Source organism: Corvus hawaiiensis, chromosome 24 (assembly GCF_020740725.1).
Source record: "Corvus hawaiiensis isolate bCorHaw1 chromosome 24, bCorHaw1.pri.cur, whole genome shotgun sequence".
Lineage (NCBI taxonomy): Eukaryota > Metazoa > Chordata > Aves > Passeriformes > Corvidae > Corvus > Corvus hawaiiensis.
The window spans coordinates 2035091-2170892 of NC_063236.1; the positions used below are offsets into that span (position 1 = coordinate 2035091).

Genomic DNA, 135802 nt, shown 5'->3' on the forward strand with positions numbered 1-135802 from the left:
GAGAGGCAGGAGGAGCCCAGGCTGCTTCCATGGGGGTGGTGGGACATGGTGCTGCTGGGACAGTCTAAAATCAGGCTGGGAGCACGATGGGTCTGTCATGGAAGCCCAGATGGTTCGGGTTAGAAGGGACCTTAAATCCAGTTCCAGGGAAGTTTATGCTTAAGCCTGCTCTTAAATTTCTACCCAAACTGCTGAGGTGGGGCCAAACCAGGGGATGCTTCATTTTGAGGGGATTTACAGCAAACAGGGAGGAATGAAGGCTTTGGCTTCACCGTGGCTCCTCTGAGAGACTTTTGCTGCCCACCGAGCCCAGCCCAGGGTCCAGGGGCTGGAGAACCTGCCTGTCTGTGTCCCAGCCGTGGTTCCAAGCCTGGGACCCTGGGAATCAGCACTGAAGGGATTTGTGGCCTCCTCCTCCCCATCACGACTGGAGGTGCCGCAGCGGCCAAGGCAGAACTGGTGAAGAAAATCCTCCTTGGGTCACTGGTTCCACCTGGAACCTCCCCAGTGACGCTGAGAGCCTGGGTTTGGTCTCAGCATTTTTTTGGGCTGGTTTTTCTGTTTTGCTTTGAAGGTGTTGAAGAGCCAAGGGAGGGGCCATTGCAGAGCGAAACTCGGCATTCTCACCGGGTATTTTGGCAGCTCTGAAGGGCTGGGGATTATTTCCTTTCCCCTTTGTGCCTGGATTTTAGGCAGGGAACATCTCGGAGTTGATGTCCTGCAGGCTCAGTGCCAGGGAGGAGGAGAGGGGTGGGAAGCTGAGATGGTGCCAAGAGTGGGACCTGCTGGGTTGAGCCATGAGAACTCAAAAACTGGGCCCTTCCCAAAACCCAGCTCAGGCTGATCCCTGTGGTGGATCCCCATTTCTGATGGATTTATGACACTTCTCACATGGCTGGTGACAAACTGGGTGAGGTCCCTCTTGTCCCCGGCTCCCAGCGCTCTTCTGTCCCCAAGCACCTTTCCTGAGCTCTGAATGTCCGTGACCCCTGGACACGGGACATGGACAGGGAGCCATTGGGGGTCCAGGACGTGCTTTCCCCCGTGGGAAACTTGGGCGTGCACCTGGAGAGTGGCAGTGGTTTCACTGGTGGAGGTTGGAGCAGAAACCAGCCTGAACCCATTGCGGGCTGGGAGATGGGTGAGCAAACGGGATTTGCAGGGGAAACGCTCTGGGGTCGGGCACGGGGCTCTCACCCCTGGGATCGGGACGCCGGTGGGTCCCCAGCCGCGGTGACACCTCCGGTGGTGTCCCTGCTCCTCCTCGTCACGGGGAGCTGGTCTTTGGGGTCACCTGGAGGTCAGGCTGGAGGCTCCATCCTCTCACCTGGGTGAACTCATTTCAACTCCCCGGCCTTGCTGGGCGGAGCAGGGCATGGGACACACCCAGTGGAGCCCCCACTGCCTAAAAATCCTGGGCTCCAGGCCCTCCATGGGCTCCAGCCCTGGGAGCCTGATGTTCCTCCTGGTCCCTGGCCCTCCTTGGTGGTTTCTCCTGCTCTCTGGCCCTCCTGGGTGATCCCTGTTTCTCCCTGGCCCTCCTGGGTGCTCCTCACTCCCCGCGTGCTCCCAGCACGCTCCCTGCTTCCCTCTCCTTTTGGAGAAAAGGCTTTTTTGGGCACTATCAGGTGGTTTAGGGGAACCCTTGGGTGCTCTGAGCAGCCTCAGGCCCTCAGGGCCCAGCACCAGTGATTGCTGGTTCATACTGGGACCCACAGGAGCTGAACTGGGGCAGCTCTGGGCATCCCCAGCTGCGAGCACTGGTTTAGGGAGGCCGAGGGATGGGTTTGGGAGGGCTGAGGGATGGGTTTGGGAGGCCATGGGGTGGTTTTGAGAGGCCATGGGGTGGTTTTGGGAGGCTGCAGGTGGTTTGGCCCAGCACCTCGGTGGTTACACACCTGCAGCCTCACAACCGTTGATTTCAGGGCAGGGTAGGGGTGATTTCCCCTCTTTATCTGAGACAGAGGCAGATGGTGGTTAATGGTTTATCCTCATTAAAGGTTTATTTCTGCTAAACATCCCTCTGGCTTTGGATATGGGAAAACATCAGGTTTTGTTTTCCTGACTCTTTTTCCTGCCCATAATTCTGTGGAAACCTTAGAGACCCTCCGAGGCAACTCCCCCTCGTGCACGAGCCAAAAATCTTCAGTGGAGTCTGGAGCAAATGTGGCCAAGGTTTTAATTTCCCTCTCTTGCAGGCTTGGGGATGTTTAAACAACCCAAATACTCCTAAGTCGGAAAAAGCCCTCTTCGGCCCTTTTTGGCTGTTTGCAGTGCTTTCAGCTGGGCACCCATCACCGGTAACGGCTGATGAAACCTGATGGGGCCGTAAATCAGCCCTGCTTAGCATTCAAATGCAGCAATTAATCCCGGGGGTGTGGCTGCAATTAGATGACAAATTGTGCCTCCAGATTCACTTGCCTGCTTGGACAGCAGCCGCCCGTGTTTGCTCAGCCGCCGAGGCTTGGCCGCGGCTTTGCTCTTCCTCTGGGCCGGGAACGAGGAGCCCCGGGAGCTGCAGCTGCACCGTGAGGACCCTTTGGCCTCAGCTCTTTCACCTGGAGCCGGGCAGTTCAGCCTTTTGGCCGCCCTGGATTATCTGAGCCCTCCTTTTCCCAAGGCTGTGGAATCCTGGGATCATCAGGGCTGGGAAAAAATCTCCAAGATCATCAGCCCCCCACCGCGGGCAGCATTAACCCGGGTCCCCCAGTGCCACATTCCCGTGGCTTTTGGACACTTCCAGGGGTGGTGACTCCAGCACTGCCCTGGTGCCAGGGCTGGACAACTTTTTCCATGAAGGAATCTTCCCAATATCCAACCTAAACTTCCCCAGGCACTTTATCCCTGTCCCTGTTCCCTGGGAGCACAGCCCGAACCCCCCCGGCTGCCCCCTCCTGTCAGGGAGTTGTGCAGAGCCACAAGGTTCCCCCTGAGCCTCCTTTTCCCCAGGCTGAGCCCTTTCCCAGCTCCCTCAGGAGTTCTCCAGCCCCTTCCCTGCTGCTCCAGCCCTTCCCCAGCTCCGCTCCCAGCTCTGGACTCGCTCCGGCCCCTCGGGGTCTCTCTTGTTGAGCTCAGAACTGAGATGCGGCCCCGGCCCAGCACGGGGAGCAGGATTTATCCTGACCACCCTCAGACCTCAGCCAGGAGGATTTGGGCCCCCCCAGCTGGGGCAGGAGCTTCCTCCTCCTGAGACACCCCCGGCAGTGCCTGATTTGGCCCCTTTGGGCCGGTTCTGGGGCTAGAACTGGTCCTAAATAGCAACGGCCCAAGCTGGAAGCCCAGCGCTGGATCTGCTGCTGGATCTGGCTCCCGATGATCCAGAGCACGATGGCTCCGATGCCTTTTCCTGGTCTTAAAATCAAGAGTCATACACGGTTAGAAGGGGAAAAGGGATTTTACCTTGGTATTTATTTTAAGGATCCTTAGGTGCACATGTCCAGGTCATATGCATCGAGATGCACCCCGCCAAGTGTGTGTCCCCCCCAACATTGGGTATAACATTATAGGTTTTACTAATTAGCAGATCTATCAAAGATTCCCCAGTGAGAGGCTCAAGTGAGCTCCCCTCCCCAAGGAACCTTCCCCTGGATGGTTCTATCTTGGTTTACAGAATATGTTCTGGAGAGGGACCTTGGGGTCTGGGGCACACTGATCCCTGGCTACGAAGCTTCCAAAATGTTGAGTCTCTTAGCTTGACAAACAAGTCCAAGAATGGAGGCAAAAAGCACTGAGAATACAGAAGTTGTAAAAAGGTATAACAGGGGTATAAAAGAAAAGGCAAAAAATTTTCATGGCATCAGCTCATCTGTGGTTGGCCTGGGGTCGTGGCTGGGGTGGGTGGACGCTCCCTGCCCTGGGAAGGCTCTGACCCACGACACCGAGACGTGGTTGTGCTGCACAGCCTGAGGGGCTGGGGTGGCTGCTGGCACAGAGGGGAGCTCTCAGGTGCGCTGCTGTTTCCATGGAAAGAAAGGAGGATTTGGGGGTTGGATGGTGCAGGAAGGACGAGCAAATGCCAGCACAGCTCTGCTTGCTGCGGGGATGCTGCTGCAGAGAGGGAGCCGAGCTCTGCCAAGCCCAGCTCTGTATTTGAGCTCAAAATCCAAACACAACGTGGCAAAAATCCAGGACAAAGCCGTGGAGATGCAAGCCCTGATGTCAGCGGTGGGATAAGCCCGTGTTTGCACACCCAACACGCTTTTATCCACTGATTAACTGTTCCTACAGGGCTCCTTTGCGAAACACATGGAGTTTCTGTTCCAAGAGATAAGAAAACAAGCTGAGTTTTATATCCCTTCCCTGTGAGGGTGATAACAGCTTTCAGAATTCCTGTGGACTCTGATCTCCAAGTGGGGGGCTCCCGGTGAGGAAACAATTGGCTGTTGGGATAAGTAGCTTAAAAATAAGGAATTTTTAGAAAAAAGAGTGGAGAAATGGTTCCCTTTCTTTGGCTCCTTGGCAGGAAACCAACTGCCCTGTCCCCAGCTAAACCAGCTCCTGGGAAGGAGGGAAAAATCCCCACTGCTAAAAGCTGAAAGATTGGTAGGGGGAAGAGGAATTGATTTGTTTTTTTGCGTTCTGACTTTTTAGAAAAGGCCGATTGTGCCGAACACTTCAGTCTGTTTTCATCCCCATTTTTAATCCTGGCTGCACAAGAGGGCTTTATCCCAACCTGCAGCTGCACCTTGCTTGTGGGCACAGGAGCTGCCGTGGCCTTTGCCAAGCAGGATTAATGTCAAGTGGCAGAGCCGGGCCTGGATCCTGGAGGCTTCGTGCCAGGGGATTTACTTGGTTTGTTTGGTGGTTCGTGGTGATTTTTCAGGGGTTGTTTCTGCCATGGATCAGGTCCCGCTTCTCCTGAGTGGTTCTGTGCATGGAGAGGGTCCTCGAGGTCTTGTCCTGCACGTCCTGGGGCTGGATGGAGGCACCGAGCTTGAGGAGCTCTTGTTTAGGAGGAACCCAGCCCAAAGCCTGGCTGGGGGAGCTGGGGCAGCTCAGCGGCCTCACCCCAGGGCTGCAGTTTAACAAAGCTGAGTTTAATCCCCTCCTTGCCTGCTGAGTTCTCACTTTCTCCAGCCTGGGAAACCCTCCCGGCTCCAGAGGTGACCTTTCCTAACAAAGCCCCTTTGTCAGGCCGAGCTCAGGCCTGCGGGGCAGCTTTATCTTCCCTCATTACTCTGGACTTTTATTGATGCCACCACCAGGAGCCCTCAGAGGAGCCGCCGTCGGACTTTGTTTGGAAGGTGATTAAGAACAAACAGATCCTGGAAAGCCGAGGCAAAACCTTGAGCAAGAGGAAACTTGGCAGCGGGAACAGCCCCGATCCCGCCGGCGCTGAGCCGGAGTCTCCACACGCCAGGGAAGCAGGGAGGGAACCTGCACATCCATGGAGTGCTGAGGCTGAGCTTTGGGAAGGGTGGATGGAAGCGAGAGCGGCCTTTTCCCTCAGGTGGAGCTGTTCTGGGGAGGGTTTTCCTGGCCGCCCCTCCTTTCCCCATGGACAATCCCAGCAGAGGGCAGCAGGACATGCCCTGGGCACCCTCTGCTCTCGCAGGGGTGCTGCTCCAGAGCACCCATGGCTTGGGCCAGGGCAGGGCGATGCCTGTCCCCTCCTGGTCCCCAGCTTGGGACATCTGCTGAAAACTCCCGACTGTTCTGGCTTGAAAGAGGTGTTTTTGGGGCTGAAGGAGTTGGAGCTTATGAGAGTTGAGTTGGGACTTCTTAAAACCTAAGTTGGGACTGATTAACCTTGTTGGGATTCATTAAAGAGGCATTTTTTGGGCCGTAGGAGTTGGGACTTATTAAAGTGGACTGGGGGGTTATTGCAGAGGCATTTTGGAGGCTGTAGGAGGTGTTCAGGTGGGAACAGAAGCACCCCTGGCTCTCCTCTTGCCCTCCCTGCTCTCTGGACATCTCCGGCCCTTCGCCTCCTCAACGTCCTGGGTGGTTTTTGGGCAACTCTCACCAATCCCATGAATTATGGTGCTGCCCTCCCATGCACACTCTGGGGTCTCGGTGTGCTGTGGGGACCAGGCAGAGCACTGGTGGCACTGGGCAGCAGGGCAGCACTGGGGGGTGCCCAACCTGACCCCAAATCCCCACAGTCTGAGCCAGGGAGCCAAACACAAATTCCAGGAGCTGCTGCTCAGGCGGAGGCCGCGTTCCTGGCCGGGGGGTGAAAACAGGAAGGGTGGCTGTTGGCCCTCGGTGGCCTGGGAGCTGTTTCCTGGCTCCTAACGAGGGATCTCATGGCACAACAGGCTGGGCAGAGGCTGAGTAGGAGGAGGAAGGCTCTGGAGGAGGTGGGTGCTGGCACAGCCTGTGCCATGACTAATGCCAACACGCAGGCCGGGCTCCCTCCTGGGCCACAGCTCCGGCGGCATTTCAGCCCTGGAAACGCTCTGGAAATGTCGGTATTGGCAGGAGTGAAGTTTCTTGGTGTGGAGGCCCAAGCTCTGTTCTGGGTTCTGGGTTCTCTGTTCTGGATTCTCTGTTCTGGGTTCGGTTCTGGGTTCTCTGTTCTGGGTTTTCTGTTCTGGGTTCTGGGTTCTCTGTTCTGGGTTTGGTTCTGGGTTCTCTGTTCTGGGTTCTGGGTTCTCTGTTCTGGATTCTCTGTTCTGGGTTCGGTTCTGAGTTCTCTGTTCTCTGTTCTGCGTTCGGTTCTGGGTTCTCTGTTCTGGGTTCTTTGTTCTGGGTTCGGTTCTGGGTTCTGGGTTCTCTGTTCTGGGTTCTGTTCTGGGTTCTCTGTTCTCTCTCCTGGCTGAGCTCCTTCGTGGTGCTCCTGAGCTGCTCTCTGCCTGCTTGGGGCTCTCCAGAACTGCCCTGGAATTCCTCCTGGAGTGGGGAGGTGCTTCCTGGGCTGCTCAGACTTCCCAGCTGGGATTCAAACCCATCTGTGATGCTTTTCTCCCTCCCTGGGATTTCCTGGGTTGTTTTCTCCTCATCTTTCCAGCGAGCTGGGCTGAGCCCCCGGGCGAAACCGGGCTCTGCCTCAGGGCCTGAGGATCCGAGTGAGTGACGAATTCAGGGATGCGAAACAGCTGGAGCTGGGAGCAGGGTGGGAGGGATGCGCCCCAGATGTGGAGCTCTGTCCTTGCTCCCCCTGGACGGAGCTGGGCCTCACCCTCTGCGAGGAGCAGAAACAGAAAGGCTCCTGCATCCCATAGAAAAATCTTCAGCTGGGCCATTTCCACTGGGTTTTGCTTCTTCTCATGGCCCTGGCCCTGTGCGGAAAACTTGGGGTTCAGGGAGTTTAAATTATCTGGGGGAGGTCTTAGTTAGGCTTAAATAGACCCGAAAGCTCTTTGATGTGTGAAAAACAGGAGGTTCCCAGACTGCTGCAACCTGTGAAAATCTTTGGGGTTTTCCTCCCTCCAGAAAAAAAATTCCAATTTTTAAAGCTGAGCAGTGATTACCTGAGGATGGGAAAGGCACTCGGGAGGGAGAATTGTCTGAGAAATCTTCTTAGAGCAGAGCAGCTGCTCCTGGCATGTTCAGGGAATAACCCTTAATTAGAGCAAAAGCACCCAGGAAAGGTAATGAGGTGCCTTTGGAGTGGCTTCACCTGGTGAGAAACGTTTAAATTAGGGCAAAAAAAACTGGCAATAAAGTGTAATTCACCTTTTTATACCCCAAACGGGGGTGGAGCTGTGTGGCTTGGGGAAGGGGGTGGGATGGGGTGGGGGAATGTGGGATTGGGATGGGATGGGATGGGGGAATGTGGGATTGGGATGGGATGGGATGGGATGCTGCTGCTGGAATGGAAACTGCTGTTTTGAGGGAGAAGCAGGAAAACCAGCACAGCAGTGCAGGTAAATCAGGAGTGAACCCATGGGTTTGTACCTGGCCTTGCTGTTCCTGCTGAAATAAAGGTGGATTTTTCTGTGAAAAACCAATTTCTGCTGAAGGAGTGAGCGGGGCTCTGCTGCCTCCCAGCTTTCCAAGCTCATTAAAAATTGGTCTGAAGAAGCTGGAATGGTAAAGAAGTATTAATAATAATAATAATAACAAACCCCAACTCTTCATTGGTTTTCAAGCGCTGTTGTTCCCATTCCTGGACAGGTGAGGACAGGTGGGAGGACCTCAGGCTTTCCCAGCCCTGACCTGGGCTCTGCCCTGGCCGGGTGAGGTCACGGGGTTTGCTGGATGCCAAAATCCAGCCTGGATTAAATTCCTCTCCCTGCCTGGATGAAATCCTCAGGGTCAGGGGAGCCGGGTGGGGAAGGAGCTGAGGGCTCCGCGTTCCTGAGGGCTCCCGCTGGGCTCAGCTGCACCTGCCCTGCTTCGGGGTCCCACTGACCCCAAATCCCCCCAGTGACACCCGAGCTGGGCTCAGGGCTGGGCCCTGGGTGGTTTTTGTGCTGACACAGAGCTGGAGCTGCAGAGCCTCTGATTCATCCCGGGAGGGCTCACACCCAGCCCGGGCTCCTTCCCCTGGCGTTCATCACCTGGGGGGGGGCTGGGCACATCTGGGGGAGGCTGTGGTGGTCCCCAGTTCCCACCGGGACTCCCTCATCCCTGCTCCGGTGTGGGGATGGATGGGGTTCGGAGCTCCAAAATCAGGGGCATGGCCAAGATTCCCAATTTGGGGGGGCTGAATGCACCCTTGGGTGCACCCTCAGGCCCTCAGGTCCTGGGGCACAGGGGGAGGACACTGGGGGGGCGCAGGTTTTGGGGGCTGCCCTGCCCCAGCCCCTGAGAGGGATCTCTGGGATCTGGGCCTGCTTTAATCTCCCCAGGGCTGGTGTTTTTCCCATCTCCCCATGGGAAAGGGGCTGAATATCCTTCAAAAGGGGAAACTGAGGCGTGGGGGGTCCTCAGCCCATCCCTGAGGATGGGTGGGTTTGCAGGGTTTAATTTCCTGGCCCTGCTGCAGATCCAAAGCACTCTTCTACCTCCCTTCCCCCTCCTGCTGGTCCCCAACCCCTTCTGGGGACACCTGGGGACGTGAAGGTGCTGCTCCCCCGGCTCAGCCGGGACTGCAGGTCCAGGGGTGCCAAAATCCAGGTGACGCTGCCCATCCCCCCTGGCCAAGGCTGCAGGACTCTCCTGGCTGGGATTGAGCTGAACCTGGGATCGGGGAGCTCCAGGGAAGAGTCTCTCACCTCCCTGGGGGTCCGTGTGGAAACCTCCCCTGGGCAGCCGGAGGAGGGGCTGGATCGGAGGAGTGGCTGGGAGGGAGCTGGGTCAGGGCTGGTGTCCATGGGCCGGTGTCCCTGTCCCGGTGTCCCTGTCCCAGTGTCCGTGTCCCGGTGTCCGTGTCCCGGTGTATCTGGCCCGGTGTCCCTGGCCCGGTGTCCCTGGCCTGGTGTCTCTGTCCCGGTGTCCCTGTCCCGGTGTCCATGGGCTGGTGTCCCTGTCCCGGTGTCCCTGTCCTGGTGTCCCTGGCCTGGTGTCCCTGTCCCGGTATCCATGGGCCGGTGTCTCTGTCCCGGTGTCCCTGTCCCAGTGTCTCTGTCCCGGTGTCTCTGTCCCGGTGTCCCTGGCCTGGTGTCTCTGTCCCGGTGTCCATGGGCCGGTGTCCCTGGCCTGGTGTCTCTGTCCCGGTGTCCCTGGCCCAGTGTCCATGTCCCGGTGTCCCTGGCCTGGTGTTGGTGTCCCCGTGTCGGTTCCCCTGTCCCGGTGTCCCTGTGCCCATGTCCCCGTGCCGGTGCCTTGGCCGGGAGCTGCTCTGGCAGAGGGTTGTGGTAGAACTGGAAGAGCAGGGCCAGAGCAGAAGGTCAGGTGAAGGTGTGGGTTTGGCACAGGTGAGGGGCTGGGGAGTTGTGGGTCACTTTTTGAGGGCACCCGTGGAGCCGTCTGGGAGAACTGGTACGGCTGGAGTGAAACCGGCCATGTGGGAAGGGTTGGAAGAGTTGGAAGGATCGCTCCTGCTCCTCCCAGCCCATGCCAGCCCCAGGATGGGCTCCCAGCTGCCCTGGAGCTGCTGCTCTTCCCCACTCCATCACAAGCGCCCACTTACCCTTCCCAGGACTGATGTTTGCCCCTCCCAGCCCACCAGCTCCCCCAGGATTCAGGGTCTGAGCCCTCGCTGTTCCCCTGAGCCTTTGGGATGAGTTTACATCCAGCTCAATCCCTTTTCCCTCCTGAACTTTGAGACTTGAGCAGATTTGCACCCAGGATCTTTTTTTTTTAACTTTCCTTTATTCGCAATAAATAATAAAGTATAATACAAAGATCTCAACACAGAATCCAAAAAGTCTCATTCTTTGGGAATGAAAAGGACTCCCAGCACCAGGAAAGGTGAAAGAGCATCTACGAGCAGCCCCGGGGCTGGGGGGTGGCTGCACCCCCCTGCCCTAAGCGGTCATTCCCCTTCCCCCAGGGCCCCCAGGTGTTGCCATACCTGGGCCAGGTGCGGTCCTGCAGGTGCCCCAAGGCGGGGCCCGGGGCCCTGCCGTGGTGCAGAGCGGCACCGGCAGGGCAGGGATGGAGCCGAGGGTGCCAGGGCTGGCTGAGGGGCTTTGTGGCTGCGGGGAAGCTGGCGAGGTTCTAGAGCTCATGCAGGGGTTCTTTACACACGCACACACACAGAGCCCCCGGCCTTCCCGCAGCCCCGGGGGCCTGGATGGGAAGTCTGGAGGAAGAGGCTGCAGCTGCAGCTGGGTGCGGTCGTGCCTGGCTTTGGGGCACACGTGAGCCCCTGTGTGGGGCTTCCTCCCCTCGCTCGGCTCGGCTGTTCCAGCTGCTCTTACGGTGGGGTCAGCTCCATGGACTTCTTCCTCTCCTCCCCGCTGCTCCTCCCACTCCTCCTCGGACTCGTAGGTGCCCTTGATGATGGCCACCCTGTCGGACATGTTCATGCAGTAGGGGACCAGGATGTAGAAGTAGAGCAGGGAGGCCAAGCACGCCCCGAGGATGGGCCCAACCCAGAACACCTGGAAAGCGACAGGGGACACGGTGAGAGCAGCTCCTGGGGCTCGTGCTCCAGGTGTGCTCGTGGCACCACCACCCGTCCCTGCTCCACGTCCTCCTGCCACGTGGAGAGGAAAATACCGATTCCAGAGACTTCCTGAGCTGAACCCCCTCAGCCAGTGCTCGCTGAGCTTGCAGGAAGTGCTGGGTGAGAGCAAGGACCAAGCTGGGCTTCTCCGTGGGCTCAGAGGACACCAGTGGTGCTCAGGGGGCACCACGGCTGATTTCCATCCCTGGCAGTGTCCCAAGGCCAGGTTGGATGGGGCTTGGAGTAACCTGGGCTGGTGGAAGGTGTCCCTGCCCATGGCAGGGGTGGGACTGGATGAGCTTTTAGGTCGTTCCCACCCAAACTACCCAGGGACGGGTTCATTTCTGTCCCCTCGCTGGCTCTGTGCCAGGGGATTAACTGCTCCCGATGCGCCAAGGGGCAAAACCTCCCTTGTTCTCCAGCCCCTTTTAATCCTTCCTGCCTGGGGTGGGCTCTGAAACCCCCACCCCTGTCATTCCCATGGCAGTCCCTGCCCTGTCCCCACGTGGCTCCCATCTGTCCCTGTCCCCAGTGCCACCAGCACTCACCCCAGTGCGCAGAGCTGAACCTCCTGGTGATGACCGCGGGGCCCGAAGGAGCGCGCAGGGTTCATGGAGCAGCCGGTGAAGTAAATCTGGAGGTGTGGGGAGAACGCTGGTTTAAGGAGCAGATCGGAGCTGCTCGTTGGGACTGAAGTGGCCCCCGATGGTGTCTCTGTTCCAGAGGGCTGGAGATGCCCCCCCCACCACGAAGGAGCCCCAAGACCTCCCGTGCTGTCGCTCCCAGAGCAGCTCCCTCAGGACCAACTGCACGAGGGCGTTGTGGGGAGCTCTGTGCTCACAGGCCCCTCAGCCCAGACTCACCCCCACCAGGTGGCCCACGGTGACGGAGAGGCCAATGGACAGCGCGGGGGAGCCGACGCCGTTGCGCCGGTTGTCCGTGGATGCGAAGATGCAGGCGGCCAGCTGGAAGGTGAGGATGATCTCCACCACGAGGGCCTGGCCTGCGGTTATGTTGTTGTTGAGCTGGAACCACGAGAGGGACAATAATTAACCCTCCCCGGGGCTCGGCATCACCGGGAGGGCTCTGGGTGCTTTGCTGGTAGATTTGGGAGGGTGAAGTTGGGTGAGAAGCCCCCCGGGGCCCCTGCCCAGCCCCTGCTCAGGCTCCCTGCTCCTTCTCTGAAAGGAAAGAAATGATCTTTCTTTCTTTGCAAGTCTCCAAAATCTGTCTTTCCCCTGGCCTGTCCCTTCGCTGGGCTCTCCACAGCTCTCTCCACTTCCCTGTCTCCACAGCACTGAGCGCTTTGCCGCCAATTCCCTTTTTTCCTGCATTTCTTTCCCCTCTGATCCTTGCGGGCTGTTGCACCCTGACTTCTGCCCTGTACTGTGAGGAGCACCTGCCCAGGAGGACGAGGAGCAGCGGGGATGGGACGGAGGGTGAGGGGTGGGATTGAAGGCCATGGGGGTGGGAGGGGCTGTTGTGTCCCAGTGACTGCACAAAACGCTGGGGACTCTCAGGGGGACTCGACCCCACTGGCCCTGGGAAGGACAAAGTAACCCAACCCATCACAGCTCATTTTTTAGCTAAATCTGGCTTCTTTGGGACGTGGAACCTGTGGAATGAGAGGCTTTGGAGCTCCTCATCCCAGTGACCAAACCCTCCGCAACGTCTGTGCTGCTCCCAGGGGTCCAGACCTGGCCGTGGTTGGAGTGGCGGCTCCACCGCTCCCATTCCAGGTGTTTTCCCAGCACTGCCCCGAGGGTTTCAGGCTGGACCTCATTCCGGCTTATCTCTGAGGGTCCCGCTGTGCCCCCTCCTCCCCTGGGAGCAGCCCCTGCTGCTCACAGCCCCTCGGCTCCATCCTGCTCCTCGCTCCTTCTCCAGCTCTCCCCCACCACCTCTCCCATCCCTCTCTGTTCCCAGCTCGCCCAGCCACTGGTTCCAGTGGGCTCTGCTCCCCCTGCCCATACTGGTCTGACTGGGCTCTGCTCCCTCCCCCCCGCTGCTGGCATGGCTCCTATCCCGCGCTAATCTCCAGGTGGAGAGGCTGCACTCGGGAACATCTCAGTGGTGCGGGTGACTCACGGGGCCCTCAGGACAGAGGAAGCCCTCATTAAAGGAGGGAAAAACATCCCACTCATCACCGGCACAATAAAGCCGTCATGTCAGAGCTCGGCTTCACTCCCGGCCCATTCCCAGCCCTCCGTTCTTCGTGCAGGAGAGAGCACTGAGGACCCATCCCAGCGGATTCTCCTCCCCGTGTCGGCGCCGAAGGGAAGGCCAGGGGAGAGGGGAGCGCCCCCGGCCGGGACTCACCACGTTGATGGCCAGGTTGCCGCGGGTGTTGGCGGGGGTGACGCCGTAGAGGATCCCGGCGCCGGTGATGGCCCCGACCAGCTGGGCCACGATGTAGAGCAGCGTGCGGAGCAGCGAGATCTGGTTGCCCACGAAGAAGGCGATGGTCACAGCAGGGTTGATGTGGGCGCCGCTGATGTGGCCGAAGGCCTGCACCAAGGTGCCGATGGCCAGCCCGAAGGCCAGTGCAATCTGCAGGATGCTGGGCAGGGCCGATGGCCACTTCAGCGCTGAGCCCAGCCCGATGAAAACGAAGATGAGCGTGGAGATGAACTCCACAAAGACGGCTCGAGCAAAGGCCAGGGTTAGTATTTCCTTCTTCATGGTGGGAGCAGGTGGAGGGCAGCCAGGGAGGAAGAAAGTTTAGGGTTGCTCTGTGTCCGGGCTCTGGTGTGTGCACCCAGGTGTAGGGCCATACCTATCTATATATGCAAGAGCAGCAGGAGCTGTGTTACAGGCTGGTGGGTGGAGCCAGGGAATTAGCCAGTCCTCCCATTATCATGTGAACCTGGAAAAGTTTCCATCTGAAATGTCTTCGCAGCCTCTTGGTGAACCAGTGACTCAGATATTGGTGGCATTTCTCTCCTTTCCCTCTGCAAACAAAGAGCCCCTATAGGGTGTCTCTGTGGTCGTTAAATAACGAGGTTGCATAACGAGGCTGAGCTCCCTCCTCTGCTTTTCCCTTTTGCTGCCTCTCGCCAGGTCCTGGGTGTTTCATCAGCACAGGTGTAGTTAATAATCCCTCCCTCGCTGTGCTTGCACTGCTCCTGTTGGAAACCCTCGTTGGGCTGGAGGAGCTCTCCCGGGGCCGGGCTCAGGGTGCGTTCAGCTTCCATGGGACCTTGAAATGGGAAGGAAAATTCAACAGCTGGAGCTTCTCCCAGGCTGTCAAGAGAGCTCAACTCCAGGAAAGCGGTGGTTTGCAGTTGTCCAGGGAGCAGGGAAGGGTTTGGGGGAAGCTTTGTCCCTCTGGGGAGCTGTAGATGAGCCAGAGCTTCCTTGAGGTGCATGGATGGAGAAATGGGATGGCGTTACCGGGATGGAGAAGGCTCCTGGCTCAGAGTGTGGCTGGGAGCCTCTGCTCCCTTTCCTCTCTGCCGCTCCTTCCAGAGCACTGGAACAAGTGCTGGAACTGGGGGCTACTCCCAGCCAGGGACGGCGTCTCCTCCCCTGACACCTGCGCCCTTTCCTTTTCTTTCTGCCTTTCCAGCTCTTGCTCAACGAGCAGTGATTTTGCTCCTGGGAATGCCAACGCCAAGGCACAGGCTCTGCATGGACGCAGGCCATGTTTACACATCTCCTTTCATGTTCCTGGGGCGCTGCCCTCTGTCCCAAACCCATCCATCTGCAGATCCCTGGCTGGCAGGGAGTGGCGGGGGAGGATCTCGGGGCTGTGCACACGGAGCTGTTGAGGACTGAGGTTTTGGGGCGGAAAAGGTCTCGGGTGACGCTTAACAAAGAATTCTTGGTTCTCTCGTAGCCCTCGCAGCCTTGTGCCAGGATTATTTTTTTTAGATGGGTTTGGGTGCCAGATCTGCTCTCCTTGCTCGGTTGATCCACGTTTCCTTTCTCGAGTGATGCCCAGGCCAGGTTTATCCCTGGCTGCCAGGTCCCTCCGGAGGGGCACCCACACTCCAGCACTGAGGGAGCACAGCTCTGCAGGCAGGACATTGCTAAAATCCTCCCTAAATCCAGAAAGCTGGATTCACTGCTGCCTTCTGAGGAGGCTGTCAAACACCGGGAGGATTCCTGTCCAGAGCAAGGAGACGTTCTTGTCCAGAACTGGAAATAAATGAGCTTTTCCCTTCCTTTATACCCAAAATCCTGAGCAAAACAGACCTGGAGGGCCTCAAGGGACTGAGGATCTATTACAGCCTTAATTCCTGATAATGGTTTTCTCCTAGATCTGCTGATCCCAGGGCTGATTGCAGAGTCAAAGCCCAGATCTGTTATCCTCGAAACACCTGGTCCGTTGGCATGTTTTGGTGAAAGTTTTGCAAGCTGGTATTTCAAGACACCATGGCCGGATTCCAGCTACAGTAATTACTTGCCACTTCCCTTCAGCCCTGTCTGTGGCTCCAGCTGGATAAAATGCTCCCTGTTCCCATCCTCCAAACCCTTCCTCAGTGTTCCCATCCTGGATCTCCCTTGGCGGCGGCTGCATTTTGCTGTCGGCTCCTCCAGCACACTTCTTGCTTTGGCTGAAAAGCCAAAAAAATGCTCTTCCAGCCTCCCAAGTGTGGATAATAATAAGCAAAATCCTGCAGCTGACTAGGGCATGTGGTCAAATGCGGCTGGGAATGACAGGGAAAACTTCAGGAGAGAAACGTCCCGTTTCCCTCCCAACACACCGCGCGAAGCCTCTTTTCCGGAGGCAGTTCGGGAACCTTTTCTCACCGGGGCATTCCTGCTTGGCTGCTCTGATGTCAGCCCTGGCGTGGGGAAGGCTCCCTGTCCTCTCCCTGGCTCCGTGCCCTCCGAGGAGCTTGGCTGAACTCGAAGTGCTTTGATGTGTCAGGTTTAATGGAATTGGGCAAGGAGCTGCCGGGTCCCGGGCAGGCGGCGCTGACAGACGGACACCCACGTGGAGGGGTCACACACGCCTCGCTTCACCCGCCCTGCAGGGCACAGCACGAGGAGGCTTTTGGCAACAAGGGCAGGTTTGGCTGCCTGCTTCCTCCTCCTTCCTCCTCCTCCTTCCTCCTGCTCCTCCTCCTCCTCCTCGCTGGCATCAGCAGACGAACAACACAACCCAAACCTGTCCGAATCCCTCAGCGGAGGGTCCCTGCTTGGGGACGGGGTGGGAGGGAGGCAGCCGCTGCCTCATCCTTGCCTGGGGCCGGAGGTGGCTGTGCCATTGGGGCCACCCCGTGCCCGTCCCTGTCGGTCCCTGCTGTCCCCACTCTGCCCAGGAGCCCGCGCGGGGCTGTTGTTAATTAGCTGTTGTTAATTCGCATTTCCTCGCAGTTTTGGTGAGTCCAGCTCCGTGCTGCACCTCGGGGCCTGGCAGAGGCAGGTTACAGACACTGCTGAGCCCGGCACCAGCAGGACTGGGGATTTCCTCCTCGCCTGGCTCCGTACTCAGCCAAGGACCTTAAAACTGGCCCAGTAACAGGGGCAGGGATAATAACAGTGACAGGATGTCCCGAGCAGGAGACACCAATCCTGCTGGAACTGGGATCGGAAGCACAGAATCAACTGAGCTGGAAAAGGCCTCTGAGATCTTCGAGTCCAACCCACGACCTTGAGTCATGGGCTGGGATTAGATGACCCAAAACCCGTGGCTGGGATTACACCAGAGGAGAAAGTCTGGTTCCGTTTCTGAAGAGAAAAGGTGTTTCTTGCTGGCTCAGCTTCAGGATTTTGCAACAAGGCATTGATAAGGAAAAACTGAAATATCACAGAGCAGAAGCAGCAAACTTTGCTCTCCTGATCCTCAGTCAGGGACTGCAGGGAAGGGTTTGCTGCTGCTTTGGATGCACGTGTGCAGGTGTTTCAGATGGGGCTTCCAAGGATCCCTCTTATCGGAGCCCCATCTGCTGCCCTCTCTTTGAAGCTGAGTGGTGACACCGCTGGCCTGGGGCTGGTGGCGTTTCCGCTTTCTCCTGCCCTGCAGCAACGAGGCTTTGGCTTCCTTTAGTCCCGGCTTCAGAGCCGAACGCCGTGACATTGAATTTTGGGGCTGTCCCGAGGGTGTCCTCCAGCCCTCCGTGGCTGCCGGGGGTCACAGTGCCAGTGGCCTGGGCTCCCTGAACACGGGGGCCACCTCAACAGAGGCTCTGTGAGTGCTGACTGGTGACGAAGCTTAATGGCAGCGTGGCTCTGCTCTTTGCTCAGTAATTCCTGGCGGTCTCGAGGCAGCTCTGAGGCTGCTCTGCCTCCTCAGGAGCTCATTTGCATTGAAATCATCCTTAAATTGTCCCATGGGATAATGATGAGTATCAGGGAAAGCAAAAGCCCGGTGGGAAAACCAGATCACACAGTGGGAGAGGTGGGATGAAGCCCCGGTGTCCTGATGTTCAGGTCCAGCCCTTTCCAGCAAAGCCACCGGCACCAGGGGCATCCAAAGGCGCCCTTTCGGCTCCCTTGGAATTCTTAGGGGCCGTTTGTTGTGTCCCCGGGATTCAGACGAGTTTGGGGCAGTGGCTTTTTCCCCTGGAAAGGTGTTTGCTGTGGAACTGTCTGCACCTGTGCAGTCCTTCCTTGGTTTACGAGGAGCACACCTGGGAATGAACTGAAAGGATGTGGGCAGGGAGATATCCCTGGGAAGGGATTTCCCCCTCCCCTGGCAGTGCTGTCCTGCCTGGGCTGGAGGAGCTTCTGCTGCACCAAGGCAGAGGGACCTGAAATCACAACCAGGCTCTGAATCACCTGAAAACCACCGTGAATTACCGAACAAGTTCTTGGTGTCATTGCAGGGATCTGGAAACTCCTAAAAACATCCTGGGGGTGCTGGGGGTGAGAGCTGGACAGGACCCAGAGACCCCCGAGCCTGGGCTGAGCCCCAGCGTGGGCAGGGGGGAGGGGGGGTTCTGCCCCTCTGCCCCTGTGCTCAGGTGAGACCCCACCTGCAGAGCTGCCCCAGCCCTGGGGCCCAGCACAGGGAGGACCTGGAGCTGCTGCAGAGATCCAGAGGAGGCTCCAGGGGGATCAGAGGGATGGAGCAGCTCTGCTGGGAGGAAAGGCTGGGAGAGCTGGGATTGTTCAGCCTGGAGAGGAGAAGCTTTGGGGTGACCTCACTGTAGCCTTGCAGGGCCTGAAGGAGCTGCAGGAAAGGTGAAGGGAGACAAATTCCAAGAGCCTGGAGTGCCAGGACAAGGAGGAATGGCTTCCCACTGCCAGAGAGCAGGGATGGATGGGGCATTGGGAAGGAATTACTCCCTGTGAGGGTGGGGAGGCCCTGGAATGGATTTCCCAGAGCAGCTGTGGCTGCCCCTGGATCCCTGGCAGTGCCCAAGGCCAGGCTGGACGGGGCTGGGAGCAGCCTGGGGCAGTGGGAGGTGTCCCTGCCCATGGCAGGGGTGGGATGGGATGGGCTTTAAGGTCCCTTCCTGCCCAAATCTTCCCATGGTTCTGTGAAAAGCCAAGATTTTCACACAATCCCCTGGGTCCAAGTGCCCAAGGTTTCACGGCAGGACACTGGGGACACCTGGGGAATGGGAAAATCCATTTCCCCCCCATTCTACCTCTGAGACTCGGAGCAAATGCACCATGGAATTTCTCAGCTTTAAAACGTTCACTGGGGAGTTAAAGACACCCATGCTGGCAACATCCCTTGTGCCATCATGTCCGGAGCTGAAGATTCTTGCACTGAGTGGTGTCTGGAAATGTGGGATTTTTCTTTCGATTGTTTGGATTCCTGGGAAATTTGGATAAAAATTGAAGCAGAGCCTCCATTCTCTCCAGCAGATCCTTTGGCAGAGCCCTGGGAAGCAGGTCTTACTAAAGCCCTGGAAACAGCAGAATTTTGGAATGTTTGGCTTCCCCCTGGAGCATCAGCACCTTCTGGGATGCTCTGTGCTCATCTCCTACCCTCAGCCCTGCCTCCTCCTCTTGCCCTCCTGGCTCCGGCCCCTCCTCAACGAAAGCACGCTCGGGAAATATTTCTCCATATGTAAATAGAGCCATAAAAATAATGATGCAAAATAATGATGCACCTGATCCCAGGCAGGTCATGGCATTGCAGGGAAGTGACGGATGGAGGCTCTGGGGTTGGGACTGGCAGGATTTGGAAAGGTCAGGCCAAGGAATCGCCAACAGAGAACTCAGCTCTGCCCCCACTGAGGTGACCCTGGGCTGAGCTCTGTCCTCCCTGTCCCACAGGTGTGACCAGGGGCTGAAGGGGTTTGTCCTGGGCTGGGATTTCCAAGGTGCAGGTGGGTTTGGGCTTCTCCAGGCCATGATTTTATTTCCATGTTCTTCCAGTCCTTTCCCTGTTTCCCCACGTGGTGCAGACACCCTTCAGGCGCTGGGATCGAGGTCGGTGTTCCCAGGTTCTCTCAGATTCCTTGAGCAGGGATTTGGATGCTCTCGGGTCGCCCTCAGCTGCCCCCACAACAGGTAAGGGGTCAGTGGGTGGGTGTGGCAATGCTCCTTCCCGGAGGCGGAGTGGGGAAAGGAGGGAATTCCTTGGGAATGACTACAAATGGTGTCAGAAGCTGTGAGGAGCAGGACCAGGGCAGGGCCCCTTCGCTTGTCTCTGCTGGGGCCCCTCAGATCCTGGGGTCCCTTCAGGCCTCCACTGCCAAGAGAGACCCCGAGGGGCCAGAGCGAGGCCAGAGCTGGGAACGGAGCTGGGGAAGGGCTGGAGCCGCAGGGAAGGAGCTGGAGAACTCCTGAGGGAGCTGGGAAAGGGCTCAGCCTGGGGAAAAGGAGGCTCAGGGGGGACCTTCTGGCTCTGCACAACTCCCTGACAGGAGGGGGCAGCCGGGGGGGTCAGGCTCTGCTCCCAGGGAACAGGGAAATGGCCTCAGGCTGTGGCAGGGGAGCTTTAGTTGGCTATTGGGAAAATTCCTCAATGGAAAGGGTTTTCCAGACCAGGCATAGCTGCTCAGGGCAGGGGTGGGGTCCCATCCCTGGGGGGATTTCAAAGCTGTGACACCTGGGGACATGGTCGGGGGTACGTGGCAGTGCTGGGGAAATGCTTGGACTCGCTGGTCTCCACGGCATTTTCCAACCCAAACAATTCCATGATTCCAGGAATATGGCAGCCAAGCAGCAAAGGCAAGGAAGGGGACAGGGATGTGTCCAAAGTGCTCCGGAATTTGTGCAGCTTTGCAGAAGGATCAGCCCACAGCTGAGGCCATCCCGGAGCCCAAGGTGGAGAAGGGGAAAACCTCATGGTCTTGGGGGTGGCAGTACATGGGAATGCTTCAAATCCTGGCTCAAAGCACTCCCTTGGGATCATTTTCAACATCCCAAGTGTTGCCAGTTTAGGGAGGATTATGGTTGGTCCGTAGCAGCTCCGGGTTCCTGACCCTGCCCTCCAATTCCAGCCCCCCGGCGCGATCTGGAGTGTCCGGGTGGTTTCCTGACAGGGAAGTTTGGGAAGTGACACAGCTCCACAGGGAAGGTGAATTTGTATTCCTGGAGCTGCTTCAGCCACCGGGCTGAGGGGTTTGGGGTCTGGGAGGTGACTTTATGGGACTTTATATCTACTGTTTACCATAAACGTGCCAGTGTTTTCCATAAATGTGTCAGTATTTGATCCCCGTGTCCGAATTCAGGGGGTAAAAGGGAATTTAAAGCACTTCACGTGGAAGAGGAGAGCCATTATCAGACATTAAACCTCAAGATCAGGCCCTGCGAGACTTAAACATTGCCAGGGTAAATAATAAATGAAATGCTTCTGGAGAAGAGACTTTGAACACACCAAGATTAATTTAAATAAATAACTGAATTCAGCTGTGGCTGTTTCTACAGCAGAACATGCACAGGGTGACTTCTGGAGGAGTCCGCTGGGATTTTCTTGCGTGCCTACCTGGATTCATTTTCTGTTAAAAAGCATCAAAAACCCTGAACAACTTTTAAAAGCGAGCATTTGATAACAGAAATTCAATTTGACACTGGGAATGATTTAAAACGTGATTTTATTGCCATTGCTGAGAACAGAGGGAATTTTTGAGGGGCCTCTTCTGAGCTAAAATTCAAATTCACCATCGAGGAGCAAAGGGAAGCAGAATCCCTGGGTCTGGGTGGATCAAACCAGGGCTGGAAGTGCTGCCTTGGCAAAGCCCTCTGGGGGTATTTGCATGGACTGGCTGTGGATAAACACCTGGTCTGGGCCAGATCAAAGCTGGGCTCCCTCCTGTTCCCTTCAGCAGCAGCTGCTCCAACACCTGAGGAAGAGCACGGGGGAAAGGAAAGGATGGGGCTGGTGGGAGGAGGGGGCGGTGCCGCTGCAGCAGAGGGAGAAGAGCAGCATTTGGTGGGGGGCTCCTGTCAGAGCAGGGGGAGGGAAACGATCCATAATGATCCGTAAATCATCCCTTAGGATTGGGAATTGCGTCCAATCTCATTGAATAGTCCCATTAACAGCCTTTCCAGAGACATCCTGGTGGGGCTGACACTGATGGGGCAGCGCTGGGGGCAGTGTTGGGATTCACTCTGGGAATGGAGAACTTGGGGCAGAGCAAGCGAAACGGGGTTCAATTAATGGCTAAAAGAGCAAAGTTCACCCAGAGACCGACCCAAACTCCTTGGCCAGACTGAGGACCATGGCCGGGTCCTGACAGGGCAGAGGGAAGGGGTAGGAGGGGTTTGGAGGGTCCGGAGTGATGCAGCCATGGGAAAGGGATGAGGGAAGCAAGCAATGGCGATGAGAAGGAATTCGTCCCTGTGAGGGTGGGGAGGCCCTGGCACAGGGTGCCAAGAGCAGCTGTGGCAGTGCCCAAGGCCAGGCTGGACATTGGGGCTTGGAGCACCCTGGGACAGTGGGAGGTGTCCCTGCCGTGGCAGGGGTGGCACTGGGTGGGGTTTGAGGTCCCTTCCCATCCCACCCATTCCATGGTTCTGATTCTTCACACCTGAAACCCTTTGGGTGTGAAATCTTTCCTTTACGTGCTCCAGGTGCTCTGAGCCTCCGAGGGGAACAGGACCGGGGGAAGGAAGGGAAAACCAGGGAGAGAGAGGAAGGACAACCCTGGCCCAACAATGAGCTAGGGAGTTTGGGCTTTAACCCGGGCTTGTCGTTTCACAGGAGAGAGAATGTGCAAGTGGTCCCCAGTGGGGCCTGCAGGGACTCCTGGCCGTGCTCCCAGTCCCACCTTCCCAGGAAAGTCCCCGTGGGAGCACCTCTGTGTCCCGTGGCAGGTGGGAAGTGGCGCTTTGGTCCCTTTCACAGCAGAATCTGTCGTGTGTGACACTCGTGGCTCAGCGTGAGCGCTCCTGCTCCTGCTCGAGTGTGAGCCAAGAGCCGAGCGGGGATGGGAGACGGGAGCAGAGTTCAGCAGCAATGAGGCATCGGGTGGCAACCTCCACACCCAGGGTAATGAACACTCTCCAGGCTCCTCGCAGCTCTCCGGGAGGGAACAGCCTCAGCCAAGCTGCGTGTCCTGCGAGGGGGATGTGGAAGAGGGCATCCCGGGGGGTCCCAGGGTCCTCGTTCCTGCGGGGTTGGGATTTACTGGTTCTCCCCCAGATCAGAAACCCCCTGGGCGTGGGGAGAGCTGGGGACAGGAGGTGGGTGGGACCAGCACAGCATCTCCCCGGGAGAGGAGTCAACGTCAGTGCCCCAGGAGAAACGAAGGGAGAGAGGGGAGAGGCGAGATGCTCCTCTGGACAAGCACTAAAATCATGCCAGAGGTTTCCAGCCCCTCTCTCGGCCCAGAGAGAGGTTTGGCTACACCTTCTCGGACATCCCCCTGGGCAGGGTCTGGGGGGAGTGGAGCTCCACGGACTGGCGCCGCCGGACCTCCCGCTCGGCCCAGTCCTGCTCGGGCTCGCAGCCCTTGAGGATGGCCAAGCGCTCCGAGAGGGTTTTGGCCTGCGGGAACAGGACGTAGTTGTAGAGGATCGAAGCTGCTGCAGCCCCAATCAGGGGGCCCACCCAGAACACCTGGGGAGGAGAGAAGAGTGGGGTGAGCAAAACCCAGCCTGGCTTTGAGGGGTGGGGAGGAGCTCTGAGGGACACTCCGGGGGCTTGGGTTCCTTCCTGGCAACAAAACACGAGGTCAGCTCTGCTCTGGCCATCGCTGGGGACCTGAACTCCGCTCCAGTGCCTGGATATTCCCAACCATCCCCTTCCAGCTTTCCCCCTCTGCTCAGAGCCTGGCATTAATGACAGGCCCATTGGGGATGTGCTGAGTGATGTGAGACCGTCTGCAGGAGCATTTTCCTACCCACTCACGGATTGCTGTGGGAGGAGGAGGAGGAGGAGGCAGCGGCCTGGGCCAGACACCTTGGCACACATCAGGAACCAGCTGGGCTCTTTGCAGATGAAAACAATAAAATCTCCTGAGCTGGAAAGGGCCCAAGAAGTCCAGCTTCTGGCCCTGCTCAGGACAATGCCACCAATCCCACCCCGTGCCTGAGAGCGCCGCCCAAATTCCCCTGGAGCTCTGGCAGGCTCAGAGCCACGGCCGTTCCCTGGGGAGCCAGGGAGTGTTCCCAAAGGTGTACCCAGATCCAGGAACCAGGAAAGCTCCCCAGGACTGGCAGCAGCTCCACGTTCCATTGGTTTTTTCCCTGTGCTAAGTCATGTCAACAGACCTCACACCCCAATCCTGTTGCAACGCTCCCAGTGTGGAGTTTGGAAAAGCCAATTAAGCAGCCAGCAGCCCCACCTCCTGCTCCTAATCTCTCCATCTCTCCTCCAGCTGGGAGCTGGCATGGAAATGCCGGGATTTTGTCTGGCTTGGTGAGTTTCGAGGAATACTGGCAGTTTGGGGGCCTCATCCAACCCAACCCCCAGAGCCGAGTTCTCACCCAGTGGTCGCTGAAGTCTCCGACGACGACGGCGGGGGCGAAGGACCTGGCGGGATTCATGGAGCAGCCGGTGTAACGGATCTGCCGGGAACACCATGGTCGGTGTCAGCATTAAGCCCTTTCACCACATTTTATAAAATGTTGAGGTGTCATTAGGGTTAATCATTCCCTGAGCTGCTGCTTCACCCTCCAGCATTCCTGTTCCCGGAAAAGGGATTCCAGGAGCCGCCACCGCCTGAGTCAGCCCCGTGAGGTGCCTGAGCTCGTGCGTCCCGAGCGTGGCGTTGCTGGGGGATGACTGCGGGCATGGGCTCCCAGTCCTGCCGACAATTCCCTGTCCTGCCTCTGACGAAGGACACAGGGGCCTGTGGAGCGTTGAGGATGGAAGGTGTGGTGTGACCAACAGTGTTTTCCTGTGGGCACGGGGTGTGGGGGCTGCTTTGGGGCGTCATCCAGGTGGGATTTCCCTGAGCGTCCGTCCCAAACACTTCCCAGGCTCGTCATGCTCTTGAGAGCCCCAGCTGCCAACACGGTCACTCCAGGAGAGATCCCGCGGATCCCTGGAGCTCCCTATGGGACTCAAGGAGAGGCAGAGTCCAGAAATTCAAGCTTTTCATGCCAAATAAAAGCTGAGCTCAGTCCACAGCTCTCCCATGGCTTGGATGGGATTTTTCCCTCTCTCCACTGGAAAACCACGGGTTACACATTCCCCTCAAGCCCGGAGACGCAGCCAAACCAACTTCGGGCATAAACAAAACGAGAACCCCAAAAGTGCCAAGTTTTGGCCCATCCACTCACCCCGAGGAGGTGCCCCACAGCCACAGAGAGGCCAATGGAGAGGGCAGGGGAGCCCAGGTTGTCCTCACGCCGCTCGTCTGTGGAAGCAAAGACGCACAGCACCAGCTGGAAGGTGAGGAACAGCTCCACCGTCACCGCCTGCCCCGTCGTGGTCTCATTGTGCAGCTGGAACGGGAGCAAAAACGTGTTCCAGGGCCGAGTTCCGTGAGCGGATGGGAGATGTGGAGAGGAATCCAAAATCAGGGGGAGCCAAAGGAGACAGGGGAGATTTTGGGCACCAGAAAGAAAAAATTTCCCAGGTAGAAGAAGCGGCTCAATGGGAAATGCTCGACTGATCTCTCATGAAATTTTATTGGCATTTTTTTGGTATTTTTCCATTTTTCTTTTCCTCATACGCAGAATGCCTTTTGGAAAAGTTTACAGGTTGCATTTTGAAGACATCGAAAAGAAATATTTTGGCATGAAAAAAGAAAAAAAATTCCCTTTCCACTTTTTTTGACTCAGAGAATTTGTCAGGTCTGATCTGGAGCTGTTCCTGGCTGCACCCCCTCTCCTCCAACTCTGTCCCTTCTTTCCCTGTGTCCCCCCAAATCTGATCCTGTTGCTCAGCGGTCCCAGGAAGGTCCTAACTGCCCTCCTGCCCGAGCTCCAGAGTCAGATCTTCCTCATTCTCCTCTCCAGTATTCCCCTCCATTTTTATCGGGATAATCTGTGCAGGCAGCAGCACGATGAACAGCCCACAGGGAAAAAAAACCTTCTCAAAATCCCCAGTTCCCACTTTCAGGTGGTTTAGGCTGTAAAGCAGCAAAGCTGGAGCAGTCTGAGTCTCCCTTAAACCTCCTTTTATTACCCTGGGTCATTATCGGCCTAAATCCCCTTGTTCAGATTAAACCACAATCCCTCTTTTTAACCCTCTTAATCACGCTGCAGCTGAGTCCTGGCAGTGCCTCCCTGCCGTGGGAAAGGCGATTTCCATGAGCTGCTTCCCATCCCGATCCCTGCTCCTCCCTCGCTCCGTCGGGGCTGGGTGATGCTGATCCCGGCAGGTGCCTGTGCCGCCCTGGGATGGTGGGCACGGAGGGGGGACAGCGAATCCCTGGGGTTCGGTTCCTTTCCCTCTCCGGTTATCACGTGCAGCCGTGGGGGAGGGGGTGTTGGAGGCTGGGATACCACTGGAGAATCCCCCATGGCTTCCTAAGCTTCCCTGCCTTTATTTTTTCCCTGTCTGAAGTCAGCCTGAGATCCTTGTGATGCTTTAGGGAATCCATGTGCTGCGCTTTGGGATGACCCAGCTGGATCCGGTGGGACCATCCCGTCACAATGCAAGCAACGAGCTTAATCTAATGAAAATCTGGGATTTAGACCCAAATCTCTCCTCTCTCCACCACTCCAGCAACCTGGAAATTGTGGCTTTGCCAAAGCAGAGCTGGGAAGAGGCTCCCACACCAGAGGGGAAGTTGGGATGAGCCTGGGACAGGAGGAAGGCACAGGTGCTATTTCGGACGCGTCCTTCCTTAAACCCCTGGGACCCCCAGAATCCAAGTCCTCCCCAGTGCAGCCCCAAGGGAAACTGAGATGGTTCTGACTCCACGGGAGGTGTTTGTGGCCAGCTGGATCCTTCCTCTGGCTTTAGGGACATTTTTGGCACCAATACGAAAAGAGGAAACATTTCCCAGGTGGAAGAAGTGGCTCAATGGGAAATACTTGATTGACCTCCGGAAATTTTAGCCCTAAAACCAGAGGAGGAAGATGAGTCCTGCCTTCATCCCTGCTCCCGGCAGGACCCGTGGAGCAGCAGGGTCCCGGTGCTGGGCTGTGGCATTCAGAGGCTCCCTCGCCGACCCCAGAAGGTCTTTGCTGGCCACAAGCCCCTTCCTCCCACCCCTCAGCCTTCCCAAAGAGCCTGCCCAGCTTTTCCAAAGACCCTGCCCAGCCTCCCCGTGCCCTCCCAAGCCCATCCTGTGCCAAAGCCTCACCTTGTTGAGGGCCAGGCCCTCCCGGGAGTCGGCCGGGGTGATCTCGTGCAGGATGGCAGCGCCCACCACCCCCCCCAGCAGCTGGGCCACCACGTAGAAGAGGGCACGGAGCAGGGAGAGCTGCGAGCCCAGGAGACAGCCCAGGGTCACGGCGGGGTTGATGTGGGCGCCGCTGACGTGGCCCAGGGCCTGCACCAGGGTCCCGATGGCCAGGCCGAAGGCCAGCGCGATCTGCAGGGTGCTCGGGGCCGGCGCCGAGGGCCAGTTCAGGGCAGAGCCGAGGCCGAAGAGGACGAAGACCAAAGTCGCCAGGAATTCTGCCAAGACGGCCCTGGTGAAGGCGATGGAGCGCAGTTCCCACATCATGGAGGCTCCCAGGAGTGACCCTGCCCGGAGTGTCCTCAGTGCCCACCTGCTGCTGTGTCCCTGAGGATGAGCTGGGACAGCGTTTATATATCTGGAGGCGGGGGGGGGCCACAGGATCAGCTGCTGAAGGAGATGAGATCGTGGTCCCAGGAAATCTGATGCTTTTTTCCTTCTGTGTTCCAGCTGAGGGAACATCAGATCCTGCCCCTTCTATTAAAGCCGGGGAATGCAGCCACCCTCGGGAGGTCACACATCAGCCTCCAGCGCTGCCGGGAAGGACGGTTCCCGTTCTCCTGGGCTTCCTTAGCTGGGATCTATCCCCTGAGCTGCCATTGCAGCTGGACCCTGGGAGCATGGGAAGGGCAGGGAGCAACGGGGTCTGTGGAGCTGGAGCTGAGGTCGGGTTGTGTTGAAAATCAGGCTGTGATTTAACAACCAGAAAAATCCAGGAACACAGAGGGATTCCTGGGGGTGTCCTGTGCAGGGTCAGGGGCTGGAGTCAATGATCCTTGAGAGTCTCTTCCAGCTGAGGATATTCCACGATTCCATGCAAAGTGAGTGCAGGGGAGGCACAAAACTCCAGGTGATTCACTACAGCTCAGCTCCTCAGAGTACCAGAATTTTGCAGCCTGGGCACAGATTTCCTACCCAGAAAACTGGGAACCAGTCCCAAAGCAATGACTGTCAGAAATTCCTGTGTGAAAATGTGACCGCAGGGCTGGAGCACCAACTGTGCCCTAATTATGGCCATTTTGGCCAACTCAGCTCTTCAGAAACATCCTTTTAGTTCTTGGTGTCAATCCCAGAGCGAGATTTTCTTCTCTGGGATTTGATTCTTCCCATCTGCTCCTTGCCCAGAAAGTTTCTCTTCCCTTTTCTCCATTTCCCGTTCCTGAGGGATGTCTGTAGAGCCTTTTCCTTGCCCTGTCACTGGGGGTGGTGGCTTTGCTGGAAACTGAGGAGCTGGTTCTTGTTTTCCTCTCCAGAGCTGACTCTGTGGTGGGGTTGCTCCTCCGGGATAGAGCTGTAGCTGGAAGGGCCATTTTATCCCAGAGGGATGCAGAGGACCAGGTGTCCATTTCTGGGCTCTAACAGAGGCTCTCGCCCTACAATAAACTGAGTATTTTTCCCTTCCAGAGGAGCCATGCAAGTGCCACGGAACTGCTGGGAAACGTTCCATATTGCTGGAATTATATCATGGAATCATGGGGCATCTCAAGCTGGAAGGGACCCGCAGGGATATGTGAAGGTTCTTTTCTCCATGGCAGGTGGGGAACCGAGCTCCCAGGCGAGCAGACAATGGATGTGGGTCCCTTCCAATGGAACGGTTCTTGTCTTCCCCCTTCTCCCTTCTCGTCCCCCTTCCTTCCTCCTCCTCTTTCCCCTCCCCCCTTCTCTTTCCCCTTCCCCCTTCTTTTCCCCGTTCTTCCTTCCTCTTTTCCCTTCTCTTTCCCTCTCCTCTCCCTCTCTTCCCTCTAAAACAAGGTGTTTGTGGGAGTATTGCTCTTAACAAGTGGGGGACTCTGGGAAGAGCAAGTCCAGCCTGTGGCTGAGTCTGAACAAGGTGGGATTGTGGTCCTATAAAACCTTTTCCTCTGAAAATCCTCCCTTTGCATTGCATCCCGCCCTGGCATCTCTCCAGCCAGAGCTTTTCCATCAGTGGAGTCAGTCCCATAACACAGGTTTGGAGGCTAAAGGGGTTTGGGTGCTGCTGAGCCTCGGGATCGTGGTCCTGGCCAGGCTCGTGCTCCACGTGCCTGGCACAGGGCTCAGCCCTACTCAGGGCAGGAGTTACTCAGGGCTGCAATTACTGCAGGGAGGATGGAGAGCAAATCCGGGTAATTACTGGAGCTCATACCCTGCCTGATTAGTGGTTACTTGTGGGGAGTGTGGGGATGTCTCAGTGCTCAGGACTAATTAAAAGGAAGAAGTCAGCAGGATTAGTTCTGAGCAACTTAAAAGTCCAACCTCGTGGTCCTGAGTTTTGTCTGGAGATGCAAAACTCATTGCAGCTCATTTGTACTGAGCTTGGAGATGTTGGTACTGAAACTGGAGATGTTTGTGTTGAGCTTAGAGCGGTCTGTGCCATGGTTGGACTGTGGGGAAAGGGTCGGAGCTGCATTTTGAGACCGGCTGTCGTGGGGTTCATGACCTGTGCTGGGAGATGGTGTTTTCCAGTAAGAACAGCCCATCCCAGTTTTCTCCAGAGACCGCCAGCACTGTAATCCCACTGCTTTTACAGAGGAATCCATGCACGGCACAAAACCAGGCCCTGCTGACTCCAGGTGCTGAGCCAGTGGCAGAGCCAAGGTTTCCTGGGAAAAGTGGGAGACCCCAGAAGCTGAAGGGTTGGGAATGGGCTGTTGAATCTGTGCTTGTGTCTAGGAGGGGGTCCTGGAGCTGCTGGAGGTGATGGAAATGTGGCTTTCCACCTCACCTCAGGTGTGCTGCTGCTTTGGGAGCAGCCAGGAGTATTCCAGCCCTGCAGGGAGCCCGATGAATTTGGGAAAGTGCATTATTTTACCTGTTAACCCCAGCTCCTGGGGTGTGACGGTGTTATCGGCCCTCCCTGGGACCAAGTGCAAATTTAATGATCTTGAGGAGAGGGTTGGCATCTGCAGAAAGTTGGAACCCATGTGGGTGCCTCACGTTTGAACCCCGTGTTGGAACCCCATGTTGATGCCTCATGCTGGTGCCCTGTTTTGGAGCCCCATGTCGGTGTCTTATGTTTGGAGCCCCATGTTTGGAGCCCATGTTTGGAACCCCTGTGTTGGTGTCCATGTTTGGAGCCCATGTTGATGCCCTGTGTTGGTGCCTCATCTTTGTGTCCTGTGTTGGAACCCCATGTTTGGAACCCCATGTTTGGAACCCCATGTTTGGACCCTGTGTTGGTGTCCATGTTTGGAACCCTGTGTTGGTGTCCATGTTTGGACCCCATGTTTGGACCCCATGTTGGTGTCCATGTTTGGACCCCGTGCTGGTGCAGCAGGAAAGGTCCCCGTGCCACGTTTTGAGGAATGTTTTGGAGGTGCCACATTTTGAAGAACGTTTTGCAAGGCAGGGAACGGTTCTTGCACAACCAGGAGCTCCTCCAGTGCTTTAGATGACCCTGATATCTCTGCTCCCCTGGCTTCCAGGAAAGTATAAACATCCCGAGGTATCTCCATTCCATCTGAAATACCTCGGAGCCACGAAAAGATTTATTGCATAAACAACGGGCAGTTTTCCTGCTTGGATCTGATCCGTCACTGGAGTCCCATGTGCTGCCCAGACCCCGCTGGAAATCCCATTTTTTGCTCTTTTCTGGGAGCAGGGAACACCTGCAGGCAACTCCCCCTCCTCTAAAACAGTCTAAGGGACAACTTGAACTCCTGCTTCCCATGGCAGCAAATGCCCTTTTCATAGGACACTGGAGAATCCACCGCTGGAATAAGGCTTAGTACAAACTTTGTACGAACTGGGCTGGTTTTGGTTCTGCTGTTCCTTGAAATGCAAGATTTCTGTCCCACAAAGGAGGGGGAAAACTGGAATGGGGAAAACTGGAATGGGTAAAGCTGGAATGGGTAAAGCTGGAATCCTCTCTGAGAGTTCTCCAGGAGCAGCCCCTAAAAGAAAAAAATTAAATTCTTGTATTGTGACAAATCCTGTTCTTGGTTGAGGTTCTCTGTTGGCTGCCTGGAAAAGTGGATGTGCCGGAGCCTTTGGTCCCATTGTGTTCCCCAGCAGAATGTGGGGAATGGCAGCTGTGGGCCTGGGAAGCAGCACAGATGGGAATGAGGGAATGGACTCATCTGTGTTGGGAGCAGCAGGGGCAGAAACCCCTCGGCCTGGCTTCCACCAGGAATGAACCTCTCAGCCTGGCTTCCACCTGGACTGAGCCCCTCGGCCTGGCTTCCACCTGGACTGAGCCCCTCGGCCTGGCTTCCACCAGGAATGAACCTCTCAGCCTGGCTTCCACCTGGACTGAGCCCCTCGGCCTGGCTTCCACCAGGAATGAACCCCTCGGCCTGGCTTCCACCTGGACTGAGCCCCTCGGCCTGGCTTCCACCAGGAATGAACCCCTCGGCCTGGCTTCCACCTGGAATGAACCTCTCAGCCTGGCTTCCACCAGGAATGAACCCCTCGGCCTGGCTTCCACCTGGAATGAACCCCTTGGCCTGGCTTCCACCTGGGAACGGGAGCACCTGCAGCAGCAGTTTGGCTCCAGGGACCTTTGCACCCTGGATGTCCTGATCCTGGTGGGCATTTCCCAGACAGGAGGCTGTGGGTGGGGGTCCCTCAGCAGGGACAGGACCAAACACGGGTCCCTCACTGTCCCCTGAGCTGGGTTTTTCCAGGATTTGGCTCCTGCTGCCTGATTCCAGACTGGTTTGGGTTGGAAAGGACACTGAAGACCACTGAATTCCAGCCCCTGCCATGGGCAGGGACACCTCCCACTGTCCCAGGCTGCTCCAAGCCCCAATGTCCAGCCTGGCCCTGGGCACTGCCAGGGATCCAGGGGCAGCCACAGCTGCTCTGGGAAATCCATTCCAGGCCCTCCCCACCCCCACAGGGAGGAATTCCTGCCCAATATCCCATCCATCCCTGCCCCCCCCCCGGCACGGGGAAGCCATTCCCTGTGTCCTGTCCCTCCATCCCTTGTCCCAAGCCCTTCTCCAGCAGGGAGCAGTGAGGGAGGGGGTTGATGTCCCTTTTGGTGACCATCAGGAGAAGGGATTTTCTCCCACTGCCCAATTCCATCCAAAGGACATTCACCCTGGGGAGCAAAGCTGGGAACAAATCCCCACCTTCTCTGCCTTTCAGGCCGAGTCCTAAATCCCTTTTCACATGGAGCTTCCATTGGCCTTGGCTGTGTTTGTTGTTCCTTTGGGAGGCACAGGGATTATTGCAGCCCCGATTCCCTCCAGTGCCTCCCGAAGGGACCTTGGGTGTGGGCCAGGAGCGGAACCTGCCTGAGAAGCTTTGCTTGGTTTCTTTGTCCCATCTCAAGGACTTGCAAGTTCAGTCCTGAATGTTTGCCCAGGCTTTAGTGCAGGCAGACAGCAAGACTGGTGCTGCCGGAGCCGGGCTGAGGATCCTGCCAGGATCAGGACATTCCTGGAGCTGTGGAGACCATGGAGCCTTTTGGCCCAGCAGGAATCATGGAACAGTTTGGGTTGGAAAGGACCTTAAAGCCCATCCCGTCCCACCCCTGCCACGTGCAGGGACATCTCCCACTGTCCCAGGCTGCTCCCAGCCCCGTCCAGCCTGGCCTTGGACACTTCCAGGGATGAGAGAGCCAGAGCTGCTCTGGGATATGGCCATTCCCAACATCCCGTGCCATCAGAGATGGAATCTGGGGCCTCCCTTTAACCCCACCTAAGGCAGGGCAGAAAGGAGAACGTTCTTCCCATGTTTGGGTGCTGAAGTTCAGGCCAGCGCATATGAACGCTTACATGAAAATAATTAATGCTTTTCTCTCAAATCCATGGAACAACCCAAGTCAAACCCCAGGACATCCAGAAACCATCCCAAGTGATGGAGCCCCCGTGGCCATGCCGGGTGCTGGAAGCTCTTTGCCACGTGCCCGGGCAGGAATGTGACATCGGTGAGGAGCAGGGAGGGTGGGACACGACCCTGCTGACAGAGCTGGGCAGGAGAGCTCGGCTCGGCTGCTCCGGGGTTTGTTTGCACAACCAAACACCTCAAAGAGCCCCAGAGCTGCGGGTGGGACTGGGGAGTGGCTGTGACATCGTGCGGTGACATGGGGCAGTGACACAGAGCGGTGGCACGGAGTGGTGACGAGCAGTGATACGGGGCAGTGCCGCACTTTCCTCATTTTATGTAAATCTCAGTAATCCAGGGCCGTGGTCTGGAAGGGAATGAGCTCCCGGGAGATGCCAGCTCCAGGTGACCCCAGAGTTAAAAAACAGAATTCAAAACAGCGTTAGATACTGCTGGGAATTGCTCCTGGTGGTGGCTCTAGGAACGATGTCCCGTATCCCCTCCAGGCCTGACTCCTGCAGCCCCTTGTTCCCTGTCCCCTCCAGTCCCTTGGATCCAGGGGATCCAAGGTGCTCATTCCCTGTCCCCTCCTGTCCTGTCCCCTGCGCGTTATCCCTGTGTCAGCGCCTTTCCTGGGGAGTTGCTCCTGCTGAGGGGGTGCAGGGATGGGCAGGGAAAGAAGAGGATTACTCCAAAAATCCCTCTAAAAACCAGCTGGGATTGAGGGGGAAAGAAAAAGGTTTTTGGCTTCTCTCACCTGCGCCCAAGGTCAGTCCATGGCCCTCGTGGGCCAGATGCAGCAGAGGAAGGGCAGGGAACTTTGGGGTCCACAGGGAAAAAACAAGGATCATTTTCAGGCTGAGATGCAGCAATCAGAGGAAGCCGGAGGAAATGCTGGATTGCACCAAATCCCTCCCGGCCTTTACACAGAATATTTTCAAATCAATTTCTGAGTAAGAAGCTGCTTCTGCCTCTGCTTTGGAGGAGTGTGGAGCTGGGAGCTGGGTACGGAATTGGGATCTGGATGTGGAGCTGGGATCAGGGTTTGGAATTGAAATCTGGGTGTTGGAGTTGAGACCTGGGTGTGGATTTGGGGCGGGGATCTGGGTATGGAGCTGGGATCTGGGTATGGAGCTGGGATCTGGATGTGGAGCTGGGATCTGGGTATGGAGCTGGGATCTGGATGTGGGGCTGGGATCTGTGTGAGAAGCTGGAATCTGGGTGTGGAGCTGGGATCTGGGTATGGAGCTGGGATCTGGAGTGGATCTGGGATCTGGATGTGGAGCTGGGATCTGGGTATGGAGCTGGGATCTGGAGTGGATCTGGGATCTGGATGTGGAGCTGGGATCTGGGTGTGGAGCTGGGATCTGGGTGTGGAGCTGGGATCTCGGTATGGAGCTGGGATCTGGGTATGGAGCTGGGGTCTGGATGTGGAGCTGGGGTCTGGGTGTGGAGCTGGGGTCTGGGTGTGGAGCTGGGATCTGGGTGTGGAGCTGGGATCTCGGTATGGAGCTGGGATCTGGCTATGGAGCTGGGATCTGGGTGTGGAGCTGGGGTCTGGGTGTGGAGCTGGGGTCTGGGTGTGGAGCTGGGCTCTGACAGCCCCAGCATTCTCAGTGCTGGGTTCCCGAGTCCAGTGGGGTTTGTGCAGGACCAGTTGATCGCTGGAGGTCGATCCCACCCAGGATGGGATCCAGGGAAGTCACAGTGCAGCCGCTGGGCCGAGGCTGGCCCAGAGCCTGGAGGCCAGGGATGGTTTCTGTGGGCATCCACCAGCTGCCCCCCGCCTGAAATTGTCCTTCTGGGGCTGGAAGGGATTGGGAGCCATTCCTGGGCTCTGGGAGAGCATCAGGAGCAAGGCTGGGAGCTTGTGATGAATTCCCAGAGTTCCATCCCATGGAAAGGCCTCCACAGCCATCAGGGTTGGCTGTAGCTCTTCCCACCAGGCCGGATTCCGCAGAGGTCTCCGTGTGATCAACAGCTGGGGAAGGGCTGGGACAGGCTCTAAAACTGCTCCCAAAATTTCTATTTTCACGCTGGAGGTGCAGACCCAACCTCCCGCTGTCCAATTTTCCGTGGAAGGGCCATTTATCTTCCCTCCTGCCGTCCCCTTCCACGGCCCCGTTCACCTCCCATCCTCCACGTCCCTCCTTCTCCCTCCGCTTCCCGGTCCTTCCCAGACTCCTCCCCAAGGCCGAGGCTGAAATGGAGAGAACCCAAAGCGGGTTCTGTAAAGCCTCTGGCTCCTTCCCACTGCGGAGGAGAAAGGAGAGGGTGAGGGCTCAGGGTGGGATATTTTTGTTTGTGGTGCCCGGATTTCAGTGGGGTTTGGGCGCGGTCAAGCCTGGGTTGGGATTTGCCCTCCTGCCACAGTACAGAGACTTTTGGAGGAGTTTTGGTTTTGAATTTGGGCTGTGGCTCTGATTTCCTCCTGTGCCCGTGCCTGTGCTGATGGGCTTTGGCCTCACTGTCGCTGTGATTTGTTTTGACTCTCTGAGCTGTGCCGAGGCTTGGGGAGCACTGGCAGCTCCTCGAGGCCGTGCCAGCCAGTCCAGCGTGAGGAAAGCTCTGAAATCCTCTTTTGGGTGGGGACGGAGCTGCCCAGGGAGCTCAGGATTTCATTTTGCTGCTCCAGCGGAGCTCGTGAGTCTGCTGCTGTGGAATCCAAGAGGAGCTGGGTCTTGCTGGGGGTGGAGGAGCTTTGCTGTACCCCAAAAACTGGGAAAATCCACCCAAAGAGTACAAACAAAGACTAAAAAAATTCTGCCTGGAGGTGTGGGGGGTAAAGGTCCCAGCGTGGGACAGGGAGACCCGGGGAAGCCCCAGGTCCATCCCAGGAGGGATGGAGCAGGTCCCTCGTGGTGGAACAGGAGGAGAGAATCTGCCCCCATTTAGGAGCTGAAGGTGCTTTCCAGGCAGAGATTCCTGACCCAGCACGGACATGAGAGCAGGGATGTCCTGGGGATGGTGGGGATTAGGGAGGAAAGAGAAGAAGGAAGTGGCTTTTGGGATCTCTGGAGCCACACAAAGGAGGGCGGTGAGGTCTTTGTGTCCTGGGGATGAAGGTGAGGGGGGCATCAGCCATGGGCTTGGCGATGGGACACTGCCGCAAAAGCCAGGAGAGGTTTAGTTCAGATATTAGGAAGAAATTCCTCCCTGTGGGGGTGGGGAGGCCCTGGAATGGATTTCCCAGAGCAGCTGTGGCTGCCCCTGGATCCCTGGCAGTGCCCAGGGTCAGGCTGGACATTGGGGCTTGGAGCAGCCTGGGGCAGTGGGAGGTGCCCCTGCCCTGGTCCCTTCCAACCCAAACCATTCCAGGATTCCCTGGTTCTACGGTTCCACTCCTGGGACATCCTTAGGCCAAGATGGGAAATGGCCTCACTCCTAAATTTGGGCTTCCAGAGCAGAGACAGAGGATCCTTCCAGGAGAACACCAGCAAACCTGGATTTTGAGCCAACTGCTGGGAATTTGGGCTCTGGAACCACAGACCCGGGAATATCCTGAGTTGGAAAGGACCCGCAGGGATCATCCAAGTCCTTCCTCCATCTCCTCTGCTGGGCACGACGCAGCTGAGTCACCGCCACAGTCACCCCTGCAGTGGGAACGGTGCCAGACGTTCCCGTGGCCATCCCTGGGCTGTGTCATATAAAGTCCCTTCGCAGGTGCCGCGGAGGTGTCGCTCCGAGCGTCCCCAAACCTGTTCTACTCCCCCTCCCAGGCGGGATTCGGAGTTCTTGTGCAATTCCTGCCCTCCAGCAGCCCGGGCTGCACCCGGGGGCAGGACAGGCTCCGCCGGCAGCGGGCAGGGAACGGCTGCCAAGGCCTGAGAGCTGCACAGTTTAATCCTGGGCAGAGCTGGGCTGGATCCCAGTGTTTGCTCAGGCCCTGGGAGCGCGTGGAGCTGCTCCGCTCTGACGTGGGATCGCGGATTTTGCTTCTGTTTGTTCTTTCGTGTCCCCACTGCTGCCTGTGATCCCTGGAGATCTCACACCACAGCTCTGGATGTGTTTAAAGAAGTAAATCAGGCCCAAATGTCTCCAAACACCCAAATCCTGCCATTGCCTTGGTCCCACGGCAAAATGCAGGAATAAACCGGGAGCTTCCCCGGCTCCTCACAGGTCCTGCCCACCATGGCAGGCCGAGCCCTCGGTAATTAGAGTGGCCCCCTCAGGGTTGTAATTAATGTTCCCTGGCAGCTGGGAGCCCAAGACTGGGAGGACAGCTCAGTTTGTGGGATTCCCCTCCAGGCAATGGGAAACTGGAGGCGTAAAGGGGGTGCTGGAAGGGGGGTTTGGGGCAGGAGCTCTCCAGGCCTGAGTGCAGAAACCCGGGAGAACATTCCCATCCCATTCAGGCTCATCCAGCTCCTTCTCCCACGTGTTCCATCCTTCAGGAACATCCTGGCGAGGAAGGAGGGGACATTTCAGCCGGCTGAGAGCAGAGGTAGGAGCTGGACAGGAAGGGAGATGGGAGCAGGGAATCATGGAATGGGTGGGGGGTGGGAAGGGACCTTAAAGCCCGTCCAGTCCCAGGCCATGGGCACCTCCCGCTGTCCCAGGCTGCTCCAAGCCCCGTCCAGCCTGGCCTTGGGCACTGCCAGGGATCCAGGGGCAGCCACAGCTGCTCTGGGAAATCCATTCCAGGGCCTCCACACCCTCACAGGGAGGAATTCCTTCCTCACATCCAATCTAAATCTTCCCTGATTTGGTTTAAAACCGTTCTCCCTTGTCCTATCCAGGTTTCCATCTCTCATGGAGAAGAAGCTCCAAGGCTGACAGCGCTGGGAAGCTCCCTGGGATGCTGGCAGGGCTCTGCCCCTCAAGGACAAGGAGGTTTTAATTTCTTTTGTCCTCCAAACCCCTCTCCATGCATTCCCTGATGTTCCCAGCCTGCATGTTAGTCCCCCATCCAGGGACCAGGGATTTAGCATTAATAATCCATGGATAATTCAGCAGCCTGGGGTAAATTCCTGAATTTTTAATATTTTATTTTGAAGTCTATGGCAGCACTTTCACTGGCAGGGGGGTTTTTCCCTCTTTGGATCGGGGAGAGGGAATTTACCGAGGGCCTCTGGGTGTGCCACTGTGGATGTTGGTGGAGCAAATCCCTTAATTATCCCATTAGGTTCCCTTTCCTTTGTTTTTGATGTGATTGAGTGTTCAGCAAAGTTGTTTTAATCCTACGAAATCCCTGCTGGATTTGGCTGGGTGTGGCCTGGACAGATTTTTTGTTACCATTATTTCCCAGTCTGAGTGTCAAAGGGAAGAGTGAGGAGGGGAATGGCCGGAGTTGGGTTTGGGCTGGAGCTGGACGGGGATGCCGGACACCTGGATCTGGGATCTCCCGATGCACCTGTGGGACTGGGACCTAGAGACAATGAACCCTTGGGAGGACCCTGGCACATTTGGGAGCTTCCGGTTCAAGCAGGAGAACCAGGATCCAGGCTTGGAGCGGCTTTTCTGGGGGCGGGATGGTCCCTGCAAGCCTGAGGGATCTGCTCTTCATCGCTGCGGGCTGCGCAGAGTCATCCTCACCTTCTCCGGGACCAAGCAGAGCCTTGAGGGCTCTCCCAGATGGTTCTCCTGGCTCAGGAAGGATGAGGTGGTTCCTCAGAGCCCCACGCGGGTGCTGCCTCTGGTGGTGCTGGATTTGGTGCCAGGCTGGGCCAGGAGGGGACACCGAGATCCCCTGGGAGCCCGGGGGTGGGGATGGCCCTGCTGGACACCGGCTGGAGCTGAGCCAGGGAGGGTCAGGGTGGACATCAGGAAAGGTTCTTCCCCAGAGGGTGTCAGGCTCCCCAGGGAATGGGCACGGCCCCAAGGCTGCCAGAGCTCCGGGAGCCTTTGGACAACACTCTCGGGCACAGGGTGGGATTTTGGGGTGTCCTGTGCAGGGCCAGGGGTTGGACTGGATGACCCTTGGGGTCCCTTCCCACTGAGGATATTCCCTGGACAGAGCAGTGCAGGGGCTGGAATCTCTTCCCTGCTGTTTTTATCCAGGAGGAGCTGCTGTGGTTGTTGCTTTGCTGGGAGTTGTTCCTCTTCCAGACCCAACATTTCAGCACTTTAGGCCTTTCCAGCCGGGGATGGAGCGTGTGGGATCTGGAGGTAACACTCCAAGGAGTCTGGCTTGGCTGGGGAGCAGAGCCCTGCGGGTTCCTGGTGTCACAAAGCACCCGCAGTTTCTGTTCCCGAGCCCTTGACCCCTTGGCCAGGCCGCTACTGGAAGGGGCTGACCAGCTGAGCGTGTTGGAGGTTCTTTATCCATCCTTGTGCTCAGTTATTTATCCGTGGTTATTTATCCGTCCTTGTTCCAGGTTATCTGTCCATCCTCACCCTCGCGGAGCAGCCGGAACCCGGGAACCAATGCTGGCTTCAGTTTCTCTCCCTCCCCTGGGACCTGCGCAGGTTTTGCAGCCCTTGCCCAGCCCCAGGAGAATGAAGCCCTCGAGGAGCCGGCGGTTAAGTGGCCCTTAATTGATTCGGAATAATCCTGACAGGTCCTGCGGAATCGCCCCTTTCCAACTGAATGGCTCGGGCTGGGTCTGTGTGGATGCCAACGCGGGCTTTGCTTGGCTGCATTCCTGCCCTTCCAGCCCGTGCTTTCCTTTTAACCCTTCCTTTCCCGGCCTCTCCGCAGAATCCAGGAATGGGGAGGGATTTTCCACCCCGTTTCCCTGCAGAGATTCCTCACCTTCTCTGCGCTGCGCCCGGCGAGCCTGAATTTGTCGCTGTTTTTTTCGCCGTGCGGTGCTCAGAACAGCTGATTTATTGCTTGTACCACTGTTACTGACCTGGCCAACTCAGGGGTGACCGGACGGGGCTGGGGGGGGACAGGACCAGGGATGGAGGGTCTCAGCTCCAAACTGTCCCGTGTCGGGGGCACAGAGAGCGAAGCTGCTCTGCTGGGAGCTCCCGTTCCTCTCCAGCCCCTCTTTTGGGGTCCAGGTGGAGCCTGGGCTGTTTCCGCTGTCCCTCCCTCTGTCCTGGGCCCACGGGAGCCACTTCACCCTTCAAAAGGGACAATTTCCCCCCGTGTCCTGCTGCCTGTGGCACAAGAGAAGATGTCCCCATCTCCCGGTGCCCTGAGGTTGTATTTCCCCCCCAGGCCCCGTCACAGCAGTGAAATCCCTGATTCCCTCAGTGCCCCTTCCCCTGGATGTGCCCTGGGCTGGGAGCTCCCCATTTCCCCCTGTCCATGGGCTTGGATCAATAACTGATCGATAATCTGCTGGGCGGTGGGGCTGCCCAGGGCACCTCCAGACCCTCCCTGTGCCCTCTGGGGCTGCACCGGCGTCGAGGGGACAAGGGTGGGACACAGGAGCCTGGTCCCTGGGAAGGGGCAGGGAGGCAGCGGGGGATTCCTCCCTCCTGCTCTGGGCCAGAGCCCGGCTCAGGCCGTGCCCTTGGTCCCACTGGAGTCTCCAGCCCCCCACAGCACCCCCAGGATATTTGGGAGCTGCTCCCACAGTCGGCTATGAGGCAGGAGCAGAGAGGCTGCAGCAAAGGCTCCTTAGAGTCTCCCTCCCTTTGCAAATCCCAGTCCTGAGGTTCAGCAGCTCTGGGGCAGCTGCTTCCCACCCGTGGGGTGCGACCCCATCCCTGCATCCTCCCGAACCCTGGATCATCCCCATCCCTGAACCCCCACATCCTCCCCATCCCTGCATCCCTCGCATCCCTGACCCCAACCCTTCATCCTCCCGCTGCTGTGTCTGTCCATCCTCCCCATCCCATCCCTGCATCCTCCTCATCCCTGCATCCTCTCCCGCCCTGACCCCATCCCGAGCCTCTCTCCATCCCCCATCCCCATCGCTGCCGCTGCCCTCCGTCCGTCCCTGTCCTTCCCGGCTCCCCTGTGCCGCGGGCTGGGAATGGTACAGCCCTGCCTGCAGCGCCCGCCGCTCCGGGGACGGTGCTGGAAGGTGAAGGCAGCGGCTGCGGGGGCTGCGGGGGCTGCGGCGGCCGCGTCCAGCCCCGACAGCTCCCGGGAGAAGGGCTGGGAGGGACCCCGCGCCCGGCTGCATCCCGATCCCTCCCGCGGCTGCTCCCGCGGTCCAGGCAGGAGCCATGACCCAGGGAAAGGTAGGAGGAAGGCCGGAGCGGGCGGGATGAGTCCGTCCCTATTGCATAACGGCGCGTTCGGAGGAGGAAAAAGGGGTGGAGGGAAGGGATTTCAGGAATAAAACGATGGATGGAGGGGGGAGCTGGGTACCCGTGCACAGACCCTGCGATGGGGGCGGAAGGGGCTGGGGGGTGGAAGGGGCTGGGGGGCTGGTTTTGGGGTTGGGGGCTGGTTTAGGGGTGGTTTGGGGATTGGAGGCTGGTTTGGGGTTGGTGTTGGGACTGGGGGCTGGTTTCGGGGTGATTTTGGGATTGGGGGCTGGTGATGGATGCACAGCTCAAAACCCTGTTAGACCCATGGCCGTTGCTCCCCGGGGGGCTCCGGGAGGTGTTTGTGCTTTGCCATCCCTGTGCCCACCCGGCAAGCGCCCGGCACTGCCCCGAGCACCTCCTGCCCGGCCCAGGGGCTCGGCATTTTGGGGTTCTCCAACGCTCTCAGGCCGGGGAGGGGGGTTGTGCATCCTCTGCCAGCTCATGCACCATCGCCATGGCAACGCTCTGGATGCAGCTCCATCCCTTTGGATCTCCTTGGATATCTGGGGGGGGGGGGGCTTGCATGATCTCGGCCCCCTAAACCCCGGGGACAGGGAAGGGCAGGGAAGGGCAGTGCCAGGGGCTGGCAGGGGAGGTGGCACAGCTGGATCTGGGACCCGGCCCAGCCTGGCCCCTGCTGTGTACCTAAAGCCCTTCTCACTCGGGGCGGTGTTAGTGAACGCCTGCCGCGTTGGGGGCTCGCTGGGATTCCAGCCCCGCATCCCGGGGCCCGCGGGGCCGCCATCCCCGGGCTGAGCTGGCTCCTCCCGGGGCAGCAGAGGAGCCCAGGCGGACAGTTTATCCCGGGCTGATCGGGAAGGTTAAAGGGATCATGTTCCCAAGGAGAGGCGAGCGCTCAGGTGGCCCCAGGCTGGCTCCTCGCTGCCATCCCAAGTCCTTGAACGCTGGGAAGCGCCAGAGCTGAGCCTCCACACGGGCAGAGAGGAAGGAGCCGGGAGAAAATTCCGGAGGGCCGAACCAGAGCATTCCTGGGAGCAACTGCCCAAGATGGGTGTAAATGAGAATGAACAGCGCAGGATTTTCTGCCCAGGAGCTGAAAGCTCTTTTTCAGGAGCAATGTAGGAAGTTTGATGAAAAGCAGAGAATTCCTTGGATGGTTTTGGTGTCACGTTGAGCCCGAGGCACCGCGGGGGCTCCGTGTCTCCCCTCAGGCCTCCCTGCCTGGAACTTCTCATCCCAATTAACACCTCAGGGGGTTTCCCGTCTCCTTCCCGGGGGTGCCGGGATGGGCCCTGTCCAGTCCCCAGGAGCTGCTGGGTGTCTCCCGGTTCCTGACCCTCTTTTCCCGCAGAGCCCCCTCCCCCCGCACTGTGTCCGTGCCAGGTTCTCCTTCTGGGCGGTTTCTGGGGTGGTTTCACTCAGATCTCTCTCTCTCCCCCCTTTCTGTGCAGCTCTCCGTGAACAGCAAACCCCCCAGCTCCGAGGGGCAGGGGGACAAGAAGGACAATGCCACAGCCCCCCCGGCCCCTCCATCTTATGAGGAGGCGACAGCGGGAGAAGGGATGAAATCCGGGGCTTTCCCTGCCCCGCCGGCGGCCCCGCTCCACCCCAGCTGGGCTTACGTCGATCCCAGTAAGTCCTTCCGTACTGGGGTGAGCCCTGGGAGAGGGGCAGAGATCCCCCCAGGACTGGGGAGGCGACGAGGAGCAGGGATGAGAGGGGGAGCGGGGATGTGGTGCCCAGTTTGGTGCAGGGCAGAGCTGCAGCCGTGAGCTGGGTGAGCCTCTGTGAGCACAGGAGAGTCCCTGCCAAGGTACAAAAGTCTCCATCCACCCCTGCGAGTCTCCATCTACACAGAAAAGTCTCCATCTGCAGAGAAAACTCCGTATCTATACACGAAAGCCATTCCAGCCATCCCAGAGACCTCACCCCCTTCCAGACGTGGGAGGAAACTCCTTCCCAGTCCCATGGGGGGAGAAATCCCCATTCCCAGCTCGATGCCCTGGGTTATCCCAGCTCCCGGGGCTGGAGGGGAAGTCCTGGAGCAGCTGCAGGGATAACCCCACCCCCTCCTGCAGCTCCTGCTCTGCCCCAGCTCTCAGAGCAGCTGAGGTGGCACAATCGGTGTCACAATTGGTGTCACAGCCCGAGTGTGGCTGTTGGCAGCTGGTGACAGAGCCAGGGAGGCTGGGACACGGCTGGAGCCGAAGGCTGGATTGTTCCAGCATCCGTGTGGCCATTCCTGGGCAGACCAGCAGTTTTTCCAACAGCCAGAAGCTCCCTGGAGCTCCTGCTGGGCTGTGGCAAAGGACAAAGCCCCGGCTGTGCCCAGGGAACGGCTCCGGGCCTGCAGATGGGGCTGCACCGGGATGGGGTGGCTGGGGAGTGACGCGGGGGGTGGCTGAGTGCTCGCTCAGCACAGTTCCAGCCAGAGAAAACGCTGCAAGGACGGGATTTAGGGACTCCTGCTCCATCCTCTGCTGCCTGTTCCATCCAGCTGCAGGGATGGGACGCTTCGGGAAGGGGAAGGAGTGAAAACTTCCCCTTGGGATGTCTGTGCCGGCACATTCCGATGGCTTCTCAGCTGTTCCCTAAGGAACAGAGGGGAGAAATCCACCCCAGGGGGCTCTGGCAACATCTGGAGCTTTCTACTGTCATGATGAGTTAGGGTGGGCGAGGCCCAAAGGGGGTGGGATGGGGTATTTTGGGTTTAGGGGGTGGAATGGGGTATTTTGGGTCTCCAGGTGGGAAACCCAGTCCATGGGATGTCTCACACCTTACTGGGAGCAACTGGAGAGAAGGGACGTGGATTTGGGGTTGTTTCTGGGACAATGAACTCAGGACACGCTGTCCTGCTGGGGCCTTGGACAGGGGGACGGGTGTGGGGACAGCAGGAGGGAGGAGGGCAAAACCCTTTGGAGGCTGGGGACACCGCCAGGGAGGGAGGGAGGAGGTAAAACCCTTTCGTTCCCCCGAGGCACTGAGGGGCCAGTGTGGTGCTCAGGGGTCAGTGTGGCGTTCAGGGGCCAGTTTGGCATTTGGGTGCCAGTTCAGGTGCCAGGATTGGTGCAGGAGGCTGGGAAGTGCCCCAGGGATTCTCCAGCCCCAGCTGCTCTGGGCCCGATGAGGGACCCAGGAGAACGTGCAGGAGGTTCAGCTCCAGTGGGGCAGGAAGGAAGGACCAAGGGATTTATTGACACCACAACAGCACCAGGGATTTGTTTCCTGCTGGGGGCACCCACGTGAGGCTCCTGCATTTCCAATGAGCAACTTTTGACCACGAAAACAGGAGAAATTCAGGATCAGGACCTTGAGTTTGGCTTGGTGTCTGCTCTGAGATTGAGAGGGTCTTTCCTCCATCTTCCTGAAGGATTTGGGTGTCTCTGAGCTCAGAAGCTTTAGGAGGAGGGAAGGCATCTGTGGACCAGGCAGGGACGGGAACTTAAAGCAGGAAAGTCACACAAAAATCCCTCTGTGGAAACCCAGCGGGAGAGACTTGAGTGCCACAGGAGGGGACATCAGCAAGGGAAGCAAAGAGTGCACACAATGATCACGGAATCATGGAATGGTTTGGGTGGGATGGGACCTTAACGCTCATCCCGTTCCACCCCTGCCGTGGGACAACTCCCACTGTCCCAGGCTGCTCCAAGCCCCGTCCAGCCTGGCCTGGGACACTGCCAGGGATCCAGGGGTAGGGAAAACCAGCAACAGGAGCTTCTGTTCCTGTTTTGGCAGAGCAGAGACGACTTGTGTGGTGACTTGAGGATTTGGGGGAAGATTTTTCCCACTGGAGGCATCGGAGCTGTTTCGTCCTTGTCCAGGCTCGGTGCTTAACTGTTCCCTGGCTCCCTGCACAGAAATGGGATTGAGGGATGGGCCTCAGGGAGCTGCCAGGAGCTGCTCTCGCAGCAGGGACACTGTTGATGAAAGCCACGATGCAAACACAGCTCAGGAGAGCAGCGAGGGAATCCTCCTGCTCCCGCTGGGAATGCTGAGTCACGGCTGCTCTGGGGATGCGTTAATATCCACTGAAAGGAGAGCAAGGGATGCTCTCAGCTCTCCAGCTGCTGTGGAAGGTTTGGCGTTTCCTCAGACAGGATTCAGCCTGGCTTTGGAGTGGTTTGTGGGAGTGCTCCCCGCTCTGCTCCCAGGGATGGTCCTGGCGAGCTGCAGGAGGGGGAAGGGAGTGGAGGAAATCTGGGAATTTGGGGCACCTGAGCCGTGATCCCTCCCTGGGGTCAGGGTCCGGCAGCCGGCGGGAATCGGGGTGGGAGCTGCTCCCTTTGGCCTCTGCAGGCACCAGCCCGAGCTACGGCAGCGGGGGGTACCCGGGGGACACGGAGCTGCTCACGACCTTCAGCTGGGACGACCGGAATGTGCGCAGGGTGTTCATCAGGAAGGTGAGGGAGGGACACGTCCCCGTGCCCCGGGCTGGCAGAGCCGGAGCCCCCTGCCCTCGGAGGGGCCGGGCTGTGCTGCACTCTGGGGTCCAAGGGCCACCTCTCCCTGCAGGTTTACGCCATCCTGATGGTCCAGCTCCTGGTCACCGTTGTCATCGTGGCTTTCTTCACCTTCTGGTGGGTGCTGGGCGTGTCCCGAGCCACCTGGGCCCCGGCCCTGGGCGGGTTCCTGGGGCTGTGTCACACCTGGATTTTGTCCCGAGGATTCCAACAGAAAAGCAAAGCTGAGGGAACACTCTGAGGTCCCTCAGTCCTTTTGCTCCCATTCCCACCCACGCTGGGGTTGTGGATCATCCATCCTGGGGGACGCCCTGGGCTGCTGCCCCTGGGCAGGAACTGCTGGGTTTTCCCTGTGGGAGTTAGCAGGTCCCGGCTCCAGGGGCTGGGCTCCCTCCCCTGCTCATCCCCCTCTCCAGCTCGGGTGACCGAGCTCCGGGTGTGTGTGGCTCATGTTGCCTCCAGAGTAAATAATGGATCACCACCAGCCTGAGGATTTGGGCTCCCTAATCCCCTGTGGGAGCCATTCCCAGCCAGCTCCGGTGTGGAACTGGGGGAGCAGTGCTGCCCTTCCCACCTGGCAGCTGGAATTGCTCTCTGCGGGCTCAGGCTGCCAAGAGGATTCGCCCAGGCTGGGTTTTCATTCCCCACGCAGGGGCTGTTCCCGGGGTTCCTTGAGCAGGGAGCTGGGAGGGATTGGATTTTTCCTGCTCAGGATCTTTCCTTCTGTCTTGCAGTGAACCAGTCAAGGGCTACATCCAGACCCACTCCGCCTGGTACTGGGCTTCCTAGTGAGTATCCTTGGCTTTTCTTGCGGCCTTGTGAGCTCCAGACAGCCAGGATGGGGCTGCGGGGATGTGGGAAGGGGCTCCAACACTTCCCAAACCCTTCCCTGTCCTGCACGTGAGGAATCGCTCCAAAGTGTCCGGGGGCATCTGGGGAGGGTCCTGGAATCATGGAATGGGTTGGGTTGGAGGGACCTCAGAACCCACCCAGTGCCACCCCTGCCATGGCAGGGACGCTCCCACTGTCCCAGGCTGCTCCAAGCCCTGTCCAGCCTGGCCTTGGGCACTGCCAGGGATCCAGGGGAATCCACAACCTCCCAGGGCAACCAGTCCATGGGTGAGCCTGAGGTGAGAGGATGGGAAATCTCACCTGAATGAGCCAGAGACACGAGAGAGGCGAACTCCAAGCACTTCCCAAAAAATGGCTCAAGAAAGCAGGGTCAAAGTAAACGCCTGAGTATTTCTGGCAGAAAACCAGGGAAAACCGGGGCATTTCCGGGGAAACTGTGGAAACTCCTCTATGAGTCCTGGAAGGATGTTCAGGGGACCTTAGAGGCTTCATCTTGGGAATGTCCCCTTGGAAGCTGCAAAAACCTCCTTGCAGAGCACCCAGGAAAACACTGCAGAACCCCATCTGTGACACCTGGAAGGATGTTCAGGGTACCATGGAGGCTGAATTTTGGGATTTTCCCCTTGGAAGCCGGGGATTGCCGGGGTTTCCATTACAAAATACCCAGTGGGTACGGGGTTGGATTTGGAGGTGCTGGGATGTTCCCGGCCATGTCTGAGTGGGGCTGTCACTCCTGGGGCTCCAGCCCAGAGCCCCGAAGTTGGGATGCCATTCCTTGGTGGCCCAGCCCAGCCCGGAACGGAGCTTCCGAGCGCTGGCATCTCCTGGCTCCGCGGTTTCTGGGCTCCTGGTGGGGTCAGGGCTGCTCGTTAAGTGTGAAGTGAACTCAGCTTTAATCAGTTCACACCCAAATCAGGAGATGAGACACTGGCTTATATAACCTGGGAAAAGCCTCCGAAGAGCAGCAATGGGAGCAGCTGGCAGCTCCGTGGCACCAGGAGGGAAGCGAAGGTGCTCCAGTGTGCAGCCGGGGCTGGACAGGCAGTGTCACCTCGCAGGGGGCAGGGAGAGGAGGCTCAGCCCTGCTCGGGTCCCCACCTTGGCCCCTGGGGTCACCTCTTCCAGCTCCCTGCGCAGAGGGAGTTTATTCCTTCCTATTTTCCAGTAGGAACGGCCTTGGGGCAGCTGGGGGGTTCTGTCCTGGAGGAATTCTCCCCCTGGTCATTGTCCCACTGTGCTCAGGTGAGACCCCACCTGCAGAGCTGCCCCAGCCCTGGGGCCCAGCACAGGGAGGACCTGGAGCTGCTGCAGAGATCCGGAGGAGGCCCTGGAGCTGTTCCAGGGCTGGAGCCCCTCTGGAGCCAGGCTGGGAGAGCTGGGGGTGCTCACCTGGAGAGGAGAAGGGAAATGAGACCTGGGAACTTCCAGTGCCTAAGGGGCTCCAGGAGAGCTGGAGAGGGACTGGGGACAAGGGATGGAGGGACAGGACACAGGGAATGGCTTCCTGAGGGCAGGGATGGATGGGAGATTGGGAAGGAATTGTTCCCTGGGAGGATGGGAAAGCCCTGGAATGGATTTTCCAGAGCAGCTGTGGCTGCCCCTGGATCCCTGGCAGTGCCCAAGGCCAGGCTGGACGGGGCCTGGAGCAGCCTGGGGCAGTGGGAGGTGCCCCTGCCCATGGCAGGGGTGGGATGGGATGGGATGGGATTTGAGGGTCCCTTCCCACCCAGCCATTCCATGACTTTAATTCTGTTTTTTCACTGCCCAGGGAGCCAAGCCCTTCCCTCCATTCCAGTGTCTCCAAATGCTTGTCCTGGTCCATTCCTGGATCCCCTTCCTGACCAGAGACCTCTGTAAAACAAAGCTGGGAGCCCCAGGATGGTTTCCCACTGCTGGGGTGGCACCTCAGGGGAATAAATCCAGAGCGGACGAGGGATGGACAGCCCCGCTGGCTCTGTGCTCCCGCCAGTCCCTTTCCAGCTGCTCAGCCGTGTCCACTCTGGCTTTCCTGGTTTCCCAGTGGGAGAGCTGTGCCTAGGTTATCTCTGTGCCCTGCTCGTGGCCCTGGGCTCTGCCGTCACCTCCCTGCCTTGGCCGAGGGTCAGTGGCTATCGGGAGCCATCGGCATGGCCAGAGCCGCTGCCCCGGGCGCCAGGGAAAGCAGGGAGCAGCTTCCAGAGCCTGGAAAAACACCCGGCTGAGGGCGGGAGAGCCTCTCTCAGCTCTGGGGCTGCTGCGCTGTGAGAGGGGACAAATCCTGGCACATAAAAACTGCCAGGACCTGTGCGGGGCTGGGCAGCCACGGCTCTGCTGAGCCAGGAGGATCCTCCTGCCCTGGGCTCTTCCCTGGGTGGATCCTCCTGCCCTGGGCTCTTCCCTGAGCCCTTTTCTGAACAGATCCTCCTGCCCTGAGCCCTTCCCTGGGTGGATCCTCCTGCCCTGAGCCCTTCCCTGAGCCTTTCCCTGGGTGGCTCCTCCTGCCCTGAGCCCTTCCCTGGGTGGCTCCTCCTGCCCTGAGCCCTTCCCTGGGTGGCTCCTCCTGCCCTGAGCCCTTCCCTGGGTGGATCCTCCTGCCACGAGCCCTTCCCTGAGCCCTTCCCTGCCCTGGGCGCTTCCTCAAGCTCTCCTGCAGCGGAATCCTGGAATGGGTTGGGTTGGAGGGACCTTAAAGCCCATCCAGTCCCAAACCCCCATGGGCAGGGACACCTCCCACTGTCCCAGGCTGCTCCAAGCCCCATCCAACCTGGCCTTGGACACTTCCAGGGATGGACAGTCCAAAGCTTCCCATTCCTGGAGGGATGCACCATGGAGCAGCTCCCTCCTCCAGCACAGCCCTTCCAGCCCTGCCTGAGCCCAGTCACTCTCCCAGCCCCTGGTTTAAGAACCCCCAGCCTTGATCCCACCAAGCTGGAAAAGGTTTGGAAACAAGGGGCAAAGCCTGGCACCTCACAGAGCCATGGAATCTTGGAATCACGAAGGTTGGAAAAGCCCCTGGAGACCATCGAGTTCAACCATCAACCCTCCCCTCACCACTGGCCGTGTCCCCCAGTGCCACATCCACAGCTTTTTGGCCACTTCCAAGGATGCGATTCCAGCGCTGCCAGGGCAGCCCCTTCCAATCCCTGGCCTCCCTTTCCATCAGGGAATGTTTCCTAAGAGCCAGCACAAATCCAGTTCCTGCCCTCTTTGTCATTGACACATTTGGGAGCTCTCCTGGGCCTGAACCCAACCTTGGCTCTGCTCCAGATCCGGCCCTCAGCTTTTCCAGGGATGTTTTGTCCCACCCTAGGGATGGGCACTGCAGAGGAGGCCCCTGAGGGCAGGAAGGAGCTTTAGTGAGGGACCAGGGGTAGGAGCTGCCTTGATCCGCGCCTGACGGGGTGTTTGCATTTCCAACATCCCCATCCCATGGGAATTCCCACCTGCACCACCATCCCAGGCTGGTTTTCCCCCCTGAACTCTCCCTCTCTCCTTGCAGCGCTGTTTTCTTCATCACCTACCTGATCCTCGCCTGCTGCTCCGGGCCCAGGTACGGGGATCGCTTTGGGATCTGGGACAGCCTGGGGAATGCAGCAGGAATGTTTTCCTCAGCCCCTGTTATGGGGCAGGGATGGGGCTATGCTGGCACCGGGATGGAGGGACTGGGGCGGCAGCTGTGTTCCCATGGGGTCATGGAATGGGTTGGGTTGGAAGGGACATTAAAGCCCATCCAGTGCCACCCCTGCCAGGGCAGGGACACCCTCCACTGCCCCAGGCTGCTCCAAGCCCCAATGTCCAGCCTGGCCTTGGGCACTGCCAGGGATCCAGGGGCAGCCACAGCTGCTCTGGGCACCCTGCTCCCGTGCTGGAAGCAGCTGCTCCAGGCCTGACGCAGCCTCGGGTTGCTGCAGCTCACGAGCCCAGTTGCAGCTCCGGATTCTGGGAATGACACGTTCCAGAGGATGCTCCCGTCAGCTCCCAGCGGAGCAGGAATGTCCTGGGGACCTTTGTCCCAGCAGGGCGACCCTGCCCGCACCGCCCCTGGCACTTTTGCACAGGGCACTAATTACCAGCACGGACATGAATTACCCAGCAGGGTCATTAATTACCCTCGTGGCCATTAATTACCCTCACAGCTACTAATTACCCTCGTGATCAGTGATTCCCTGGCACAGCCCCTGCTGAGCAGCCCCTTCCCTTTGCAGGAGATACTTCCCATGGAATCTGATCCTGCTCAGCATCTTTGTGAGTGGCACCCCTGCCCTGGGGCTGAGCAGCCCCAAGGACACCCACAGGGCTGGGATTCCTGGGGAAACGGGGCAATTTCATCCTCTGATTGCCCTGTGCTTGGGCTGAGGAGCTGTGCTTGCACTGGGATGGGAGAAGCCGGAAAAAAGGGAGCCTCTGTTTGTTAAAAACTTACAAAAAATAATCCGTGGAGTCTGGTGGGAGCTGGGATGGGAGCTGAGATGTGGGATGGGAGCTGGGGTGGGAGGTGGGATGGGAGGTGGGATGGGAGCTGGGATTGGAGCTGGGATGGGAGCTGAGATGTGGGATGGGAGGTGGGATGGGAGCTGGGGTGGGAGCTGGGGTGGGAGGTGGGATGGGAGCTGGGATGGGAGCTGGGATGGGAGCTGGGATGGGAGCTGGGATGGGAACTGGGATTGGAGCTGGGATGGGAGCTGGGATGGGAGCTGGGATTGGAGCTGGGATGGGAGCTGGGATGGGAGCTGGGATGGGAGCTGAGATGTGGGATGGGAGGTGGGATGGGAGGTGGGATGGGAGCTGGGATGGGAGGTGGGATGGGAGCTGGGATGGGAGCTGGGATGGGAGCTGGCTCCCGTGCAGGAGGGATGCAGGAGCAGGGGATGCTCCCGGGCCCTCTGCCCTCCCTCTGCCCTCTCCCGTGGCTGTCAGTCACTGGGGGGTTCCAAACGCTGCCAGAATTCCTTCTCCTGTGGGTCTGAGAGGCTTCCCTGCCGTTTCTCTGGGATTGAGGGAGTGCCTGTGGTGTCTCCTCCCGGGACATGAGGGCACTAACGAGGCTCTGTTTTCCCCAGACCCTGTCCATGGCCTATCTCACGGCGATGCTCTCCAGGTGGGTTGGACACTGTCCCGTGTCCTGTGTCCTGTCTCTTCCTGAAAAAATTCCCTATTCCTGAGGAACCTGGGCCACCTGAGCTGTCTGGGGCTCCCAGTTCTAAGGAAGGTTTCCAAGGCCTGTCCCTGTCCCGGTGGAGGCAGCACTGGGGGATTCCCACATCCCAAATCCTGCAGGAGAGCCCTGGAGGGCCGGGACAGGGCAGCACCTGGATGGGCTGGAGGTGACCACACAGTGATCCCACTGGGCAGCTCCCAGGCGGGCTGCAGTGAGCCAAGGGATTTTTTGCAGCAGTTTCAGGAATTTGTGTCCCCCAGCCTGTTCCCTTCCGCTCATTTGCACTGGGAAATCTGCTCCTGGCTCACGTGGGAGCCGGGAGAGCAGGATGTGATCCCGGGTGGGTGATGGATGTATCGGGACAAAGAAATCCGCGGCCTCAGCAGCTCCAGGGGGAAAACTCCAGTGACTCCGCACAAATCCCCCGGGAGAGCGGGACTGGCTTTTCCAAGGGCTGAGCCTGGCACTGCAGCCAAAATCCTGATCCAGCCTGGAGACCATTCCAGCCTGAGCCTGCAGCCGCTGTCCCTGCTCCAATCCCTCCTTCCTGCCCTTTTCCAAAAGCCAGACCAGGCAGGAGCCCAGGGGCTGCTCCTCTGGTTTCCCCTCATGCTGCGGTGACTTTTGGCATCCTGGTGTTGTTACCTCCCAGTCAGGACCCTCCCCATTCCCTGTCTGTCCATGGGTTTGGTGGGCTTGGATCCCATCGGCTGCTCTGGAGCTCTGGGAGGTCCAGATGGACCCTCCTGCCTTCCCTCCATCCTTCAAAACAGCAGGAAAACCCATCCAGGCTTTTTTCTCTCCTTCCTTTTTAACACGAGTGTGGGATATTGACACTTCCAGCGCTGTTCGTGCCCGGAGGATTCGTGCTTTCCTTGCCAGGCTCCTGCCTGTCTGAATCCCCCCTTTCCATCCCTGTGGGAATGATCCCAACGTGGTTTTCCCGGTAACTTTGCAGTTACTACAACACCAAGTCGGTGCTGCTGTGCCTCGGGATCACGGCCCTGGTCTGTCTGTCTGTCACCATCTTCAGCTTCCAGAGCAAGGTGGGACTGTGGAGCCTCCCTCGGGAAGGGGCACATCTGGGGCAGGACAGGGAGCCGGGGGCAGCTGGGAATGTCTGGGAGGCTCTGGGTACAGGACCGAGGGATGTGGGGATGTCACGAGAAGGTTGGAGTAGATCAGGGAGGGATGTGACTGGGATGGGAATGGGGCTGGAAGATGCTGACATGTGGGAATAATCTGGGATTTTGGAGGACTGGGATGTGTCAGGGATGTCAGTGGGGCTGGAAGAGGCTGGCTGGTGGTAAATGGGAATTTTGGAGGGCTGGGCTGTGGGATAGAGAAGGACACAAAGGTGTGTGATGGATTTGGGATTCCTGGTGCGTGGTGGGTCCCGAGCCCTTCCCTGTGGCACTGATGGGGGTTTGGGAAGTGTTGGCTCTGTGCCGGGGGTGGCTGAGGGGCAGAACCGGCTCCGGGGGGTTCTGTGGGACTCGGGGGTTGTGGTTCCCACCGGGATGAGCCCCTGGAACGGGACATTCCCCCCTTCCGTCCGCAGTTCGACTTCACGTCATACCAGGGCGTCCTCTTCGTGCTGCTCATGGTGCTGTTCCTGGGGGGACTGGTCCTGGCTGTCATCCTGCCCTACCAATATGTGAGTGACCAGCTGGGCCAAACTGGGCCAAACTGGGCGGGCTGCGGGGGTCAGCTCCCCAAAACCAGGCGGGAACCCCCAGGGAGGGACAGAAGAGCAGGGGGTCATTCCCGGGGATGGCCAATGGGAACGGCTCAAGGATGGAACTGGCCCAGGGTTGAGGACGTTTCCTGCTGCTCCTGGTGACGGAACCATGGAATCCTGGAATGATTTCGGTTGGGAGGGACCCCAGAGCCCTGGACAGGGACACCTCCCACTGCCCCAGGCTGGCCGTGGGCACTGCCAGGGATCCAGGGGCAGCCACAGCTGCTCTGGGAAATCCATTCCAGCCCCTGCCCACCCTCCCAGGGAACAATTCCTTCCCAATCTCCCATCCATCCCTGCCCTCAGGAAGCCATTCCCTGTGTCCTGTCCCTCCATCCCTTGTCCCCAGTTCCTCTCCAGCTCTCCTGGAGCCCCTTTAGGCACCGGAAGGGGATCCAAGGTCTCCCTGGAGCCTTCTCCTCTCCAGGTGAGCACCCCCAGCTCTCCCAGCCTGGCTTCAGCCCTCGGAGCAGCTCCATGGCCCCCTTTGGACTCATTCCAACACATCCATGCCCCTCCTGTGCTGGGGCACCCTGGATGCAGACAGGGTCTCACCTGAGCACAGGTGCCTCTGCTCAGGCCTCAGTTTCCCCTCAGTAAAACAGGGAAATGAGCACATTAAACTCTGTCCCAAATCCAGGGCAGGACTTGGACTTAGGACTGACACCCGGCACCTGCAGAGTTCAAATCTTGAGGCCTCAGTTTCTCAGCAATGACCCTGAGGTCTGAGTGACCCTCAGGAGCCAAGTCCCCAGGGACAGTGACCCCCTGAGTGTCCCCAAGGCCTGCCAACCCCTCACACAGCTCCAGCCACTTCCTTCGGCCTCTCTGGCCACTCCTGGCTCCAGCTGTGCCCAGGGGAAACCTTGGAGCAGCTTCCAAGCACGCTAGAGCAGGGCTGGGCTGCATCCAAGGTGTCTCATCCCGGGAGGCCTCACTGCCAGAGCCCGGCAGCCCCTGGGACACTGGGATGGGTGAGGGAAGGGGGTGAGGCCGGGCAGGTGCCATAAATCCCCTGAGAGGCTCAGGGATCCCAAATCCTTCGCCATCCCAGCTGGTTCCTCTGCCCTGAGCCATTCCCTGTGGAAGACCTGCAGGAGATTCCCACCGGTCCCAGCCCTGGAGCTGGTGCTGGACAAATCCAGCCTGGGCATTCCAAAGGGTTGGATTTTGGCTGTCGGGGCTCGGGCTTCTCCTCTCCCCAGTGGGAATGTGAGGCTGGAGCAGCTCCGGGTGCCAAAGCACAGCCATGAAACTGGAGAGACAGCTGCTCCTTATCTGACATGTGGCGAGATAAGCACAGCGGAGGCAGCCCGGGAATGAGCCCGGGAGGCAGGAGGCAACTCTGGAGAGGCAGGAGAAATCCCTGGAGAGGCAGGGACATCCCTGGCTTCACTGAACCCATCTCGGGTTGAACCAGCACCTTCTCCTGGTTCCTCTGGGCCACAGCAGGGGCTGAGCTTTGGTCCCAGTTCCAGTGGAATTCCCCCCGTGACTCGCACAGATGAATATATTTAATCTGTGCATGTTAATTAAGCATAAGAGTCATGGAATATCCAAGGGGGAAGGGGCCCACTGGGGTCATCCAGTCCAGCTCCTGTCCCTGCCCAGGACATCCCAACAATCCCACCTTGTGCCTGAGCGTTGTCCACGCGCTCCTGGAGCTCTGGCAGCCCTGGGGAGCTGTTCCAGTGGGGGAAGAACCTTTTCCCAGTATCTGACCCAAACCCCCCCTGCTACAGCTCCAGCTGTTCCCTCAGGTAAATTAAAGCTGGGTCTGGCTCTTGGAATATTTGGTGTTTCTTCCACTGGGATCAGCCGTGTTTGGGTAAATAAATCCGTTCTGGGGGTGCTCCAAAGTGTTCCCATGAGGGAGTGCTGGGACTGGGACACCATCCCTGCAAGTGTCCAGGGCCAGGCTGGACAGAGCTTGGAGCACCCTGGGACAGTGGAAGGTGCCCTTGGCAGGGGTGGCACTGGATGGGTTTTAAGGTCCCTTCCCAACCCAAACCATTCCATGATTCCACGATTTCCACGGGACAGTCACTGGGGCCAAGTGCAGTTTGGGATAACAAACACCTGGCAGAGAAGTTTAGGACACAAAGGCCACAGTGAGGGGGCAACTGAGGGCCTGTGTCCTGCTCTGTGCCACAGAAACTTTCCCAAAGAATCTGTTGAAGTCGGAAGTGGTGCAAATCCAGCCTGCGCCTTTAGAGCACCTTCCCAACTTTTCTCCCCCACCTGGGAGCCAAATCCCGTGGGAGGGAAGTCCTGCGTAGCCCATTCTGCCCAGCTCTGACGGCTGTGTCTGTGTCCATGTGTCCGTGTCCGTGTGTCCGTGTGTCCGTGTGTCCATGTCCATGTGTCCACGTCTGTGTCCATGTCCATGTGTCCGTGTCCATGCGTCCATGTCCGTGTGTCCGTGTCCGTGTCCATGTCCATGTGTCCATGTCCATGTGTCTGTGTCCGTGCGTCCATGTCCGTGTGTCCATGTGTCCATGTCCATGTGTCCGTGTGTCTGTGTCCATGTGTCTGTGTCCATGCGTCCATGTCCGTGTGTCCATGTGTCCATGTCCATGTGTCCGTGTGTCCGTGTCCATGTGTCTGTGTCCATGCGTCCATGTGTCCATGTCCATGTGTCCGTGTGTCCGTGTCCATGTGTCCATGTCCGCGTCCATGTGTCCATGTCCATGTGTCCGCGTCCATGTGTCCATGTCCGTGTCTGTGTCCATGTGTCCATGTCCGTGTCCATGTGTCTGTGTCTGTGTCCATGTGTCCATGTCCGTGTCCGTGTGTCCATGTCCGTGTCCATGTGTCCGTGTCCATGTGTCCGTGTCCATGTGTCCGTGCCCATGTGTCCGTGTCCATGTGTCCATGTGTCCGTGTCCATGTGTCTGTGTCCGTGTCCATGTGTCCATGTCTGTGTCCATGTGTCCATGTGTCTGTGTCCATGTGTCCATGTCCGTGTCCGTGTGTCCATGTCCATGTCCATGTGTCCGTGTCCATGTGTCCATGTCCATGTGTCCGTGCCCATGTGTCCGTGCCCATGTGTCCGTGTCCATGTGTCCATGTGTCCGTGTCCATGTCCGTATCCATGTGTCCATGTCTGTGTCCATGTGTCTGTATCGATGTGTCCATGTCTGTGTCCGTGTGTCCATGTCTGTGTCCGTGTCCTTGTCCGTGTGTCCGTGTCCATGTGTCCATGTCTGTGTCCATGTGTCCATGTCTGTGTCCGTGTGTCCATGTCTGTGTCCCTCAGGTCCCGTGGCTCCACGCAATCTACGCTCTGCTCGGGGCCGGGATCTTCACCATGGTGAGTGGCTGCTCCCGGGATCCGGCAGGGAAAATGGAATTTGGGAAGGAGCTTGGAGCCTCCAGGGAGCCGGGGCAGGGATTGCAGGGCTCAGGGTGGCCCCGGAGCAGCGATCCCGGCGGGAGCAGAGCCTGGCACGGGAGGTGCTGCGGACGTGCTGGTGCCAGCGCAGGGCATGGTGCAAGTGCCAAGCTGTGTGGGGTGAGCAATCCCGGCTGGATTGCTCCGCAGGGATCGTGGGGACAGGCCAAAGGTGTCTCTGGAGAGGAGCAAGCAGAGCTGAGCTCAGCACAGCCCCGGGAGCGAGGGGATCCAGGGATGAGGCCGCACGGTCGAGTTGGGGCTGGTTGGGCGAGAGCGAGCCAAGGATTGAGATGAGTTTGTCTCATGGAGGTGCAGAAAGACAGGGAAGGCTGAGCCTGGGGATTAAGGGTAATTAGGAGGGTTTAACACAGGTGGGAAAAGCCCTGGAACTGGGCAGCTCCTCCAAGGAAAGGCTTGGCTTGTTCCCAGTGGTCCCTCCTGAGAGCCCCTTCCAGAGCGAGTCCCGGCAGCGCTGCGCTGGGATTCAGCCGGGAGAGGTGTCTGGGAGGGTGCCCGGCGTTCCCTGGAGCCGGGGCTCAGCCCAGGCCTGCCCTGGGCTCCGAGGCAGTGCCCACTGGGCATGTTGGGAATGGGAGCAGTTGAGCAATTGCCTTTATCACCCATAAAAGACACTCCAAGGGAGCGCAGGGAGCGCGGTGCTGATTCACGGCTCAAGATCCTCTGTAAAATACAAGGAGGCTTCAATATCTGATAATTACCCCATAAACATCAGTCAGAGCCTCTGCCTGGCCCTGCCAGGGCAGCTCGGCTGGGATCTGTTCCGGGGGGGATAAAACAGCATCTCCTGGGGGGTGGTGCAGCCCCCGAGAGCTCCGGACCCGGGGGGGACAGCAGGATGGCAGAAGGAGGGAAGGGAGGGAGGGAGGGAGGGAGGGAGGAGAAAATGGTGGATTGAAGTCATGCCTGGGATTTCTGGTTTTTTCTTGGGGCCAGGTCACCCTGTGACCACCTCGTTCCCTGGCAGGTGTTTCCCACCTGGGGGAAGTGTGGAAGCTTCAAGGTGTGGGCTCTGGGAGAGGAGGAGGAGGAGGAGGGAGGGTGGCTCCAGAGGTGGCCCTGGGATGGAGGAAGCCTGAGGGAAGAGGGCCTGGAGTGGGAGTTACACTCAGGGTTTGACTGTCAGGAGGGAAATGAGGGAAGGAGAAAGTTGCAGCTTGGTCAGTGCCTTGTTCTGAGCTCTTGAATTGTGGTTACAGCCCATAAAAAGGGGCTGCACGTCTGTCCCGGCTCCAGGGAGGCAGCGGGGACATCTCCTGTCATTAGAGCCCTTCTTGCCTCCCTGGGCCAAACCTCCCTGTCACTGTCCTGGGGTTTCCTCCTTTCCCTCCCAGTTCCTGGCCCTGGACACGCAGATGCTGATGGGGAATCGCCGGTACTCGCTGAGCCCCGAGGAATACATCTTTGGAGCCCTCAACATCTACCTGGACATCATCTACATCTTCTCCTTCTTCCTGCAGTTCTTTGGCTCCAGCCAGGAGTGAGGGCAGCAGGGCAGGATCCTCCCTGTGCTGGAAATGTGAGGGGTTAAATTGAAAAGCAGAGGCGAAAGGGTTCCGAACCACCAAGCTGAGCCAGTCCCTCCCTTTCTGGTCCATCCAACGCACTGAGGAGCCCCGGGCCCCTCCCGCAGCTTTGTACATTTGCTGTCAGGCCTTTGTGACCCCGAGAGCAAAGCAGGGCTTCAGTGTCGTGTCCCTTCTGCTCCCCCCACTCCCGCCCAGCCCAAACCAGTCCAGAGACTGGGGGCAGGAGACCGGGACCTCCCTGGCCCCAGGGGCTGCTGGAGGTGCCCTCTGCCCGTCACAGGGTGAAAGTGCTGAGACAAAACAACAGCGAGGGCAGCGGAGCAGGGAATTTGGTTAGATCCTGGCAGGAAAAGCAGCTGAGCCAAGGGAAAGGCTTGGGGAATCCTTGCATTGCCCTGTTTCCCACATTCTTTTGGAGCTTGGTGGCCTCTGCACTCTTCCTGGTGGCTCTGCTGTTGGAAACACGGAGTGTGGGATCATGTAGCTGGATTTGTGCTCCAGGCACAGGGAACTTGTTTGTTCAGGACGTGCAGCTCTCTGAGGCCATCCCTGATGCCACTGCAGGAAGAATTCCCCTGGATCCTTTGCATCTGGCCATGAGCCTTCCCTTCCCTTCCCTTCCCTTCCCTTCCCTTCCCTTCCCTTCCCTTCCCTTCCCTTCCCTTCCCTTCCCTTCCCTTCCCTTCCCTTCCCTTCCCTTCCCTTCCCTTCCCTTCCCTTCCCACAGGATCCATGATCCATGGCCCCCTCCTGCCCAGGGCAGTGTGCTCTCTGGAGTGTGGCTCCCCACCTGAGGGGCTGGGATCCCAAGGAAGGAATATTGCCAGGAAATGGCAGAGAAGAGAAGGAGGAGGCTGAGTTTCCATGCTGGGAAATGCCATTCCATGTGGGAAGTGGGCTGGGATCTGAGGCCTTCCCAGATTTGTCCTGGTTGCCCCAAATTCACGTTCCTAAGGGGTTATTCCCCAGGGACTGAGGCCTTCCCAGAATTGTCCTGGTTGCCCCAAATTCGCGTTCCTAAGGGGTTATTCCCCAGGGACCGAGGCCACTGGAACAGCAGTGTTCCCTCTCCCCGGCTGTTTTCCACTGCTCCTCTCCCACACACGGATGGCAGAGCGGCTCTGGATGGGCTCAGGTAACTTTCCACCGTGGCCATGCTCACATTCCCTGTTGGGGCTCAGCTGGCTGATCTGGGACTGTAAAGCTCCCCAGGGAGATAAGGGGCCTTTTGCTCTCATTCCAAGAGTGATCCTTCCTGCTGATAGGACCTCGTATCTCCCATCTCGCTGGGAATGCCGGCGAGTGCGTCACGGAGCTGCCTCCAGCAATCCCTGCTGGAGAGAGGCTCTGCCAGAACGCTGGGACGGCACATTCCTGCTGCTTCTGGCCCGGGTTTTACCCCGCACATGCCCTGTCCTCCTGCCCCACGTGTCCAGTGTCCAGGGAAAGTCACCGTGCAGGCAATGGAAACGCTCTGGCCCCTCTGTGGCTGCACCGATGAGCACAAGTGAGGCCTTCCCCTTCACTTCCTCCCCGAAACACCCCCAAAAAAACCCCCAACCGGACAGAAAACCCACAACCAGACCAAAAAAACCCCAACCAAAGCCAAATTCTTTGTAGGGATGAAGGGCACCATGAGGTGATGACAGCAGGAAGTTCATGAGCTGCTGGTTCCTGCTGAGGAGAACCAAATCCTTGGATTGCTGAGCAGGCAGGACTGGGAATGGCACGGGAGGCACCCTAAAAGTGGATGAAATAAGAGTTTCAAGAGGGAATTTCCTGGCCCTCAGCAACCTGGCTGGACAGCCTTTCCTTGCTCACAGCCATTTCCTGTGGGGATTTGTGCTTTCCAGGCTTGGAGGGAGGAATGTGGAGCTCCATGATGAGCTCTGGCTCTGAAATAGTCCCAAAAACTCCTCCAAAATGCCCTGCTGGGAGCTGGGGAGGAACACTTGGACCTGCAGCCCCCTCTGGAATTGTACTTTTTCCTTCTGGTGTGGAGTAACTTTGCTGCTGCTGCATCCTGGCTTTTCTGCTGATATATCCTGGCTTTTCTGCTGATATATCCTGGCTTTTCTGCTGATATATCCCAGCTGTCTGCTGATATATCCCAGCTTTCTGCTGATATATCCCGGCTTTTCTGCTCCTGTTGGGAATTCCTGGCATGACCCCGCTCCAGGCACCTGACGGGGGGCACCTGCTGCCCTCCCGTGTCCCTTGCATGTGTCCTGGTCCCTTTTCCACACTGATCCCATCCCAGCCAGCCCTGGTGGATACTGAGCTCGGGGAGCTGGAGTTCCTCGGGAGGCTGAGGGATGCAGGATTTGGGGTGGGATATGGAGGGCTGCTCCCCCTCCTCCCGTGTCCTCCACCCGAAGTCCTCACCCAGCTCCGTATCCCAATCCTCTGGAGCAGTCATTCCTACAACTGCCCTGTAAATAGGATTTTGTATCTTCTCCGACTATTGCTAATAAATGGTTGCAAAATGGAGCCTGTGCCTGTTCCTGCTCTGCTTGTGCAGGTGCTGCTTCATCCCTTAAAATATAAACAAGATCCTGGCACGGCCCAGAGCTTTAACGGAGCCCAGGTCACCTCTTCCCCGGTTATGAGTAAGGAAAACATCCCACACAGAGCAATAAAAAGCACATGGGTCTGGAGCAGGTGTGATGGATGAGGAATATTGGAGAACTGAGGGCCAAAGGGCTCCAGGAATGAGGGATTTGTTCCCTCTCCCACTTGGTTTATGTGACCGCAGGATTCAAGAATCAGTGAGTGGGGATGAGTTGTGAGAGGGCTCCCGCTCCAAGGGAATTTTCTGCAGCGCTGGAGAGCAGCTGGAGCTTTCCCAAGAGTAAATGGAGGAGAAAAGTTCCTCCAGGGACAATTCACCACCCGAAATGGGAACCGGCACTGGGAGGGGCAAAGTCCCATCTCACTCCATCAGCTCGGAAGGGATGATTGTCCAGGACAGAAATCCCAGTGCAGCAGGTCTGTGCTTTTGGGAAGCAGTGGACTCCAAAACATGGGAAATTTGGCTCCTGGGAAGTGGTGCTGAACAGCCTGTGCAGCCAGGAGGGATCTCCCTGCACTTTCTTCAGAAAAAAAAGGAGTGAAGTGGAGAATTCGCACCCAAATAATGAGGTGTCCAAGAGCATTTGGATGAGACATCATCAGCGTTCCCTGAAAGTGCCACAGACAGGGTAAAAGGCTGAGGATTCCATCAAATTTCAGCACTTGGCTTTTGGAGAATGGGGCAAGAATTTGGATTAATCAGGCTGGGACCATCAAAGGAAGGGTGGAGGGATGCAGGACAAGGGGGGAGATGTGTCAGGGTGTGAGGGATGCTGGAGAGAGGAAGGCATCGAGCTGCTTCCCATGCCTGTTGAAAACAGGAATTTGGGGGTCCTAAATCCAGCCAGAGAGAGTCAGAGGAGACCTCAACCCCCCTGGGTTCCATTGCCTGGAGAAGGGAGGGAAATCGTATTTATTTTTGCACTTTTTTCTGCCTTTCGTTTGCGGCCAGGGCTCCCAGCACAGGGAGGATGAGGAGCTGCTGGAGAAGGCCCCGGAGCTGCTCCAAAGGCTGGAGCCCCTCTGCAGCCAGGCTGGGAGAGCTGGGGGTGCTCACCTGGAGAGGAGAAGGATCCAGGGAGAGCTCAGAGCCCCTTGCAGGGCCTGAAGGGGCTCCAGGAGAGCTGGAGAGGGACTGGGGACAAGGGATGGAGGGACAGGACACAGAGAATGGCTTCCTGAGGGCAGGGATGGATGGGATATTGGGAAGGAATTCCACACTGTGAGGGTCGGGAGGCCCTGGAATGGATTTCTGAGGGGATGCCCCTGGATCCCTGGCAGTGCCCAAGGCCAGGCTGGACATTGGGGCTTGGAACAGCCTGGGGCAGTGGGAGGTGTCCCAGGTCGGGTGGGATGGGATGGGGGAATGTGGGATTGGGATGGGATGGGATGGGGTGGCATGGGATGGGATGCGATGGAATGGGATGAGATGGGATGAGATGGGGTGGGATGGGGTGGGATGGGATGAAATGGGGTGGGATGGGATGGGGATGGGGTGGGATGGGATGGGATGGGATGGGATGAGATGAGATGAGATGGGGTGGGATGGGGTGGGATGGGATGGATTTTAAGGTCCTTTCCCACTCAAAAACCACTGGGTTTTCTTGATTCCACGAAAACCCAGGAAGGGCCGATGCGGGCAGCAGGAGCCTTTCCCCGGCATTTGTGAGCTCCAGGCGCCCTCTGCTCTTCACGCTGTGATTGAAACCAGCACCAAATGAAATCCAGCTTCCTGTGCCAGCTTAACCCTACACCTGCGCCGGGCCCCTTAACCCTAACTCTGCCCCACGGCGCCTCTTTAACCCTGAACCTCCCCCTCCTCTTAAACCCCCCTTTAACAGGGAACTTCCATTTTTTTCTGCTTTAAAACCTCTCTCAGCTGCAGCCCGTAGGGTCCTGGGCACCCTCAGCGCAATCACGTGTTTAAATGTGTTTTAAATACCATTTATTTGTTATTTCTGTGTATAACATTTATATGGTATTTATTTATATAACATCGGTTTATATTATTCAAATATGCTTTCAGTAGCGTTGGTTTAAGTAGCATTTACATGCTATTTATTTGAAAGGAATGAATATGTTCTATAGGATAAGATATGATTTGTATATTACTTAATTAACATGTCCATGTTATTTAAATACCCAACCCCGCCAAGGCCTGAGACCCCGCTGAGCCGCGGCGTCGCCATGGCAACGCGAGGGGAAGCGTTCGAAGAGCACACACGGATGCTCGGCGCGGTCCCTCTGCAGCCTGGCAGGGCCCAGACTGGGGTTTTTTACACAAAATCTCTCAAATCTCTTCTTTTCGCCCCAAAGGGGCTGTGGCTGCGCTGCTGGCGCTGTCCCTTGTCCCCATCCTTGCCGCCCTCCTCGGACTATTTCTGCCTCGGAACGTTTCTCCTCAGTTGCGGTTCCCGCCCGGCGCGCGGGAGCAGCGGGAAAATGGCGGCGCCCATGAGCAGGGGGAGCCGCGGCCCCGAGCCCGGCGCGGCTCCCTACGGGAACTTCCCGAATTATTCCCGGTTCCACCCGCCCGAGGGCCGCGTCAGTCTCCTGCCCCAAGGGCTCCTGCGCAGCCTCTTCCCCGCGGCCACCCGCCCGCTGCTCGGGCTCGACGTGGGCTGCAACTCCGGGGTGAGGGGGCGGCACGCGGGCGGGTTTGGGGCGCCTTGGGGGGACGGGGTGGGGCCAACTGGGGAGGCACCAGTTTGGGGTGTTGGGGGCACCGGGGCAGACTGGGAAACCCTGGTGTGGGGTACTGGGAGACGCTGGTACAGACTGGAGGACACTGGTGTGGGGTACTGGGGAATATTGTGAGGCGCTGGTGGGGGGTACTGGGACACACTGGGAGCCCCCTGGTACTGGGGGCACTGGGACAGAGTGGGGAGGTCCTGGTGGGGGGCACTGGGGGACAATCCAGCCCATGGAAAAGGCTCGGGATGAGGCACTGGTCTGTGGTGGTGCAGACTGGGAACACAGGTGGGAAACGAAGGAGGAGGGCAACGGGACAAACTGGGAATACTGGAAAAGGCAGGGATCCGGGGGAGGCAGATGGGAACGGTGGGGGGGCCGTGGTGGGGAGTGCTGGGAGCACTGGGGGAGCTGGGGAGGACTGGGGCAGGCAGTGCCGAGGGTGTTGGAGGGAGGACTGGGAACACTGAGGAGAAACTGTCCTGGATCTGTTAAATTCCTCGAGGGATGGGGAGTGCCCCCCTGCCCTGGACACCCTGGGCCAGGGCTGGACAGCCCTTTCCATGAGGAATTTTCCCTAAAACCGAACCTAAACCTCCCCTGGAATCCGCTTCCTCTCCTCCTGTTCCCCAGGAGCGCATCCCGACCCCTCCTGGCTCCACCTCCTGTCCAGGCTGGAGAGCGAGGAGGTCCCACGTGAGACCCCCAGCTCCCTCGGGAGTGTTCCAGCTCCTTCTGGTGCTCCAGCCCTTTCCCAGCTCCATTCCCAGCTCCATTCCCAGCTCCATTTCCAGCTCCAGACACATTCCAGTCCCACAGAGTCCTGCCCTGGGACCCCCAAACTGCAATTCCCCCTGAGGCATTCCCTAAAGGACAGCTCCAGCTCCCGTTCCAGGTGAGCCTGTGGAGCAGGCCAGCGGGATGCACATTCCCAGCCTGTCCTGTGCCTGCGGCTCCAGGAGCTCCATGGAATCTCCTGTAATTAAGGATGAATCCCCTTCCCATCAGTATGCACTGTGGAAAGACATTCCAGGCTGGGGACCCTGGAATTCCGGGGGCTTGGAGCCACCTGCTCTGGTGGAAGGTGTCCCATGGCAGGGGTGGAAGGGGATGAGCTGCCTTCCTCCAGCCCGGAACATTCCATGCTTCCCTGGTTTTTGCAGCAGGCCTGAGGTGGGGGGGGGGGGGGGGTTCCAGGCTCCACCCCAGCTGCTCGGGGCTCCCAGGATGGATCTTTTGCTGATCTTGGTCAGATTTTCCTTTGGGAACCCACGGAGAGGAAGCTCCGGCGAGGTGCCGTGAGTGCTCCCCCTGAATCGCCCTTGTCCTCCCGCAGGAGCTCAGTGTGGCTCTGTACCAGCACCTCGTGGGGCTCCAGCAGAGCGATTCCAGCGGGAAGGAGCTGAACCTGCTGTGCTGTGACATCGACCCCGAGCTGATCCGGAGGGCCCAGCAGAGCAGCCCCTTCCCTGCATCCATCTCCTTTGCCAGCCTGGACATCATGGACTCCGGGGCCAGGGAAGCCTTCCTGAGCTCCTACCTGGAGCGCTTCGGCCGCTCCTCCTTCGACATCGGCTTCTGCATGTCCGTGACCATGTGGATCCACCTGAACCACGGGGACAGGGGCCTGCTGGAATTCCTGGCCCTCCTGGCCTCGCTGTGCACCTTCCTGCTGGTGGAGCCGCAGCCCTGGAAGTGCTACCGGGCGGCCGCGCGCCGGCTCCGGAGGCTGGGCCGGGCCGACTTCGAGCACTTCCGATCCCTGCGGATCAACGGGGACATGGCCGAGAGCGTCACCCGCATCCTGACGCAGGAATGCGCCATGGAGCTCGTCTGCTCCTTCGGCAGCACCAGCTGGGACAGGAGCCTGCTGCTCTTCAGATCCACCAGCGCCCACGCCGAGGGCTCCGACCGAGCAGGGGCCTCACACATCCCTGGATTGCTGGGCAAGGAGGCGGAGCTGGGAATTCCTGAATCCCCGCTGGGACCAGAGCTTGACTTCCCTTGGGAATCTGAGGCAAGGAGTGTCTGTGACTGATTTTTGGGGACAGTTTTAACCAATTTTGTGGGGTCTGAGGTGGTTCAAGGAAGTGCTCGTGCAATCCAAGTTCCTACATGTGCTTTCCATGTGTATCAAGAATATTCCCTGGAATAACAGGGAACATGCCCAAGGGAATGTAGAATGTCCTGACTGGAACGGCCTCACAAGGATCCTCGTGTCCAGCTCCCGGCCCTGCACAAGACATCCCAAAAAAATCCCACTAATCCCAAAATCCTGATGCCCACGTTGTCCAAACATTCCCAGACCTCCAGAATCATGGAATATCCAGAGCTGAAAGGGACCTGTGGGGATCACAGAGTTATGGAACATCTGGAGTTGGAAGGACCCACCTGGATCATCGAGTCCAACTCCTGGCCCTGCACAGGACACCCCAAAATCCCACCCTGTGCCTGAGTGTTATCCAAGCACGCCCTGGTCTCCAGAATTATGGAATAATCACAGTTGGAAGGGACCCCCAGCATCATCAACTCCAACTCCTGGCCCAGGACAGCCCAAAAATCCCACTGATCTCAAAATCCCAGCACCCCCAGCTTTGGCCTCTCGGGGCTGTGACCATTCCCTGGGAAGCTGTTCCAGTGCCCGACCACCCTCTGGATGAGGAACCTCTCCCAAAATCCACCCAAAACATCCCCCAGGACGTGGGTGAGGCACCTGCAGGACAATCCCCCCCCTGGACCCAGCCCCTGGCTCAACTCTCCGAGGACAGGGGTTCATCCCTAACGGTGAGTGCTTCTGGGAATAACAACCTTGGAATAAAAAGCACCGAATTTTATCCTAAATTCCGTGTTGGGGTTTTTAATCCTGTTTTTATCCCCGTTCCTTTCAGCGCTTGAGCAGTGCCAGGGCGCTGAGCTGGGAATTGTGTTGTACTTCCCGTTTTCCTTGCTCCAGTGGGAGCGAGCGAGGGAAGCCCGGGGGTGTCCCGAGCCTTGTTCCAGGTGAGCTCCGTCCCAGAGGGAGAGGAGGCGGCAGCTCCAGGAGGTGGTGCTGCTGTGTCGCTGTTCCCGCCCGGCCGAGCAGGGACCTGGGAAAACCTCGGTGGATTTGTCCTCCTCCTTACGGGGAATTCCTTGATTCCTCCTGCAGGGAGAGGGCGGGGGGAAAAGCAGATGTGTGGATCAGCCTGGAGAAGGGAAGAGAAGGGAAACCTTGGAGCCCTTTGCAGTGCCTAAAGGGGCTCCAGGAGAGCTGGAGAGGGACTGGGGACAAGGCATGGAGGGACAGGACACAGGGAACGGCTTCCTGAGGGCAGGGATGGATGGGAGATTGGGAAGGAATTGTTCCCTGGGAGGGTGGGCAGGGGCTGGAATGGATTTCCCAGAGCAGCTGTGGCTGCCCCTGGATCCCTGGCAGTGCCCACGGCCAGGCTGGACATTGGGGCCTGGAGCAGCCTGGGGCAGTGGAGGGTGTCCCTGCCCTTGGCAGGGATGGGATGGGATGGGGTGGGATGGGATGGGATGGATTTGAGGGTCCCTTCCCACCCAGCCATTCCAGGATTCCCTGTGGTTCAGGATGCTGAGCAGAGTCGCAGGAGGACTTTGAGGCCCTTCCCATAAACGCAACTTCCACGGGGATCCTGCAGCTCCTCCAGCACGGGAATCCCTTTGGGAACGGAGCAGCTCCTGACGCTCCCGGAGCTCTGGGAAGCTCTGCTGCCTCCAGGGCTGTCGCTCCTGCCGTGTTTTCCTCCACTTTCCTCCTGCCCAGCTGCTCTTTCCCAGCCGTGCTGCTGGGGGCGCTGCAGGATCGCGCATCCCACACCCTTCCCCCCCAGGAATGTTTCCCTTCCCCTGTGTCAATATTTGGTGCTGTTTTCTTTCACCTTTGAAATATTTCTGAGCTAAGCCCGGCCCTGTCCCTGCTCCCAGTTAAACGGGGAAAGAATTCCTGCCTTTCTTATTCCTTTGGGAATTTTCGTGCTTCCCTGGGAAAAAATTCTAGAAAGAGTTGCTAGGAAGGTGCATCCCAAATTGTCCCTGCCCGTGCTGGAAGGATCTTTTCCTTCAGAGAGACCCTGGTTCCTGTTCCTCACTCACTGGGGATCCCCCTGGGATGTGCCTGGAGAATTCTCCTGGGCTGCTGCTCAAGGGAGGAGTGTGGGTTGGAGTTGGTAATTCCCATTTTTCTGGTTTTTCCATGCTGTCCATGCCCGGGGTGTCTGTAAGAGCCCAATGGCTCCTTATCTCTCACTCCTGGACTTTGGAATCGCTGATGTGGCTCTGTCCCAGCAGCTCAGGAATGGCCCAACTCCAGAATTCCCTCTGCTTGGCTTTGGCACAGCCAAATCCTTTGGATTTCGCCACAAATATGGCTCAGAATGGTCAAAACAAATCCCTGTGCTCAGCCTGGAGAAAAGGAGGCTTAGGGGGGACTCTCTCCCTCTCCTGAATTCCCTGACAGGGTGGAGCCAGGGGGATTTGGGATCTGCTACCAGGGAACAAAGGAAAAACAGCCTCAAGTTGCACCAGGGGAGGTTTAGGTTTAGGAATTGAGAAAATTCCTTCCTGGAAAGGGTTGTAAAGCACTGGAAGGGGCTGCCCAAGGCACCATCCCGGGCAGGGTCCAAGGAAAGTGTGGATGTGGCACCTGGGGGCATGGTCAGGGTGGCCTTGGCCGTGCTGGGTTGATGGTTGGACTCGATCATCTCTGAGGGCTTTTCCAACCTGAACAATTCCGTGTCTGTGATCCTGGGATATTACAGAGCTCAAGATGGAGCCAGTCCTTCAGCAAGGAGAAAGCAAAATCACTTTCATTTTCCTTTCAGCTCCGTGCTCCTGCTGTCCAGGAAGGTGCTGGGACAGGAGAGGTGGGAACAGCTCTGGGATACAGCGATGGGAGAGCCTGGAAGAGACCCCATGGATCCCACTGCAGTAAGGATCTGGGGAATTCTGTCTGGTTTTAACACTCTGCATTTCCCACGTGCCTAAAATGTGTTCCCAGTTTTCCTGAGGGTGGGACAGAGGGAAATTCCAGCTGGGGGTTAAACCCATGTCTGCTCCTGGGACAGTGGCAAAGCTCTGGGTGTTCTCATGGAGAAGAAACGGCCATGGAGAAATGGAGATCCTGGAGCCAGGGACGGGTTTGGGAGGGAAGGGACCTAAATATTATCCCATCCCACCCCTGCCATGGCAGGGACACCTCCCACTGCCCCAGGCTGCTCCAAGCCCCGTCCAGCCTGGCCCTGGACACCTCCAGGGACTGGGCAGCCACAGGGAAATCCATTCCAAGCCCTCCTCACCCTCACAGTGTGGAATTCCTTCCCAATCTCCCATCCAGCCCTGCCCTCAGGAAGCCATTCCCTGTGTCCTGTCCCTCCATGCCTTGTCCCCAGTCCCTCTCCAGCTCTCCTGGAGCCCCTTCAGGCCCTGCAAGGGGCTCTGAGCTCTCCCTGGATCCCTTTCCTATCCAGACTGATGCACCCTGACCCCAGCCCCATCCAGCCTGGCCCTGGGCACTGCCAGGGATCCAGGGGCAGCCAGAGCTGCTCTGGACAACCTGACTCGGTTTCCTTGAGGGACTCCTGGGCTTGGTGACCCTGGTAGGACTCAGGACACCTGGAGCAGGCCAGGAGAGGGATGTCCCTGATCCCAGGCTGGGCCAGCCAGGGGTGGTTGCTGCTGCTGAGGGAGCTGGAGCTGCCCTGGGAGTGCAGAGCTGCCGCTGCTCCCCTGGAGCACCTGGCCGTGCCTGGGGAGCTCCCGAGCTCTGGGATCATTCCCGGGCTCCAGCCCACTTCGCCTCAGCTTTTCCATCCCCAGAATGGGTTTGATTCCGTGATGGGGAATCTCGGCTGTGTGACTGCCCAGCACTTCTGGGAAGGAAAACCTGAGCAGCTGAGCTGGACCCTGGGCTCAGAGCTGTGCCCCGTTCCCAATAATCCCTGCAGGGATTAATTAGTGCCCCGCAAGGTGCTGGGCTCATTATGCCTTCCCCTGCTGTGGGAGGTCCCTCTGCCCTTCCTGGCATGGAAGAACCGAGGCAGGGGAGCTCAAGCATCAAAATTCAGATGTTGGAGCTTCCACTTTCGAGGTGGTTCTGCAGGTGCCTCCAGCCCTTGGAGGAAGCTGGATTGGGTTGGAGTCAGTGAGATCCTTTTTTATTTTTATTTTGTATTTCTCCTTACTGTCACTCCTGTGACACTCAGTGTCACTTCCCCTAAGGGACACTTTGCTGTCTCCCAGATTCCTGTGCTGGGTGAGCACAAAGGACACATTCCCAGGGAAAAATGGAGTGTGGAACTGGAGAGTGGCCAGAGGAAACCACCTGAGAGCACCAAATGTCCCGGGGCTGCTCCCTTCAGCATCCAGAGCCTCCTGACAAAGCTGGAGAGGGAGCCCCCGTCCCTGGATGTGGCACTTGGGGATGTGCTCGGGGGTGGCTTTGGCCGTGCTGGGGGATGGTTGGACTCCATGATCTCAGAGGGCTTTTCCAGCCTGAGCCATTCCATGATCCTGTGATCACTGTCCCATTTCCATGGCTGCTTTTCCTGAGCCCTTGGAGCAGAAGGGATTCTTCAGACTCCTCAGCTCAGCTGTGATTCCTTCCCATTCCCCCATCCCTGGGCCTGGGAGGGATGAATCCCCCCATAGCCCCTTTTCCAGAGCTCATCCAGGTTTTCATTCTCTACTTCCCAGATTTACCACATGTAGAAGTTTCTGTGAGTTCCCCCTTCCTAGACTCGGCTTGGGCTTCAGCAAATGGAATTGCATTTCCTCAGAGGGAATCTCCAAAGCAGAGCCACATCCGATCCATAAAAGGCTTTCCTGGAGAGCTGGTTCAGCTGTGTTTGGCTTTGATGCTGAGGGATGGGCAGCTCCTACCCCTGGGAATTCCTGGCTGGGAAAACGAAGGATAATTCTGTCAATGTTGAATCATGGCTGCCGCATCCCTGGCAGTGCCCAAGGCCAGGCTGGACAGGGCTTGGAGCAGCCTGGGACAGTGGGAGAGTCCCTGCCATGGCAGGGGTGGCACTGGATGGGCTCTAATGTCCCTTCCCAGCCAGGGCATTTCATGATTTCTAACTGGGGACATGGCAAAAAGTGGATTAATTCAACTTCCAGTTTAATCCAAGCAGCCCAGGAGTGGAGGGCCCCACTTCAGGAGCCAGAGCTGGCAGCAGCTTCCTGGGCCCAGGAACTTGTCCCTGCAGATCCCAGGTTTGGATTTCCTTGCCTCAGCTCAGGGCAGGTTCCTTCTTGCTCCTCCTGTCACTTTGGAATTACAGGAGAAAAGGGAGAGGTGGCAACCTGTGGAAATCTGGGAATCTGATTCTGGAGAGCTGGGAAAAGAGCAGTCCCAGCCTAGACACACTTTGGGAGTCTGGCTTTTCCCTCCCAGTGTCACCAGTTCTGGGGCAAACGTTGGACTGGGGAGAGGTGAACTGGGGAGGGAGCAGAGCCCTGGGGGGATCTTGGTGGGAAAACCAAGCACAAATCCAAGGGTGAGTCTGGGGTCACTCGGGACATTTGTCCAGAGCAGCTGTGGCTGCCCCTGGATCCCTGGCAGTGCCCAAGGCCAGGCTGGACGGGGCTGGGAGCAGCCTGGGACAGTGGGAGGTGTCCCTGCCCATGGCAGGGGTGGGATGGGATGGATTTGAGGGTCCCTTTGCACCCAGACCATTCTGGGATTCCCTGACGTGCTGCGGGCAGGGCCTGCTCCGCTGGGCTGCAAACAGGGAGAGTTTGGCCGTTCCATCCTCGGGCTGTCATTCTGGACATGGAAGTGCCTTGGCCATGAACCCTCAGGTTTAATTCCAGGTGGGAAGGGTTCCTTGGAGTCTCCAAGGCTTTGTTTCAGCCTCCCTGGTCCTGCTGGAGAAGCTGGCACCTTGTGGAAGCTTCTCACTGGGCTCCCCTCTTTGGGATTTTGTTTCAACACCTCAGGTTTCCCATTTCATTCACTTATGGAACAAACTGAGGGAAAACTTTGTTTCCCCCTTGGCACAGAAGTCCCTTGGATCATCATGGACATAATCTTTGCCACTGCCTGGATCCCTGGCAGTGCCCAAGGCCAGGCTGGACAGGGCTGGGAGGAACCTGGGATAGAGGGAGGTGTCCCTGCCCATGGCAGGGGTGGCACTGGATGGGCTTTAATGTCCCTTCCCTCCCAAACCATTCCATGGCTCTTAACTCGGGCTCAAGTTCCTTGGAATGAGTTACTTTGGAGCGTCCTTGTTCCCTTAGAGCTGGGCCCACTGGAAGGGGCTGGAGTCGTGATCCGGGGTGGGGATCTGCTTCCAGGGAATATAAAATGCTCTCAGACCTTATCTCTTCTGACCAGACAACCCCAGTTCAATCAGGATCATAAAATGCTTCATATCAGCTCCCTGGAATTTTATCCTGATGTTTAATGAAGCCGCTCCGTCCTTGGATCCTCCCCGGAGCGACGTAGCCGGTTTTATTGGGAGTGAGAAAGTTCCGAGGTCAGAGCTGTCTAAAGTGGAGTGGGGCCCTGCTGTGGAGCAGGGAAGCTCCGGAGGGATCTGATCCCGTTTCCATGGCAGGACACATGTGGGATAAGTGATTGAACCGCCAGCATGTGGTGGGGCAGGGATCAGACCCTGTGGGACGGGATGCTCCAGGATCCCAGAGTGACCCCTTCTGCTAGACTGGGGTTGTGATTCCTGCATCTTCCCTGGGAAGGACAGGGGAGCTGATGCTGAGAGGCCCCTCTGTGTCCCTCGCTGTCCCTGCTCCGCCCCGGGGTCAGTCCCAGCCTCTGGAAGCTGCTGAGCTGCAGCTTTGTTCCCGCAGGAATCCGGCAGCAGTCGTGCTGGAACAGGCCCTGCTGCCAGGCTGACACATCAAAGCAGCTCCCTGGATCCTGCAGGGATCAAACGGAGCGGGCAGGGAGGGAGCAGGGAGGCTCCCAGACCTGCCAGCCCTGGGATGGCTCAGCTCTGTCTCCTCATCTCCATTAACTCCGGGAACATCCCTGCTGGACACCCCTGCTCCAGGCACTCCCAGCTTGGCTTCAGAGGCTGGAGCCAGGCTGGGAGAGCTGGGGGTGTTCACCTCACTCCAGGAAGACCTTGGAGCCCCTTCCAGTACCTAAAGTGGCTCCAGGAGAGCTGGAGAGGGACTGAGGACAAAGCATGGAGGGACAGGACACAGGGAATGGCTTCCCACTGCCAGAGGGCAGGGCTGGATGGGATATTGGGAAGGAATTGTTCCCTGGGAGGGTGGGCAGGGGCTGGAATGGATTTCCCAGAGCAGCTGTGGCTGCCCCTGGATCCCTGGCAGTGCCCAAGGCCAGGCTGGACAAGGCTGGGAGGAACCTGGGATAGTGGGAGGTGTTCCTGCCCATGGCAGGGGTGGTACTGGAGGGGCTTTAAGGTCCCTTCCCTCCCAAACCATTCCATGGATCTGTGTGAGATGGTGCTAGGAAAAGCTCTGTGAAGGGGCTGCCGTGAGGGAAGAGATCCTTGCTGGCATTTTGGGCAGAATTCCCATTCCCTGGGTGAGAAGAACAGGCAGGAGGGTGAAGGTTTAATGGGAAAAACCCCTCTGATCCAGCCAGTCTTGGTGTCCCCTCAGAGCAGGTGGCACAGCCTGAGCCAGGAATCATGGAATTGTACAGGTTGGAAAAGCCCTTGGAGATCATCAAGTCCAACTCAGCACCACCAAGGTCAGCCCTGACCATGTCCCCAGGGGCCACATCCACACATTTCTTGGACACTTTCAGGATGGGGACTCTGCCCCTGCCCTGGGCAGCCATGCCAGGGCTGGACACCCCTTCCATGAAGGATTTTTCCCAAATCTCTAATAAATGGATACAAATGTGGGATATCTCCCCCAAAGGCCCCGTGTCCACCCGGAGAAGGTCCATCCCCTCGGGCAGGAACGTCCCCTGTAGCTCTGCCCATGGGGTGGCCCGTGCATGGACACCAGGGAGTCTGGAAGGTGTGAGGGCTCCTCTGGAATGTGTGGTGGCTGCTGCCCAGGGCTCGTGGATCTGCTGGCAATGACTTGTGGGAGTGACCGCTGTGTTGTCTGCCTGGGCATTCCCAGCCTGACCAGTGCCAGCTCCTGGTGGATAACTGGGGCAGATCCCGAAGGATTTCCTGTCCCCACCCCCTGGACCTGCAGCACGTTCCTCAGGTGGGGCTTTTCCTCCACACTTGCCCCCTTGCTGGCACAGGGGGGGCTCAGTCCTTGCCTCAGAATTCCCACAGGATGAGCCCCTAAGAGCTGCCTTTGGTTCGCCCCAATCCCACTGTGGATCCCGACTGTTGTCAGCCTCGTCCTTGGAGCCGGGCAGCCACGGGGACCTGGGAAGGCCCCACTTCCACCTGGGGGGCTTCTGGTTTGGCTTCTTCCAGGACAGCTTGCTCAGTGCTCAGGGCAGCTGGGAAAGGTGTCCAGGTTTCCATGGAAAAGCAGGAGAGAGCAGAGGGGCTGCACCTGGGAGCACAGGAATGTGCAGGAAAGGTTGGAGTGGAAAAGGCTGGAGGGCGCAGCGAGAGGGAACAGGGATCCCATGGGATCTGTGAGCCCGGGAGCTGCTTTGGAAAGGAGGGAGAGGGGAAAGGAGAGTGCCTGGATGAGAACTGGGAATGAAATGACACATTCCTGGAGGATCTCCTGAGCTTTGAGTGTGGTTTGGGAATCAGGCGTTCCTGCAGTACCTCCTGGGCCTTGGTGTCATGAGCTCCATTCCATCCTCCCGAGAACTGAGGCCGAAGTGGGAATCTCACCCGAGCCTGGCCAGCTGTGGATGAGGCTTGGGAATGGAGTCGGGTGTTCCGGGGGTTCCTGCTGGCCGTGCCTGCCCAGCTCCCTTCTCTGGAGAGCTGCGCTCTGGGTGCTGGGGGTGGGATCTCCTCAGTGCAAATCTGACCTGGGGGATCCCGTGGCCAAAGGAGCTTTCCCTGGGCTGCGGGACAAGGGAAGGCCAGGCCTGGGCCGGGTCCAGGTTTCCCAGGAGACTCCGGCGTGTCCCAACCAGGGCGCTGTGCCTGGGGGGGAGGCAGGGCTGCTCCCTGTTCTCTCCTGCCCCGCGTTTCTCCCGGCTGCTGTCACCAGCACATTCCCGGTGCCCGTGCCAGCCCGGCAGGTTCCGGCGGGGCCCCTCCGTGGGACGTGGCTGCGGTTTCCAGGCCCGGCTCCAGCTGCTTTGTGGGAAGTGCTGACTCTGGCGTTGTGCGGAGCTGACTCACAGCACAGGCCCCGCCAGGAAAGGCTTTGGAAGGAGTTGTAGGGTCTGGACTCCATGGTGGAGCTGGGCTGGTTCCCCTGCAGGCTCCAAAGGAAGAGTTGTAAGGATTTTTAAGGATTTAGAGAGTTGGAAGGTGAAGGAATGTTTTAGTGAGAGTGGGAATGCCCATAAAGCCTCTGATCCAGTGCGGGTGTGGACACAGGAGCAGAGCGGAGGTTCCAGAGAGCCCTGGAAGCTTCCAGGGCCCTCCCAATCCAAGCCCTTCTAGGATTCCATGATTCTCCCCATGTTCCCTGGGAAATGCCCTGAGGATGGCCCCACTTGGTTGATGCAGAACTTGGCTCCTTTGGGCTCTGATTTCGGGGGCAGGGCAGGGGGGGCACTGGACCCGCTGATCCCTGAGGGAACACCTTGGGCAGGAGCAGCCCAAGGGTCCGCAAGGCTCTGGGAAGCCCAGAGGAGCCATGGGATCCCTCGGAGGGAGGGCACGGAGAGTGGCTCATCCCGGCCCCTCTCTGCGATGTCCCATCGTGGAAATCCAGGCTTGCCTGGGGACAGAACAGGGAAAGGTCCCGTTTTCCCCATCACAGGCACTGCTTTCCCTGGGCAGCTGAGCCGTGGTTCCAGGGTGGAAAACCGGGTGACCTGGGGGGACTGGAGGTGGCAAAGAGCTGGGGCAGAGGGAAGGGGCGGCAGGTCATGGAATCACGGAATCACCAGGGTTGGGAGAGACCCTCCGGATCATCCCCAGCAGCACCACCGAAGGGACCTCAGGAAGGCCAGAGCAGGAGCTGGGCACCTCCACAGGCTCCAGGACCCCCTTCCCTGGCCCTGGCAGAGCTGTGCCGGGAAGGCTCCGGCGCTGCCGATGTGCTGATGTGGGAGCTTTGCACCACCGAGATTTGCCGCCTGTGCAAAACCCAGGGAAAGCGGGTTGGGGCCGGAGCCGCGGCGTTCCCAGCCCAGGGCAGGGACGCGGGAGGATCAGAGGGATCGGAGCTCGGGAGGCTCCAGGGACGCGCCCAGAGCGGCTCCCGAAGCTGCCCCGGGGCCGGGCGGAGCCTCCCGAGCGCCTTTCCCAGCCAGGTGCAGCAGCAGCTGAGGGAAAACGAGGATCCTTACTGAGAACAGGGACGTGCACCCGGATTCTCCGGGATGCTCCTGCACAGGGGGGATTCAGGGATGCTCCCCCAGGTGTGCTTTACAGATGCAGGTTTAGCCCCAGGTGTTCCATCCCCACACGCAGGGATCTGTGTGTGTGATCCTGGGCCTGCCATCCCTGGATTTCTCCCTGCTCTGGGCAGTGTTTGCTCCCCGAGTCTGTTTTCTCTCAAATTCCAGTCTCTTGACACTCGGAGCTGAGCACGTCGGGAGCAGGGAGAGGTGAGAGGAGGGAGCTGGGTGGGATGTGGACGTGATCCAGGACTCCCTGTCAAAACATCCCCACCCCATTCCTGGCGTGCTTGGGATGGTTGGTAAAAAACTCCCAGTTCAGAGTAAAACACACAGGACTTGGCACAGAGAAGCTGTTAAAGGGGCCCAGCTCCCACAAAATCCATGGGATTCATCCCACTTGTGCTGGAGCTGGAATTCTGGGTTTAAGCTGGCAGGGAAGGGCAGCTCTGCCAACTCCGGCTTCAGGAACACCCGGCTTGGTCCCAGAACCCCAGGATGGTTTTTTGGGTGGGAAGAGACCTTAAAGCCCATCCCATTCCCGACACCCTCCAGAGCCCAGGCTGTCCCAGGTCCCGTCCAGCCTGGCCGTGGGATGGGTGCCAGGATTCTGGGGGCCTCGGGGGCACCGGGAGCGGGTCTGTGCTGACCCTGCCGTTCCCGTGTGCCGCCGCAGCCCCGCGGTGGCCGAGCACAGGGAGCAGCTGGGGGCTTCTTCTCCTGATGGAGAATTCAGGGCTTTCCGGGGTGGAACAACTCGGCTGCTTTGGGAAGGAGGAGTGGGAATGCTGCCCCTTCCCAGGATGAGGAGAAGGGTGAGCAGTCCAGAGGCAATTCCCAGTTGTGGACTGGGATTTTATCCAGTGCAGGGGCTGGAGCCACTCAAGGCCTGGGTTATAAAGCCAAATACAAGGCTCTGAGTTGCTCCTTCCTCCCCTCAGGGTGGGAATTCCTGTTCCTGGGGGACACTCGGGCAGTTTGTGTTGGAATTCAGTCCTGCCAACCCCTGGATCCCCTCCCGTGGTCCAGGTGGGATCCCCTGGATCCTGCCCAAGCTTTTCCCAGGTTGTGTAAGTGCAGAGCTCCCGCCAGGGCCGGGCCTGGGCGGATCCGGCCGGGAGAGCCGATCCTGAATCCCGGCACAGGTCGGAGCACGTCCCTTGGGTGTGGGCCAAGGCAGGAGCTGCTGTTGGGAACTGGTGGGAGCAGGGATGGAGGGGGCCCAGCCCTTCATCCAGAGGCTCCACTCGTGCTCGCCAAGAGCAGGCCGGGGGAACTCAGACAGGGCTGATCCCATGGGAGCTCCGAAGAGGGGAAACGTCTCATGCTCCTGAATCTCAGACTCCCCACGGCAAATCCAAGGCTAAACGAACTCTGGGATTTTTGGAGTGCCTTGTGATCCAGATATTTGGATTTGTTCGCCCCGGTTTAGTCTGGGTTTGAGGTCCCAGTTTTTGAGGGTTTTCTGTTGTTTGAACCAGGAGAGCAGCTGGGATTCCATGAGGTCCCCACTTCAGGAGCTGGGACTTAAACTGGTGTCACCACTGGGAATGCTGGGGGTGAACTGGTGCAGATGTGTAATTCTGGTGAATTACCCCGGGAATGCTGAGGGAATGCTGGATTTACCCATTGTGGAGGGCAGGGGCTCTCAATCTGGAGTGGATCCGCGGCCGAGGCGCTGAACTGGGGCTGTTTCACTCCTCTCCTTGCAATTCCAGACCCCAAAACCACCAAAGGCTCCAAATCTTATGTCCATGGTGGGGTCTTCCATCCCTACTTCCCTCCTCCTTCCCAGAGAAGTGACAGATGCCTTTGGCTCCATGATGAGCTCTGGAAGCGAAGCTCCAGGTGTTTTATACCCCTTTTGTCAAGGGTGAATTGCCTCTCTGTGGGCCAGGGGCAGCTCTTGGTGCTGCACCGGGATTTCCCCAGCTGGGACAAAGGAGATTTGGGGACCCTTGGGGTTGGTTCTGAGGCAGGTAAAGGTGGGCGTTGGGAAGTTGGGAAGTGCTTGGAGCAGCTTTGCTGCCGCTGAGAACATTCCATGAACTCCCATGGTCCGAGTCTCCCTCCCTGGGCACAGGGGGCAGAGGGGCTGCCTGCCCGCCCCCCCCCCCCCCGATCCCCTCCAGGGCTGCCCACCCTCTTCCCACCCTCTTCCCACCATTCCCAGCCCTGTTTGCTTCCTGCGTCAGAGCCTGAGTCACCCCGGGATTCCTCAGCGCTGAAGTGGTTCCTCCTCTCCCTCCCCCTCCCCTGCCCAGGTGCTGAGGGTTTTTTTTCCGAAGCCCTGAATTTCTGGGTGTGCCCGAAGCCTCGCAAACACGGCAGGTCCCGGCAGGAGCGGCTGAGCCCCGTTCCCATTGCGAATTCCTGGCGCGGTTCCAGCGGCTGTGCCAGGAGCAGCCCCTGCGAGCTCCTCTCCCTGCTGAGCTGCGGCTTCTCTGCTCCCGCTGGGTCCCTCCGTGGACACAGAGCCCCGCACCCCCCAGACCCCTCCGTGGACACAGAGCCCCGCACCCCCCAGACCCCTCCGTGGACACAGGGCACTGTCCCAGATCCCTCAGACCCCTCCGTGGACACAGGGCACTGTCCCAGATTCCTCTGTGGACACAGGACACTGCCCTGGATGCCCCAAATCCCTGTGGATCCCCCAAAGCCCTCCATGGACACAGGACACTGTCCCAGATCCGCCTGTGCATCCCAGCTCCCTGAGGTTTGGAGAGTTCCTGGGGAACTGGTGGATCAGAGAGATCCGTGGGGCTGGGAGGGAGCAGAGCCTGGAGAAGGGAAGGCTCTGGAGACACCTTGGAGCCTCTTCCAGTGCCCAAAGTGGCTCCAGGAGAGCTGGAGAGGGACTTGGGAGAAGGGATGGAGGGACAGGACACAGGGAATGGCTTCCTGAGGGCAGGGCTGGATGGGATATTGGGAAGGAATTGTTCCCTGTGAGAGTGGGGAGGCCCTGGAATGGATTTCCCAGAGAATGCCCCTGGATCCCTGGCAGTGCCCAAGGCCAGGCTGGACATTGGGGCTTGGAGCAGCCTGGGGCAGTGGGAGGTGTCCCTTCTCATGGCAGGGGTGGGATGGGACCCAGACCATTCCATGATTCCAGGATGCCAGGCCCAAGCCATCCCTGTGTCCCAAGGGGAACTCGTGCCGAGATCTGGGCTCCTTCCGCCTCCTCCAACCCCTCGGGCTCCGGCTGATCCTGGAGACGAAGCCCTGGGATGGTGTTCAGTGCCTGAAGGGAACGGGGAGGATGAGCTGAGCCCAACTCCAAACCCCAGGAACCACCTCTGCTCGCTGCTGTCCACAAACCATGGAATTGTTCAGGTTGGAAAAGCCCTCAGAGGGCATCAGGTCCAACCCTGCACCACCCCGGTCACCCCTGGCCGTGTCTCCAGGTGCCACAGCCACTCGTTTCTGGACACTTCCAGGGCTGGGGACTCTGGCCCTGCCCTGGGCAGCCCCTTGCAGTGCTTCACAACCCTTTCAGTGAGGAATTTTTCCTAAATCCAACTTAAATCTTCCCTGATGCAGCTTGAGGCCATTTTCACTTGTCCTGGCAGCAGATCCTGGTCCCCACCCTCCTGTCAGGGCGTTGTGAGAGGGAGAGGGTCCCCCTGAGCCTCCTTCTCTCCAGCCGGGCCCCAGGGGAGCAGGTGTGGGTGTGCGGGGAGGGGAGGCCCTGGAGCAGGAGGTCAGCCCGTGCCAGCGCTGCCCGTGCAGGGGGGAGCTGGACACGGCTCCTGGCGCTGTCCGAGGCCGGGCTGCTGCCCAGCTCCTGCCTCTCCCCGGGCGCGGGGCTCCGCAGGTGCAAATTCGGGCAAACCCCGAATTCCCTCTTGGTCTCAGGTGAGGCTCGTGCTTCCGCGGCTGGAATTGGGGCAGGAATTGGGGCAGGAATTGGGGCAGGGCGGGCCCGAGGCAGCAGCAGCAGCTGCGTGTGCGAGTCCCCGGCCCGGAGGTGGCACAAGGGGCACTCCCAGCCCCCGGGCCGGGCTGGCACCGCCGCCGCGGCGCTCCGGGCAGGGCCCTGGCAGCACAACAAGGGAATTCTGGTTTCTCCCGAATTCCGGGGCTGGCTGGGCCGGGCCGTGCGGAGTCACGGCACACGCGGGGACGGGGCCAGGGCCCGGCCGTGCCGGCACCTCGGGTCCCTCCCGTGTCCCCCCTTCTCACGGGTCCGGGGGCACTGAGGGGTGGCCCGACCTCGGGGCTGGGACCCCGGCGAGGTCCCGGGATCCCAGAACACTCGGGGTTTAGAAGGGACCTCTGGAGATCGCCCGGTCCAACCCCCCTGCCCAGGCAGGGTCACCAATCCCAGTGCCAGGACTGGGAGCCCCTGGCCGGGAGCCGCCGGGGCTGGCACATCCCGGTGCTGCCGGGATTCCCGTGGATGGCCCCGGAGCCCCCCGGACCCTGCCGAGACCAGAGCGGGGCTGGGGACACCGGGGAGGGGAATCCCGATCCCAGCCGGGCTCAGGGGGTCAATCCCGATCCCAGCCGGGCTCAGGGGTGAATCCCAACACCGGGACGGCCGCAGGACACGGGGAGAGCCATTCCACCGCCCGTGTGAGAATGGCTGGGAGTGGGGGAGGCAAAGGTGCCACCCGGCCTCGAAGCTGAGCCAGCGTGGCCACCTTGGGGCCTCCGGGGCCACCTTTCCGGGGCGGAATTCCCACCGGCCACAGCCCCCGCTCCGTGCCAGGCGGGGAGGGGCTCCCGGGCAGGGCGAGCTCCGCTCCCCGGGGCGGGCTCGGCTCCCGGGGCGGGGCCGGGCTCAGGTGTTCCCATTCGTGCCCGGATTGGGCCGGGAGAGCCCAGCCTGGCCTTATACGGGCACAGAGCGGCGCTGGCCGCTCCCCCCGGCATGGGCCGATGGGGCCGGGCTCGCTCCCTCCCTCCTCCCCTCCTGGACACAATCCAGGGATCGATTTGCAGCCAGCCCGGGGGTTTGGGGCTCCCGGAGGGGTTTGGGCCCCCCAGGCCATGGGGGCACCCAGGGTGGGGCTGGAGATCCCCTCGAGCCTGGGGAGAGGGACAGGGACAAATCCCTGCTGAGCCCTTCCCCACTCGCTGAACTCCCTGCTCTGACCTGGAGCGTTTCATCAGGAAAACGAAATTGTCCATCCCGAATTCCACCCTGCCTGAGGCTGCAGGTGAAAACAGCCGGGAAGCTGAGGCCCGGTTTGGGCCAGGATGGTGCAGGAAAGGGAAATCCAACCCTTGTCTTTTCCCCAAAGTGGGGGATTCCTTTTCCCAGTGGCTGACTTCCTGGGGAGAGCCACTTCCATCCCTGGAAGCGGTTGTGCCAGGCCTGGAGAGGGCCTGGAGCATCCATCTTCCTCCTTGTGTTCCACTGGAGTCACTCCAGGTGTTGGCTGGCACTGGGGCAGCAGCTGTGGGGGAACTGGGATGGGTGGATAAAGCTGGGTTTGGAACCCGAGTGGGAATTCCGGGCCATCAGTTCCCCATCCCAGGATGGTTCTGTCTCCCTTCCCACACATTTCACCCCATGGCACACGTGGGGGGATTTCTGCTCCTCCCGGCCGGTGCTGAGCAAGAACTCGGCTGGTGCCGGATTTCTCCAGGCTCAGGGCACTGGGAAGGACTGGGAAAAGGCCTGGCTGCTTCCAGAGCGGGGGTGCATCCCTAAATCCACTGGGGAAGGACGGAGTGGTGGAAGAAGAACCAGGAATGCTCCCACCTGCAGCTGTTTCCTGGGCAGCAGAGGGGCTGAGATTCCAGATGGGAAAAGGGTTTTTCCCCTGATGAAGATGTTTTGGGTGTGTTCCTGGAGGATTTGGCCCTTAGAGGATCCAAAAGTGGAGTCAGAAAGGATCCAGGGATATTCCAGAGAGGGACTGGCAGCACAAGCAGCCAGAGACTGGTGTTACCTGGGCCCAGGGAGGGGAAGGTGACAGATCCATCCCCTGTCCGGGTGGGATGGGATGGAGGGATGAGCTCCTCACCTGTTTCACCTTCCCAGAGTGACTCCAGGTGTGTGGGGGCTCTGGAGGAGGGCAGGCAGCGAGTCTGGGTGCACTGGAACAGCCAGGCTGGATCCCAGGAGTCATTCCCACCTGGATGGGAGTTCCTGGTGGGTGAGAAGCACCCTTTAGGATCACGGAATTATGGAATGGTTCAGGGGGGAGAAGCCTTAAAGCCCATCCAGTGCCCCCCTGCCAAGGGCAGGGGCAGGTCCCACCATCCCAGGGTGCCCCAAACCCGGCCAGCCTGGCCAGGGGTGGGGCAGCCACAGCTGCTCTGGGCACCAGGATCCCCTTTGGGATCCCCTTTGGGATCCCCTTTGGGATCACCTCCGTGCCCCGCTCCTTGGGAGCTGTTTCCCTTCCTCTGGAGGCCGGGCTTGGGGGAGAAGGCCGGGAATGGTTTGGGATTTGGGGAGGTGCTGCAGTGGCGTCACCTGCCCGGCAGAGGGAGCCCGGAGCTCGTTCCTGGCGGCTCCAGGTGTGCGGATCCCTGGGCGCGCCCCGGGAGCCGCTCCCCTCCCTGCAGCCTCTTCCCGAATCCCCCTCAGCCTTGATCCGTGCCCGGGATGTGCCCCTGGGATGTGTCACGTCCGAGACCTCCAGGACTTCTGACGTGTCCGGTCCTGGAGAGGCTCCGGGCAGGGCTGGGATCGTCCCTGGGAGCGGCTGGAGCTGATACGGCGTCGCCTGGAGGAGGCTCTGCCGTGGATTCCAGAGTGGCCTGGCAGATAAGAGGGATAAACATCCCTTGATCCCACAGAGCCCCTCAGCAGCTCCCAAATCCCCGTCGGGAATGCGCCCCGGCACCCCAGGGGTGACTGAATGAAGGGGATCACTGGAATCGGCCATAAAACACCTTTCTTGAGCCATAAATGGGGGAATGCTGTTAATTATCCCATTTATTCCCATTTATTAGTTATTTACCCTCCCTAACCCTGGTTTTCCCAGCGATCCTCAGGCCCTGATCCATTTTTCAGATGGATCTGAGAAGGTGATCACCCTCTAACCATCCCACGACCATCCCCTTTTCCATAAAACCTGAGCTTTTCCATCAACCCCCCCCCGCCCCCCCTCCAAATTCAGGATCCTTTGAGTTCTTAGGAATTTTTAGGAAGCAGCCAGGTGGGATTTTGTGGCATTTTGAGTCAAAACCAGGGACGTGACAATCCTGGCACTTTCTGGGGCTGCCCCTCACCACTGCATCCTTCTCTGTTTCCCCCTTTTTTCCTCATTCTATCCCTTTAAAAAGGTAAATCCGATGTATTTTATTCTGGATTGACACGGGGGGTGCAACCAGGACCTTTTCTGAAGGGCTGCGAAAGGGATTTTTGTGGGGTCCCGAGCTGATGGTGCTGCCTGGCACCTGCAGCAATTCCCTGGGGAATTTATGGCTGGAATTGGGGCTGGTGGTGACTCCGGGATAAGAACAGCAACGGGAATTTGCCCTGAGGAAGAGGCTGGGCCCTGCTGAGGGAGGGATGGTGCGGGATGGGAGTCCCGGAGCCGTGGATCGTCCCCGGCAGCTCCCGTCGGTGGAGGGCAGGAATTCTGCTGGATGGACGCGTTCGCGGTGCCCTCGGAAGTGGTCAGCGGGCTCCGAGGCTGCGGGACAGGGGAGCGCTGGGCTGGCTCCGTCCCTCCCGTGTCCCAGAGTCCAGGAACGCGGCCGGAATCCCAAGGCTCAAACCAACCCTTTCATCCCCTGCTGCGGCCTCAGGGCTCCTCCCAGCCCCGTGGGTGGTGAAGGCTCAGAAACAGCAAAAAGGTCCCCAAAATCCAATGTCAGGGAGGAAAAGCAGCGGGAAGGTCTCAGCTGAGCCCCCCCGGCCTCCAGATCCCTCAGTTCGGGTGTCCCAGGCTCCCACTCCGGCCTCATCCCGGACAACACGAGCCCCGTTCTGCTCCTGCCCCGGGAACGGGGCTGCTCTGAGCACGGACCCTGCCTGGGAAGGGCTTTTCCCAAGGGCTCTGCAGGTCCCTGGCTCCAGAGGCAGCCCTGCACTAACCCTGCCCAACTGGGAGCAACTGGGAGCTGCCCAGAGCCACCCCCTTCCCCATCCTGCCAGGTTGGGAAACTGGATTTAACCCTTTCCTCTGGTCTGGAATGTCCTTCCCATCCTCTGTCTCCCACCCCCTGCCCTGGACCCGGAGAGCTGCTCCCAGATTTGGGTCCTCCGGCACCCCGGGGGCCCTGGGCTGCTTGGGATCTCCCGGGGAATCCCCCGGGGGAACAGGGAGCAGCTGTGATCCAAAAGGGCACCTCTGGAATGAGGGGTCACAGGGAAGTGCGGGTGCCCAGGATGGACCTGGTCTGGGTGTGCAGGAATTCCCCTTTGGAGAGGGGCAGGAGGAGTTTGGGGAGGGGAAGCTGACCCCAGAAGGGCAGAGTGTCTCCCAGGTGGGCAGCAAACAGCAAAGCTGCTCCCAAATTTGGGTCCTCCAGCACCTCAGGGAACCTGGTCTGGTTTGGATCTCCCAGGGAAATCCCTCTGGGGGTCAAGGAGCACCAAAAACCCCCAGTGATCCAAAAGGGCACCTCTGGAATGAGGGGCTGTGGGGAAATCGGGTGCCATGGGGTGCAGAAATTCCCCTTCAGAGAGGGGCAGGGGGGTTTGGGGAGGGGAGGTTGAGCAGTGCTGGGCGGGGTCCCCTCACTCCCAAAAGCTGCTCCCCAAGGCCTTGGATCCCGCACCGTGGCTGCCCCTCCGGCCCTGTGTCCTCCACCCCGGGGGTGTGCCCAAGCCAATCCCTGGGATGCAATTCCAGCCTCACTCGGCTGCCAGAGCTCAGCCAGAGCCCCCGCGTGGGTCCTGCTGGGGAGGAGCTGCTGCCCAGGTGCCTGGGCTGGGAAGTTGGAGAAAACCAAGGACAGGACACGACGGATTCTGAGAGACAGAATTTATTGTAACAGCCAAACCCCGCGAGCCAGAGCTGCGCTTCCTATCCTACGGGAATGTGGGAATGGGGACCCAGAATCCAGGAATGCGGGGGGGCTGCGTGGCAGTGGCTGGAGCCAGGAAGGAAAATCCTGCGGGATTCTGGGGGCGGGGGGGGGGAAGAGGATGCAGGAGTGGCCACAGCATCCCCCACCTGTGGCCATGGGGCACTTCCAGGGCTGGCTCTGGGAGCTCTGGAGCGCCGGGATCGGGATTGGGACTGGGATTGGCCGAGGGGGCAGCTGGGTCAGGTACAAGCTGAGGTCAATAAATACAAAGGCAAGGGAGTTTTCCAGCTTTAGGCTGAAAGAGGGAAGATTTGGATTCGATTTTAGGAAGGAAATTCCTGCCTGTGAGGGTGGGGGAGGCCCTGGAATGGATTTCCCAGAGCAGCTGTGGCTGCCCCTGGATCCCTGGCAGTGCCCAAGGCCAGGCTGGACATTGGGGCTTGGAGCAGCCTGGGGCAGTGGGAGGTGCCCCTGCCCTGGCAGGGGTGGGATGGGATGAGCTCTGAGGTCCCTTTGCACCCAACTGGGGCTGTTCCCAGTGCAGTTAAATAGGAACCAGTATCCCAATTTGAGGAGCTGGAACTGCTGTGCGGAGCCTGGAGAGAGGGAGGGATTATGGAAATCAGAGTTTTGAGGCATTTTAGCTTTGGAGAAGGAATGAGGGGCCCCCCAAAGGCAGGGAGATACCCTGAGGTGGCCAAGGGTCCTCCAGGGTGTCACCAGATCTGTCAATCCAGGTGACAAATCCATCCCTGGGGTTTTCCTCCCTCTCCCCCAGTGTGGAAGCCTGGATGGTGCCTTCCTTGGAAGCCCCGTCAGAGCAGGGAAAGGGTTTGGCAACACCATAAAGGGACTGATGGCAGCTGCTAAAACTGGGCTGGGGACAGTCCCTCCTGCCGGGCACACTGCAAAGGAGGGATGGCAAATCCCCTGGGCAAGGAGCCCTGCAGAGGAAGGTGAAGGAAACGGGAGAGGCCCTGAAGTCCTGGGCTGGCTCCTGCTGTAACTGGGAATGGAGCTGTGAACTGGGATGGTGGAAAGACAAGAGATGGCCCGGAGAGGATCCTCATCCTTCATCCCTCAGGTGTGGGCTGGAGCTCAGGAGGAAGAGCTTCCCAGGTGCCTTGGATCCGTGTTCATCCCGTTCTCTATGAACATCCCCCGGGGGCTCCGGGGCTGAGCTTGGGCCGGCTCCCGCTGCTCGGCTCCGCGTCCCCCGAGCCGCAGGCAAAGAGCCGCGAGTGCCGCAGGGTGCTGGCAGACACTGCGGGAGGGGGGAGGTTAAAACCCTTCATCGCTCCCCGAGCTCCCGACTGGAGGGATCAAGGCACTTACGGGGCTTTGGCCGGGAGTGGACGGCGCTGATGACGGTGGGAATGGGCTGCTCCATGCTGGGAAGGGAAGGACAATGTGAGGACACGGCTCCAGCTCTCCCCGAGGGGTGAAATTGGGCTGGAATTGGCTGGAATTGGGCCTGGGCGAGTTGGGATCGGGGTAGGACTGAGGGTGTGGCTGGACCAGGAAGGGCTTCCCCAGTCCCTGGGCAGAGCACCTGGAGAAGGTCTGGAAGCTCAGCCTGGGGAGTCTGAGGAGAACTTGGGAGCATGAAATGGGATTGAACTGCTGGGAACCACCGGGATTTGTTCCTTCTTTGGCCGAACCCTCAGTACCCAACTCAGAACTTGGGATTTGGGCAAGCTGGGCTTTGGGAGCTGTCCCTGCCCGTGGCAGGGGGTGGGACTGGGGGACCATCCCAAAGCATTCCATGATTCCATGATGTCTCCATCCCCCCAGGTGTCCGGTGCATCTCTTCCCCACCTGAGGCGGAGGAATCCTGGCTCACCTGCTCTCCTCCCCTTCCATGAGCTTCCTATAGGTGAGGATCTCCACGTCCAGGGCCAGTTTGATGTTCATGAGCTCCTGGTACTCCCGGACCAGGTGAGCCACGTGCTCCCGGCTGCGCTGCAGGGCCTCCTCCAGCCCGGCCACCTTGGCCTTGGCGTCCCTGAGGGTCCCCTCCCCCTGCTCGCCGGCCTCGCGGATGTGCTCCTCCAGGTACAGGCACTGCGGTGGGGACAGGGAGGGAGGGGGCTTGGGGAGGGAATTCCACCCCTGTCCCGTTATCCCCCCCAGGACCCCCCTGTCCCGTTTTCCCCCCTGGGACAGCCCTGTCCCCATGTTCCCCCCAGGACCCCCTGTCCTGCTATCCCCCACAGGACAGCCCTGTCCCCATTTTCCCCCCAGGACCCCCCGTCCCCATTATCCCCCCCAGGACCCCCCTGTCCCATTTTCCCCCCCAGGACCCCCCTGTCCCCTTTCCCCCCCAGGACCTCCCTGTCCCCTTTCCCCCCCAGGACCCCCCCTGTCCCGTTTCCCCCCCAGGACACACCTGGCTCTTCTGGGACACGATGCAGGAGCGCAGTTTCTGGATGCGGATGTTCAGATCCGCGATTTCCCGCCGGCTGTCGAGGAGGTGCCCCCCGAAGGAGCCGGCCTGGGAGCTGCTGTCGGTGAGCTGTGGGGAGAGGGAGCAGGGGTGCCCTGGCATCACCTGGATGTTCCTGGGACCACCTGGATTACTTGGGGCAAGACCTGGGGCTCGTTCCCGTCCTCTCTGGCTGTGGCTGTGCCGGGCTCACCCGGCTCCCGGGGTCAGTACCATTCCTGCTCTCTGGACAGCTGGAAGGACATTTCCATCTGCACTGGGAGATGTCTGGGATTTCTCCAGGTGTGGAGAGCCCAGAGTAACGAAACTCTGGATTTACTGTCCGGAGCTGATCCAGGACAGCACCTCATGCCTCCCTCCATTCCATCCCTCCCTTCCTGCTGATCCAGCCGTTTCCAGGCCAATCCCTCCTGTCCTTTCCTGGCACGGAGCAGGGCTCTGGTACCTTCCTCCGGGTGAGGGCCTCGGCCTCTTCCCAGCTCCGCAGGGCCAGAGCCTCGTACTGGGCCCTGACGTCCTCCACGATCCTGCCCAGGTCCGGCCGGGAGCAGCTGTCGATCCCCAGCACCACGGAAATGTCCTTGATTTCTGTCAGCAGCTCCTCCAGCTCCTGCAGAGCCACAGGACAACAGGAGAGAGAACACGGAGCTGGAAATCCATGGAATGGTTTGGGTGGGAAGGAACCTCAAAACTCATCCCATCCCACCCCTGCCATGGGCAGGGACACCTCCCACTGCCCTAGGCTGCTCCAAGCCCCAATGTCCAGCCTGGCCTTGGGCACTGCCAGGGATCCAGGGGCAGCCCCAGCTGCTCTGGGCACCCTGTGCCAGGTCCTCCTCACCCCCACAGGGAAGAACTCCTTCCCAGTATCTGGTCAAATCCAAGATTCCCAGCAGTCAGAGAGAGCTGGACCCTCCAGGTGGGCTGTGCTTGGCAGAACAGCTTCCACATGGAGATGGGGAGAATTCCCAAGTTTTCACTCTCTGGAGCTGGGAATCTGGTGGTGTTTGCTCCATAAAATCCAGACTCAGGTCGAGGTGGGGTTTGGGATCTTTGGATACAACCTGGTAAAAATCTGACAAAACGGTGCCTTTGGACCACTCCAGGAGCAGGAAAAATCCTGGATCCTTAAGGCTGGAAAAGACCTGCAGGATCACCAGATTCCAGCCGTTCCCCAGCAGTGCCAAGGCCACCCCTGACTGTGTCCCCAAGTGCCACATCCACACACTCCTGGCCACTTCCAGGGCCGGGAACTCCACCCCTGCCCTGGGCAGCTGTGCCAGGGCTGGACACCCCTTTCCAGGAAGGAATTTTCCCTGATATCCAACCTAAACCTCCCCTGGCATTCCCTCCTGTGCAGTCGGTCATTCCCCAGGAGCAGAGCTGGAGCCGATGATCATGGCTCCATATCCATCAACACCCACGAATCCATCAACATCCCTGATGGATGTGGGAGGCTCGGGAAAACAAAGGCAGTGTGGATGGTCCCACAGCCTGGGGGGGCTGGAAAATGCCCTTTCCGAGCTCTGCTGCGGGATCTCTTTGGGACGTCAGAGCTCCTCAGGGGGCCAGGAGCCTTCCCTGGACACATCCACGGCTGGCAGAGCTGCTGCTCTCCTCTGTCCCGGGAATGGCAGCGTGAGGGGAGGCAGGAGCACTTATTTGCCCTGGATAAGTCACAGCTGGAGAAAACAGAGCCTGGAGTGGAGAATTCCCCACCCTGAGCCTGGAAGGGCCCCTGGATCCAGATCTGTACCCAGGCTCCATCTGGAGCAGCTGCTCCCTTATCTCCGGCTTTGCACCAGGAATTCCTTCTCCTCCTCCCTCTCCTTTGTTCTTCCCTTGGCGCTCAGGTCCCTCCGGAGCAGGAATTGTGCTCCTTGATTCCCTTCCCTTCCCTGGCTGGGCACACAAAGGGCTCAGGGGTGACACAGAAATACCCCAAAAAGCAGGACGATCGGGAGATTTTTATCCCACCGGTGTTTAATCCGTGAGTTTCTTTGTTCATCTTGGAGCAGGTGAGAAGATTTGTGTTTATTGGGAATATTGGATCATTTGGTGAATAAAACCCCCACACTGCTCATTCATTCATGAGAAACGAGGGTGGGATTTTCTCCTGATTCATCCCAACAAGCAAAGTTTGCCTCATTTTCCCTCCCCCGGGAATGTGCCTGTACCTGCTGTCATCAAATCCACAGAGAAGGTGAGACAGGACAGGCTGGGGATGAGATTTTTACACGAATTGGGGGTTAAAAAATGCAGCTTTTTGTGGGACCCACGGGAAATCAGCTGGAGATCCTGGAGCAGAGCCTCATTTCCAGAAAATCTGTGCTAAAATTGCCTTGCACGAGGAATAATCTCATTTTAGAGCAGCTCGGGTTCCCGGGGCAGTTGCGCTGGGAGGCAGCTCCTGCCGCTCTGTGCCTCAGTTTCCCCAAGGAATGTTCACATTCCTCCATCAGGCACTGTCATGGTTCGGATTGCTGGAATTTAGACAAACCCCGAGTGCTCCCACACCGCTGATCCTGCTGGGTGACATCTTCCAGGCCCTGGGTCAGTGCCTGGGGTCGGTTCTGAGGGAGGCCCCTCCCCCTGGCTGGGATCATTCCCTACTGGGGGGGACCCCTGGTTTTCCCGGGAAGGAGGAGCTTGGATGCGTTTCAGAGCACTCAGGCTCTCCAGGTGTGCTGGGCTTCGGGCTCTTCCCGGAGTCTGAACATTTGGCTCACCTGGGCCGAGGTCTGGGGCAAACCCCGTCCCTGTGGGCAGGAGCTGAGCCCCAGCAGCCAGTTTGGGATGGGGTTGGAACTCTGGGCTGTTCTGGGGGACCCCAGGCCCCCACAGCGGCTCTGGGGCAGAAGGACTGTGCTGGCCCAGTCCCAGTGTTGGTTTGAGTGCAGGGGAGGGATCAGCTCCTCAGCTGATCCTTCCTGCCGAAGCCAGGCCACGGCTGCGACACCCTGGCCGAGCTCCGGTGGGTGTGGAAATCCAGGATCTGTCCCCAAAATGCCGTGTTTCCCACGGCACCCCAGCCCTCTCCAGGTGTGCTCCCACCTGCTCGTAGATGGTTTTCTTCAGCTCCAGCAGCTCCTGGAGCCCTTTGAGCTTCACCTCCAGCTCCGTGCGGTGCAAGGTGCTCGCGTCCAGGTCCTGCACGGGTGCAAAGGGATCCTTTTGTCCATAACTGGATTTGTAGCGAGTCATTCCCACTGCTCCCCCTCCCCAGGGAGTGCCCTGCTCGCTGCATCCCTGGGAATGTTCCAGGACACGCTGGACGGGGCTTGGAGCACCCCGGACAGGGAAGGTGTCCCTGCCCAGGAGGGATGAGCTCCTTCCCAGCCACCCCATCCCGGGATTTATCAGCAGGGACGTTTGGGACTGCACTGCAAGTGCGGGCTCCTTTGAGGAGCTTTTCCCTTTGTTTTGTGGGATTTGTTGGTGGGAGGCTCCGCTGCGCCGGGCAGGGCTGGGCCGTCCCCTCCCAGCTTTGTTCCCCACAAAAGGCTCCACTCATTGAAAACTCGGGAGCCGTCCCTGGAGGTGTCCAGGAATGCCCTTCCTGGCTGAGTGTGCCACGGAAAACATGGAATTAGCCAGGATGGGTATTTCCGGGGAACATTCCCTCTCTCCCAACACCCCTGCCCTGCCCCCGGACTGGGGGTTTGATATAAAATCCCAGTTCCAGCGGATTCCCACCCCGGCTCCAGAGCTTTGCTCGGGGTTTGCCCAGGGCGTGGCCCCTCCGCAGGGAACAAAGCAAATCCTTTTATCAATTCCAGCCCTTCCCAACCCTAATGGCACCCGGAGGGAACACGGGGAGGAGGGGGCGGCCTGCGAAGGGCTTGGACCCCCCCTCAGGCCGGGGAAATCCCGGGATGCAGGGATGGGGATGGGCTGACAGGAGATCCCGGGATGCAGGGATGGGCTGACAGGAGATCCCAGGATGCGGGGATGGGCTGACAGGAGATCCCGGGATGGGGATGCGCTGACAGGCAATCCCGGGATGCAGGGATGGGGATGGGCTGACAGGAGATCCCGGGATACAGGGATGGGCTGACAGGAGATCCCAGGATGCGGGGATGGGCTGACAGGAGATCCCGGGATGCAGGGATGGGGATGGGCTGACAGGAGATCCTGGGATGCAGGGATGGGGATGGGCTGCAGGGATGGGGATGGGCTGACAGGAAATCCCGGGATGCAGGGATGGGGATGGGATGCAGGGATGGGGATGGGCTGACAGGAAATCCCGGGATGCAGGGATGGGGATGGGCTGCAGGGATGGGGATGGGCTGACAGGCAATCCCGGGATGCAGGGATGGGGATGGGCTGATCCCCAGGTGCTGCCGGGGGATTTTCAGGAGTCATTCCAGACTCACCCTCCTGTGGAACTGGGACTGGTCCCCTCCCTGTCCTCCTCCAGACCTTGTTATCCCAAACCAGCTGAGCCTGGATCACCTCCAGGCCCTTCCCTGGCTGTGCAGGGCTGGGTAGAGCCAATCCAGTTGGAAAATTCCCTTCCCTTCCCGCTGACCTTTTTGAGCTCCATGAAGGTGAATTCCATCCCGCTGCAGAGGCGAATTTCATCCTCGTACCTGCGGAGTGCCCAAAGCACAGGATCAACCACGGGAAACTCAGGGACACTCAGGGTTGTCTCGAGACCCCCAAAGATCCAAACTTTCTGCTTTTCCTGTGACGTTCCCCCTCCTTGAGGCAACGTGGGCAGGAGTGAGGAGAAGCTGCCGCATTCCGGCTGCCCTGGAACACCAGGAGCACTTTTGGGATGAAGAATCCCAGAGCAGAGGGGAGGGAGCTTTAACTGGGATTTCATTTGGGGCTGGGCAGCCTCAGGTTCCTCACAAAGGGATGGAGGGGGGGGATTGGGCTCTGCCCAAACTCTTCCATTTTCACCCCAAACCTTTTCTGTTCTGCTCATGTTTCCTCGGAGTTTCACTTCCAGGGTCGGAGTCTTCCCAAGGGAGAAAACTCTGGCTTGTGAAAATTCCGAGAATTCTGGACTGGTGTCATAACTCAGCCCAGGTGATTTGTGAAAGAACACAGGCAAAGGAATTCATGGAAAACTGCCCAGGGAGTGGAGGGAACCAACCGGGGATGGGGCGGAGTCCCGAGGATCCCTGTGAGGAAGGAGCCCCGCAGGTGCTCAAGCCCAGCTGGGATAGGGCCAGGGGCAAATGGATACGAGCGGGAATTAGGGAACACTCCAACCCTCGCTGGCTCCTGGGACAGGGCTGTGGTGATCCCAAATCCCAGGGACCCGACCAGGAAAGCCACAGGGTCCACTTTGGGCCCAGCAGTGCTTGGTCAGAGCAGGACAGTGCTGGGCTGGGGGTCGGTGTCCCACAGCGCTGGACACGCGGTGGGAATGTTGGGAATGTTGGATCAGAGCAGGCTGAGCTCTCAGGGAGGCCACGGCTTCCCTGCTCTTCCCTGATCCCTTGGGCTCACGACATTCCATGGAATCAGGGAATCCTTACAGTTGGAAAATCCCTTGGAAAGCATCGAGTCCAGCTGCTCCCCCAGCACTGCCACGGCCACCCCGACCATGTCCCCGGGTGCCACATCCACACGGCTTTGGGGACCCCACCCCTGCCCTGAGCAGCTGTGCCAGTGCCTGGACACCCTTCTCGTGAGGAATTTTCCCAATATCCAACCAAACCTCCCCTGGCCCAGCCTGAGGCCATTTCCCCTGTCCCTGTTCCCCGGGAGCAGAGCCCGAACCCCCGGCTGCCCCCTCCTGTCAGGGACTTGTGCAGAGCCACAGGGTCCCCCCTGAGCCTCCTTTGCTCCAGCCTGAGCCCCTTTCCCAGCTCCGTTCCCATCCCTGGACACGCTCCGGCCCCTCGGGGTCTCTCTTGGTGGAAGGGCCCCAAAGTGACCCCATTTCCAGGCTGTGACCTGAGACTTTCAGTGCTGCTTGGACACGTCACCAGACGGATCTGGGGGAGGCTGAGACCTTGGGAATGAGGTAAAATGGGATGTCCCAACAGACTGGGGACAGAGACATCGGGAATGCAGCCATGTGCTGCTGTTTGGGGTCTGGCACATCCAGCCAGAAGGTTCTTGGGAGCCCAGGAGGTTTTTGGGAGCCTTCCTTGCTGCGCACAACATGTGGGAACAGGGAGCTGTGCCTGGGGCTGGGGAGCAGATGTTGGGAAAGGGGGGAAGTCGTGCTCAGGAGCTGACCTGGACTATCTGGAGCAGCTCCCTGGAGCTGCAGAGGAAGCTGTGAGGGCAGGGGGCTGTGACAGCCGCAGCTTTGGGCATTCCTGGGCTTCCTCCTGGGTCCCCCTCGGTGCTGAACTCGCCTTCCCCTTCCCTGCTTTTCCAAGGCTGGGCAGCAGCGGCTGACGGGATTCACCTGCCTGGTCTGTGCTGCTCACCTGGAAGGTGAGCATGGCTGGAACACTGTCAGCCCCTCTGGAACACTGTCATCCCCAATGGAACATTGTCAGCCCCTATGGAACACTCTCAGCTCCTCTGGAACACTCTCAGCCCCCATGGAACACTCTCAGCTCCTCTGGAACACCGTCAGCCCCCATGGAACGCTCTCAGCCCCCATGGAACGCTCTCAGCCCCGCTGTGCCAGGACCAAGCTCAGTGCCTGTCCGCAGCCTTCCTGCCTTCCTTCCTTCCTTCCCTCCTCCTCCTCGCAGCTCAGCCCGGTCCCAGTGGGTCCCAGTGTGTCCCAGTGCGTCCCAGCCTGTCCCCGCAGCCCTGGGCGCTGGCAGAGCCTCGCTCCCGGCGGAGCAGAGCTGGCCTGGCCGGCCCAACGCGCTCCTGCCACGCTCCCAGGACCGTGACTCACCCGGGGCTGGAGCATTCCACAGGCACATCCCAGCATTTATCTCCCGGGAGACAATCCCGGGGCACTGCAGGAGGGCAAATCCAGCCCTTCCTGCACTTAGGACACTTGAGACGGCGTCTGCTCGCCCCGGGCTCCTTCCATGGAGCAAAATCCAGGGAACCGGAGCTCAGGCAGGCTTAGTGCCCTCCTGGATGTGCCTGTCCCCTGTCCATCCATCAGTCCATCCCTCCCTCCATCCATCCCTGCGTTTGGAATTGCTGGTCCAAGGCAGCATCATTTGAGGAGCAGGTGGGAGTGTCCCAGTGAGTCCCATCCCGCTGGGTTTGGGAAGTGGTCCCTGGCTCAGGATGGATTCAGGGTCTTACAGGGGGACTCCCCCAGGCACATTTCCCAGCCTGGAGGACTTTGGGTGTTCCCGTGTTCCATCCCGAATGCCCCAGCCCGGCTGAGGGATTCACTTCACTGGGAAATCCAACTGGTTCTCTGTTTTTCCTCCCCCAGAATTCCCTGAAGAAAAGAAACCTCCCAGATTGGCCCAGTTTGTGCAGAGATTTGCTCCAGAAATGCCCCTTGGCTGGGCTGGGGCTGGATGGGGCCTGGGAGTTCTCTCCCTGTGAATCGCTTTTGAGGGATGAAGCATCCCAGTCGTGCCTCATCCCATTGTCCAAGTCACTGGAAAAGTCACAAGAAATCCCATGGGGAGAGCTCTCAGGCCGCCTGTTCCTGGGAGCACCTTCATCCCTAAGAAGTCAAGCTGGAAATCCCTGGAGTGCCGGGAGCTGGGAATGCCTGAAGCAATTCCTGAGTGCAGATCTGAGCACAGACTGCGGCTGCCCCATCCCTGGGACACTGGGAGGTGTCCCTGCCCACCCAAACCAGTCTGGGATTCTGCTTCCCTGGGGGAGAGCAGGGAGGGCCAGGGGCTCCAGGCAGGGATGGCAGGTCCTGACCTTTGAATTATCCAAACAAAGAGCAGGCAGGCACCTCCCACAAGGAATTTAGGAATTTTTAGGCACCTGGGTGTCACTTGAAGGGCTCCAGGGAGGATGATTTCAGTGTAAGGTGAAGAATCAAACTCCTGGTTCTTATTCCTGTCTAATTCCTCAGAACATTCCCTGTCCTTGGCACTGCTGAGGCCCCTGGAATGCTGGGGCTTGGGGACCTCCCAAGAAGAGAGACCCCGAGGGACTGGAGTGAGTCCAGAGCTGGGGAAGGGCTGGAGCAGCAGGGAAGGGGCTGGAGAACTCCTGAGGGAGCTGGGAAAGGGCTCAGCCTGGGGAAAAGGAGGCTCAGGGGGGACCTTGTGGCTCTGCACAACTCCCTGACAGGAGGGGGCAGCCGGGGGGGGTCGGGCTGTGCTCCCAGGGACAAGGGAAAAACGGCCTCAAGTTCCACCAGAGGAGGTTTAGGTTGGATATCTGGAAAAATTTCCGTGGAAGGGGTTGTCCAGCCCTGGCACAGCTGCCCAGGGAGTCCCCACCCCTGGAGGTGTCCAAAGCCGTGTGGATGTGACCCTGGGGACACGGGCAGTAGTGACCACAGTGGTGGGGGGTTGATGGTTGGACCTGATGATCTCCAAGGGCTTTTCCACCCTGAATGATTCCACGATTCCAGCCGGCTCTGAGCTGATTCAGGCATTTCACTGCTGTGTCTCCGTTGGAAGGAGCTGTCAGCCCTTCCCTGATTTGCAGCCACCTCGAGCAGGGCTTGAGGAGCTGGAGAATCCTTGGGCTGAACCCCCTGGAGAGGACACGGATGTTCCTGCCTCACCTCGGGAGCGGGGCTGGATCCCAACAGGGATCCCTCGGCACCACTTTGGGCTGGACAGTCCCAAATCCCACGGGAGCCTCCAGAGCTCCGGGAAGGTGCCGGTGTCACTGGGAGGGAAAGGCGCTCATTTGGGATTCTCCTGTGGGATGCAAATGAGCCCCATAATGAGGGAGGCATTGTCTGCTCCGGGAGCGGGCATGGCCCAGCTGCTCCCTCTTATCTGCACATCTCGGAGCTCCCCGGAGATAAGAGGAGCTCCCAGGAGATAAGAGGCAGCTGCACCTCCCCCGACCTTCAGCTGCCTCCCTGCTCTCGGTCAGGACCATTTGGGGCACAATTTCGACCTTTAGGTCAAAGCAGAGTTTGGCAGAAATGCTTCAGGTGAAGGGGGAAAGGAAGGCATCCCACACTCATGGAACAGAATATTCCTTCTTTACGAAGGAATTCCTCCCTGTGAGGGTGGGGAGGGCCTGGAATGGATTTCCCAGAGCAGCTGTGGCTGCCCCTGGATCCCTGGCAGTGCCCAAGGCCAGGCTGGATGGGGCCTGGAGCAGCCTGGGACAGTGGGAGGTGTCCCTGCCCATGGCAGGGGTGGGATGGGATGAGTGTGAGCCTGGAGAGGACAAAGCTCCAGGGAGAGCTCAGAGCCCCTTCCAGCCCTTTAAGGGGCTCCAGGAGAGCTGGAGAGGGACTGGGGACAAGGGAGGGCAGGAGAGGACACAGGGAATGGCTTCCCACTACCAGAGGGCAGGGATGGATGGGATGTTGGCTCTTGGGGTGGTGAGGCCCTGGAATGGATTTCCCTGTGGCTGCCCCATCCCTGGCAGTGTCCAAGGCCAGGCTGGACAGGGCTTGGAGGGGAAGGTGTCCCTGCCCATGGCAAGGGTGGCACTGGATGATCCTTAAGGTCCCTCCTAAGCCATTCTGTGATGATGAAGATCCTGAGCTGGAAAACACCCACAGGGATCGTCAAATCCAACTCCTGGCCCTGCCCAGGACACCTCAAAGTTCCCACCATGGAGCCAGGAGCGTTGTTGTTTGTACTGAGCAGCCTGGTCCAGAAATCACTTTGGGGACAAAGTTCTGGTTTGGGATAATTGTGTGGAGAATAAACATTCCCTGTTTCCATGGCTGTCGCTCCAGCAATGCCATTCCCTGAGCTGTTCTCCAGCAGAGGCTCCTCTCAGACCCTGCTCTCCTTGGAATTCCATTGTTATGGCTTTCATTGTTATGGCTTTCCTTTCACCTCTCCTTAACCAGGAAGAGGTCGTGATCCTAAACTCTGAAATCCATACTTCTGTGCACACCGAACCAGGAGTATTTTCCTGGGAATCTCAGCTGGCTGAGTCAAATCAATCCCACACTGCTGCCTGTGCCCCAGCTGAATCCCCCTGGATATGGATGGGTATGGATAGAGACACCTACTTGCTCCGGAAGGTGTCCATGGTGCTCAGGACCTTCGCCAGCTCCGACTCCAGGTTTTCCTGCTCGTAGTTGAGCGCCTTCATCTCCTGGTTCATTTTGCTCATGTACTGCTCGTAGATGGCCTTGATGTCCGAGTCCGAGTGGGAATTGTCCTGGTCCTTCAGGAAGTTCCACCTGGTCGTCAGGATCTTGTTCTGCTGCTCCAAGCTCTGGACCTATGGGAGAGGTTTCAGAGGTGTCAGTGACACCAAGAGCCACACTCAAAGCCTGGCAGGGCAGGAGATGTTGGAGACCTTCAGAAGAGCTGCTGGAATCAGCAGATTTCCAGGGAATCCCTTCAAAATTAGGCCTGAGGATGGAGGGTTATGGAATCATGGAATGGTTTGGGTTGGAAGGGACCTTAAAAATCACCCAGGTTCACCCCCTGGCAGGGCAGGGACACCTCTCTCTTTTAGGGGACTTTTAGGGCTTTTACACATTACCCACTAATTAATTTCACAACAGAACACGGTGGTGTTGGAATAAACACGGTGACATCAAGATAAACGTGTTCACATCAGGATAAACACAGTGACATCGGGGTAAAGGAGTCACTGACCATAGGAATGGTCAGTTCTGTCACCTTTGCAAGTGACCACGGACTCCTGCAAACCCCTCCAGGATCTCCAGATCCAGGTGCTGACTCCAGTCCGTGGTGCACACTCCGGCCCAGGTCACGCAGGGATGTCCAGGGTCAGCGAAGAGCAGATTTCCTGCCCCAGAGAGCACAAAGAGAGGGAACCCTCTGGACTGCGAGGAATTACAGCATGGAGAGGCTCAGGGAATGAATCAGGGTCCGGGTTTATGGCAGAGCAGCTCAGACAAAGCTCTGGAGAACGTCCCAGGTAATTACAGACTCCAGGTGAGATCCCTGTGCTGGCTCCGAGAGGACAACGCTGCCCTTCCACCGCCCGCCTTTGAGGAACCTGCTCCTCTTTCCCAATATTCCCAATCTCACCAGTAACGCTCCAAGTTTAACAGTTCTCATCTTCAAAAGCTCTTGGCCAACTCCAATTAATTGGCTAATTGCTACCTCTGGGAGCAACCCCAGTCACGTTTTGGCTGGAGATGCCGGAGCTGCCTCCCAGTTTCCTGTGGTACATCCCAGGATGACTCAGGGCCGATGCCGTGCCCGGAGCACTGGGGGCACTGGGAGCACTGGGGGCAGGAGCCATCAGACCTCCAGCCTTGGCCTGGGGTCCAAAGGAGAGGCAGAATTCCAGCTGCCAACCCAGATGTGGCACCATCTTTCTCCAAATCCTTCTTGTCCGAACAGAGAGAGCAGCCAAGCAGAGCAAAGCCATTCCAGCGCTTGGGAGTTTCCAGCAGAAGGGCTCGGAGTGTTGGGATGTTCCAGGTCACACTCTTGGAGACCTCATCCTTCCTTCCTGGGATGGGAATGGATTGTGTCGGCTGTTGGTCCAAGTCCACCTTTAATTAATTCCTGACCTCCTTCCTAATCCTCAGCTGCTCCTTTTATCCCTCACATTCCTGTTCCCAAACCATCCCTGGGCTGAACTGGTTCCATCTTGGCTTCCAACATCTGCTTGGAGCTGAAGATCTTTAAGGTCCCTCCTGACCCAAACCATTCCTTGACTCTGCGACTTCTGCAATGTCCCCCTCACTGGAAACCCTCCCCTGCAGAGCCTTTCAGCAGGAGCTTTGCAGAGGGATCACCCAGATTTGGCCTCATTCCCTGGAATTTCATGCCTGAACACAGAAGTGGCCAAAGTTTGGTCCTCACAGGCCTTCCCCTCTGGGCTGCTTGGGATAAAGGCAGGGCCTCAAACAGGGGCTCCAGGCCTTGGCTTTTCCCTGTCTTCTTTTCCATCTGTCTGGAAAATAAATGCCAGCAGATCTGGAACAGCTGGAAAACCATCAGCACCAAACTCCTGTAGCTGTGTGGTCAATTATCCCTGGAATCACCTGCTGGAGATCGAGAACATCTGAATTCCTGATTAAAAAGCCAAGTTCTCTTTGACAGGGAAGTGTCATTCCCTTCCTCTGGAATGAGGGCCTGGGGCAGGTGCCTGAAGTTGCCACTTGATGCAGCTCTTGAAGCCTTCAAAGGAGCTCAGGAGCTGAAGTCAGAGACCTTGGCCCAGGGGGTGTCCCTGTCCCAGGATCCACATGGATCAGGAGGTCGCTGGGTTGGGTTTGTTGGGAAACCTGGAACTCCCTCAGTTCTTCCCTCCCCGTTGCCCGGGAACAGGCCTGGCTCAGGCACGCGGGGTTTTGTCCCTTTCCCCTACTCCCATCCCTGCTCTGAGGGCCCAGCAAACCCCAACCTCTCCACCTGGACAGTCCAAATTCCAGCCTCCACCACGTGGGTGTTTCCCACACCAGGTGTTCTCCAAATTCCCAATGCCACGATCCTGGAAAGGCTGTGCCAGGCCTGGGCCCTGCTGGCACTGCCAGGTGTGACTGGTCACAACTGTGCTCCTTGGAGAGACCCACTGGAGGTGTTCCCACAGCCTTCTCCTTCCCAGTGTGAATTCAGGTCCTCGGAGAGTTAAAATGAATCAATCCCCGGCCACTGGAGGTTGGCAGGGAGAGCTGCATGAAGCAATCCCAGAGATTACATCTGTTTACGGAGCAGGGCTCTGCAGGAACCTGCCTGCACCGGGAGTTGTTTTCCTTGGAGAAACTTCTGCTTCTCCCGGCTGCGCAGAGATGAAAGCAACGCTTTCCTGGCCCCTCTCCTCGGCACCTCGCAGGCTGTGGGCGGGGGGTCTCCCTGGCCCTCCGCGGTGCCGAGCTGCAGGTGGGGATGAGTTTCCAGGGATGAGTTTCCAGCTCTCTTCAGCAGCCGGAGTTGGAGCTGCCGCCATAATCGGCGTCACTGCCCGTGGCTGCTCGCCCACTCCGGGGCCAAAGTCCCCCCTGTCCACGGAGCCTCCACGGCTCTGCCGGGGCTGCTCGGGGTCCCCCAGGACCTCCCCGGGGTGACAGGCACAGCCCCCGGACACAGCGCCGGCCCCAGGGATGCTGCTGCCCTCGTTAGCAGAGAGCTCGGAAGGAGTCACTAATTGGGTAATTAGCCGGATGTTCCCAGCCTGGCCGGGGGTGGCTGCAGGCCCTGGTGGGTCCCCGAGAGCCTGGGCAGTGCCTGCGCCCCCTCCCCACGCCAGCCAGGAGCTGGCCCTACCTTCTCGATCAGGGTCACGAACTGGTTGTTGAGCACTTTGATGTCCTCCTTCTCCTGCTGCCGCACGGCCTGGAAGGCGGTGTCGATGTCCAGGCGCACCGGGGCCGGCAGCCTCCCGTCCCTGGACAGCGGCGAGCAGCGCAGGCCGCCCGGGGAGCCGCAGCCGTCGCTGGCCACCGAGCCGGGGCCGTCGCTGGCCCCCCCGTCGGGGCTGCGGCGCTCCGGGGACGGGCTCCCGGCGGCTCTGCCGCGGCTCATCCTCGCCGCCAGCTCCCCGGAGCAGAGCGAGCCGCTGGAGAAGGCAGCGCAGGGGTTGGTCATGGCCGGGCCGCGGCTCCCGGAGGGGAAGGCAGAGAAGGGCGGAAGGTTGGTGGCTGCTGCTGCCGCCCCCGAGGAGGGAGAGCCGGGGAGCCGCGGAGCTGGGCCGGTGCAATGCCCGGCTCGTGGGCTGGTAATGAATTCCAAGCACCTGTTCTGCGATGTTCATTAAACGGAGGAGGGTGGAACCCTTGATGGAAATCCAGATCAACCTGTTGGCTTTTTGGTTTGGTTGTTGTTTTTTTTTTTTTTTTCCTTTTTTTTTTTTTCTTTCTTATTCCCTCCTCTGTCTGTTCCCTCCTTTCTTCAGGAGCTTGTTTGTGGGAGGAGGGCTCCGGCCCTTGCAGCAAAACCAAATCCTCCCAGGTAATTCCGGGCCCCAGCAGTTGCTTCCCTCATCCTTAAAAGGTGAGGAAAGGAACCGAAGGTGCCGGGCTTGGGAAGGACTGCTCCAGGCACGGCTCTGCACAGGGACTTGGCACACGGAGCCGGGATCAGCCCCTGGCCGCTTTCCAGCCCAAATCTGCAGGAAGGAACAGTGATACTTTCTTTTTTGTACGAGATGAGGGTTTAAAACCATAAAGAATCTGAATCGGCTAAAGAAGGAGTTGGGAAATGCATTCCAAGCTCGGCGTGGCCGGAGCGGCTCCTGCTCTGTCACCACATGGGCACAGCTTGGAAGGGTCTGGTGCTCCAAGTGTTTCAGGGAGGATAGGTCTGGTTTTAGGCATGTTAGGTCTGGTTGTAGGGATATTAGGTCTAGTTTATGCGTGATAGGTCTGGTTTTAAGGAGGGTAAATCTGTTTTTAGAAATCGTAGGTTTGGCTTTGGGGAAGATGGGTCTGGTTTAGGGAGGATAGGCCTGGTTTTGAGACCCCTGGGAGTGGGGTCCAAGAGTGCTGAGGTTGTTCACTCATCTGCTCTGGCAGCACCAGAGACCCTCAAAACCTCTGGACCCCGAGGTGGATCTCCGGTGCCCAAGTCTATCTTTGACTGCCCCATTCCCCAAAAGCCCTGTAAGAGCTGGAGACACCAAAACTCTCTGAATTCCAATGAGTTCTGGTGTCCCACCCTTAAATCCCTGTTTGCTACAAACCCACCCTGGACATGGTTTTCTGCTTTGGCTCCATTTCTCCTGCGAAGTTGGGAAAGAAGAACTCCCATCTCTGCCTCGTTTTGTGGCATCCTTGGGACGGGGAATGGTCTCCTCTGGCCATCCCAATTTCCATTTTGTGGGAAAGCTGCTGCTTTGCTGCTCTGGTTCTGCCCAGCACTGGAATTTCCCTGCCAAGGGAGGTGAAGGAAGGTGAGGCTGGATCTGCCACGGACGTGCTCGGACAAGAAACGTCTGCTGAGGAGCAGCTGTAGTTTGGGAAGGACTTCCCAGGGAAGGGGACCCATTCCTGCAGGGTCGACCTTTCCTTCAGGTGGAACTGCAATATATTGCCAAGAACGGGGTGTTCTCCCATGTCCCCCTTCCCAAAACGCCCTTTCCAGGGAAAATCCATTTGAACACCAGGTCACTCACTCAGTGGGTCCTTGGCAGGACTTTTCAGGGTAATCCTGATGGTTTGTTTTAATGATTAATCCCAAATTCCTGTCCGGAAGCAGCCAAAGCTCGTGGCTCCTGCTCGGTGGTGAGATTATCCCTTCCTCGTGGGCATCTCCGATGGCTCTGCGGCTGCAGGCACAGACGGGACCCCAGTGGGCATCAGGTCAGGGGTCACCCTTGGCCTTGGGGCTCCTGGTGGTGCTGAGGGCCCTGGGCATGGCTCTGGAAGGCTGGATCCCTCCGAGGGAAGCAGGTGCAGGTGGAATGAGGGTGCTTTGGGGCAGTAGAGGCTGGGAGCAGTGTCTGCTCTGATCCTGGTGGGATGTTCCATGATCCCAGGTCATCCCACCTGTCTGAGCATCAATCCCTGCTCCTTTCTCCTCCAGGGATCAGTTCTTTCCCTCATCCTTTTTCTTCCATGAAATGAAGTTTCCAGACCTGGGTCCAGCCCATGGGAGCAACAAGTTTGGCTCAAAGAGCATCCCCAGGCCCAGGAAAGCTTTGCAGGTGATGGGATCCAAATGGATCTCGACGCCTTTTGATTCCCAGCTCCGGCACAGCATCGTGTCCTGTGTCCCGCATCCTCCCCATCCCTGGAAGCATCCAAGGATAGGGCTTGGAGCAGCATGAACCAGCGGAAGGGGGTGGAATGGGATGAGCTTTGAGGTCCCTTCCCACCCAAACCGTTCCATGATTCCCCGATCAGATGCTGGAGATGGGCCTGAATGCCTCTGCCACAGAAAGGTGCAGGAGGATGGTTCAGGATGAAAACTGCCTTGAACTCCTGGGAAAAGCAGCGTGGAACCCTGGTTCTCACTGGGATCACTGGAGCCACTCTGCTCTGAGATGGGTGAGGCTTTTCCAGAGCTGTGTCCTTCCAGCAGGATGGGTTTGGTTTGCAGGGAAGGGGTTTGCAGGTGATGTGGGATGTGTGGGAAGAGGACTCGGCCTCTCCTTTCGAGGCTGAAGCTCCTGCTGTCCCCCCTGGTGAGCAGAGGGCCCGGGGGAGTCCCGTGGAGGGGAGACACACTGGGAGACCCTGATTTCAGCGCCCGTGGTGCTGCTCCTGGGCATTTTTTGGTGTTTGTAGGGAAGGATCCCGTGGCTCCTCTGGAGGAGGGAGGACCTGTCCCCAGCTCAGCTCCTGCCCCTCGCTCCTGCCCCTGCTGCCCTCCCTGCCCCGGGGAGAGGCCGAGCTGACTCAGGCAGCTCCTGTCCTTCCTGATGTTCTCAGTGCTCCTCCTTGGCCAGGTATTTGGTTCAGTTTGGGATGGGCTGGTCCCCAAAACAGGGCATTTCAGCCTTCCTGGCTGCACAGAAATCCTGCTGGAAAGGGACAGGGACAAAGGAAGGTGGGGATAAGGTGGAGAAGGGGATGAAGGGTCCAGTCCCATCCGGCTGGACAGCTGTGTCCTCCCTCTGCCGCTCCCCAGGTGCTCACAGCCTGCTGTGGTTGGGTGCTGAGCCATCCCAGATCTCCCTCTCTGGCTGGGTCACTCTGTGTGCGGTTGGTTGGGGGGCTGAGGGGAGATTTAAACCATCCCCGGGAGCCTTGAAGGTGCTTCAACCCCCTCGGGCAAACCTGGGCAAGCTGTGACCCTGCCCTGGAGCCCTGGGGGTCATTGCCAGCACCTGGAACTGCCCTTCAGGGTCAGTGGCTCAATGTGTGCAGTGGAACCATTCCTGTGTCAAGGCTCCCCAGGTAATTGGGGTTTATTCGTGAGGAATGAACTGGGAATCAGCCCCAAGAGAGCTGAGTGAGGAGGAGGAGAAGCACTGAGGGGGCTCTGGAGGGAATGAGAGGGTCAGCAGGAGCCAGGTGATGGAGCTGCCCCTGGAATGGGAATCGCCCCTGGAGTGGGAACTGTGTCGGGCTGGTGACCCACGGCCGGGAACGGCTGGGGCTGGGGGCACAGGTGGGACTGGGAACGGCCGGGGCTGGGGGCACAGGTGGGACTGGGCAGAGCAGCTCCCGGTTCTGCTGCTGGAGCCTCCCCGAGGTCAGCTCAGGTTTAGAGAAACAGAAGAAGGAGAGGATTTATTTTGTGAAATGTGTGGTGTGGTTTGGTTTGGTTTGTTCAGTTTGGCCGCTGGCCCCGGGCTGGGCGGGGCGGGCGTTTCGTGCTGCGCCGGGGGCTGGGCTGGGCTTGGAGCTCCCAGTTTGGGACTGGGCACTGCCCAGTTTGGGTTGGGCGTTTGAGACCCCCTTCAGCGCTCTGGAGAAGGGAAGGGGCCGGGCTGGGGAGATGTCCAGGCCACGCCAGGGTGGGACAGAGGGGCTGAGGGAGGTCCGTGGCCCTCGGGGGACCCTGCAGGGACAGGGTCACGGGAGGGACACTGCAGCCCTCCCTCTGCCCTCCCCCGTGCTGGGATCGGGCTGTGGGGGCTGGGAACGGGAGAATTCCTTGCCAGACTGGGGGCTATTTGTGGACCCCGGTTTGGGGGTGGCTGGGGGGAGCTCTGCCACCCTCCCAGGCTCCTTTCCATCCCTGCTCCTTCTCCCTCTTCATTATCCCTTCTCTCATCTTCACTTGTTCCTTCCCCCCCCTCGCTCCTCCGTTCTCCTCTCCCCTCTCGTGTCCCATTCCCCCTCCCTCCTCCTCTTTTCCTTGCTTTCCGTGCCTGCCTAGAGCCATCCACATCTCTTCCCTCCTTTCTCCTGGAATCCCAAATCAGGCTCTTTCTGATTTCTGGGTGAAACGCAGGGAAGCTGAAACTCAGCCCCAAGCAGGCGTCAGAGCCCAGGAATGTCCCTGGGGCTGGCGAGGCCGGCCGGGACCTGCCCACGGCACCTTCACTCCCAGGAGCATTTCCCATTCAGCTGAGCTTTGGCTCACGGAGCTTCCAGGAAATTTCAGGTATTGAAAAAAGTCCTAAACACGACTAAAGCCAGGGCTGGTGATGTCACCAATCCTGCCGGGTGCTGCTGGCTCTGCCGAGACGTTGGGTGGCCGTGGCTGTGCCGTGGGGTGGGGAAGCTGCTTTGGGTGCTGGAAGTGCCCCAGCCCCATCTCCCTGCCGGGATCAAAGAACGGAGTCCTGGAATGGTTCGAGGGGGAAGGGCCATTAAAGCCCATCGAGTGCCACCCCTGCCATGGGGCAGCTCTGCAGGTGGGGTCTCACCTGAGCAGGGCAGAGGGGCAGAACCCCCCTGCTGCCCACGCTGGGGGTGCTGAGCAGCTGAGGGGGCTCTGCTTCATCTCCAAACCCTCTCTTCTCACCTGAGATGGCCCCAAAGTCCAGGAATGGTCTTCCCAGGGAAGCTGTGGCTGCCCCTGGATCCCTGGCAGTGCCCAAAGCCAGGCTGGACGGGGCTTGGAGCAGCCTGGGACGGTGGGAGGTGTCCCTGCCCATGGCAGGGGTGGCACTGGATGGGCTTCAAGGTCCCTTCCGACCCAACCCATTCCGTGAATCCCCAGCTCTCTCTCTTGTCCATCATCTCCACTCTGGGCTGTACTGGGAGCCTGGAGGTGCCCAGTTCCCTCTGCAACAACCAGTCCTGGTACTGCGGCCAATGGCTCCTCCTTTCCCAAGGTCCCGCTAATGAAAGGAGCAGGACTGAGGCCCAGGGAGCGTTTCCAGCTTGGTGTTTCCCAATCCCCACCGGAGCAAATGACTTCATTCCCCTCAACAGCGCCCAGAGCCAGCTCCGATCCCCACGGCTCTTGTGTCACTTTAATGAGGCTTTTGTTTGCTCTGGGTGTCACTCCCAGGCTCTGGAGCACAAAGAAGGAGCTGCTGCTGCGGGTTCTGGGAGCCTCTGGCTCTTCCGGAGCTGCGGGGGGTTTAGGAGCCAGCTCCCTGTTTTGCAACAGGTTCTGTGCATTAAATACACTGGGATCGGGGTTTTTTGGGATAACAAAAGAGCCTGTGACATCCCAGTGGCAGTTAGAGCGGGATGTTGGCATCTGGAGTCGCAGGAACGTCCTCTTGCCCCAGTTTGGGGATTTGTGGTCAGAGCGATCCCAGCCTGCAGCAGCTCCGCTCCCAAAATCTGTGCAGCAGGAGGAGCTTTGGGGGTGGGATATCTCTGGGTGTGGTTTTTCCCCTGTGAGGATTTGGGCTCACCCACAAGCTGGGAGCAGAGGGTGGTGGGAATGGGAGAGGGGATGGTGCCACTGCTGGAGGCAGCAGCTGTGTGGGGACAAACTGAGGGACAATTTCCCCTGGGCTCAGGTGGCAGCTCCTCAGCTGGAGAACCAGGGCCTTGTGCCTGCAGCTTCCAGGGCCACACGCCCAAATCACCAGCAAAAAAAGTCTGCTTTTCCCATTTTTTCCTGGCCACTTGTGGGAATTGGATCCATCTCCCACTTTTCCCCTTGTGCTACCAGAACCTTTCTGGTTGGGCAGAGCAGGTATTTGGCCATGGCCAAACCTCGCCACAGCATCCCTGGCGTGCCTCGTCCTGCTTCCTAAGTCATGGAATCATGGAAGTGTTGTGCTTGGAAAGCTCTCCAGGATCAACCTTGGCCCCGATGCCCACAAACTCCTGTCCCCAAGTGCCACATCCACTCTCCCTCTGAACGTTTCCCGGGATGGGGCCTCCCCCACTGCCCTGCTGGACGCCCTTTTCCATGGAGACGTTTTCCCAAATCCCCAATGCTGCGGTGCAGCCCCGCAGGGCGCAGAGGGGCCGAGCCCCAGCCCTGCTCCGGGTCAGCGCTGGGATTCCTGCAGAGGGGCACTCGTGAGGCTGGGGGATTCCTGGAGCCGCTGCCCATCCCGATGCATCTCGGAGGGAAATCTGGCACCGAGCCTGTGCCCTCGGGGGGTTTGGAGCTCGGGATGCGGGCTCGGGATGCGGGCTCAGGATGCAGGCTCGAGCCAGCACCTGGAGGCAGAGCAGGAATCAGCAGGAATCTCCTCCTGCTCCGCTGCTCTTGGCCCCGGGAGGCTGGGCTGACGTGGCCCGAGGCCCGTGGCCGTCCCCACGTGTGTGAAGTGTGCCAGGGCCACCCTGTAATCCCTGTAAAATCAAGGACCAGGGCTGAGTCATCCCGAATTTTAACTCCTGGGCTCAGATTCTGAGGAGCTGAGTCACAGCCAGAGCACTCCGGGAACCGGGAGCTCATCCTGCCTTGGAGGGGCTGTTTCGCCCTTTTTTTGGGTGGGTGAAGCTCTCCCCTGCACTGAGGAGCGCTGGAGCCCACGGAGCGCAGGAAAGAAACATCCTGAGCATGGGATTGTGGAGTGGTTCGGGTGGGAAGAACCCTAAAGCCCATCCAGCCCCACCCGTGCCATGGCAGGGACACCTCCCACTGTCCCTGTCCGGCCTGGCCTCGGGCGCTGCCGGGGATGGGGCAGCCGCAGCTCCTCTGGGCATCACGGAGACCTCTTCTTTTTCCTGGCGCTGTTTTTCCCTGTCTCCTTTTCCTGCTGAGCCTCTCTCCTCCCGTGGGAGGTGCCACAGGTGGAGCTCGAGGCTGGAGCTGGGTTTGGGATGCAGGTGGGTGTGGGGAGGAGGGTTCCAGGTGTGGCCCCTGCTGCGTGGAATGCTGGACCTGCTCATTCTTCCCCTCCCAGGGCGGCATCGATGTCCTCGGCAGCGTGGGTGGGTCCAAGGCAATTATCATTACAATTAAAATTGTAATTATTGTTGTCAGCGCTGAGCGCATTGATCAGGAGGGGCCCGAGACAGACGGGCCCCACCCTGTGCTCCACCAGCTCCAAGGCTGCAATCCTGCCCTTTGCTCCCCGTCCTTCCTGGTTCCCGGTCCCACCCAGGAGGGGACCAGAGCCAAGGAGGGAACGGCACCTTCCTTCTGGAAGCTTCTGTCATCTTTGGGCTCAGTCTGGCTCTGGAGCAGCTCCTCCTGCTGCGATAAAATCCCTGACTGGAGCGACAGGTGGGAAGGCCAAAGCCCCAGATTTGGGAGCTCGGCTCTCCCTGGTTCTGTAGTTCCTGCAGGAGAACCCCTGCGAGCCGGACCGGCCCCTCGGGGGCAGGGATGGCTCCGGGATTACAGCAGCTGTAAAATCCTCATAAAATGTCCCTTGTTTGCTCTGCTCCCGTCCCTCCGATGCAGACAGTGACTCACGGGGCGGAGGCTTCGCTCCTTCCCAGCCCCTCCGCTCTCCTGCTCCTTCCTCCTGCCCCAGAGTGGGCTCTGGGTTCTCAGCCTGGAGCTGTTTCGGGAAGGTCCTTCAGCCTCCCATTGTGAGCAGTCAAATCTCTGAAATTCCTGAGGTTGCACGTAGAAAACGTCCCAGGTGAACAAACCCCGGGGTCATCCCTCGTCCTCCTGGACACGGGGGTGCCACCTCTGGAATTCTGGCTGGTCCTGTCCACCCTCTGGAGCAGGAGGACAGTTTGCCCTGAAAATGATGGACTTTTTGCAAGATTCCAAGGAATTTTCAGAGCCACACGTTGGTGATGTCCCTCAGTGTGTGGGGAATGAGGGAGATGACGCCGGTTCTCCTCCTGCCTCTCCCGTGCCCTTCCTGCAGGACAGTTTGTCTCCAGGTTCCTTTTCCATGTTATTTTTCTCCCTTAGGAGCATTTATCGGGCAACAAATCCATTTGATTTTGCCAGAGATCCTGGAATTCCCCCCTGGAGGCGGAGGGTGAGGTGCAGCTCCATCCTCGTGTCTCCTGTGTCAATAAACCGTGGGAGTCGTTGAGGCCCCCAGTCCTTGCCCACAATTCCCGTTGCCAAGGGCTGCACAGAGGGATTGGGATGGCTGCCGATGGGATCTGAGTGTTCTGGGGGGAGCGAGAGCCTTAATCCTTCCTGGATTTGGAAATGGGATCCACTGGTGGGAAGCGGCTTCGTGCCATTGACTCTGCCCAAGGAGAGGAAGGAGGGCTTTGATAAGAGCATTTTTTTGGGCTGACTCTGCTGGATCATCTCCCTCCTTGCTCCATTCCCTCCAGCCTGGGTGGGACTCAGGTCCCAGAGTCTGCAGTAGTCCTGAGTTCTGTCCTGGGTTTATTCCAGCTCCCATAAGCTGGGGTTCCCTCGGGGTGACCTCACGGTTTTCATCTGCTCGGAAAGGGCCTCGTGGCTTTGGAGCTGATGGGAGCAGGGACATGGCAGGAGCTGCTCAGGGATCCCAGGAGGGACAAGTCCAGCCAGGGAGGGATGGGGACACGGGACCATCAGGAGTGGTCCAGGAGCAGCCTCCCCTTGGGAAGGGTTACCTGGAGAAATATGGATGGAGAAAGGAGAATTTCCTAATGATTCTGTGTTTTGGGGCAGATCAGCCCAGATTGTGTCACTTCAGGAAAGACCCCGAGGGGCTGGAGTGAGTCCTGGGATGGGGATGGAGCTGGGGAAGGGCTGGAGCAGCAGGGAAGGGGCTGGAAAACTCCTGAGGGAGCTGGGAAAGGGGCTCAGCCTGGAGCAAAGGAGGCTCAGGGGGGACCTTGTGGCTCTGCACAACTCCCTGACAGGAGGGGGCAGCCGGGGGGGGGTCGGGCTCTGCTCCCAGGGAACAGGGACAGGAGGAGAGGGAACGGCCTCAGGCTGGGCCAGGGCAGGCTCAGGGTGGACAGCAGCAGGAATTTCTCCATGGAAAGGGTGCTCAGGGATTGGCAGGGGCTGCCCAGGGAGGTTTGGAGTGCCCATCCCTGGAGGTGTTCAGGGAAGGGCTGGAGGTGGCACTCAGTGCTCTGGGCTGGTGACAAGGTGGGCATCGGGCACAGCTTGGCCTCGATGGGCTGGGAGGGCTTTTCCCACCTCAGGAATCCTGGGATTCCGTGTGTTTGTAGCTCAGGGTGTCTGGGCTCTGCTCTGTCCCTGGCAGGATCCGCAGAGCTTCCATCAGCCCTTGGAGCCTGGGCAGAGCAACAGACTCCAAAGTCAGCCGGGACTTTGTGAGGAGAGAACAGGAGCTTTCCATCCTCTCCTGAGATGTGTCCTTCCCAGAAAAACTGAGCCCAGCATTCCCAGCGCTGGCAGTTTCACCCCAGCACTGAGAACTGAAGTTTTAATTTGTTTGTTTGTTTTTCCTTAAGGCTTTGGCTGTGGGAGGGACTCTCAACTTTCATGTCAAAACTATCCAGATAATGATGATTATCCATAATTATAACTATATTTATCTGTATTCCTTCAGGATTTCTTGTAACCACAAGGTCTTGTAATTTGGGGGAAAGGGGAAAAAACAGCTTTAGGCCCTTGTCCATTGAGCTGGAGAGGGGGAAAGTGCACGGCTGGGATGCTGGGATACCTTCTCCATGTGTCAGGCCACATTCCATGTCCCGGGAAGGATCCCTGGGAAGGATCCCAGTCTGGGCTGGGTTTCCTGGTGTGTCCAGGAGCTCCTGGCGGTGGGCAGAGCAGTGGGGGTGGAAAAGCTGCTCTGCAAATAGGGCAGGAGGAACGTGGGGCTCCATCCGCGGGGGAAGGGCAGCCCCATTGCTGCACCGAGCACTGGAAGGGGCTGGGGGGAGAGATTCCAGCAGGAGCAGCTCCTTGGGGGGGTCCAGGTTGTTCACAGAATCATGGAAAAACCTGAGATAAAAGGGACCCATGAGGATCATCGATTCCAACTCCTGACTCTGCACAGGACACCCCAAAATCCCCCCAATCCCAAAATCCTGATCCTGAGAGTGCTGTCCAAACACTCCAGGATCTCTGGCAGCCTCAGGGCCGTGCCCATTCCCTGGGGAGCCTGGGCAGTGCCCAGCACCCTCTGGGTGAGGTGGGTGATGAACCTTTTCCCAGTATCCAGCCTGACCCTCCCTGGCACAGCTCCGGCCGTTCCCTGGGTCCTGTTGCTGCTCCCCAGTTCCTGGCCGTGCTGGTGACTGGTTTTGTGCTGTATCCAAACCTTTGGGATTTTGGCTGATCGCCTTCTTGGGCTGCAGCAAACAGGACAAGTGTGGGCAGCTCTGAGCTCCGGGAGCTCTTCCCCAGGGATGGATTTCAGGGCCAGCAGCTTCCAGGAGTGGCCAAGAGCTGAGCCAAGAACTTCCCAGGCCCATCAGGGTGGGCAGAGCCAGAGGAGAGGTGAAACGCAGCTCCTGGAGGGAATTTGGAGCTTGTGGGAAGCCTTGGGAACATGGAGCTGGATCTGTCACCCCAGCCAAGCTGAGACAGTGCCCTGGGCACCCTGAGGGGCCTCGGGACTTAGGGAGAATATTGAATGATTTAGGACGAAATTTCTCCCTGTGGGGAGGCCCTGGAATGGATTTCCCAGAGCAGCTGTGGCTGCCCCAACCCTGGAGGTGCCCAAGGCCAGGCTGGACAGGGCTTGGAGCAGCCTGGGATAGTGGGAGGTGCCCCTGCCCCTGGCAGTGGTGGCACTGGATGGGCTTTAATGACCCTTCCCACCCGAACCACTCCACGATTCCATGATCCCATGATTCTGTTCCTAGTGGTCCCTGCGATAATTGATTTTTGGGTTTTGCTGTGTTGCAGCAGAAGGAATTCCCGGATGAAGAGTTCCTGGAAGCCTTGGAGCCGTTTGAGTGAGCCTGGACCTGGCAGAGCCCTGATTCCTGTGCCGGTGCAGGGCTGGAAAAGAGGGGAGGAAAATGTGGTTTCCATGAGTAAATCCGGATGAAGTTGCAGCCTGAACAATCCAAGGGCCTCTGCCAAAGGCACTGGAGCAGGGAGAGGCCATGGCAGGGAACGCGGGTCCTCGGAAAAGGCGCTTCATGGACCGTGAGGGTTTTGGCCGTTCCGTTCCTGCGGGATAAGACCGGGAGGGCGGTGACTGCATGGTGGAAGGTGTCCCTGTCCCTGTCCCTGTCCCTGTCCCTGTCCGTGCCAGGGGATTGCCCTGGATAATCTCTGAGGCCCTTCCAACCCAAAGATTCCACGATTCCCATCACTGGGGGAATCCCACTGGGCTCACAGGAGTCACTGCAGGGCTTGGGGAGCGGCCGGGGCAGAACACGGGATCAGGCCCCAGTTAAAGGACACCCACTGGGACACAGGGCCCCGACTGCCAGCGGGAAGGAGGCACCAACCTTTGGAACAGGTGATCCCTGCGGATCAGCAGCTGTTGCCAGGCTGGAAAGGGCACTCCCTGTTGCTGAGGTCTGGGCTGGAGCTGTGTCATTCCATTGCCTTTATGGCCTGGTGACACAGGAAATGGGCCTGGAGTCAATAAAACCCTGATAAACGGCCACCTCATCCCGATAATCCGTGCATTAGGTTGTGCCTCTAGTCGTGGAATATCCAAGCTGGATCCCAAGGGCCACCAAGGCCAACTCCTGCCTGGTGACGTCCAGCGCCTGCCTTTGGGACCCAGGAGAACAAGTTCCCTCTGGACCGGTCTCTATTCACAGGAATTAGGATGAGCTGGAGATTCTGATTAGTGAGGCTGCTTTGATCCTGGGAGAGGGATCTGGGATTGCAGCCTTGGGAGATCTTCAGGATCTTGGGAAATGTGCTCTTGTGTTCCCATTGATTTTGGGTGGCTTTAGCAGGAATCAGAGCTTGGCAGTGCCGCTGGACGTCAGGAGAGTTTCGTTGGACATCATGAGGAACTTTTCCATGGAAAGGATGGTCAGGCACTCCAGTGGGGGAGTCCCCATGCCTGGAGCTATCCAAGGAATAACGATGTGCTGGGGATCGGTCCCAGGATGGACTCCATGATCTGGGAGGGCGTCTCCAACCTCCGTCATTCTGGGATTCTGGGATTCTGACAGCCCCGAGGGCCCCATCCGGAGGTCACCATCTCCCAGCGCCTCCTGCTTCCCCTGAGCCTGGAGACTGATCCCCATATCCCACATCCATTCCCCAGCCATGAGCCCGCCCAGACGCTGCGAGGTGTGGGGACAGTGGATGTGGGATCCAGGGCCAGAGCCCTTTGGATCAGGAATCAGAATCACCAGCAGGGCCTGTGCAAACAGAACCTGTGGATGCTCCTGCTCCCAAACACTTTCAATCCAAACACGGCAGTCCAGGCAGGCAGCAGGAGGGATCCCCTGGGATAACCCAGGAGGTGTGGAAATCCCACCAGAACCCGTTCCCAACACATAATTTCACTCACCTGCAAAGGTTTTCCTCTTCCATGACAATATTTGATTTTGTTAATTTTTTTTTTTTTGGCACTTTCCAGCTGGAATTGTGAGCCTGGTTTGTTTTCCCAAGGATTCATGGAGGGATTGGTCGTTTGTGGGAGTTTGGCTGCTCTGGGAGCGTCGGAGCCAGTCCTGGGTGTGCAGGGCCAGGCGGGATGTGGCTCCCAGCGTGGCAGGCAGGGAATTCACTCCCCAAAAAAGTCAAAAGTGAGCTCGGTGCCACCAAACCCCAACCCCTGGGGTCACCCACGAGGGCTGGGAGGAATTTACCGGTCAGAGCGGTTGTGGAACAATCCCGGGTTGCCATGGAACAACAACACAACAAAGCCTGGGACACCTCTGGTGGCCACGTCCTGCCCTGCCCCACCTGGCTTCAGCCGGGGCTCAGCCGGGGAAAATCCACCTGGCGGGGGGAAGGGAGCAAAACGGGGAACAGCGGGCAGGGGATGAGGCGCTCCGATCGCACCTGGGTTGCTCGTGGTGCACGGAAGGCAGGTTGGGCTTGGAGGAAGATGGGCTCACCCTCACCCAAATGCAGGGTGCAGTCCAGCGCCCCAGTGCCGAACTGGGATTCCTGGAGGCTGCTGGGAGCAGCTTTGGGATTCAGGTTGGGATTCACCTGCCTGGATTCACCTGCCTGGATTGATTCACCTGCCCGGACTGCTCCTCCTGTGCCTCTCGTGGTGTGTAAAAGTCCCTGTGTGCTGATCCCGGCTGGAACCCAGCCTGGTAACACCTGGAGCCGGGTGGGAGTTGTTGCCTGACCCTCGGTCCCACGCTCAGCTTCCATCCCCGTTTTCTCGGGACATCCCGGCGCTGTTCCAGGAGCAGCCTGTCCGTGTGAGGCTGGACACTGCCTCTGTGGATGGACAGAGTGACCCCTGTCCTGTCCCCCAGCCCCAGGAGAGGTGCAGGGCATGTCTGGAACACTCCACTTCTTTTACACTCAGTGGATTATTTTTATAATCCCAGGATCGATTAGGCTGGAAAAGACCTCTGAGATCATCGAGTCCAGCCTGTGATGGGAGCTGAGCCAGGTGCAGGACTGGCAGGAATCCTGCAGGAATCCTGCCCCATCTCTCTCTTCCTGGCTCGAATTCCCCCCTTTCCCTCTTTATAAAGAGAATTTCCCGTATCAGCCGGGCTTCTCCTCTCCCCCGGAGCATGAGGGGTGGATTCTGAGCAGGCTGAGTTTGCAGCCAGCCTTATCTCCCTGTCCTGGGGACAGAAAAGCTGAAGGGTGACACTTTCAGGCCAGACTTTGAAATCTCCTGGGGAATTTACGACCTGATAGCCAAGAGCTGAGGCTTGCTGGGACTATTTGGAAATGCTGAAAGCCCTGAAACCCATTTTTTTCTCTGCTTTTTCTTCACAGAACCCCAGAATTCAAGCAGGGACACAGAACGTTAAACCAGGATTTTATTCCTGTCTCCGTTTGAGTGTGGACTAAATGTTGGGTGGGATGCAACCCTCCTTACCCCCCTCGGTTTTAAGGGTTTATTTGAGGGTTTAGCAGGAGAGGGAAGGGCGAACAGATCCCCCCGGGCGGGCGGGCGGGCTCTAGTGCCGCTGGCAGGGCCCGGGCAGTGCTCTGGTTTATATTAAACAGGCAGGACCTGGCGCCGGGGCCCCTTTATCAGCTTTGGGCCGTGCCCAGGGGAGAACCCGCCCGCAGCACTTCCAAATCCGTGTGCGTTCCCTGTGTCCCCCCTGCTCGTTGCAACAGCCCCGTCTGGGCACGGGGAATCCGTAGGGAACGGGGGCCAGAGCTCGGCGTTCGCCCCACGGGCGGCACCGAGCGGGGACACGGCGCCAGGTGTGTCCTGTCCCTTCCCGCGGCCCTTCCCCTCTCCTGCCGGAGGGTGGGAATGCAGCCAGGCACACCCAGCTCCGAGCAGTAAAATGATCCCTGCTTTGCCCTTGGGCCAAGCCCAGCTTTTCTAACGGATAAAAGGGGAGGCAGCGGGAGCGCTCTCACTCCCCTGGGCTCCAGCACAGCCTCCCTGAGCTTTGGAAGAGTTGAGGGATCCCGACCGGCCCTTGCAGCACCATGTCCCGCTCCGTGACCTTCAGCTCCCGCTCGGCCGCCGGGCCAGCCCTGAGCCAGGTGCGGGTCAGCTCCGTGTCCACCTCCCGCAGCTCCGGCCTCGGCCGCGCCGGCGGCTTCGGCAGCGCCAGCCTCTACAGCCTGGGCTCTGCCGGCAAGAGGGTCTCCCTGGGAGGGGGCAGCTCCTTCAGCGTCCGCTCGGGCTATGGCTACGGGGGAGCGGGATTCGGGGGCAGCCTCAGCCCCGGCGGCATCCAGGAGGTCACCATCAACCAGAGCCTCCTGACGCCCCTGAACCTGGAGATCGACCCCACCATCCAGAGGGTCCGCAAGGAGGAGAAGGAGCAGATCAAGACCCTGAACAACAAATTCGCCTCCTTCATTGACAAGGTGAGGACTTGGGCTGGCTCAGAGCTCTGGGGGTGCTGAACGGCAGCTGGGACCCAGAATTGGTTGAATCACGAACGGGCTCAGGATCAGTCCTGGAGAACGGGGTGGGATTTGCCCACTGCAGCCAAATAATTCTTATTATTCGATGTATTAAAGGCCTGCTGGCATCGCCAACAGAACAGCTATTTGCCCTGCTCGGGCTGCCTTTGCAGCCCTGATTCACCTGGGATTGCCCAAATGGGGGTGCAGGCTCTGCACCCCCACCCCAGCACCCAACCCGGGGAGGAAGAGGCTCCTGGAGGGAGCTGTCCCCGGAGAGCAGCTGGAACCAGGGCCTGCCCTGGGTGTTTATGCTGCCCTGCACAACCTGGCTCTTGCACTAATTGACCCTGTGTAAATCCCGCTCTGGCATCCCCAAAATGTGAGGAATCCAGCCCTGGAGTTGGAGCAATTGGAGGCTTTGAGATCTGGAGCCGGTTTCTGTCAAGTGTCAGCCCAGCAGAATCTGCTTTTCTTTAATTCTTCCAAAGCCTCAGGGTCACAAGCCAGGTCCCAGAGCAGCCAGCCTCTTCCCCATGGTCTCCATGACCCTCCTCTGGTGCTTCCCACGAGCACCCCAATTCCTGGGATAGGGTTACCACCTGCAGCCCAGTCCTTCCATCCCCTGTAGTGTAAGCTCCCCTCTCTCCCACCATCCCAAATGATCCCTGCGCTCCCTCCCAGGTGCGGTTCCTGGAGCAGCAGAACAAGATGCTGGAGACCAAGTGGAGCCTCCTCCAGGAGCAGAAGACGATGCGAAGCAACATCGCTCCCATGTTCGAGGCCTACATCAGCAACCTGCGGCGGCAGCTGGACGGGCTCCTGGCGGACAAGGGGCGCCTCGAGGGAGAGCTCAAGAACATGCAGGACCTTGTGGAGGACTTCAAGACCAAGTAAAGTATCAGTGTCCCCCTGGCAGGGTGGTGAAGCTGCCAGCAGGGCTGGGCACGGATGTCCCCGGCTCCCCTGCCAGGGATGGAGATGTTTCCTGGCCAGGAATGAGGTGTTTAGTCCAGGGGAGCTGCCTGGATTCTTCTTGCTCGTTGTTTCTGGCACCTTGTTCCTGCCTGGGCCAGTGCCCCCGTCCCCTTGGCTTTGCTTTGGGGCCTCGTCAGGGTTGGAAGTGGTGTTTTGGGGCCTCCTCAGGGTCACACGTGGCTCTTTGGGGTGGCCGGAGCCCCGAGAGTTCTGCAGGAGCTCCTGGCTCATTCCCTAGGCAGGGAATGGGGCAGCTGCCCTGCAATTCTTCAGTGACTTTTCAGTGTCACCTGGGAGGAGCCCCAGAAGAAAGGTGGCCTTTGTCCCAGCCCAGCGGGAAATGCCTCTGAGAAGGGAAGGGAAGAATAGGACGGAGCTGGCAAACTGGATCAGGCAGGAACTGCAAACAAACAGAGCTGATAATCCCAGGGTGTGTTTAGGGAGAGGCAACACCCAGAGATTCCTGAGGAGCTGCTCGGGAACGATGCTCCCCCAGCCCTGCCCGGTTATTGCGTCTCCGTTATTTCATCCGCAGCCGGCCTTGGGATCTCTGCAAGGAGCTGGTTTGCACCCAGAGGGATGAAACCCCAAAGCTTGGTTACATTTCCCATGGATTCAATCCATGGACTCATGGATTTATTCCTTCAGCCTACAGATCCATGGGAAGCCAAACCCTCTGTGTGCTGAGAGAAGGGAAGCAGGAATTAGGAGCAGAATTAGGATGCAATAACTGGAATGCAGAACCTGCTTCTCCCCATTTATATGGAGAAAATCTCATTTATAAATGGAAAACCTAAACCGTGATGTGCTCTGGGGGTGCTTGTGCCCTCTTTTACGTACGTCTGGTTTCCACAGGAATTCCCAGGGGATATTTAGGGGAGGAAAGGCTCCAGGGATGAGACCCAGCCCCTCACTCAGGAATTGCAGTGGGAGAGGGTGTGGTGCCAGCCGGGATCGTGCTGCCCACGGGGCTCAGTGCCGAGGGCTGAGAGTGTCCTGGGCCTCCAGAGGGGTCTCAGGACAATATTGGATGATTTAGGAAGGAAATTCCTCCCTGTGAGGGTGGGGAGGCCCTGCAATGGATTTCCCAGAGCAGCTGTGGCTGCCCCTGGATCCCTGGCAGTGCCCAAGGCCAGGGCTTGGAGCAGTCTGGGATAGCAGAAGGTGTCCCTGCCCTGGCAGGGGTGGGATGGGATGGTCCCTACAAACCCAAATCATTCCATGATTCCATGGTTTACCAGTTCATTGACCAGCTTGACCCCAGGAAATGAGGAATTTGATGATCCATTCCAGAAGAATTCAGTGTTTTTACCTCTCTCTGCTGATCCCTCGTGTGCGGAGGTGGTGCCTCTGCGTCATTTCCCGGGATTTATTCCTCTGGAATAGCACTGGCACCTCACTGACCTCCAAAGGGGCAACGTCCATTGATCCCGGTGTGGACGGGCACGATTCCAGGTCGGAGCAGGAGGGAGGGGCAGGGAGGCCGGGAAGGTGAAGCAGCTCCTGCTTTGGAAGGCAAATTCCAGCTCTGGCCATGCAGGGCCCATGTAAATAAAGAGCCTTAACCTGGCAACAACAATTCCCAAACAGCCCAAGTGCCTCCTGCTCTGCTCTTGGGTTCCAGGTCCCCAGAGCAGGGTGGGGCTGGAGGTTTGGGCTGGTTGGGGGTGCACAGACAGGTCCAGGTGGGCTCCAAGATCCAGGTTTGCAAATCAATGCTGGTCCTGTTAAGTCCATGGAGAGGGATTTTTATCTGCTGGAGACCTTTAGGTGAAGTCTTGGAGATTTCAGGTGAACCCCTCATCTGAGGCTGAGCTCCTAAAGAAGGGGACTCAGCAAGACTGGAATTTGGTGAGGCTTTGGAGAAGAATGAGGGTAATTGATCACCTTTGGCTCTTCTCAGGACAGTGCCGTGTGTTCAACACCTGCAAAATGTTCCCAGCAGTCTGGAATAGGGAAGTGCAGAGTGGAAGCAGCTCCAGCAGGTGCTGGGATCAGCCCAGAGGAGTTTGTGGGATCTGTTTGTGTCTCTCCTGCTTTGTACTGGCTCCCTGAAGGGTTGGTGGGGGCACAGCCTGGGCCCTCCCCGAAGGAGGAGCAGGAATCTTCTGAAGCACAGGAATTTCCGGGGTTACGGAAGGCAGGGAGGGGATGCTCTCCAGGTGGTGGTGGTGGTGTGGAGCAGCTCCTCCAGAGCGGACCTGGGGCACCTCCGGCACACCGGCCTTGGGGAATTGCTGGGCTGGCTCCCAAGAAATGGAGGGATGGGGAAGAGAACTGGGATAACGTTCCACTGGCATGTTTTTCCTTTTATCCAGGCTCTAACTTCACAAAAATCCCTCTTTTTTGGCAGGTACGAAGATGAGATCAACAAGCGCACGGCGGCCGAGAATGAGTTCGTGGTGCTCAAGAAGGTACCGTGGGTCAGGGAATCCTCAGAGGGCTTGGGTGGGAAGGTACCTTAAAGTCCATCCCCTGCCCACCCCTGCAGGGACACCTTCTGTGGGCCCAGGGTGCTCCAAGCCCCGTCCAGCTTTGGACACTTCCAGGCACGGGGCAGCCACAGCTTTTCCCTGGGATTGATCATCAGCCCTTCCTCCCCATTTCCCCAACTCGCAGTTCGCTCTTTGCCCTACTCGCAGTTTCCTACAGCTCTCCTGAAGCTCTGAGGGGCAGAATTCCATCCCACACCTGCCAAAGGCAGCTCAGGGGAGGCCCTGAGGTCTCCACACACGCAGGGAAGCGGTGTTGGATGCCAGAGGTGTTGGAGATGATGCCAGATCTTTCTTTGGGATCTTTCCTGAGGTCTCCATGTCCAACCTGACACTGAACTTACGAACAGGGATCCAGGGGATCCCCAGGACTCTCAGGACCTGCACTCCAGCAGCGTTCAGTGGCCTGGGAGATGAATTGTTGCCCCTGGGGTGTCACTGGGACACCGGAGCTGGTTTGGGGACTCTCCTGTGGAAGCCACCAGAGGCTGGGTGGGCTCAGACATCCAAGCTCCCCAGTCTCAGTGGGTTATCCCTTGTTTTTCCAGGATGTGGATGCTGCCTACATGAACAAGGTGGAGCTGGAGGCCAAGGTGGATGCGCTGACGGATGAGATCAACTTCCTGAGGGCTTTCCATGAGGCGGTGAGGACCCTTCTGCTCCTTCAGAGGGGGAGAACAGGGAATGCTGGCTGGGAAAATGAACGTGGGACACGCGATGGGTTCATGGAGTCTTTCCTTCCATGAGCAAAACTAAACCTGCAAGTGAAGCGATTCCTCTGAATCCCCATGGATTGTCACACGGACTTCTCCCTGTCTGGGATGTGGGGTGGATGGATTGCAGACATAACGGGACAGACGTTCTATTTGGGATGCTGTTTGTATGAAAACAAGGAAAACGAGTGGTTAGCGGGGATTTGGTGCTGGGGGAGGTGGTGCTGTGGGAGAGGAATGAAGGAAAGCGGCTGTTCCAGGCTCCTTCCTCCGCCCCGTTGTTGGCAAGATCAGGGATTGCCTGAGCTGGACACATCCTTGGGAGAGGTGCTGGAATTTGGCCCCTCCAGGTTCTGCAGCCAGCTGGGCTGTTGTCTAAGGAATGGGGTGACAGTGGGATAAGCAGCTAAAGCAGGGATAAGCAGTTCCAGCTCTGCTGTTGGTTGTTGCTCTGGGCTTTGCAAGGTTGGTTCTCTCCTAATTAATGATTATATTGATAAAATTCCTCTTATCTGCCTCCCTTTCCCTTCTCTCCTTGGTTTCCCTTTTTAATTGGCTTCCAAAAGGGGGGCCCTGAAACCTCGCTGATTAATGGGCTTGGTTTTCCTGCAGGAACTTAACGAGCTGCAGGCCCAGATCTCCGACACCTCGGTGGTGCTGTCCATGGACAACAGCCGAAACCTGGACCTGGACAGCATCATCGCTGAGGTGAAGGCGCAGTACGAGGAGATTGCCAACCGGAGCCGCGCCGAGGCCGAGTCCTGGTACCAGAGCAAGGTGAGCTTTGGGAGGGGAGAAGGCTCCAGGGAGACCTTGGAGCCCCTTGCAGCACCTAAAGGGGCTCCAGGAGAGCTGGAGAGGGCCTGAAGTGATGAGACACAGGGAATGGCGTCCCACTGCCAGAGGGAATGAATTCCTCCCTGTGAGGGTGGGGAGGGCCTGGAATGGATTTCCCAGAGCAGCTGTGGCTGCCCCTGGATCCCTGGCAGTGTCCAAGGCCAGGCTGGACATTGGGGCTTGGAGCAGCCTGGGGCAGTGGAAGGTGCCCGTGCCATGGCAGGGGTGGCACTGGATGGGCTTTAAGGTCCCTTCCCACCCAAACCATTCCATGATTCCCTGATCTCCAGCTCTGTCAGCACCTGTGGCCCCTGTGCCATGGGGGGGGGGCTCTATCCCGTTCGTTCACTGCCATCCTGACCCCATCACGCTGTGTCCCGCTGCTCTGTCCCAGTATGAGGCGCTGCAGGTGACAGCCGGGAAACACGGGGACGACCTGAGGAACACCAAGAACGAGATCACAGAGATCAACAGGGCCATCCAGAGGCTCCAGGGGGAGATCGAGAATGCCAAAGCCCAGGTGAGGAGCGGCCCCTCTCCTGCCCTTCTCCAGCCCCGGAACTGGGATCCCTCTGGGGACCAGGGACAGCATCTGAGGGAGCAGCTGGAGCTGTGCCAGGGGAGGTTTAGGTTGGATATCAGGAAAGGTTCTTCCCCAGAGGGTGCTGGGCACTGCCCAGGCTCCCCAGGGAATGGGCACGGCCCCCGAGGCTGCCGGAGCTCCAGGAGCGTTGGGACAGCGCTGCCAGGTGTTGAATTTCGGGGTTAGGGGGATTTTTAGGGCTGTCATGTGCCGAGCCATGATGGTCCTTGTGCGTCCCTTCCAAATCCAGACCTTCTGTGATGTTAGGAACGTGTCAGGGCTCTGGGTGTCACACAACACCTTGAACGCGGTGATTTCGGAGATCTTTCCCAACCTTTGCAATTCCATGGTCTGTAAGAACCATTCCAGGGTGGCTGCACTGCTCGTCCTGAAGGGTTTCAGTTCTGCTGGGGAGGAGGAGCACTGGGAGCAGGGTGACCCTGCCAGGAAGGTGGATTTGGGGGAGGACAAGTGGAAATCGCCCCTGGAACACAGAGGGGCCCCCGCACAATCCTCGTGCCCTGCTGTTCCTGGGATCACTGTCCACTCCCTTTGCCCAGCAGAGAACACCATCTTTGGGCACACACAGGGATTTGGGGAGCTCTGTTTGCTTTCACTGGGGTTTTATTGCTTTATCAGGGCCGTGGCTCAGGCCTGGCCTGGAGCTCCCAGTGCTCCAGATAAGCCCAGTGATTCATCCCGGAATATTTGGTTTCAGGGCAGGGAGGCTCTGGCAGAAGCCAAGAGCTGCCCGGCAGCAGCTCCCGTGGACAATGGATGGGAGCACAAAGCCTCTTTGGAGCCCTTCCTGCCAAGCACGGCGGCTTGGGAGCTGTGGGGGCACAGATGGGGGCTCCCTGGGGCCCCACAGGGCTGGTCTTGGGCTGGGTCTGGGTGTTCGGTAGCTCCAGGTGTGCTCCAGTCCACACCCACCCACATCTCAGTTGGCCGGAGACTGCCCGGCTCTCAACAAGCTCCAGGGAAATCGGGAGAGAAAACCTGAGCTTTGGTGAACCCCAAGGGATCTGTGGGATGTGGGGGACTGGGAAGCTGAGGATCACCTGAAAAAAGCGTAGCCAGTGGACAGAAACCTGGTCTTCCTTCTGGGAGACCTGGAAGGAGATGAGTTTCCATCTCCATCCAGTGCCCAAAAAGCCAGGCAGGGATGAAGTCCCAGGGATCCAGTTGGGCTCCAGATCCACGAAGGGGGGCTGGGCAGCAGAGCCAGAGGTTTGGGGTGCAGGATCCTCCTCCAGGGATCAGGAGCCCCCTGACGTGGCCGCTCCATCCCCGCAGCGAGCGAAGCTGGAGGCGGCCGTGGCCGAGGCCGAGGAGCGCGGGGAGTTGGCCCTCAAGGACGCCAGGGCCAAGCTGGAGGAACTGGAGGCCGCTCTGCAGAAAGCCAAGGCTGACATGGCCCGGCAGCTCCGGGAATACCAGGAGCTCATGAACGTCAAGCTGGCCCTGGACATCGAGATCGCGACCTACAGGAAGCTGCTGGAGGGCGAGGAGAGCAGGTGAGGATGGGTGGGGTGGTGGTGAGCAAAGATTCCCTGTGTTCCCCCCAGGAAGGATCCAGCCCTTTGCTGCCTTTGCCTGGGGACTCTGTGAGAGCCCAATTCCCATCTCCACAAGGAAATGCAGGCAAGGAAACCTTTGAAAAACTGAGTTCTGGTCCTGGAAATGCTTTGGCTGAAGAGCCAAACTGGCAAATTCTGAGGAAAAAAACCCAGGGAAAATAAGCAAAGAAGGAAAAAGTTGGTTTCCATCATGTTTTGTGCTATGGCAGAACATTTCCAAGTGGAAATCCCTGTGGAGTTAGGACAGAACTTCTGTGCTCTGTCCTCCCCGCCGTGGGGATAACAGAGCTGGTCAATGCAGGGCTGGACAAAGCCTGGGGGCCCAGGGCTCTTCCTGGGATTAGGTACAGCTGGAGTAGTAAATCCCAGCCTTTGCCTTCTTCTGAACCCCGGGGCCCAAGGAAAGCTGGGTCTGATCCCTCCTTTTCCCTTCGTCTTTTCCAACAGGTTGGCTGGGGATGGAGTTGGCAACGTCAACATCTGTGAGTGGATTTTGTTGTTTGTAGCGGTTCCACCTCATTCTAAACCCATGGAAAAGGGGGCTCAGTGTGCCCCAGTTCACCCAGTTCAGCCCCTCCTTAGTGGGAGCACCCTGAAGCTGGGGGTGGTGCTGGGGCTCCATCCCGAGCTCAGCCCCGACTCATCCGGGCGGAATTGCGCTTGGGGCAGCGCTGATCTTCCTTTCCCCCATTTGGACACGGATAGAAAAGCACTGCTGGGAAATGCATTCCCTGCCTTGGGAATTGGTGATGGCAGAGGGTGTTTGTGCAGCTTGGAAAGTGTTGGATCCTCACCTGGGCAGGAGCTGCTCTCTCAGGGATGCTCCAAACCAGCGGCTCCGATTTCCAGCCACTTAATTCCTGCTGGGAAGTGGGGAACCACGTTCCCACAGCTTTGGGGCACCAGGAGATGAGCTGAGGGTGTTTGTGAAATGGGATTCTCCATGGATTTTCTAGGGGTTCTCCATGTGTTCTCCAAGCTCAGGGGATCCTGAGCCAGGTTGGGTGATGGAGTGGGAAGACAAGAAGGAAGGACTTTAAACTGAAAAAGGGGAGGTTTAGATGGGATATTGGGAAGAAATTCTTCCCTGTGAGGGTGGGGAAGCCCTGGAATGGATTTCCAAGACATCCAAGAGGATGCCCCATCCCTGGAACTGCCCAAGGGCAGGCTGGATGGCACTTGGAGCAGCCTGGGATGGTGGGAGGTGTCCCTGCCCATGGCAGGGGTGGCTCTGATGGGCTTTAGGGTCCCTTCACCCCCAAACCGTTCCATGATCCCATGGGAGCCTTTCCTGAGCGTGCCCAGCTGGGTGCAGGTTCCAGGTGCTCACGTTCCCTTTGCTCCTCTCCCATCCCAGCCATGGTCAGCTCCAGTGGCGGGGGCGGATATTCCAGCTCCAGCGCACTCCTGGGAGGAGGGATCGGAGGCGGCCTCAGCCTGGGATCGGGAATGGGCAGCGGGGCGCTTGGATTCTCCTCTGGAGGCTCCTCCAAGTCCTACACCATCACCACCACCTCGTCCAGCCGGAGAAGTGTCAGGAAGTAACTCCAAGGATGGAGCTCGGCACTCCCAGCACCCGAGAGAGGGAAACGATGGAAAAAAAGTCTTGGTGCCTTTTGTAGGATGAATTGGCTGCAAAACTCCTGCAGTGCTGAGGCCCTGCCCTTGCCCTGCCTGGGCTTGATCCTGCACTCCTGGAGTTGAACCATTCCTCTGGGAGCAGGATCAAGCCTGAAGGGGTGAAATTTATCCCGGGATGCAGGTGGGGTATCCCTGCTGTTACCCTTGTGCTTGGTACCCCCCTGCTCCGGGCTGGATTTCACCCTTGGAAAGGCAAATCCCACGTTTCTGCAAAAGACCAGAAGATTCTCTCCCTCCTGACAGGATTTGGAAGACTCCAATCCCTCAGGCTCCTCAGCCCCCACCGAGGGCTCACCCTGGGTTGGGTTTTTTAAATATACCAGGAAGAAAACAGGTTTGGGTCTGCCCTTATTTTCTGTGGAGATGGGCTCAGGGTGGGGGTTCAACATTCTCCTCTGACTGGAGCTGTTTCTGACCAAAGGCAGCACTGACAGATTGATTCCCAGCTGTTTGTAGCAAAATAACTCCTCAAGAACCTCCCCCACCCTTTCCCTCTCCTTAAATGAAGCCCAAAGCTTGAGGGATCTAAAACTGCTTCAAATTCCACGTGTCCCACTGAAATGGGAGATCAATTCCCTATTTTTGGGTGTCTCTGTTTACCACCCCCTGTTTAAGGGTATTTAGTGATATCTGGAGTCTCCTGCAGTGAGGGTTCAGTTGATGCCCCATTCCAAAAACTCCTTGTTCCTGCCAAAATGGGTCTTCAACATGCCAGGGAAATTGTTACTGCAGTAGGAAGAGTTTTTAGGGCAATAACTCCAAGGACCTGCTCCCAGTTGTTGTGCTGATGTTCAGCCCTGTCCTGGCAGTGTGGTTTGGGTTGGATTTTTATGCTTTTTGTGTCTCTCATGAGTCCTTTAATAAAGTTTCCCTTTTAGCTGCATGTCCAGTCTTAGCCAAGTTCTTCGTGCTGCCCTGGATGCTCAGGAGCTCTGGAAAATATCCAGGGATCACTTCCTGTCGTGTCTGGAGCCCGCCCCAACTCTGTCACCTGGAGCAGGCCCTGGGCACAGTTTGGGGTTTGGGGTTTGGGGTTTGCTGCTGCACAGCTCATTCCGGGCTGGATTTTGCCTGCCTGAAGTCTGGGCAGAGGGACGGGGGGAGTTTTCTCAGTCGTGGTTTGAGCTCAGGTCTGAAATGGAATCTGGTTTTAATGGGAGGGAGGAGAGGGATTTTAGCCCTTCTTGCTCCTGGATTCCCTGGAAAAAACCAACAAAAATCCTGAGCTTGGAGAAGACCCTTTTGTGTCCCAGGGAAATGTGGGGAGCTTTGTTTCCAGCTTTGCCACGATCCTGTGTCCCTCTCCCAGCCCCGGCTCCCTCATGGGAATGTTTGAGCCTCCTTGGAGCTGGGAGAGGGGATCTGGGTCATCCGGAACAAGGACACAATTCCTTGTGGGGCTCCGGGGGAGCTGGGCCCATCCCAGGGCAGGTTGTGCCTCTCCCAGCCCAGGGGGGACAAACCCTGGCTGGAGCCGCAGCTCTGTGGAGCTGGGGCCAGAGGCTTTGGGGTCACTTGGGAATGCTGATTCCTCTGGGATGGGATGAATCCTTGACGGATTCTGCCACTGCCTCTCACCCAGCCCCCCACGGCCCAGCACCCCCCACCTGATCTGTTCTGAGCCAGTTTGGGGAGAAGGTGCCACCGATTGTCATCCTTTGGGTGGCTTTGGGACGCTTGGGCAGGAACTGTGTGGTTTTGGGTACTTGTGGGGGGAATTGTGGTCTCTGCGCGTTACCAGGGATTCCCAAGGGCTCCAGTGCTGCTCCTTGAATTTTTGGGTGCCAGGACCTGGGAAGGGCGGTTGGTCTGGGGGGCTGCAGGTGACACCCCTAAAGGACAGGGCCACCCTGAGGGACCTGCGCAGGTGACACCGAGCTGAGGGTCGGGGACACCCCTGAAGGACGGGGCCATCCTGAGGGACCTGCGCAGGTGACACCGAGCTGAGGGTCAGGGACACCCCTGAAGGACGGGGCCATCCTGAGGGACCGGGAAAAGCTGGAGCAGGGCCCTGTGGGGATCTCCCGAGGTTTAACAGGGCCGAGGGCAGGGGCTGCTCCTGGGCCAGGGCAGCCCCCGGGATGGATCCAGGGGGATGAGCAGATGGAGCAGCCCTGGGAGAAGGAGCTGGGGGTGCCGGGGCTGAGAGCTGGACCTGCCCCAGCCCAGAGACCCCCGAGCCTGGGCTGAGCCCCAGCGTGGGCAGGGGGGAGGGGGGGTTCTGCCCCTCTGCCCCTGTGCTCAGGTGAGACCCCACCTGCAGAGCTGCCCCAGCCCTGGGGCCCAGCACAGGGAGGACCTGGAGCTGCTGCAGAGATCCGGAGGAGGCCCCGGAGCTGCTCCAGGGCTGGAGCCCCTCTGGAGCCAGGCTGGGGGAGCTGGGGGCGTTCACCTCACTCTGGGGAGAGCTCAGAGCCCCTTGCAGGGCCTAAAGGGGCTCCAGGAGAGCTGGGGAGGGACTGGGGACAAGGGATGGAGGGACAGGACACAGGGAATGGCTTCCTGAGGGCAGGGATGGATGGGAGATTGGGAACCCTGCTCCAAGGTTGACTCAGGGAATTGTTAAAGATCATCAAGTCCTGGCTGACACTTTCATCTGATGCTTCAAAGGAATGAAATGGCCTGAAAGCAGCAGGGCCTGGGCTCAGCTCCCCTGAGCAGGGGAGAGTGAGGTGTGGGAAGGGGGAAACTCCCATCCTGGGAAGCCTGATTGGCTGGGTGAGGTTATAAAGGGCAGCACCGCAAGGAGAGGACCTTTCCCAGCCTCTTGCTGGAGATGGTGGGATCTGGTGCTCTTGTCCTCATCCTGGGAAGAGGTGAGTGGAATGGGCTGGGGTGGGATGGGGTGGGGTGGGTTGGGATGGGATGGGATGGGATGGGATAGGGTGGGATGGGATGGGGTGGGATGGGGTGGGATGGGGTGGGGTGGGATGGGATGGGGTGGGTTGGGTTGGGATGGGGTGGGGTGGGATGGGGTGGGATGGGGTGGGATGGGATGGGGTGGGTTGGGTTGGGATGGGATGGGATGGGGGTTGGGATGCCTTTGCTGGGGGATCACCCCAATGAGCTGAGCAGGACCGGGTCAGGTCCTGGGACAAGGAGCTGCCTCCCCTCCCTCCCACCTCATTGCAATCCCTGCTCTTGTGGGAATGGAAGGACAAGGGAACTACACTGAAGGATCTGGTTTTAATGGGAGTGACGAGGGATTTTAGCCTTTCTTTCTACTGGATTCCCCAGAAGAAATAACAAAAATCTTGAGCATGGAAAAGACCCTTTTGTGTCTCCATGCAATGGGAAATGTGGGGCTTTGTTCCCAGCACTGCCATGAGCTACAGTTCTTCCTGGACACCCTTCCCGTGGGAGCTGCTGCTGCTCCTGCTGCTCAGATTCCACTGCTCCAACCCCAGCCCTGCTGGTCCAGTGGGAATTTCTGGGTGCTGATCCTGGGGCACTTCCAAATCCAAATTCCAAACCTTTGGGACGTAGGAGAGACCTCGCTGGGAGTGGAAAGTGGCTGCAAAAGGCAGAGAAAAGGAATCCAGCTTAGGAAATTCCTTGGAGAAGAGGCGGATTTTGGTAGGTGAATCCTCCAGCTTACAGGTGTTGATGGGAATGCACCTTCCCCAAGGAGCAGTGGGAACAGGGTCCCGTTATTGTCTGAAAATTCCAACCCCTTTGGCCTCCAGTGGGAGCCTGATCCTGTATTGCACGGTCGGGACAGCAGGATTGGCTCCTGGGGTGCGTTTGCAGCTCTGTTGGGATGGGATGAGCTGACCTGTGCAGGACTGCCTGGTGGATTCACAGCTCTGGGACTGCTCTGTGCAGGAGTTTTCCCTCCCAGCCCACGGAACGGAAGCAGCTGAGGAGTCCTGGAGTCCTGTCCCCTGTCTGCTCTCTGCGCCCTCCAGCAGCTCGCTGAAGGTGACAATCTCCATGGCCAGGGCCAGCTTGAGGTTCCTCAGCTCCCGGAACTCACAGAGCTGCAGAGCCAGGTCAGCCTCGGCCTTTTCCAGAGCCGCTTCCAGCTCGGAGAGTTTGTCCTTTGCATCCATGACGGTGCTTTCCCCAAACTGCTCCGTGTTGGCCGCGGCGGCCCCAAGCTCGGCACTCTGCATGGAATGGGACACGGCCGGTCCTGGCCATCAGGGATGGCAGGAGTGGGGCTGTGTCAGCCCTGAGTGCAGCAGCAGCTCCTGAAGAGCCTTTACAAGTTGCTCCAGCACCAGGAGCGATGGCTGTGGAATTCTCAGGAGCAGCAATTCCCACACATGGCTGTGCTCACCTGGCCCTTGGTGATCCTGATTTCTCCCTCCAGTCTCTGGACCATCTGTGCCAGCTCAGCTGTCCTGGATTTCGCCTCTCTCAAGCTCTCCATGTTTCTGCCTGTGACGACTGAGCTCCTCCAACTCAAATCACGATCATGGAATGGTTTGGGTTGGAAGCTCATCCTGTCCCCACCCTGCCATGGCAGGGGCACCTCCCACTGCCCCAGGCTGCTCCAAGCCCCAATGTCCAGCCTGGCCTTGGGCACTGCCAGGGATCCAGGGACAGCCACAGCTGCTCTGGGAAATCCATTCCAGGGCCTCCCCACCCTCACAGGTGTGGAATGGGAGGAATTCCTGCCCAATATCCCATCTAAATCTTCCCTCCCTCTGCTTAAGGCTGTTCTTTGTCTCATGGACAAAACAGCTCAAAAGGTGCTGTTGCATAGCCCAAAAGACATCTTGAGTTAAACCAGAGCAGATCAGGGAGGATGGGGGTGTTTCTGTGGGGTTGAAGTTGTTCTGAGGAGAGCTGGGCCCCACCCCACCCTTTCCAGGTGTTCTCACCTTGTTTTCCTGCCGGGCCAGGGCTCGTGCCCAGCTCCTGCAGGCGATGTCCCTGTGCCGAGCCCTCATGTCCTCGATGGTTCCATCCAGGTGTGGATCTCGGCTGTTGCCCCTCTGCAGGACCACAGACGTGTCCGGGATCTGGGCCTGCAGCCGGTGGAGCTCCTGGTGGGGACATGGGCTGCTCGTGCTGCGCACCCAGTCCAGCCCCAAACTGGTGCCTCCCCCACCATCCAGCCAGGTCCCCCTTTGCGGTGATGGTTTCACAATGAATCACCCGTGAGCCCTGGGTCACGCCCTGTTCCCCCAGGATAATCTGCTTCTAAATCCAGCTGGGAAATGGGAATTACTGCTGGAGCCCTGGCGAAGCCGCTCACCTCTTTGTAGAACATTCTCAGGAATTCACCCTCTTCTTTCAGCCTTCCCCCCTTGGCTTCCAGCCCGGCTTTGTCCAAGAGAACTCTCTCTGTGTCCTGGAGACACACTGGGGATGGAAAGAGGAATTCTGGAGGGAGAGCAGACTCGGGGCTGCCCTCAGGGTCGGTGCCGTGACCACGCTCCAGCTCCTGGGATTTGGGGTCTGGAGTTTGAGCAAACCCAGCTTCTGCTTGTACTTGTTTCCTGTGCTGCCTCAGGGAAAGAAGTCGCCACAACCACCCAAAAACCCGAACCAGGAGGGGAAAGTTCAGCCAGTGAGTCCCTCGCTCACCTTCCACAGGACAAGTAGCTCCTCCTGGGCATGTGTCCGCAGGCTCTGCTCATCCCTGGACCTGTGTGGGAAAATGGGAGGTTTTGCTGGAGTTCAGCACAATTCCCTCTTTCTCTGAGTTCCTTCAGGCCACAAGTGAAACAAATGAAGCTGATTTTTTTCCCTCTCCCCAGACAGTGTTTTGGGATACTTCGCTCGTTTTGTAGCTCATGGGAAAACAAATGTGTTTTCAGAGAGGTTTCTGCAGCAGAACTACTTTTGTGAGACCTCAAATAGCTGCTGAACACTTGGAAATCTGAATTTCTGAGTCAGGAAGGTGAGAAAGCAAATGTGGAACAGGGATATTCTGCTTCCTCCATGTATCTTTAAATATGGATGTTGCTTTCTGTACTGAGATCCTGGGAGATCTTTCCATCTTCTTCACTCCACCGTGGAATCTACTGGAGGTGAATCTACTTCATCTCCACCTACAAGTTCTCTGGGAACCATTTACTACCCTAAAAATCCTGTGTTTCTGCCTGTTAACAAATTTCAAGCAACATTTTGAGCCCTGAACTTGCATTTTTCCGGTTTTTACTCACATTTTCCTGTTGATTTCCAAACCCTGCTTTGCTGCTCTCAGGCCTGTTTGTAACTGGGCTCTGCTGTTCCTGAGGGCTCCCAGTTTCTCCCTCAAATTCCAGATACAAGCCCTGAGCATCCCCTTGTGACTCTGCAGGAAGCTCCACTTGGTCTCCAGCACCTACTTCTGCTGCTCCAGGATCCAAACCTGAATCCCAGAAAGGAAAATGGGAAATGGGATGAGGATTGTGAAGATGATGGTGAAGGGTCTGGAGGACCCACATGAGGAGCAGCTGAGGTCACTTGGTTTGCCCAGCTGGGGAAGAGGAGACTGAGGGGAGACTCATCGGGCACAGTGGCTTCATCCCAAGGGACAGCTCCCATCTCTGCTCCAGGGACCAGGGACAGGACCCAGGGAGCGGCTGGAGCTGTGCCAGGGGAGGGTCAGCCTGGAGATCAGGGCGGTTGGGCACTGAACAGGCTCCCCAGGGAATGGGCACAGCCCCGAGGCTGCCACAGCTCGAGGAATGTCTGGACAATGCCCTTGGGCATGGAGTGGGATTTTGGGGTGTCTGTGCAGGGCCAGGGGTTGGACTGGATGATCCCTGTGGGTCCTTTCCCAGGTATCCCATGGTGAAGTGCTTGTGGAAGCCAGTGCTGATGCCCCAGCAGTGGGACACGTTCCTGCTCTTGGCACACCTGGCAGCGTTTCCCAATTCAGCAGCTTTTGTTTGGTGGCACCTGTGTGGAAATGCACAAAAAAGCAAAGAAATTCCTGAAACCAGCTCTGCAACAAATTTGGGCTGTGCAGAGAGGGCTGAGAGGGGACTGGAGGGCAGCTGGAACTGGTTTTAGCTTGCTCCCTGCCACAGTCAGGCCCAGAGGTCAGAACAGCTCTGCCTGGACACTGAGGCCTCGTAAACCCCAAGGTTCTCCCTGGCAGCTTGTGCAAGTTCCCTCGATATCTCTAATGAGTTGTTCTGCCAGGATTCCGTGCCCTTTCCGTGCCCTTTCCATGCCCAGCTCTTCCCTTGGACTCCAGACCCTGGAAACTGGAGCTGGGGGGGTTCTCAGCTCACCTGGCCAGTGAGGGAAGGAATTCATTGTTGGGGGTCTTGAGCTGCTCCTTCTCTTGGTACTTCACCGTCTGCACACCGGGATCGAGCTCAGGCCAGAGCAGCTGCTCTGGGGCCGTGCAGGGGGCGATTGGTGGAGAGGATGGAAGTTGGGTAAGAAAGTTTCACAGATATGTAGGTGTTACAGTGGGGATACTGCAGCACAGCGTATCAGACAGCGAGGCCCGTGGAAAAGAAATAGATATGGACCGATTCTTGATGGATGTTTCAGAGACGTTTATTTCTCCAGCCGCATGGCTGGGACCTGCTGAGGAACTGCGGCAATCACGGGACCTGAGGGTCCTTCCCGCGCAGGGGAACACAAAACAACCAATGGGGAACGAGGCTGACCAGGGTCAGGGAAAACCCGGGTCTCTCCCCAGGGCCCGTCTCCCAGGACCCCACAGCAGGGGGAAGGGACCCCGACATTTCACCCATTTATTTTTTACAAAAAGAGATTTAAAACTTAACATTGAAAACAACTGGATAAACATAACAAGAACAGTTTCAAAACAAAACAAGCCACCCTCCTGAGTCCTTAAATGTCCAGACAGATCCTCTGGAACATCTTAAGGCTGGCAGAAGGGAGACAGGACTCTCCGGGCATGCTTTGTGGGGAAACTGAGGCAGGAGAGGGTTTAATTTCTTCCCTCCCCCTTTTCATCTCCCACTCAGCATTGGAAAGGGATTTTTGGGGAAACAATTGGCAAAGGTATGGTTTTGTGAGGGAAACCATGGGTGAAAAAATGGATTGGGAATACACTGGGGTTAATAGGATATAGGATAAAGGGGAAAGGTGGGATTAGGAAAGGGAGACTGTAGGGGAGATACTGTCTAACATGACTACGATTTTTAGCATATATATTGCCTTTTACAGAAATACCATCAGGCCCAGTGACCTCTACTGCTTGTAACCCTCTTCTACCTTGCACAAATTTGAACTCTACCACTTCTCCATCTCCTAAACTTGGGACGTATTTTTCAGGGTTATTCTTTTTAATGGCAGTTCTATGAATGAATATGTCTTCTTGGTTGTCACATCTCGTTATAAAACCATAATTTTGTTTAACATTATACCATTTTACTATTCCTAAAACCTTAGCTACGATGATCTTTTCCTTTTTCCGAGTGGCTGCTGTTTTCTGTCTCTCTGCATTTTTGCTTTCTCTTTCGCTCTCTCCCGTGTTGGAACTGCCAGGGTTGTCAGTGCTGCTGGGGCTGTTGGAGCTGCTGGTGCCTGCGTGCTCTTCCCGGGGTTGCATTCGGGGCCGCACGGGCCAGGCTGGGCCGCGCCTCTCAGCTCTCTGTGCGTCGCCTCCTCTGCTCTCAGCTGCGCTGCCGCTGCCTGGGGCCGCGCCCGCATCTCGGCCGGGCCCCCGAGCGACGGCCCCCCCTGTGCCCTGCTCCAGCGCGCGTCTCAGCTGGGCGCGGCTCCGCTCCACCGCCACCACCGCCAGCCGCTGCCCGTGCGCTGTTCCTCTCACAGGACTCGCTCCACCACGCGCTGCACGGGGCCAGGCGGGCACCGCCGCTCCTCGCTCTGCCGCCGACACTGCAGCTCGCGTCGCTCCTCCCACGCGCGGGAACTGCCTCGCTGCTGCTCGCAGAGCGCTCAGTCCACGTGGCCTGGGTTGCACGGACTCTGAGGCACACTTCCCTTTGCCAAGACACAGCTGACATTGCTCAACAGTCTCGGTAATTAAATAATCACGAAAATATTCTTCCATCGGCATATGTTTTGACTCAAAAATTAACTGGGTCCAAATGGTGTTCCAAAAGTCTTTGGTAAGAATCAAATCCCAAGAAACGTAGAAAAAGTTCTTAAACAACCATGCCAGGAAGTGTTTCAGTTCCTTTTGAGCTTGAATTAAGCTAAAATTTACAAATCGTTGTTCAAGAATATTTTCAAGTTTAAGATAAATGTCCATATGTGGCTCTGAGAGCCAAGAGTCTTTCCACGGTTCCTCCATAGTTTAGAGATGGAACAGCAAAATAAAAACAAGAAGAGAAATCCAGAGTTTACTCGCAAATCAGTTGCTGTTCTTAGAGATTGGGGATCATTCTGCTCACATAATCCACCATTTGTTACAGTGCGGGGATTACTGCAACGTGTATCAAACCAGGAGTCCCGTGGAAAAGAAATAGATATGGACTGATTCTTGATAGATGTTTCAGAGAGATGTTTATTTTCCCAGCCGCGTGCCCGGGCTCTGCCGAGGAACTGCGGCAATCACGGGACCTGAGGGTCCTTGCCCGTGCAGGGGAACACAAAACAACCAATGGGGAACGAGGCTGACCAGGGTCAGGGAAATCCTGTGCCTCCCCCCCAAGGCCTCTCTCCCAGGACCCCACGGCCGGGGGGAAGGGACCCCGACATGTAAGCTTGGCATAAAGATCTCTGAATGTAGAAACTGAGGATGAGATAGAAATGAAAGCAAGTTTTGATATAGAGTAAAAGATGTTTTGCTGAACCAGTGAGCACTGAATAGCTGAGAAGGCAAAGGTCGGAGATGAGTTGGAAGGAGATTTTTATGATTAGGACAAAGGTATGTGACTAAAAGATATGTTTTTCACCAAGTAAATATGTCTCAAGAAGAGCATAAGTAAGTAGAAAACATGTTTTCACCAAAAAGAGAGATATCGCAGGCAAACAAGAAATGTCGATGCAGCAAGAAGAAAAGAGGTTTTAGAATTTTCCACTGTAAGCTTAAATCGTAACTTACTTACTCCTGTGATTGGATAATAATGACTATAATATGGGATGGTAGTAGCTATGATAGGCTATAGGCAAATGTAAAGGTATTGTATATGGTGCTTATTGGTTGTTACGTATTAAGATACTCTGCAAAGAAAGGTATAAAATGCTTTGTAACTTGAACAGAAAGCGGCTTCAGGTATGCCTACAGCTGGAGCTGGCAGCTGTAGGGCTGGCTCTGGATACCCACTCCCTGAAATGCTGTAACTTCGCCTATGCAATAAACAGCTTTCAAGAGAACCACCTGAAGTCCAGACATCCTTCATGAGCCTTTCTCCTATAGCGATGGTGATGGGGCGATGGTGATGGGGAGGGTGGTGATGGGGGTGATGGTGCAGGGGATGGTGGTGATGGTGGTGATGGTGATGGGGTGATGGTGATGGGGATGATGGTGATGGGGGTGATGGTGCAGGGGATGATGGTGATGGGGTGATGGTGATGGGATGATGGTGATGGGGATGATGGTAATGGGGGTGATGGTGCAGGGGATGGTGGTGATGGTGGTGATGGTGATGATGGTGATGGGGATGATGGTGATGAGGCGATGGTGATGGGGCGATGGTGATGGGAAGATGGTGATGGGAAGATGGTGATGGGGGCAATGGTGATGGGGCAATGGTGATGGGGATGATGGTGATGGGGCGATGGTGATGGGAAGATGGTGATGGGGATGATGGTGATGGGGATGATGGTGATGGGGCGATGGTGATGGGGGCGATGGTGATGGGGGTGATGGTGATGGGGGCGATGGTGATGGGGGCGATGGTGATGGGGGCGATGGTGATGGGGGTGATGGTGATGGGGGCGATGGTGATGGGGATGATGGTGATGGGGCGATGGTGATGGGGCGATGGTGATGGGGGTGATGGTGATGGAGCGATGGTGATGGGGGCGATGGTGATGGGGCGATGGTGATGGGGGCGATGGTGATGGGGGCGATGGTGATGGGGATGATGGTGATGGGGCGATGGTGATGGGGGCGATGGTGATGGGGGTGATGGTGATGGGGGCGATGGTGATGGGGATGATGGTGATGGGGCGATGGTGATGGGGGCGATGGTGATGGGGATGATGGTGATGGAGCGATGGTGATGGGGCGATGGTGATGGGGATGATGGTGATGGGGGCGATGGTGATGGGGGCGATGGTGATGGGGATGATGGTGATGGGGATGATGGTGATGGGGCGATGGTGATGGGGGCGATGGTGATGGGGGCGATGGTGATGGGGATGATGGTGATGGGGCGATGGTGATGGGGATGATGGTGATGGGGATGATGGTGATGGGGGCGATGGTGATGGGGGCGATGGTGATGGGGATGATGGTGATGGGGCGATGGTGATGGGGATGATGGTGATGGGGCGATGGTGTTGGGGATGATGGTGATGGGGATGATGGTGATGGGGCGATGGTGATGGGGGTGATGGTGATGGGGATGATGGTGATGGGGGCAATGGTGATGGGGGCAATGGTGATGGGGACAATGGTGCAGGGCTGGGAGGCTCCGCCCAGCCTGGAACCAAAGTTGGCACTGCTGTAACCGAACCCTGCTCTGGCTGCACCAAAACCATGTCCACGTCTTGGAGAAGGACAACTTCCACCAGCCCTTCTGGGCCCGGACCATGGACCATCACAGCTTCTGCTGCTGGAACAGCCCAGAGCACCCCAGGGACACAGGGCAGTGCTGAAGGCGCACCAGTTCCTGGGAAGAGCTACAGAGGAAGAGACAAAATTCCTTTTGGCATGGCCGGAGCTGGTGCAGTAGGAGCAGCAGGACATGGTGAGTGCTGGGAGAGGGGTTGGTGCTGGCAGCAGATTCCTGGGTGCAGTTCCCTCTGCAGGGCA

The 135802-nt window shown here is 58.4% G+C and overlaps 7 protein-coding genes across 8 annotated transcripts; 3 read left to right on the forward strand and 4 right to left on the reverse strand.

Moving 5' to 3' along the window:
- Positions 1-10131: 10131 nt before the first annotated feature.
- Positions 10132-13671, reverse strand: AQP5 (aquaporin 5). The gene is given in 6 exon segments (XM_048327828.1): positions 10132-10729; positions 10731-10878; positions 11493-11533; positions 11535-11576; positions 11806-11967; positions 13262-13671. Coding segments are annotated over 6 exon segments (795 nt in total). The 5' UTR covers positions 13625-13671; the 3' UTR covers positions 10132-10690.
- An 8083-nt stretch (positions 13672-21754) lies between these two features.
- On the reverse strand, positions 21755-27089 carry LOC125337748 (aquaporin-2-like). Its single transcript, XM_048327815.1, has 4 exons — positions 26500-27089; positions 24524-24688; positions 23726-23806; positions 21755-22856 (listed from the first exon to the last, which is right to left on the reverse strand). Exons 1-4 carry the CDS (start codon positions 27058-27060, stop codon positions 22641-22643), a joined length of 1023 nt encoding a protein of 340 aa, XP_048183772.1. The 5' UTR covers positions 27061-27089; the 3' UTR covers positions 21755-22640.
- A 12770-nt stretch (positions 27090-39859) lies between these two features.
- Positions 39860-58272, forward strand: FAIM2 (Fas apoptotic inhibitory molecule 2). Its single transcript, XM_048327820.1, has 12 exons — positions 39860-40431; positions 41916-42096; positions 44761-44864; positions 44977-45041; positions 45659-45712; positions 49255-49305; positions 49961-50000; positions 50816-50853; positions 51872-51959; positions 52475-52570; positions 55914-55967; positions 57404-58272. Exons 1-12 carry the CDS (start codon positions 40417-40419, stop codon positions 57551-57553), a joined length of 936 nt encoding a protein of 311 aa, XP_048183777.1. The 5' UTR covers positions 39860-40416; the 3' UTR covers positions 57554-58272.
- A 4100-nt stretch (positions 58273-62372) lies between these two features.
- BCDIN3D (BCDIN3 domain containing RNA methyltransferase) lies at positions 62373-86227 on the forward strand. Of its 2 annotated transcripts, XR_007208128.1 has the most exons (4): positions 62373-62803; positions 64197-65644; positions 67687-67792; positions 85986-86227. XR_007208128.1 is itself a non-coding variant. In XM_048327813.1 (2 exons), exons 1-2 carry the CDS (start codon positions 62396-62398, stop codon positions 64896-64898), a joined length of 1110 nt encoding a protein of 369 aa, XP_048183770.1. In that variant the 5' UTR covers positions 62373-62395; the 3' UTR covers positions 64899-65701. The 2 variants fall into 2 exon arrangements, 1 of the variants encoding a protein (XP_048183770.1); XM_048327813.1 differs by lacking the exons at positions 67687-67792; positions 85986-86227 and having other exon boundaries at positions 64197-65701.
- Positions 84835-100583, reverse strand: KRT80 (keratin 80). Its single transcript, XM_048327812.1, has 9 exons — positions 99843-100583; positions 96656-96870; positions 91169-91229; positions 89692-89787; positions 87083-87247; positions 86581-86706; positions 86035-86255; positions 85527-85582; positions 84835-85455 (listed from the first exon to the last, which is right to left on the reverse strand). Exons 1-9 carry the CDS (start codon positions 100161-100163, stop codon positions 85340-85342), a joined length of 1377 nt encoding a protein of 458 aa, XP_048183769.1. The 5' UTR covers positions 100164-100583; the 3' UTR covers positions 84835-85339.
- A 13727-nt stretch (positions 100584-114310) lies between these two features.
- On the forward strand, positions 114311-124870 carry LOC125337745 (keratin, type II cytoskeletal cochleal). Its single transcript, XM_048327811.1, has 9 exons — positions 114311-115124; positions 115848-116056; positions 118495-118555; positions 119182-119277; positions 119959-120123; positions 120578-120703; positions 122063-122283; positions 122794-122828; positions 123704-124870. The coding sequence occupies exons 1-9, from the start codon at positions 114738-114740 to the stop codon at positions 123889-123891; spliced, it is 1488 nt and encodes a 495-aa protein (XP_048183768.1). The 5' UTR covers positions 114311-114737; the 3' UTR covers positions 123892-124870.
- A 2339-nt stretch (positions 124871-127209) lies between these two features.
- Positions 127210-129000, reverse strand: LOC125337751 (keratin, type II cytoskeletal 8-like). The gene is made up of 4 exons (XM_048327821.1): positions 128817-129000; positions 128270-128393; positions 127763-128096; positions 127210-127501 (listed from the first exon to the last, which is right to left on the reverse strand). The coding sequence occupies exons 2-4, from the start codon at positions 128360-128362 to the stop codon at positions 127317-127319; spliced, it is 612 nt and encodes a 203-aa protein (XP_048183778.1). The 5' UTR covers positions 128363-128393; positions 128817-129000; the 3' UTR covers positions 127210-127316.
- Between the last annotated feature and the right edge of the window lie 6802 nt (positions 129001-135802).

Bases quoted from the DNA above. Each gene is read 5' to 3' on its own strand.
- FAIM2 (XM_048327820.1), top strand. The intron at 50,854-51,871 runs GTGGGTTGGACA...GTAACTTTGCAG, and splicing joins CTCACGGCGATGCTCTCCAG to TTACTACAACACCAAGTCGG. The intron at 52,571-55,913 runs GTGAGTGACCAG...TGTGTCCCTCAG, and splicing joins TCATCCTGCCCTACCAATAT to GTCCCGTGGCTCCACGCAAT.
- LOC125337751 (XM_048327821.1), bottom strand. From the start codon at position 128,362: ATGGAGAGCTTGAGAGAGGCGAAATCCAGGACAGCTGAGCTGGCACAG. The intron at 128,097-128,269 runs GTGAGCACAGCC...CATTCCATGCAG, and splicing joins TCAGGATCACCAAGGGCCAG to AGTGCCGAGCTTGGGGCCGC. The intron at 127,502-127,762 runs GTCAGCTCATCC...TGCCTTTTGCAG, and splicing joins CACCAGGCAGTCCTGCACAG to CCACTTTCCACTCCCAGCGA.
- LOC125337745 (XM_048327811.1), top strand. From the start codon at position 114,738: ATGTCCCGCTCCGTGACCTTCAGCTCCCGCTCGGCCGCCGGGCCAGCC. The intron at 115,125-115,847 runs GTGAGGACTTGG...GCTCCCTCCCAG, and splicing joins TCGCCTCCTTCATTGACAAG to GTGCGGTTCCTGGAGCAGCA. The intron at 116,057-118,494 runs GTAAAGTATCAG...CTTTTTTGGCAG, and splicing joins GTGGAGGACTTCAAGACCAA to GTACGAAGATGAGATCAACA.
- BCDIN3D (XM_048327813.1), top strand. From the start codon at position 62,396: ATGCTCGGCGCGGTCCCTCTGCAGCCTGGCAGGGCCCAGACTGGGGTT. The intron at 62,804-64,196 runs GTGAGGGGGCGG...GTCCTCCCGCAG, and splicing joins ACGTGGGCTGCAACTCCGGG to GAGCTCAGTGTGGCTCTGTA.
- KRT80 (XM_048327812.1), bottom strand. From the start codon at position 100,163: ATGACCAACCCCTGCGCTGCCTTCTCCAGCGGCTCGCTCTGCTCCGGG. The intron at 96,871-99,842 runs GTAGGGCCAGCT...CCTCTCCCATAG, and splicing joins TCGTGACCCTGATCGAGAAG to GTCCAGAGCTTGGAGCAGCA. The intron at 86,707-87,082 runs GTACCAGAGCCC...CTCTCCCCACAG, and splicing joins AGGCCCTCACCCGGAGGAAG to CTCACCGACAGCAGCTCCCA.
- LOC125337748 (XM_048327815.1), bottom strand. From the start codon at position 27,060: ATGTTCCCTCAGCTGGAACACAGAAGGAAAAAAGCATCAGATTTCCTG. The intron at 24,689-26,499 runs GTGAGGCTTTGG...CTCCCGTTCCAG, and splicing joins AGGGCCTGGCCCTCAACAAG to CTGCACAATGAGACCACGAC. The intron at 22,857-23,725 runs GTGAGAACTCGG...TCTCCTCCCCAG, and splicing joins GAGACTTCAGCGACCACTGG to GTGTTCTGGGTGGGCCCCCT.